General features: G+C 41.3%; 3 protein-coding genes, 1 long non-coding RNA gene and 1 other non-coding gene across 5 annotated transcripts; all 5 read right to left on the reverse strand.

The window, feature by feature from the left end:
* Nucleotides 1–3172: 3172 nt before the first annotated feature.
* Nucleotides 3173–9145, reverse strand: LOC108889845 (inositol hexakisphosphate kinase 2). The gene is made up of 5 exons (XM_018686502.2): nt 8537–9145; nt 5656–5887; nt 5370–5548; nt 5047–5222; nt 3173–4941 (listed from the first exon to the last, which is right to left on the reverse strand). The coding sequence occupies exons 1-5, from the start codon at nt 8748–8750 to the stop codon at nt 4315–4317; spliced, it is 1428 nt and encodes a 475-aa protein (XP_018542018.1). The 5' UTR covers nt 8751–9145; the 3' UTR covers nt 3173–4314.
* Nucleotides 9146–24784: 15639 nt separating this feature from the next.
* LOC108889835 (uncharacterized) lies at nt 24785–28234 on the reverse strand. Its single transcript, XR_001962062.2, has 3 exons — nt 27934–28234; nt 25171–25306; nt 24785–24924 (listed from the first exon to the last, which is right to left on the reverse strand). It is a non-coding gene; the product is annotated as an uncharacterized LOC108889835 (long non-coding RNA).
* Nucleotides 28235–33986: 5752 nt separating this feature from the next.
* On the reverse strand, nt 33987–34059 carry trnaf-gaa (transfer RNA phenylalanine (anticodon GAA)). The gene has a single exon. It is a non-coding gene; the product is annotated as a tRNA-Phe (tRNA).
* Nucleotides 34060–36237: 2178 nt separating this feature from the next.
* Nucleotides 36238–53398, reverse strand: LOC108889855 (G-protein coupled receptor 22). Its single transcript, XM_018686513.2, has 2 exons — nt 52962–53398; nt 36238–40199 (listed from the first exon to the last, which is right to left on the reverse strand). The coding sequence occupies exon 2, from the start codon at nt 40070–40072 to the stop codon at nt 38378–38380; it is 1695 nt and encodes a 564-aa protein (XP_018542029.1). The 5' UTR covers nt 40073–40199; nt 52962–53398; the 3' UTR covers nt 36238–38377.
* Nucleotides 53399–68919: 15521 nt separating this feature from the next.
* col7a1 (collagen, type VII, alpha 1) lies at nt 68920–121380 on the reverse strand. Its single transcript, XM_051074617.1, is given in 115 exon segments — nt 68920–70181; nt 70410–70458; nt 70582–70635; nt 71210–71287; nt 72206–72322; nt 72501–72563; nt 72648–72710; nt 72806–72859; nt 73047–73100; nt 74832–74912; nt 75017–75052; nt 75184–75255; nt 75589–75660; nt 75757–75813; nt 76149–76184; nt 76385–76420; nt 76887–76931; nt 77048–77107; nt 77199–77234; nt 77930–78001; nt 78084–78209; nt 78323–78382; nt 78466–78501; nt 79538–79573; nt 79661–79705; nt 79819–79872; nt 80051–80086; nt 82845–82913; nt 83019–83099; nt 83730–83765; nt 83901–83963; nt 84100–84132; nt 84232–84276; nt 84373–84408; nt 85464–85499; nt 86355–86399; nt 86943–87014; nt 87102–87206; nt 87314–87349; nt 87439–87475; nt 87558–87772; nt 88933–89049; nt 89975–90010; nt 90116–90163; nt 90258–90293; nt 90388–90423; nt 90836–90895; nt 90979–91083; nt 91626–91661; nt 92004–92039; nt 92402–92446; nt 92589–92660; nt 94090–94125; nt 94245–94325; nt 94646–94681; nt 94806–94841; nt 94991–95071; nt 95262–95303; nt 96748–96783; nt 96873–96917; nt 97031–97102; nt 97215–97259; nt 97394–97429; nt 97781–97861; nt 97945–97980; nt 98186–98245; nt 98351–98422; nt 98541–98573; nt 98704–98739; nt 98881–98916; nt 99059–99103; nt 99217–99252; nt 99901–99945; nt 100026–100061; nt 100673–100732; nt 100816–100887; nt 100998–101051; nt 101151–101177; nt 102212–102325; nt 102566–102640; nt 102731–102784; nt 102875–102910; nt 103002–103073; nt 103150–103266; nt 103368–103412; nt 103504–103530; nt 103618–103659; nt 103811–103951; nt 103953–103981; nt 104328–104471; nt 104592–104718; nt 104843–104979; nt 105063–105212; nt 105306–105440; nt 105777–105923; nt 106047–106178; nt 106328–106471; nt 106681–106947; nt 107193–107315; nt 107616–107762; nt 107859–107984; nt 108161–108307; nt 108595–108711; nt 110899–111048; nt 111151–111270; nt 111508–111663; nt 112687–112806; nt 112951–113080; nt 113443–113600; nt 113746–113904; nt 114016–114109; nt 114214–114370; nt 114483–114663; nt 114805–114877; nt 120956–121380. Coding segments are annotated over 115 exon segments (8697 nt in total). The 5' UTR covers nt 121004–121380; the 3' UTR covers nt 68920–70164.
* Nucleotides 121381–121896: the final 516 nt, after the last annotated feature.

Here is a 121896-nt window from a genome sequence, read left to right on the forward strand (position 1 = left end):
CACACACACACACACACACACACACACTCCTGTGTGTGTTCAGCCACGTATGCCACAAGAACTGTGCATTCATGCGTTATCATCAGAGAAAGTTTAATCAGTCCGGCTCTTACATCATTACTCACACCTTCCTATGTGCTATTGAGGCCAGTCAGGCTTAATTAGTTCTTGCAGGACATTGCAAAACCACCACTTTGATCCAATAATACTGGGTCTGATCACACAATCTGTGTGTGTTGTGCTGCTAATTCATGTTTTCTTGAGAGATTTTCATGAAAATGAGGCAAGCTTCCTAATGCAGTGAAAACAAAAGGATGTTTTTTAAGCTGATTTTCATTCTACTCCACAGCATGACATTAACTGAAGTTTAGTTCAATGCAAAGGTGTCATTTAATCAGGTTATGAAAATTTTTCAACATGAGCAACAAGGCCAGCCCACCCCTGCATTCTGTGGTTCAGAAATGCTAAAAATACAGGTGCTGTTGCCATAGTTATGTATCTCTGTTAAAAAAGTCAGATCAGTCACCAAGGCAACTGTCTGTGTCCCACTCCAACACACCCACATATATACAACTCAGACACTGTGCAGACAAACAAGCCCACTCATTCAAAACATGTCACACACACACATGCACATAAGCACACACACAATCTTGTTCCACTATCCCCATGGGGACCTTGTTTACATAATGCATTCCCTAGCACCTTGCTCTAACCTTTACTATCACAACCAAATCTTTTCTCTTCCATTGAGGACCTCAGTTTTTGTCCCCACAAGTCACCATTAGTTAGTGTGCTCTCAGATTAAAGTCCCCACCAGGACGAGAAGAGAAAACACACACACACACACACACAAATCAAAACAAGTGAAGAATTGTCTCAATATAAAGTGCATGAAGTATTGTCATCTTTCTTGAATCAAATGGATTTGAAGCCTTCATCATTAAATCCATATGAAGGAGCAAAACATATTCATATAAATCTGTTTTGCAGCAGGCAGCAGATGAGCGGGGAATGTTGAGTTATTTTTAGATCCGAAAAGGGGAAATGATAATCCCTCTCATGTTCATGCTCGTGCTATCATCTCTCCTAGCCCACAACTAGATTTGACATTGCTTTATACGCTCACGCTCAAAAACAGATAAAATTCACCCATGTCCAGGTAAGAGCACCTCAGTATTTCAGCTATTCTGGTGGATATGCATGAAAAATCTTGTTGCTAAATGTTGCAATGTAGACACTGAGTCAGTCTGTTGCAGTCAGTTGTGAGTGAGAGTTGGCTGTTATGATGATGAGGATGCTCCTGGGGACCTGCAGTTTCGATATTGGGCTTCATTAGACAGACCAGTGCCTCCTGTATGCAAATGTGGACAGATAAGCCTAATTTCACATTCACAACTGTTCTGTAACTAACCACTGTTTCCAAATATGAAAAAGTAAACATGCAAAAACAGCCTAAGCCACCTCTGAGTGTTTATTTACCTACTCCACCCATGTCATACATCATGAGATTGTCAGGGATTGAAAACAGGTTAACTGCTACAATACCTGGTCTTTAGAAACTTACTCTAGAGTCACAAATCACCCCACCCTTCATGTGAAGCAGGTGTGCCAAGTTGCTGTAGAGTGACGCAGCTTTCTAGGCATACTTTCCACTCAGCCAGTCTTTCCGTGGACTTACCCTCCTTAGCTCAGAGCGTTTTCCGGCACTGGAAAGCTGATTAGGACTGACAACAAAGCTGCCGGTTTCACTACACAACTTTCACTATGGAGTTCAAGGGTGCATACAATATTGTAAAATAAATATTGGTCATCTGAGGTTGTTGCTTTGGAGCTGTTGGCATACTGTATGTAGGAGCTGGCTAACACCTCATAATGCTTCCTGCTTAGCGCTGCAGCTTTAATGGAAGTTTGTCTTGTTTGAAGTGCATAATCTGAGCCCTGTGTCAGCGTAGTGCAGATCGGTCGCCGATGTCGCCGCTGACTGGCAACTGGGCCAAAACCCTCAACTAAACTACTTAATAATGAACTCTGGAGCTGTAATGACGCATGAAAAATGAGGTTTGTGATCTTTGTATTTACAATGCCTCAAGCAAACTTGTGGAAACAAAGGAAAAATCCCAAAGCCTGTTCTCTTGGCACAGAATTCCCTATAAATGAACTTTGTTGAAATAATGTAAATGACACTCAGAGGAAGTAACAGCAGCAATTGGTGTTTTGTCTAACATCACAACCGGCTGTTACTGCGTGCAAACTTGTTGTCACAGCATTTAAGGCTGCTACAGAAAAAGATCCTTAATACTAACGTCATCTAAGAACCAAAATGGCTTCATACTTCTGTTTTTTGTGAAATGTTTAACCACAGCTGTGCCAGATGTGAGTGAAGTCAAAAGTCACGTCCATCAGCATCACACAGCACCAGCACAGTCACATGCTGTCTCTAAACTGAGCCCAGGCAGTAGTTTCTGTCACTTCATTTTGGTGGTGCAGCTCTCAGCAGCTAAATGATCTGCAATAAAATCTCAACCGTCAGCATCCATTTCACTCTCCCGTCACACATTTAGCTCTGCCAGCTGAAGCTTAGCAACAGGCTAATCTGAAGATTACTCAGGTGAAGTGATGAATTTGCTCTATATAATAAGCATGAACCATGATCAGTTGTCAACTTAATTTGAAATCAAAAGCTTAAACCACTGTTTCTATGGTTTTGGTGAAGACAAAGAATGTTTTCATAGTCAACAATGTCATTCACTGTTATATACACAAATAACTGCTGTTTTTCCTTCCAGAGACACCTGAATTTATTTAGACATCATCTCTTTCTTTGCTAACTGAGGAGGTCCTCCATCACATTGTATTACTCATTTAAAGGAATACTGTTTGTTGTACTGTGTAAGGTGAATGATTAAGTCATGGTAAAGTGTCAATATTTTCTTAAGAATTAGTGAGTAACTAAACAATGACTCATTTTTTCCCCACAACATTGCATCCCTTTGTTACAGCAACTCTACAGCTGCATTCAAAGATCTGGTGTCACAAACCCGCTCATATTTCATTTTCCATTCCACACTTCAGTACTTCCTGCCTGGTAAATGCATTGTGCAAACACACACACAAACACACACACACACACACATGCAATGTACTGTTAATAAACATAAAATACCCTCTCTTTTTTTTTTTACCACAAATGAATGCCTTTATTTTCCAAGACACTGTTAACACACAGGTATACAAGAGAGGTATCAGCTCTTGCAGTAACAAAATAAATCAAAGTCGGTATCAGAACATTTAGAGTGGTAATATGGAATGTACTTGTTTCCACTTTTTTTTTAATTTTTAAACAATCCTTTCAAATAAATAGTCTCTATATAGTCTTTATAGCTAGTGTTTTTAATCAATATATTCTCTTTGTTTAGTCAAAGTTTCGGGAATGAAGAGGAGAAAATCAGACGAAAACAGAAGACAGTGACAAAACAAGGATAGTATCCCCTTTGCAATCCCCTTTTCAAAATGTCTTTTGTTTATAGGCAAAAAAGTACAGGGGAGAACAGCTGTTGAAAAAAAGGCAAATCCCTTCTTCTAGACCTAAATAATCTTGTTCTTCCACCAAAACGCGTAAATCCAAGTGCCCAGTGGACACACAAACCGTGTTTGTTAAGAGAGTCTTGAGACACCAATATCAACACAAAATGTCCTTATCAGAAGCTTAACTTGTCAATTGCTACAAGGCTGCTGACCTAGCCAGCCAAGGTCAGCTTGTAAAGTCATCTTCCCCACTAATAATGTACTGTGCTGTTGGGGACTGGCAGTTCAAACTTCATTCAAAGAAAAAAAACAAATGTCATAACACAGGTAAAGCACCACGTCAGACTCCTACAACTACACTTGAGCTTTGTTATCTCTGCCTCACGCTTTCTCTCTCAGAGAGAACTTAACAATAAAGAAACTTGTCTGTACCAGAGGAGAGGGGGAGGAGAGGCCTAGGATGCTACAGGAGTCCTGGTGTTTGTTAAGAGACCTCTCACACAACATTTCTCCAACCATGAATAACAAAGTAAAGGAGCAGTCTCAGAAAGAGAAAAGTGCAAGTAAGGGCACAGGCAGCCCTGTCCTCTGGCAGGTAAGGGAGAGCGCACAACGACCACGCAGACTCTCCCCTGACCCCTGAGGTGTCTGAGGTTCCCTCCAAGCAGAGGAGGGCTCAGACCCCCATGTAGGCGTAAGGACGATGCACCTTGGAGTAGCAGGGTTTCAGCTCAGCGAGCCTTTTCCCAAGCTTGAAATTCAGACCACATTGGCTCTAGTACAGCTTCAGTCAGTACTGTGATCCTCCAGCTGGGAGATGATGGTAATCAGGTTCTGGAGGCCAAAGATGAAACCGCTGTCCTGGCCTTCATGCACTACACTGTCCTCTCCATAGTGCCGACAGGTGGTGTGAGCAAAGTCAATCATGCGCACGTCCACCACTGGGCTGCTGGCCTCTCCTGTGCTGTGGGAGGAGCGACTGCTGCCGCTGCTGTTGCTGCTCCCTGCGGCCACACTGGCGCTGCCACCTGCTGAGGAAGAGCGAGGGAAACCAAAGGCCCCCTCCTCCTCTTCCTCCTCCTCCTCCTCCTCCTCTTCCTCTTCCTCTTCATCCGATGGCTCATCCTCGTCACCTTCTTCCCCACCACGGTGCCTAGGTCTAGTGGGAGTCCTGGGGGGGTCTCCGTCATAGATGATAAGCAGGGAGCTGGAGTAGAAGCGGTAGGACTCGCAGGCCTCCAGGGCAGCTTGCATTTCCCGGAGTCTGCGCAGCACTGGGGACAGCAGCTCTCGACGCAGGCGACGGCCATCGTGAAAGAACTGATAGAGGGCCTCCTTGAAGCCTGCAAGGGTCAGCTTACGGCCATGGTATTTATTCATGAACATCAACTGGCCTGAGTCCGACTGGTACACCTGCGGGAGTCAAAGAGAAGCATGAGTGCCGCAGCCCCACATTTACAGTGTACCCATTACATAAGAACTCAAATGTAGAGGAGCTGAACTGCATCTCTACCATACCTGCATGCCACAAAGTCGTACTCCAATAGAGGCAGATGTGCTCTGTTGACACTTGCGGATCTGATTGGCTTTCTTCTCCTCTGATGCGTCATCCCCATGCTGGCGAGTTCCCATCTTCAAGTCTAAGACACATGGTACTGTATAGCGCCATGTCAGGTTCTCCAATAGGATAAATTCTGTGAAAGGGGGTCAAGGATCACACAACAACAAAAGATCTATAAACTAATGGTGTATTAATGCTTTTATTAACAACCAAGACTGATCACCGTGCACTTCACTGCACAGCTGAGATATCTGGTAACGCTTCATTCATAAAAGGATACTGTATTGATTACGGTGCTTTGCATTCTCCTTCATCCTCTGCAAGTGCTGCTGGTGACACTTGAGACTCCAGGGGTTGTGTTTGATCTGTGGCACCACGTTGCCTTTCTCCAGGCTGAAGTAGAGAACCTCAGCCTGCTGCTGCTGCTGCTGCTGCACCACCACCTCATCACGATTATAACTGCAAAGGTGACAACACAGAGAAATGTGAGCTTTAGCGTTACAGAATTAATTCATGATGACACGTCTTGTCTGTGAATGCACAAGTGCTAAGGCCAGTGCCTTCACCTCATGATCTTGTCCTCTTTGCGACTGTGTCGAGTTCTGTCTTTGCTGTAGTTGTCGTTCTCCAGAAGCAAAGTGGACTGCTTCTTGTTGCTCCACTTCAGCATCTTGCTCTTGGGCTCACAGTCTGATGAGGGATCTTTGTTTTCCAGGTCCCCTGATTCGCTGTGGAGGGGGTAGGCAATGAGGCACAGGTTCCCTTCCTCATCTTCCTCGAAACTGACTGACACTACACCTGAGAGAGGGTGAGAGGGAGAGTGGTTATTAGTATTAGCCAGGACAACTGTTTCTATTTATTTCCTGAAAGATTTTGACATGTTCAGACAGACATTAGCCTGACCATATGTCCACATTAATAAACACACACGTAGGATGTAGATATGGCAGGAGGGGATGAAAGAGGAGAACGGGGCTGATGAATAGCAGATGTCAGCAGAGCACAAACAGTGTTTATATCACTCAATCAGAAAACAAGAGACACAAAATACCACACAAGGCTGAGATCTGTCAAACTGAGCAAGATATTTATTAAGCAACTGTCAAACATTCTCATGAAATACACAATGATTAATAATACAGAGGTTGGTGTTGTCGGCTATGACATAAGAAAATGAAATACAGCTCCTGCTTTCCACACATACAAACATACATGGAATAGCAGCATAACAAGCTGCGATGAGGACTCACATAACCATAGTACAGTGTATTAATAAGCCATGATTCAGTTCATAACTGACTTAAATGAAACAAAACAGCTGAGGAATCCTTGAAAATACATCTGAAGTTCATCTTTACAGTCCACTTATGTCCACAATGTTCCAAAAACACACAAACCAGGGAGGTGGAAATGGGGCTTACAGATGTTTCCAGAATCATCTTAATGATTAAAGAAACACAATATACGTTAATGCCAATGCTGTTTTATGAAATGATCCACAAACAGGCACCTCAGTAGATACTCCCCCTCCCCAAGCCCCTTGTAAAGTCCCTAGAAGGGCCTGTGTATGGCAGGGTGGGGGAGGTGTCGCACTGAGAATAAACATCACAGCTGCAGTGGCTGATAGAGATAAACCACAGGCAGGAAGAGGGGATGTGGTTGAAACAGATAACGAGAGAAAGTGGCACAGATACGGTCACAACATCCAAACTGATACATGATGCCCTCTGCATCCAGCAGCACAGGTAACAGCAGTCACATTAAAAACAGCCACAGAATAGCAAACAATAAATGATGAGTTTACAGTGGGAGCAGCCTGACCGCAAGCAAGCTGCTGTTTTAAAAGATAAAGCACTGTGGTGTTTTTCCATGTTAAACGGCAGACCCAAGGACCCAGCATCCATTTTTCTTCCGCAGCCCAACGCCTCTCTGATGTCATGTGCACTGACATCACTGTCCTGCAGGAAGCCCCGCCTCTAAAGTCTGTCCTTGTGGATTGTGGCGTCTGCTCAGAGCTGCACTGTCATCACATCAAGTGTGGATGATCCTGATTATCATAGAGTCATATGTCGATATGGGTGCATCACTTAGGTTTTTACAGCCTAATAGCATTAACTGACCCTAATATATTAACAGGGGTTTGACATTGTTGTAGATCAATATCAACCACAAATGTTTGATTAAGTTCAGAAGTTCCTGCTCTCAGGTCTGTACTTTGGAATTAAAATTCTTGATATGAACATCATAATTTGCACTGAAGACAGATAATGCTGCAGTCATTTGACTCATGTCTCAAAGCTTGAATGTTCATTCCTGATTTGTCTACATCTACACCTTCATTAAAGCCTTTATGTTCCCAATATTTTGCGCATATTGCCTAAATGTCCTATTAATTTCAAACCATTAGATATTCTTGGAATTTCTTTATCTCTTGTAAAAGTTTATGAAATGCCTCTGTGCACTATAAAAAAAGCAGGTTTGCTTTTCCTTTCATTATTGTGTTATATGTTAGAGAGGGGGAGTGTCAGTGGTGAGGAGCATTCAGGTCCCAGAAGTCCTCCATTATCTGGTCTCCAAACCCCAGTGCTCATCCTGGATCTTTTTATAGTCCCACGTTACTGAGAAGTCAGATACCACGCTTACCTCCGTCATTCAGTCGCCTAAAGACGTCTGTATAAGCACGTACTGGGTGTCATTGTCTGCGGGTGAAACTGCGGACCTGGACACATCCAGGGAACGTGATATTCCAATTAAAAGTGTCTGTGTATATAAAAACGTGTATTTGTGTCCATGTTTCTGTGATGGACCTGGAATCAGACCTGGAAATCTCCTCAACTGACTTGTTAATTTCTCCCCTGGCAATCTGGCCCACTTATTTTTGATTTCCCCTCCGTGGAACTCTATCTCATCTTGAAACCGTAGCCTTCTTAAAAGCCAGGCATGGCACTCAAAAGACCTCTGGCTACTCATCCTCCTGGCAGGAAGTCAGGCCGTCAGCTCGGATGCTACCTGACACCCAAGCCTCGAACATAGGGGTCACATCTAGAAAATGGGCTGGGGTGCCTGCCAATTGCTCCAACACGAGTGACACTGTACACAAGTCACAATATGAAGCCATAGAAACCAGAAATGTAACTATAAATATCATAATTTATTTCATACAGTGCTGTTGTGTATACCATGTTCTTTGAGCCTCTGCAACAACCATCACCACCCTCTACCTAAAGCAAAGTGATCTCATCATCTCAGTGGATGCGTGTTTTTTGCTGTTTGCAGTATTAAATGCAACAAAGAGGACAACAAAATTTCAAGCTATTAGCACAAAGATGAGGAGGAAGAAAGAAAGGATTAATGCTGGGTACCAAAACATCACACATGCTCCGTTGAGACAGATGAGTTGACACTTCCTCTACATTTAGGACTGGGGACGGGGTGATGGTAACTTACCTTTATACTGAGGGGTGAACTTCCTCATCTCTGGGGGGAGGCTCTTGTAGAACTGATGCTCCCGGGGGATGAGAGGCTTGCAGATCGTTTGCTCCCCAAATCGTAGTACACAGGAATGGCCTCCCACCTGGTGTACGAAGGGCTCAAGCATCACCCCTTTTCCGGGATAAGGAGTCCCGTCCGCCTGCATGAGGGCTTCCAGAGCGGGACTCATCCTCACTCCGCATCGGACAGCTGAGCTGGGGGGACCCACGTCGCACGGGAGGCAAGAAGCTCGGCCGCTCGTTTGGCTCCCTATCCTCGGACTCGTTTCTGGTGGCTCGCACGGGGGCGCTACTGGTCGCCTGTTCGAGCGAAGCACTGAAAAACAAAGGGCTGAACAGGAAGGACAGAGTCGAAGGCAAAATCCCTTATTCCCTTTCTTTTCCTCTTCGGAGGACAAATTATAAAACTCCTCCGCTGGGCTGGATATTCTCCGTGTTTTTAAGTGTAATAAAAGGCTACTTATGTAGCCGTAAAAACCTGCTTAAAACGTTTTCAGGCACCATGCGTTTCCGTCCTCCACGGTGTCTGGCTGTTACCGAAACTGACGACTGAGCCCATCCTGTTGCTAGAAAAACAGCACAAACAGCCAACAAGTCCCACCTCTCCCCGCGGTCAGCCAATCAGAGAGCCGCAGCTGTCGCTGGGAGGAGATAAGGCACCTAGGAGAGGATCAAGCAGATCAAGCAAACAAAGAGGAAGGAGAGAAAACAGGGGGGAGGGTAGAACAGGAAAAATACTAGACACAGAAACACAACACTGAAGTCATTTTTTCAGTGTTCTCGCAAGTTTTAATCGTTGTTGTTACTTTGGGGACAGACTGCAAATTGCATGTTAATCTTGTTTTTGCAACATCAACATCAAGGCGAGGAGGAAATCGAAATTGCACCTAATCCAATGTCTTTGTCATTTTAAACTTTTGACTTTTCAGCCTCAGTAACACTGAAAACTACATTAAAAGGTGTGTTGGAGTGTAATATGTAAAGGATGTAATTTCTCTCAAATGGGAAGTCAGACCGTTAAAGTGCATTATAATTTAATCAATAAGCATTAGTGTTGGAGTAAATATCCTGCATGATCACCCTGTCCTAAACAATAATCATGGTTTGCCATTAAGAAAATAGCTTTTGTTTAACATCAAGACCTAACTCAGAGGCCGATGCTGTTGCTGCAGAGATGGAAAGATTCCCATGTTTACAGCTTACAGGCGCACATGTCATCAGACAGCTCAGTCAGAGTTGGTTTAGGGGAGGGTTGAAAATACTGTGCACTGCCAAAACAGCTCTATCCATTAAATCTGCTTTGATTACTCTGCTTAATGAAATTTGAGCACTATTTATAAGTTGGACACTTGTCATTACAGGCAGCTCCAATATGGCAGAAGCACAAAGGGCTGCAATAGTGTGACTTTATTTCTGCAGGTACTAGTGAGAAAATGGTATATGATCCAGGAAGTCCAGTTGGATTAAAACATCCATGGGTTTGAAGCATTCACACACTGTACTGTGTTACAAGATAGTTCCAATTAAAGTTGCTAACCCAAAGCATATGCCAGTGACTTTTCATGGTATGCTTATGGGTTGTGCAGCCCATTACATTACTGTCTCTTTCCCTGACCCCACTCAGAGTTTACATTGAGATGACGTCACACAGATAAAAATAGCTCTTCTAGGCTCTGGGAAAGTTTTCCAAATACTAAATCTTAATGGATTCAACATTCATAGTAGGAAAAGTAATAAGTGCGCTTGTTTACTGTTCAAGGTTTCCTGTCAACAGTTTTACAGGTGTCTTTTTGACACTGATGGTCTGCGGGGACGATGCTTTCTGGTTCCCAGAGGAGTATTGTGTTGTAATACTTGGTCACTTGGAAAAATTGGCAGCAAGACTGACTCACCCTACCCTACCCCGCTTTCTACAGTACAAATCTACATGGTACAAGGCATTCTCCTTGCAGTGGGAACATATTTTACAGCCAAGCATATGACTGTATTAGATGATGTTTCATTGCATTGTGGAAAAGTTCAACTTTTTTGTTAATATACTGCTTTTACCCTCTTCAATACCTTTTGTTGTTTCTTCTCACAAAGCACCGCTCTGATTATACAGTTTTTTCCCATCTCCACAGTGTATCATCTATATCTCAGAAAACAACATCCTTTTGCAACATCACATGCATTCCACTGGTAGATAACTGAATTGTGGCTGCTGCTATAAATAGATGTCAATATTTGAAGATCCCTTATTATAGTTTTGTTTAAAGCAAGAACATTGCAAGACACTGTAAGATAACAGAAACATTTTTTTAGTGTAAGGCCCTAAAACTTTTTTCTTCTAGTATCAAACCATAGAATGTGAGGAAACAATCATCTTTTTGTGTTTGCTCTGGGTAAAATCTGCTAAAATAAAAATGCAGGTTAGTGGGAAAGAGCTGAGACAGCTCCACATTCTGGTGCATGGGCCTTCACTAGCGTCGTTGTTCCACCGACAAAGTTCAGATAACTGTACTGATCCAACTTGAAATTTCTTTGTGAATGGCAGTCGACCTAATGGATCTGACTGGTGTGCCAGACCAGATGAAGCTGAGTACTGTAGGCAAGCTCAGGTCACTGGATGGTTACAGCCTAATCAGGCACTAATCTCTGATGTTCCAGTTCTGCGCTGGGATTACAAATGGGAAGAAAGGATCCCAGACCCAGGCAGGCAGGGAGGGGATTAAATGATCAGCACTTGAACAGGGCACCCACTCTTCTCTCTCTACTGGTCCCACAGGTAGAGACTCCCTGGTGGTCTGGTGTGAAATGTGGCTAAGAACAAAAGAGGAGAAGAAATACAGGGTGTATATATGCGTGTGTGTGTGTGTGTGTAAAGCCATGTGTGTTTTAGGTGTTACATTATGGGCCTCCCAGACCTTCTGATCCTAGGATCAACAGAACAATACTGACTTAATCATGCCAGTCCATCTTTCTGGGAAGAGACCCATGGTAGTGTCATTTTACCGTGTGAAGGATTTAGTTGTGTGATTGCAAAGGTGTGGAGTGGGCCTCAACAGTGTGGTCAGGGACAAGTGTGTGTGTTTCTGTGTGTGCTCTAAATTTTGTAACATTAAGGACTCTCAGTCTGATTTAAAGGAAACCAGAGACTGTGATCTAAAATATATTTTTCTTAAATATTTTCAAAATTAGAAATGCATGCCTGGCATACTGTCAGTGGGAAAGAGAAACCAGCATAGAAAAGCCACTCTGTCTATAACTGCTTCTAATTTTAAAACTGAAACTGAACTTTAAACTTTATTGTTATTTCCAATGAACCATGACTCCACAAATTCTACTAAAGTTCATGGTATTATATACGGTAGGAAGGAAGCAAGAAAGTGTGTGTTCCTGTGCATGAGTTGTCATCTTTCTAACCTAGTCACCCTGGCCTCACTGATGCGTCAGTGTTATGTCAGCTTAGCACGGCTTTCCCTCTCATGTCATGGGTCTGTGCCCCAGGACAATAGGTCCAGGCTGTGCCACAGGGCCCTCAAACCAGCTATGAAACAGAGCAGTGATGCAATCTCCAACAGCCGCCTCCATGCACACTGGATAATGTGTGGCATTCTACCAGCATAGTAGACATTGTAAACTACACCCACTAGAGATGCAGCAGAAGTCTAGAAATCCAAGCTCTAAATTGATCAAATAAACACCTGTCTGACTATTAAAGCCTGCTTTGGCTCAAATTTCCATGACTACAGAGAATAAATGATACTGTACGATACTGGGTAGTGTGACCTAGAGAGTGTGACCCATCTCTGCCTTTTCACTCCCATGAGCTTAGCAAGCACTGTGGTCTATTATTCATCTGTCTGCAGTTTGGCCCAGTTTGTCTAATGGATTATTCTGAATATTACATGGTCTCACTTGAATTGATGCCTATTGTTTACTGTACTATGCATTGTGCGCAAGTTCAGGTTGCTAGACAGCCTGCACATGTACTTTTAAGAGACTATTATTGAAGTAATGAAACTTAAGAAGTAAACGTTTTGAAAGCTCTATCCACCTCCACATGACAGAATTGTTAGGTAAAAATTTGTGCTGTGAGGCGAGGGTGCCTTGAAATCACAAAAGTGGTATTCTGCCGCCTTGACAACCCACTTCCCAGTGGATCCTTAAGCCCTCCCCCTCATTCCCAGACACGTGAGGAAGTGGAACATGGGTGCATATCAGAGCTTGTCACACAGGGGGGATGGGCCCATATGCGCCTTCGTTTAGGCTGGAGGGCTACTCTAGTAAATATAAGTGTGTTGATAGTGATGAGTGTTGTTGGCACTCTGACACTCAAATGCCAAGTCAAGGACAACCTTGTTTATTCCTGCCTTCTCCACCACCACCCATGCTCCTCATATAATTCCTTCTGCCTCTCCCTTTGTCTAGGATGGAAAAAAAACTCATCTGATTGCATGACACTGTCAGCTGACAAAAATACAATCAAAGCACCTGTTTGTCATCTGGTATATAAGTGCCATCATTATAATAACACAAAAAAAAATTTAAACTTACCTAATTACTTATCAAGCCTCCTGGGATTTTGTCAAGTATGTCTCAGTAAACAGAAAAAGACAGAGACAGGCAGATTGCTGCACTTATGTCAAGAAAATGGCACTTGATCAGTTAGTGCCAAACATGATTCATTCTGAGTTCCTGGATAGCAATGAGGATGTTTGGTTTAAGTAAATACAATCATAAAACGTGAGCCAGGGCAATACAGAGTGAGTCAATAATCAATTTCAGGGATAAGACTTCCTCTATTGGTGCTGCACATTTTTCTTGTGAATCCTGAAATACAAGACTTGGCAATGAATCCGCTTACATCCAACAATGAAGGTTTGCTGCAAGTCAGCTTTTTATATATTGTTTACACAAGGAAGGGTTATCAAAGACAGAGGCTAAAGAGTGAAAAATAGACTTTACACTGGCTAATAATACTGGGAAGAGTATGTTTATTTTAATCATCAGAGCATGGTCACATGTAGAAAGGTTAGGAAATTGGAATATGCACTAATTTAAAATTTCAGTTATGCTAAAACTGTCCAACTAGTCAGCTTGAGCTGTAAGAGGCCTAGATGTCTCAGCTTCATTGGTAATATATGGGGAACACTGAAGCAGTCTCAACAAGTTTAACTTCAGCTTCTTCAAGTACACAGACAAATTCCTCAAGTGCATTCCTAAAGCTGCACAAAGTCCATTAAATTATGGTACACGCCTGTGCACAGCCATGTGCTATGCTGGCCTATGGCTGGAGGGGAAAAGCTATTGGCCTGGCTGATCCCCATAAACCAACTTCCTCCAGGTTACATGCAGTGGGAGAATTGGAAATGCATTTATGTAACCTTGGCTTAAGTGCAAGCATCTCTATATTCCAATGAAGAGCAAACTCACATTCATCTGAAAACATTGATACTGCAGAAACAAGCGGTCGAATCTGCAGCATATCATGTGCATACGAGTGAAAGCTGAGAACACATACAACCTAATGGCATAGCACCAACACAAGCTTTACTTGGGTTATTGAGCAGTGGCAGGAAAAGCCCCTTACAAGTGGCAGAGATAAATGCATGCAGTCACCAGATGCCTCGACACCAGATGATTGCAGTGTTTAAAATCACCAGAGGTTGATGGAGATAATACCATGCTATCAGTCTTTCAGCTTGTCAGTGGACAACCAGCCAGAGTCTGACCCACTTTGAAAGACGCAGCTGACGGCCTCTCTTACGTCTGCAGGGAGAGGGTGGGCCCGGTTCAAGGTGGTGGCCCTCAGGATATCTGTCATATCTGTTTGTAAACATATATGTCACGCTGTAACGTGTTTGACAGCAAACACTTCGCAGGGAATGTGAGAGTTTACGTTTGTGTTCCATTGTATGGGCCATCACTCACAGTCACAAGCCTGTGTTGAAAATATTGAGATGTGTTTGACTGCCTCTGTGTTATGGCCCAGTTTCTGCACCCAGTAGATCAATGCTAGTTCTGCACTAGCACATCACCATGGGAACAGTCTCGAGAGGACAGCGTGTGAGCTGTGTGGGAAGAGATATTCAAGGTTTTACTGGTTTGTGGTGAGTTAGGAGAGGATGCAGACTGGTTTGAGAAAAAGTAGGGTTAATATTTCCAGAGAGAAGTGTAATGTAAACACAGAATACTAAACTACAGCTGTGTCACCCACTAATAAGTCAGTGTATACATTTTCTCTTCATCCATCATGTAAACATGAAATAGACACAGGTCACACGTCTACATCAGGTTATATATAGCCTCTGTGACTTCTGTTTGGCAATCTGTTATAGCTCTACTGACATTTTCCATGCCTACACCCTGCCAAATTAGCAGTCCCCCTCTCCAACTTTACCCTTGACTCCTGACCCACAGGAGATAACTTAAGTGGGATGCTGTGCATTGATACTGGCTCTGAGCTCTGATTTCCCCTGAAACCATAAACCATGGAAGCATAACTGGGTCAGATTCCATGTCCTAAGTCCAGGATTTGGATGGCCAGGTCCTGCCTGAATGTGGCCTTTGGGTAATTTCCAAGCCACCGCACCGAGTCTGTTCCACGTGCCCGGCCTGAGACAGACACCCACAGCCCCTCCCTCTTCCATCTCCCACCTCCTGTCTGACCCACCATCTCATCTACATCCCCCTCAAAATCAAAAAGGGAAGTATGTGTCACTCTTGCACAAGTGGACCAGAATGGATCACCACTGACAGGGAATTAGTGAGCGTATCTATATCTAGTGCAACCTTTCACACATTTCACACATCCTATCTACTACTGTGTAAAACACCTTCACCATCCTGTAATTTTGTAAGGTGTATGTTTACAGATTTTTCTTCCTTAAATCAAACAAACTTCCCCTCACACTGTGGTAATCCTTGTTCAGTGACTTCTCCTCGGACCCACAGTCCAACTAGCTGTCAACACCCTCACTATTTAGGAGTGGACTGCAAAGCTCATGTGGTTTCCCAAGAGCAGCAATACACATGTGCGCGCACAGATGCAGGGATAAATCAAAACAAGATGTAAACTCAAAATTCCCATCACATGCCCAACAACAAACAACAACAACAAAACAAGGCAAAATTTTACCAACACAATCACAGAGTACGCTTTCCTAAAAAGGAGTAAATCAACACCTTTCCCCCCTCATTGATATGCGGATCAACTAAATGTGAATGAACACTGAGTACCAGCGCTGCGACCACAAGTTTAAAGCCAAGAACTCGCTATGCTTCTCAAACCAGTCAGCACTGCTAAACTGAACAGGCCAAGTGCAAAACTCATCAACACAACACAGTTTATTTTTTCTTTTGGAGAAATAAGCACTTGTTCAGCTTATTAATTAGGCAATTGTTGTGAATTTGTTTGCATGAGATGTAACTTAGTGGTGGTTTTAAACCAAATTTGGATCCAGTCCAACACTGACAGAGGACATACAGTAGAGTCCTGTTGCCTGAAAAGCTTGGTGGGTGGAGACTCTTGTGAAAAGGAAAACAATCTTTCTAGTCTCATGGCCTACACCTTCTTTTTTTCATTTTTCATGGAGAAAACATGAGCACCTTTATCTCTGGTATGTTCCCTGTGGCTTTCTGAAAACCTGTTACTAGACAGCAATGGAGAGGTGTAAATAGTTTGCTTTGAATTAAAACTCATAAATCTAGCCTCATGAATGCAGTCCGCTTTGAAACTGAGAGGGCTTTGTGATGGACTAGATCAGTCAAAAACGCCTGAACTGAATTCTTGAGTTTTACAGTCTGTGCAGTTCTTGGAGTTCTGAATTTCCCCCTGCAGCTCACTGTACATTAACAAGTTCCATATGACCCAAGTATGTAGAGAGAGAGAGAGAGCAAGAAAAAAAAAGGAAACAAAACAAACCCGCTCCTACTGCTTTCCATGTGTTTCACAAGCCGTCACGTGGCATCTATGACTGCCAAAATCTAGAACCATAATATTTTGATTTTCATGCACGCGCACACATGCAACACATATATTCTGTCTGAGCTCAGACTCATGCACACTGAAGATTCAGCCCAAAACAAACAGAAGCAGGGAGACATTGACCATTCAAGGACTTCCATGAAACTGAAGTTCATTGGGTCACATAGAAGTACTCCTGGTTAAAACTTTCAGCTCAAGAAGCACATGTCTTAAACCTACAGAAAATACCACCAATCTATTCATATCCTTTTAAAGTTTTTGCAATCTTGAGTACAATATATAGGATTAAATGCAGTGGAAAGTGGATGAATTGTTGAGTCAGGGGTTTAGTCTGGGACAAAGAGTGCGCCTGCTTGTCCCTGAAATTCAGATTAATGAGTAGGTGGTAAAATGCTGGCTTTGTTTTTTTGTTTGTTTCTTGTGGGTGGTGAAAAGTGCAACTGAGAATCTTTTTAGATGCAAAGGTCATGAACATGACTGCCCTCACCTTTGTGCACAGTGCCCTCACTGTCAAGTGCACTTTGGTGTGCACCAGATTTTCTCTTTCTTGGAAAAATGGGGTAAACATCATCGCGTACTGAAAGTCAGACTCAAGACTCCTCCCCACTTGGCTGGACAGAGAGCGCATGTTTTTGTTTTCAGTCTGCAGATGTTGAGGGCTTCTGGAGTTCCCTCACATATCAGTAGTGTGTGTGTGTGTGTGTGTGTGTGTATAGCCTGTGTGTGCATGTGCATATGTGGGTTTCAGAGAGAGAGGAAGGAGAGAATATAGGTTCAGTGTGTTCCCGTTGTATTACATAACAGTCCAGTGAATCCAATCTGACTTGTATCTAAACCCCATGACATTATATTGACACGGAGTACAAGCTGTCCAGAGGTGGTGGCTCTGTAAATACAAACACAAACACATAGCCATGCTTTCACAACCAATTTCACACTGACCACAAAATTAAGGAGTTTATATTCACTTTATGCAAGTAGTACATACTTTGCAATTTTGCTGCTGATACACAGCGTATTCACATAATCTTGGAAAATTATAATTGCAACCGAGACCATGAGCAAAAACATAAGAGAAGGAAATGCAGCCTCTTGCTTTCCAAACGTTGCTGTTCTGCTTTTGACTCTCAAGTTCCTGACTTGTTATTTCTTGTGACATGCGGTGTTGTGTATGCTCAGCATTGCCTCCACCATTTTACAGAGGTCATGAGTCAAGTATGTAAACTACCTCTAGGAAGGCAGGCAGCTATGGCCCTGTGCGTGCTGAGTGGAAAGGATATTGCGATTATACTGTGAGATAACTGGTATAAAGTTAGCATTTGACAATCAAATTCACAATAAAAAAAAAATGTCTCCAAGTACTTATGTATGTGTCATGTTAGGTCACTAATACCAACTTGGGGTGAGCAAATGGTGCTTGACTGTAGCTGAGCTGAACCAGAAACTTTGGTTTCAGTAATGTGTTATGACTAATGTGCACAGTCAGACTGCTGCTAAAAAAACACCAATATGCAATACTGGAAAGGACACCAATGTGTTTGTTAGATTTTAAGGTTAGCTAAAAGCCAGTGGGTTGCTATAGAAATTGCATGAATTGAAAATGTGTCAGCTTGAGAGAAATTAGCATTTATCTTGGCTGGTAGCTACACTGGATGTCTGGGGCAAATCAATATGGTCAGCTCAAATCAAATCGACACAAATAACGCCAGGTTTCAACTTTTCTCTGAATACATTAGATACCTTGCATAATATTATAGCAAAATGTAAATGAGACTCTTTCTGTCTGCATCCAGCTTTCTGCATTCTGCTTCTTCCTGTAAATATGGTGTGGGTTTGGAGGTTTAGAGGAGACCTCACAAAATCTTGAACGTACTCAGACTGCCATGCCAATGGGATGCTTTGATGTGGATCACAGCTGTCAATATTACCAGCTTAGACAAAATCAAACTGCCACACCAGTTTCATTTGTTTTTAATTAGCACCTTTGCCAATCAGTTGTTCAATACCACTGATTACTGCTATCAGGATGAGAAACCATCAATATCTCACAGTCAGAGGTGCTTTAGACTAGGCTGCTATTGACCCTGCTGCTGAGAAAATGGATGTTCATCAACAGCAACGAGACAGGTCAATGTAGCAGTTCATGGTCTAGCGTTTTGTTCTCAACTTGCAGCATGTAAACCAGCCAACATGTGCAGCCACTGTTCCCTGGTTGAGTCCTTAATGAGTTGCTTAATTCACTGTCCAGATGGTTTTGTTGACTCTGACTGAGTCACTGCCAATATCACTAACATCAGCATCTATTCGAAAATGCCATCCCAGTGTTTTCTGGTGTGAGTTAGGAGGAAGGGAGAGGTCTGGGTTCATGTGTTCCCAGGGCCGCTGACAAGAAAGAGTTATAGTGGAGCGTTTTGAGAGCTATCATGCATTCCCCAAACTACCATTTCTGATCCAAAAACTGAAGCAGAGTTCCTGGTATGACGTTACTTAGAACTGCTATTGCGATACAGTACGTGGATGTGAACCAGAGCTGCATGTTTATTACTATCACATCAGGGTCTCAGAGTTTATAAGGGATCACAGTAAATGTAAATGGGTTTAAGTACTTGAATGATTGCATTATCTGACACTGCACATTACTTTGCTTAGACTTCTTAGGCCTTCTTTTATAACAGGAAGGAATGTTAGAGACCTGCAGTGTTTCCCAGTCTTGACTCAAGACATTAATCACAAGTCAAGAAGAAAAAGTGATATCAATATATGTGTAAACATTTCCCTTTCTTAACTGACTGGGCATCTCTTAGGAAGATAAACAGACTGACACAGAAACTAAGAATAGTCTGTGAGGGTGAAATGTAACAGGAGCTTAGCTGTTCAGAGCACAACTAAAGTCTGAATAATTCACAGCTGTAAACTAGAGGTTGAGCAGCATTTCCATGATGCATACATAGGAATAATACAGCTGGGTTTCAACAGCCAGTTCTGTTTTGGATCTGGTTTCAGCTTTTTAACACAAGGTCAGACTAAAGAATATCTCACAAAATCTTTTATCTCTATCCTCTATTTTTGCCATTTAAGAGCAATGTCAGGAAGTTATCAAATAAAGTGTGAGTTTTAGTTCCTTGAATATAAAGAATTTGTTTTATTATACCTGAGGGTGGTTTACATTTACACTTCAGCAGGGTGACACCGAATATTAACACCTCAGATAATGAGTCTTAAAATATAAATCATTATATAAATCATTATGCCTGAAATCACAAACTGGCAGATATCCTACTTTTTATTTTCAGTGTGCATCTGAGTCACAGCTGCAGGACCACAGCAGCATCACAAAAAGTTTTATCATTTCCCCGAACAAACCTGAAAGTGCTGACTCAAAGAGCAGACCTTAACTTTCCTGCAGTACGAGTCACTCTTTGCAAATTAAATTGGGCCTAAAACAGGACTGCTATAAAGTAGATGAGTGGCACTTGGCACTTAGCCTCATTATAAATAGAAGTGTCTAAAAATGTGAACTGAAATAATGAACACTAAAACCAGGGCTGGTAGAACATCCATCCTCTACTCACGTGTCACTATCCTCCCTAATTTTCTAGCCAGTTGACGGTCCAACTGCAAACTGTGTTGTTGATCAATAACGCATTAGGCTAGTTGTTTTAAATCAGTCTATATGGAACAGATCCCTAAGGCTGGTTAATTGATCTGTAACATTGTGACGTCTGTTTTGTATGTGCACTGCTCTGAGCGTGCTTCAATGTGACATTGGTATCTAGTCAAATCGAATGTGCGTGCTCTTACTTTGAAAAACAGGATGATTAAGTTTCTCTACATATGTAAAACCAACAATGGCTTCAGTGCACTGAAAAACAAGTTAGGCTAGGTAGATGTAGGTTATGATATAAAAACCTTGCTGTGCTGTAAATAGACTCTACGTCGTCATATGTTTACGCTGCAGATTTGAATTAATATGTTGCATTTTTGTATTTAAACAGACATAAGGAAGTAAAAGACATACATTTCCATAAATCTGTGTGAGTAATGTAAGTAATGTTAGTGTGGAGTATGCGTATGTATAGGAGTGTGGGTGTGGATTAAAGCTGTGGCTCTGTGAGTTAAGTGTCGGTGGGTGCAAGCTTTAAGCAGTAGTATTGTGGTGTTGCAGTGGTTTTCCACTTATTCTCAAGGCACGCACGTTTCTGCAGGGGTTATTATGACCAAAAAGCTCACACCTTCCTATCCCTTCATCATTCCCTCCCTCTTAATCTCCCTCCATCTCTCTGTTTAATTTCAGATACAGCTCTCCCTCTCTCCTCTTCAAACATATTTACATAATTTACATTTCCTCTTAAGTTATATCTCGAAATAGTTTAATCCTTCAGTTTTCCTCAGTTTTGCCATGATGTTTCCTCCTCATAATCATCTGCATAAGCACTTGTTCATAATTGCATAAAGGCACACACAGCCTCCCTGTGTCTCTCTTATCTCACTTACAGTATTTGCATCATTCAAAGTGTTAACGTTTTCTTCCTCGCACGACATGCTGAAAAACTCACATCATCGATTACTTCTTTCGAGCATGTTCTCCCCCCATCATCCCACCAGCGTCTCTCTCTCTCTTTCTCTTTCTCCCTCCCTATCTCTCCGCTGCCACCCCTCTCTTTGCTGCAGTGTGGAATTTTCCAAGCACAGCGAGATCTGCAGTGCCGGGGCTCAGAGAGTGATGGCGTAAAGGAGGATGAGAGGGAAGGAGGAAGGAGGTGGGACAAAGAGTGAACACTGCTTAACACACGCCACAAAAAGAAAAAAAAAAAAAAATAAAACCTGGGCCTGTGTGATGAAGGACCCACCGCCTCATCCCCCCAATAAATTCAGTGGAAAAATACCAGACAGACATGAAGATACAGAGACAGCCTCTAAAACACACTGAGGAAGTTTTTGTAGATCACACTGGATAGTACTAGATCATTCATAAGAACAAAATGGCTGTATTACCATACTACTAGCATTATATATTATTATTATATATCATTATAAGCATCTTACTGAAAGTAGTGTAATAAAACAATATGCAAGTTATAATAATAAACAGATTTACTAAATTTAAGGGAATACATGTATGAATGATACAAGATGATACAATGAGCCATTTAATCATAGATTTGGTCATTGCACTTGCAGCCATAATGGTCTTTCTTGTTATTTTGTTTAAAATGCGTCTTGCCTCTCTCCTCTCTTGAGATTTTAGAACCTTATTGCTTCTCTATGTCACTTTAAACTGTGGCATATGCTCAGTGCTTATTTATTTTTTGTTTACTCACTTTCGTCACATCATTTCCTTAATTCTGAGAAACTGGGCTGACATTTTCCCAAAGCACTGAGGTAGCAATAATTCTCCATACAGTGACTGTACTTTTTCTCTCTTTTGATGCATTTGCAAAAGTAAGGATCTCAGTAGGCCAATACAAAAAAGAGGAGGCTTTTCTTCAGTAAGCACAGTGAATGTGAATGTGAGTGCAAGTGGAGGACGTGAGTTAATCCTCCTGAAATTTTTTTTGTTAAAAGATGAACATTTCCCAGCAGTCGAGCTGATAAATGTCCCTAAAGGAAAACAGTCATGCCACAGTCAGATACTGCAGCGCTTTTTGGTGCAAAAGTGGAGGAGGTGATTGGAAATGTGTTAATGACATCCTGTGACTGTGATGACTGTGCTGTGATGGGCTTCTGTGGCAGTCATGTGGTGGTGGCTGCGGTAGGTAAATGACTGTGGCCCCTTTTTGCTGCAGTCGGACAGAGTGAGTATAATGACGTTGTAAATGGTGGTGGGAGAGGGAGACTGGAAGTACGTGTGTGCATTACTATGCTAAAGATCATATCACCGATGAGGTGTAGTACATGACAGCATTTCCCCTTGCTACTGTGACCCCTCCTCTCTAGTAATGTGTCTGTTATTTAGTCTCCCCTCACTGACATAAATGGTGTGCACAATATAGAAATATAAGCCAATACAACTGATCATACAACAACTCTACATCACTTTCAACAAAACATTATACATTTCATGAAGTCAGGATTTCTTGCAGTTGTAATTTCAGCTAGGTGTACCATATAAGCTGGCACCTTGGAAACCGCTAAAACAGTCTCTCTAATTTAATAATAAAAAGGGGATTTTAGGACTCCTTGACAGTGACTGTTTGTGTGAACTCTGCAACATAAATAGGAGTAAATGGTTCAGTGGAAACCGGGTAACTCATTCAAAATTGGATTGCTTAGTGTTAGCGTAATTAGTTGGCACCCAGTCAAGCTTGTGAATATATCAAGGAATGACGTTGGAGGTTGCTGTGCTGGCCAGCAGCACAGATGAGTGAAGCAATTGGCAGCGTGTTGAGAAAACATTCATTGAGAAGGTTCACTATGTATGACATACATCCAGGTTGACAAACACCAACCAGCATAGATGTGTGTACGAGAAACCTCAGCCACTCCGTCCCTGAATCCCCCTGTCATTTGTTGCTCTCTTTCTGTCAGTTGTTTCTAGTGCCAAATGAAACTAGAACCAGTGAGCCTCAGTGGCAGGAGGGGTTTTATGGGAATCCCGAGGGGTCTGGGACCTGGGCCAGAGTAGGCCACTGTCACAGGTGCCAGTCATCTGTCCTTGTATGCACAAGCTCTGGGGCACTGTCAAAGCAACCAAACAAGAATAGGAGGAACGTCTAGAAAGGCTGTAGTTAGGTAACCAGCTTAAAAAGCAGATAGTAGGTAAATCTTCAACAAGGAACAAAGTATCCTTACATCAGACACTACACTAAACACATATCATTCATTCAGCTTTCCATATAAAAATGTATTATGTAGTATGTATTTTTTCCTCTAATCTGCTCTATAGGAATGTGTCTGGCCTATGTACTGTAGTTTCAGCCTGTCTGACTCAATTTGTCCCATGGTATAATCCCGGGTTGCATAACCCTGACCCCCAAACCCACCATCACGACTACCAGCGGTAAATCCCAGAGATCAAGAAAGGGATCAGACAAAAGGAGGACAGAAAGAACAATGAAGAGACAGGATAAAATAGGAGGGGCCGTGGATGTAAAGCTGTTTGACTGGCAGGCAGCAAAGGGCATTTGGCCCTCTCCTCTGAGAACACAGACTGGGTGAGAACACTGTCGCAGCAGACGGAGGGCACTGCCAGAGAAGAGAGTGGCTTAAGCTGCGAAAACAAATGCGAGTCAATGCAAACTCGCAATGAACGGCATGTCCATTTGCCTTGTGCTGTGAAGGAACATGAAGGTGGCAGGGCTTAAGCAAACAAGTCAAATGAAGAGTTAAGTTATGCCGGCAGGAGCTGCATTGGTATGAGATGATGAAATGAGGCTGACGAGAAGTCAGAAGATTTTCTAAACTAATCCAAATTTCCCACCTTTTCTCTTCAGACAGAAGCTCTGCCAAAAAAAGAGCTGGGAACTGGGACAGACCTCCCTAGACGTAATTTATCTGTGAACAGTTAGAAATGAAAATGAGCAACCCAGAATTTTTTTTAAGTCTTGTAACATGGTGAGGAAGTAACCTTCAGAAATGATGCTAAAAACAGCGCAACTCTTAACTAGGAGAGAAAGAGAGGTAAATTACAGCCTGTGCCAGAGGATAAGAAGACATGCTTGCTCTTAACGAGAACAGCTTAAATATAGCCGGACAGGAAGGGGGAGTTGAGACAGAGTTTGCAGTCACTTTCTCCATTCACGTCTTGGAACATTTTCTACCCTGGCTCCCACTTAAGACCCAAAGTTTTTTATGTCAGTCAACTTACACATACACCTTTACCCTGGTGGAGACACTTGGTACAGGACACTGAGATCACAATGTGAACCATAATGTGACTGTAAGCAATGATCCTTGTGGAATAACATTCACTAGGATATTACATCATGTCTGCAAGCATATTATTATTTTAAAGCATATTTGCAGCTTAAATATAGAAAAATAGAAAGTGGGCCTCCTTATAGTGTACATAAATCAGCCACAACAACAAACCATTTTCCTAATATTGTGTAGGTCCCCCTTATGTCACCAAAACAGCTCTGACCCACTGGTCATGGACATGGATACAGGAACTCTGGGAATGTCCTGTGGTGTCTGGCACCAGGACACTGGCAGCAGATTCCTTGGGTCCTGTAGGTTTCAGGATGAGGCCTCCATGGATCTGACTTGTTCCAACACATCCCACAGATGTCAGATCGGATCTAGGCAGTTTAGAGGCTGGCTCAGGTCCTTGCACTCTTTGTCGTGTTCCTTTGAGCAGTTTTTGTGGTGTAGTGAGTGCATTATCACCCAGATGAATGGCAGGACCCAAGGTTTCCCGGCAGAACACTGAACTGTAACAAGATGTTCAGTGTTATTCACATCACCTGTCAGTGGTTCTAATGTTGTGGCTGATCGGTGTATAAAGGCAACAGTATACTGTTGATGCTTGTCAAAGCATCAACCAGCATCTGAAACCACTACACCCTCCACCCACACACACCTTTCAGATGTTGGAACTGGTAGTGACGACAATTTCTGTAACTTTAGAACTACCAAGACCTTGAGAGAGACAGATCAGCCAAAGTTTGGGTACTTACATATGCCTTACTCCATCTCATCTTTCCAGTCTTTACATCTGTATCCCTTCCTTCTTCGTTCTCTCCATGCCACACCCTTATCCCAAGGGGCATGTTCAGTCCCACGGGGGCCCACAGAGAATTCCTTGGACTCTTTCTTGCATAACAGAGGGGTGAAAAGTGAGATGTCAGATATCCTGTCACGAGCCACTGTCAACACCCATGGTCTGCTTACTTTGGTCAAGGAAAGACACTTTTGCATATATTCACTTAATCCAAATAGATGCAATTTACTACCACTATGAATTGCATGTGTGTCTATGTGTGTGTGTGTGTGTGTGCGTGTGTGTGCGCGTAACTTTGTGGTTGCTTGCATGACCAGCTCTTTATAAGGCATTTATTCTCCATGGCGAGCCAGTGTGTCAGCAGAGCTTAGCTGACCTGGGAACATCACCACAAGGAGCTAACGTAAGCAGAAGCAAAGTGTTGACATCTGCTGCACGGAGACCTTTTGCTTACATAAGATTGAGGGAAACTGATCTATGTCTGCATGTTAGAGTGTCGGGGCTCGCAGGGAACATGCTGAGGGAAATCACGGATTCTTTACAAACTTGGGTTGAGAAAGAAGAATGAAGCCAGAGCTCAGAGTAATATTTTTTTCTTTCTACAGTGAAAAGTGAGGGAGAGTCTTTGAATGGGATAATTATGTGTAAGACATGTAAGACTGTCTAATGCTGAAATGCCTGAAGATAATGATAATGAAATGGAGGAGCCTTAAAAGATAGCTATAGTAAAAAATCCAAATATACTTCAGTGGAAGAGCTTTTTAAGAGTCCATCATGCTATACACGTGTGATATACTTGATTTGAATTTAGCCTGGCATCTCTGTCACATGTGATGTCCTTGCTCACTATCTTCACTGAGCACTCCTTTCACAAACTCCTTTCCTCTGTTTCAGCATAGTAATTGTGCCTCCGTGTGAGATATAATCTAAAATTTAAACATCTAAAATGAAAGGGAAGGTAAAATGAAATAATTCTCTCTGAAGTTTTGTGATTTATTTTAATCATGCTCTGTAGATGTCCTGTAAGATGCTGTATACTGCTCAATTTGCATGTCTTGCATGTCTGTTCCTGCAAATATATTTTCTCCTTCAGAACATTTCACAGATTTTAGCAAATAACTCAAATTTAAGAGCTAATTTACCTAAAACTATAAAGTTGAATATCTAGTTTTTTACCTCTCTTCTCTCAGTCCATGTGATGCCAGCAGCTTCAAATGCATTTATATCAATCTTACAATCACAACAGGATATATAAAGCACAAAGGCTTCATGGACTGGTAACAGGAGTGCTGCAGGTGTCACATGATAGTGTGTGTCAGGGCTCCTCTGGGCCTGAGCGCTTCACTTATTCCTCCTAACCTCCTCACCTTGTGTTCTGAGACTCAGGGACATGGTAATCTAACACTGGGCAACCTCTGCTCTGAAACGGCTCAGTGGATCCAGCAGGCCACTTAACACCGAACAGCACCTCATATGTTCGACGTGCCTGCGTACTATCATGTGCACATTCTTCTGTCAGTGAGCAAGAGAAAGAATGAGTTCATAGTGATAATTATACCAACCCAATAGACCCATTTTGAGGGCCCCCAAGAGAAATGGTAAGAATATGGTACAATGATCTCATCTCACCCTGACCTCAGTTATGTCCCAACACGTGCAAAAGATGAGAGAGCCTCAAGGGTGTGACAGTTGTCCTGATAACTGGGGCATCACTGCTGTCAATTAGTGATCTTATTTTTTTAAAGAGGATGCATCAAGATCTAGTCCACAGACAATGTTAATAGAATCAAATGGAGCAAGAATTTCATTTTCAGCTGTAGTTGATGTTTTTTCCCAACTTGAAACAGAAGCATAAAATCTAACATTTGCTGAAATATTAGTAAAAATATTTGGACTTAATCTAATATTACAAACTTTCTAAGTCTGTTGTCTGTTGATGTGTTTCACAAGACAATACATTACTGTCTGCTGCAGCAGTGCAGTCACAGACTTTCTGGCAAAGTAAGCCAAAGACAACTGAGCTCTCAGCCAGCTCTCTCCTTCGTTCCCTGGCTCAAGAAACTGTCTGATCTGTGTAAATAGCAGGCTGGGCCAGCAAATATGTGACATTAGGTCTACATAAACACAAGGAGGCAGGAGGATGATTGGTAGGCTCGCAAAGATGCGGTTGCTTCACCTGGTGTTTATAAAACCTCATATCTGCTGAGTTGACATTCATACAGCACTTAACGTCACCTGGCAGAGGCAAAGCCAAACGCTGCCAGTGACTCCATGCTGGCCACAGGTGTTTAGCAGATGACGCCCCTGTCTCTGTGAAACCCTGAGACATCAGAGTTGGTAGATATCATCGGGCTTTGGCTGGACCAGGTCCCCTATCATCAGAGGGCTTAAAGGAATCATCAACCGTTTATCTGTGTTCTGTCAAACAATATGCAGCACTGTGAGGGCTCTGCAAATCATCTTCTTTTCGCTGGAGTCAGTGCTGAGTAAGAGACTCTCTGGCTGTCTCATAAAGATGTGCACATGCACCCTGACAACACCCTTGCCTCCTGAGGGAAACAATGGGACACAGCTACGAGAGAACATGTTGATCCAGTGGTCACAGTGACTGTAACCCCCTCAACACATTACAGCAGCCCCTCATGCCGGCACTCTTTAAGATTAATTCCCATGCTATAAATAAAGACTTTCCAACGTACTGGTCAATGAGAATTCTTACCCTCATATAGACAGCCAAGTACTGCAAGTCCTTCTCAGTCAAGACTCTCTACCACTGTGGCATGCGTTTCACTGGATCACGTTACACTGCTGTCCATCAACAAGAGAGAGGAGAGGAGAGGAGAGGAGAGAGACAGTACATGACCAGAGATTACACTTGGAAGTGGATGGACAACCCATTAAATATTTTGTACCAAAGGACATCTCCAAATTTACACAGTCACATTTCCAAGTGCATGACAGAAGCTGACAGAAGATCAGTTCCTGAGATTTGCTGGCTGACATGCAAGAAAAGGTTGAGAGTAAATAGTCTGGCATCATCCCAGTTTTCCAGAGGTGTGACAGCTCACTGTTATTCTTTCTGCAGGGCGTGGTTTGTACATTATATTCTTAAAAGGATATTTATCATTCTTAAACTGAATCCTTGTCTAGACCAGAAAAATGCAAGAGTTTTGGACTCAGTATGTACAAACATTATAAAATACTAAGGCTCCAGATTCCTTTTGTTCAAGTTGTCTTCTGACAATCTATTGATTAATAATATTAACTCAAATTTAAACAAATGCAATTTAAATAGCCAGACAATACTACTTTCATCCACTCTAAAAGCAAGTATATCTGTTCACTTAGGAACACCTGATCTGATATTTATACTTTCTGTTTCATGTTGAGATAACAGAGTAATAGCAGCTGCAGCTCTACAGCAAACAGGACTTAACTACAGGTTTCACTTCATTGTTTGTTGCTGACAGGAAACACTTGAGCTAATCTGTAATTGCCGCCCTGAATGCACTGAACTTCCTGCAGGCCTCCATCATCAGTTACATGCTAGAGAATTGTGGGCATGTCTCCAAAGACACAGGTCTAATACTGAAATAATAGAAACAGCTGCATTTGACTGAACACAAAATTAGTTACTTCCTGTGAAATGAAAGGGAAAGAAGGATGAAAAGGGAAACTTGACTGAGATTGTTTAGCCCTGGTATACCTGATGGGAAACAGAGTTCTGCCTGCAGACAACAGATTTTTCATTTTTGTGGCTATCTGGGAAGAGGAGACTGTAACAGACTGGAGTGGTTGGAGGAACACCAAGATCTACCATGCCATCCTCTGTCCTCTTATTTATCACATACATGACAAAGAAGCATTTCTTTTTTCAACAATGAACCAAATGTGCCCACTGTAAAATTTCAGAACAGCCCTGAAGACACTGATAATAGTCTTGGAAGGACTTTTGGTTTCTGAAATAAACCAATTTGACTTTATGAAACAATGATACTGACTAAATACCTGAGGTAAAGATTTCAGTTTGAGATTCAAATTCAACACAAATGACCATAATTACTCAAACAGTACAAGAGTGACTGCCTAATAAAGCAAAAAATGTTAAATGTATATTTTGGATAGTTAGAGTTAGTTCTCATTAGCAGTGGCAAATGACAAATTCAACATGAGGAAACTGGTAGTAAATCGAACCAGCTTTTTGTTTTTCTGATTGAACAGCATAAGCAAAACAGGCTCATCTAATATGGCTTGACTGAAAACATCTCACATACTCTTTGAAAAACAGTGGAATGGGTCTCATATTGGTCAATAACAACACATACACACAAAAAATGGAGGGGTGCAGTTATATGAATTTCATATGGTCAATTGGTACAGAAATAGCACATACACATCTTGATGCTCTCCGTTTGTCTCCTATTGTCTTCAAAAAAGTGCACATTTAGTCTCTAAAACTGTAATTTCAAATAAATAAATAAATGAAAGTGACAGAGTGGGTAGTCATACCAAAATTATGGATATTAGAGTCTCACCAAGTGCAGAAATTATAAACCCATGCTGCTGGCCTGAATAGATAAGCCCATTAGCCAGCCCCTTAGAGTCACTCTCTGTGGTTGACAATAGGGATTTTGCATTCAAGATATCATGACACAGTGGCTAACTGTCTAGGAAAGGTGGGACTAGAACAGGTAAAGAGGCCTTATTCTTTCCAAACATCAGGGAATCAGGCTGGTCTTTGTGTGTTTGGCACCAGGCCTGTAACTCAACAGAGCAGTTACAGTCTGCACTTGATGACAGCACGTTTGAAAGCAACAGTATCTGTCTTCTTCTGTGTCCCTGTCTTTCACCGTCTCTGACTTCAGTTCACGTGTTATTGCAGGGCGCCACTAGTCATCCTGTTTCCTACCCAGGTTCAATAGCAATGTGACTTCCTTAGAGCCTGTACGCTGAGAGCTACAGGAGGACAATCAGGTTTGAAAAGAGGAAGTGAATTTGGGAGTGGGCTAGTTGAATACAGGAAGTGGGCTTATTCTGAGTATCAGCACAGCAAAACAAAGCATTCATCCTGTCCTCTGCCTGTAGTGCTGACGTACACACACACAATAACTGCTGAGTCTAAGACATCTGAGTCCTCTCATGTCTTAATCACACTACTGGACAAACACAAGGCACAATGGCTGAGACAAAACACAACAGGACTCACCAGAGAGTTTGAATCTTTGTTGCAGAGGGAAAAGCACAGGTGCAATTAATAACTTTGATTGACAATCACCTGCACTCAATTTAGGTGTTTAAGTTTTCCATGGCATGGCATGGTGAATTTAGATTGTATTTTGAGATGTTGGGGAACAGTTGGGATTTTGGACATAGAGCTATTCCTCATGTTCTACAGACATAAACTTCTGAACTATAGTTCAGTTGTATGAATAAATAATCAGTGTAATGTACGTGTAAAGCTGGCCTAAACCTAGACAACAATATTAACTCCACAAGACCATAAATTGGAAACCTTGCAAGTCCTATAAATAATATTGTCACATTTCATTCTTTTCTTTATTTTACACAGTTACACACACATTAGCACACAAAACCACACTAAATCTCTTCTAAATCTCAGCCTGACCAGTTGTATATGAATCATTAATTCAGATACAACTGTATCTTTGTGTCATTAGTAACTTAATGCCCAAATCCAGGTGACGCATTTACCAGAGACCAGATTACCTGATCTTATCCTCAACTGTCAACGCAGTGATGAAATGATTACAGGTTACAACGCCACAAAATGTATTTTTTTTATTTTTTTTATTTTTTTAGGTTCTGCTTGGTTGGTAAAGAAAAGAACATCATGGTCTGAGACTTTCACAACCACTGCCTTGTACCATGGCCACAGCCTGTTACATCATAACATCACAGTTGCATGTTAGAAGTTATACTTTAATAGCATAAATGCTTGATACAGATGGTGCTGTCTGTTATGATGAACGTGACGTCTGCATGTCAGCAAATTATTCACACTTAACGCAACATTCAATATGCATAAAACAAAGATAAATATTACACTTTACAACACAATACTGTCACATATATTGTGAAACATGATGATTATGAATTAGACATTTTTCAGAGAAAAACATACAAAATACTTTTTAGGAGGTATCCTGACTTTCTTCTGAGAAAAGGATCCTTTTAAATTGTGTTAAATACAAAACAATCAATGTAAACAGATTCAGGACAAGTTCAAACACTACCCCTCCTTTCTGCTTCTCAAACAAATGAACACGCACACAAAAAAACACATCACGGCTCATGTTCAGAGTGCACCAGGTTCAATCTCCTTTGGGAAAGGTGCGTATAAATAAACCAAGGAGTGGTGTCTTAACTGGAGGACTGACAGGCAAAGAAACAGGTCTGGGAAGTATGAAATACCTAGAGAGAAGTGAATAGACAGATAGATACAATTTACTGTACAAAGGTCAAAACACACACATATGGTAGTTCGAGAGCAGACAGGGAGAGAGTAACAAGTTCCTGGAAGAGCATTTCCACTGAAACTTATATTTAGTTTGTAATTAAAGATGTGTTGCTAAATAAAAACAAATCACCTTGTTTTTAAATGAGTTTACAAGATTTAAAAGACAACTTACATAATCAGAAAGTCACAATGTAAAGTCAACACGTGAGTAATATGACAGACCCACTGCAGAGAGAGTAAAGGGGTAAATGAGGGAGAAAGATACAGAGAGTAGGAGTGTCAGGTTGCAGCTGATGTGAGTTAAATAAACAATGTTGCAATTTAGGAATGTTTCAGCTTTAATTACAGTTACACACACACACACACACACACACACACAGAGAGAGAGAGAGAGAGAGAGAGAGAGAGAGAGGACTAGAACGGTTAACTTAGTCTGTTTTGAAATACCCAGAACCAGAAACTGTCCAAACACTGAACAAAACTCTTAGAGATTCAAAAATATGTTGCAACTTGTCTAAGAGGCCTCTTCAGTAGTGGTGAGTGGTGGTGAATCCCACTGACGTCACATGACAGCCACTTGAGTCACTGAATCTGCGTAACTATTGGGATGATGGTGCCTTTAAACCAACAACAAAATGATGGGACAACAACACAAGCAACTGTGCTGGTGTGGGCAAGTCACCAAAGAGCAGGGGATTAAGTATAAACCAAGGAGGTGAAGACGCAGTATGGAGGGTTAATAGTCTTTTGAGGCGGGCCTTTACAGCTCTGGAAAGTTATCACTGCAGAAATAACTGTTCATTAAATAAATGATAAATTAGCCCCATGCAACACACCATATATCCTAGAAGATATTCTACCTGGTATGCACAGGTGTGCTAGTCTGATTGGCTAATTGTTCCTGTTGTGATGAATTTGAAAATTTGCTACTTTTTACATTTACTCCACCACATTTCCTAGGTGAAGTTTTTTGTGTAGCTGCAAATGAGCCAGGATCAATAGTTTGAGTTAGTAATGTCCCAAGGGTTACACCTTTGTCAGGCTGAATATGAAAAAGCCAAACATTGAGAACCTTTTCATTCTTTCTTCTATATATTGTCTAATGCCAAACAACCTTACATTGTATGTAGTAGATAAGATGTCACAGACCCCTCTTGTAATTGTAATATGTTGTGGTGAATATGCTTCATGAAGTACGCCTTTTCAGCAAGTGCAGAACATACTGCAGAACAGGAACAAAGGAAGTAAAATCCAAAACTGACTCTGAAACTATGTTGCTTTAGATAACACGTTCATACTTGGCTGAGAAGTTCTGTTCTTGTACATGCATTCATTTGTGTATTGTAAACATGCATTTTAAATAATGAAATAATAAACACACACAATTCAGAAAGTGTGCCTGCATAAAAATGATGTTTTACCACATTAAAAAGTATGTCAAATGTGTCACCCCTAATACATGAAAAATAATATTTGGCTATGTGATGCTTACAGCTATTTTAAAATGATTAATGTCTGTGTGAACATGCTAAACTAACATAGTTAACTGCCCTGAGATGAACTGCACGCAGACTTGTTTTGAATCTTTAATGAAGCGCTGCTGTTCAATGATGTATTGGACAAGACCGCCCCCTGGTGAAAATTAATGTGAACTGGTTTCTTGATGGTTGTAGACAATTAGCTGATTTGATTAGTATAAATGTTTTCTAGTTGTGGTGTCAGGTCAACTGTTGTTCAATAAAGGAAATAGGAAACAGGGAACTATCAACCCAAGTATCTGACGGAGGAGAGAGGTATGGAAGTACATGCTTGAGGTTCTTTTATTATTTCAGTATTGTCGTCTTTGTACCTCTACTCAATTATAATTCAGAGGGAAATGCTGTAGATTTTCTCACTCTTTCTGTTTTGGTTTTGTTGGCCCTGTTACTTCACATACAAAAAAATCTGCATACAAATAATTTTCTCACCTTGTACCTAAGACTGTTCATTGCAACGGTAAAATTATAGGTTTTCGGACTGCATTTCACTGCAAGGAATCTAAAGCTTTCCAGTGAGCGTATGAACACTTCCGTCAAAGTGTGAAGCTAGGAAAACTAGGTAGCAACATTTACTTCACAGCTCAGGTAAATTACATCAAACGCTGCTGTTAAATATTTATCCGTTGTTGAATTAAGATTTCCTGTAGCAAATATCGATATCTAAAGATGATCCTTTAGTAAAAGTTTTAGTAGGAGCATCCATGTCATGTTTTGAAAAGGCGTCACAAAACTCCGGGTAAAAGGACTCACACTCACTGCCGAAACCCGGGATCGAACCAGGGACCTTTAGATCTTCAGTCTAACGCTCTCCCAACTGAGCTATTTCGGCGCGTTGTACACGATGCCTGATACGAATATGATTACATGTTTACATCCCGAATGTATCGATCTATATACCTTGGAAACTGTGTGATTTCTATGAAAATCGTACCTAGCTACCTGAGCTAGCTACCTAAGCTGGCTAACTGGAAACGCCACAGGTCCTGTGGAGCCGAGTGAGGAGCTCCTCCACCTCCAAAAGTTTCTAAGCCACACGGAAAATAAAACACACGAAAAATAAAAGATAACGGTAACCATAAGAGTCACAGACGGTAGACAGTCTACCAGCAATGCCGGTGAAAAAAAAGAAAAACACGGGAAGGAATTACGGGATTTTATCCCTGTCCAGCTGGTCGTTCTACCGATTGAACACAAGATGGCGCCATTGCTGACCATAAAACACTACTGAGCATATATTCACCGTTGAACCTCTGTCAATTGAAAATAACAATAAATTGAGAATAAAATCTACGGGGCTCGTTTGAAATTGAAATTCAGCATTATTGGGAGAATTTATGATAATTTTATCCCGTTATTCTCGTCTTTAATGTAGGCTATATAATAGATATAGAAAGCTTGCATCCTTAATAATGTAATTACCTTCAGTGATATATATTTTAGAGTATTTCCTGCATTTGGCATATTAACAGAATACATGTTGAATTACTTTTCTCTTATTTAGGTCTGTGACAAATCAGTATGCAATTTCAGCCACTTTAAAATCTACATTGCAGTAGCCTACATGTAGAGTGCTCCTTGAAGACAACACTGATAAACGTCTCAGCGTCAGGTAACATATTGGCCAAATCAAAACACAAGGCCTCTGCAAGAACTGGGACCAACAGGTATGCAAAGCCCTGTCAAAACACTGTCAGTCTATTGTTCATTATTTCATCCATTACTAAGCTCAGACAGTGGCCAAAACATTTGTCAAAGTCAATACTGGTTGAATTATTTACCATAAATCACTAAAAAGGGATAGACTTTAAATACTTACTGGATGGCTATTTTGACTTATGACTTGGATGTTTTTGGATGACACCCACATATGAAGACATTTTCACAGTATGATAGGCAGGAGCAATATTGTAAGACTCTCCTGGGCCATCAGTGGTAGAAAACAGTGAAGCTCTCTATTTTTATCATTCTGTACTTACCATTAGTATTGTTTTTCCTTTTTTTCTAATGAGGTTCTGCAGTGATGCAGTGCGTCCCTTTATTAGTCATATGCTGTCCCGATGCCAGCTTCTATGCCTCCCTTCCCTTCCCTCTTTTCCCCCTAATCTCCCCTCCACACTGCCTCTCACTCTCTCTCTCTCTCCATCTCAGTCTCACGTTTTTGTTCCTCTGTCACCCCCAAGGTGACTTTCCTTCCTTCACAGACACTGCAGCTGTTCCTCTCTTTGTTCTGGAAGGCCTGAGTGTGGATAAGAGATGAGAGAGATGCAGACCGGCGGAATAAAGAGAAGGAGAACCAAGGGAGGAAACAGAGGGGTGTGTGGGAGAGGAGGGGACTGATGAGATTATCAAGCGGGATGGAGGAATCTTCAGCGTTGAGTCACTGCACAAATCAGTAAGGCAACAAACACTCGCCACACACCACATGTACAGACAGATTTGTTCTATTAAAAAAAAGAAAAAAAAAGAAGAGTCAACATCAAGAAAACGAACTGCCTCGACAGATGCTTACCTGACTAACAAGTTTCATCTTCATTAGCACTGGTGATTAGCACATCACAGTGAGGCATAGTGAGGGGTTCACTACACTCAGCACTAAATACTGCAAGTATCTGGGACGGAGTTTCTAAATTTAGGGATCAGAGAAATGGGGAGTGGAAACAGGAAATGTGGAAAGGCAGGGACAGCTGGAAACAAGAGAGACAGATTCGGACAGTAAGGTGCAGAGGATGAGAGATGGAGGGCATCCCAAGTCACCCAGAGCAGGATGAATCAGAGCAGCTCCCTCTTGAAATTATATAGCTGCAACTGTGATGAAAGGCTAGTGACAAACCTTTCTTTTTTAAAAAGCAAACAATGGAAAACAATGTGCCATTTCTTCTCAATTTATACTGTATAATGGCTTTTCTGGTGTAATTAAATATCCTTGTAAGTAAAAATCGATACAGCAGCAAACAATACCTTGAGGATGAAACATGTATGAATTGACACAATGAACAAATAGATCAAATCTTAGATAGATCACCTTTTTAATACAGATTCTGTTCTCTGCTATACAATAACACACAATATAAATCTTATACAATACTAATATTTCTCTATACACATGGTCATAAATGTACAGTACAGTGTACACACATATAGTATTAACACAAATACGTTTACATGGATTTTCTCTTTACAGTAACTTTCCAACTCACTCCGAGTTTATCACAATGGCTGATTTTCTGTCCGGCAGATGATTGTGACCAAAAAAAAAAAAAATATTATTGTTTTTATTTTTATTTTTTACTAAGACTCAAAATGGACACTTTAGTATTTACATCCCTGAAAAATGTACATGAATACACAAGAATTACTGTTTTCTGTCGCTCACAAATAGTGTAAAAGGGGCGAGGATGAAGGAGAGGATAGCCCAAAGCCCAAGGAGCTCTCTAAGACTTGAGCCCGTACAAAGTTTAAAGTGTACTTTATCTACTAACCGACATAAATCGTTAACCTACTGTAAGACCCATATTACAACAGCAGATTGAGGACTGGTTTATTGTTTTATGTCCAGCATGTCTGGAAATGAGACATGAAGCCCTGAGGAGAAAGAGAGATACTGATGTAGTATAACATGTCCAGGACTCAGTCCAGAAGCTGATAGGTCTGTCTGTCTCTGCAGTCATTCAAAGTGTTGTCCAAAAGCAGTGACTCTGTTCTCCAGAGCAACAAACAGCTAACATGTGGAGATGTCCCATGTCAGTGGTTGTTTTCTCCATGTTTGGATTTCTCTGGTTTAAGATGCTAGTCAACCTGCAATGACTACAGTGACAGTTTTAATGAAGTTTTCACAAAATATTGCCCTTTGATTCCCGCTTTAAAACTGAAGTGATACAATTTCAATAATATTACAGTGGCCTGTCATATACACATAGTTACAATTGCTCCACATAATCTGTTTTTGTATTATGCCCAGTGGTCTTCTGTTGTTAATCAGAAGATTAAGTCCCCTTTCTTCTCTCTTCCCCCTGTAATCTAAAGCATAAAAAGAAAACAAACAATTCTGTGTTCACATTCTTTGTTCACATCCTAGGGGTCATTGCTTTGCTCATGATTTATTGCACATAATCATGGACACACACGCTGGTTTATCCATTTATGCAACTGCGCACTTGTTACACACGCAAACAGACATGTACATGCACACTTGTAATCATACAAACACAGTCACACAAATATCCTTGCCATCACTGTCAAAGTTTATTTTCCAAAAGAAAAGAAAAATCATGCCTTTTAGCTTTAACTTGCACACATTCTTCTAAAATATGGTGCTTATTGGAAATGAAATCTGAGTCAGGTTTTTTTGCAGTTCCCTGGTAGTTTCACGTGAGCCTGTAAACTTTGAATCTGAATGCATTTACCTGCCAAGAATTTGCTATACCATATACAGCATGTGCAAACACTTTCACTCTGATACATTGTTGTAAACATACAGCAGGACATTCAGCACCATGAGAATATATCAATAACTCAATTAAGGCATGAAAAAATAAGGGAAAAAAAGATAAATATAGACTCCCATTAATATTTTTCTCACTGAGAATATCTGTGCAGGTAGATATTGGTGTGCTTTCACAGATAATGACTAAAATATAGATCAGTGTGCATTAAGTGTTTGTGTGTGTATGTGTATGTGTTTGTATGTGTGTGTATGTGTCTGTGCACATGTACATGCACATGCAAGTTGAAAGTGCACGCAGGAGCAATGATGTATGCATTTGCTGTGATCTAACCCTTATCATACACGTGGGGTGCACACTAGCAGTGGCTATGGTGTTGATAATAATGCTTGGCCAGTGTTGTCATGGAGAAACAGTGGCCACCTTGTCATTCAGGAAGTGGACTAATGAGGGTCTGTGTAAGGAGAGCAGAAAGCTGCCTCTAATTAGAGCCCAGGACTCACCTGTCTCCACATCTGCAATGAACCAGAGGTCATGGGATTTGTTCCGACCTTTGTAAACAAACTGGCTCTTACTTCTGTCAGACCCATGCACAAATATACACAGGATCCATCTCTAGCAAACTGGTAAGATACATACAGTCCTTCAAATTCACACATACGCACTCACACATGCAAACACACGTGTGCACGCTTGAGACCAGCGTCATTCCCTCACTGCCTCCGTGAGGCATCGATCAGTGCCATCGCTGGCCTCCACCCGCGGCTTGCGACTCTTCCTCTGGCCTCCCCCCTCCACCCAGGAGTTATGAATAACTGTCCCCCCACTGACAGCTGGGTCCACCTGCAGAAGGGACACTACCCTTTTCTTGACACGTGTTTTGAGGGCGCGGCGCAGCTTCTGCCTGGTGAAAGCATAGAGCAGGGGATGAAAGATTGTGGTTCCATAAGCCATCGCTAAGAAGCAGAGGCGGAGTCGCACCAGACCATCGCTGGGACCCAGACACAAGATCAGAACGTTGACTGCAGACAGAGGGGCCCAGCAGCCCAGGAAGGTAGATATGATGATTAGGGACATTTTCAGGACACGGCGTTGACGTTCTCGGCGGTCCCTGTGCCTGCGCACGGCACGCCTCAAGGCGATGATGGCAGAAACTGAGGCCTGGACGCCCATGGAGGAGGCAGGCAGTGGTGAGGTGGCATGGGTCTGCGCTGAGGTTGAAGCTGAAGCTGGGGTTGGAGAGGCAGGGGTGGCTGGTGTGGTTGCAATGGGAGTGGTGGCGGCAGTGCTGACAGTAGTGACTGTTGCACCGCTGTCAGACATCCCTTGGGGCATGGAGGAGAGCGGTGGGGGTGATGTTGGTGTAGGGGTAGGAGAGGGGATGAGGGGAGGATGGTTGAGGTTTTGGTTCTGGTTGGAGGACACTACCTCTGTGGGCAGGCTCAGGTCCTTCCTCTTCCGCCTCCTGCAGCGTATCCTGCAGGTGGAGTCCTTTGTACGTGTACTCCTCATCATGTGGGAGCCAATGCGAATGTTGAGGGCCTGTAGGATCTTGGAGTAGGTGAACAACATGACAGCCACAGCGATGAAGAAGCAGGGCACTTGGAGTAATAAATGGTAATACATAGCCAGGCCTGTGTAATAACCTTGCCCTCCAACACACAGCAGTGTCCTGTTCTGCCATACTGGAGGCAGGTGGTGTGAGGGAGAGGAGGGATGGGTGGAGGGTAATATGGAAGGAGAAATGGAGGAAAAAATGGGGGTCAGTCCAGTAGTGAGCTCAGAATCATTGTTCTGCCTTTCCGGCTGCTCATCCTCACCATCCTCAACCTGCGAAGAGAAGAAATCCCCCTCAAGGAAGGGCAGGAAGAAGACAGCCAGAGACACGGCCCACACTGCTGCCAGGAGCAGCGCAGCACGCCTCGGGGTCAGCAGACGGCTGGCTGGGCGCACTGAGATGTCGTATCGGTCCAAACTGATTACAAGCACATTGACCGCTGTGGCCACGCTGGTGAACGTGACACAGGCCTCGTGAAAGCAGCACAGCGTAGCCAGGCTGCTGACTCCGCTTCCATTAGCTGGGACCAGGATCACAGCCACAGTCAGTGGCAGACACAGCACGCAGACCAGTATGTCCAGCACATGTAGATTGACTGTGACTAGGTTGCTGACTGAGTCCACTAGGTTGGACTGAGCACAGTAGAGCACAAGTACGGTCAGATTGCTACTGAAGCCCAGCACCAGCTCCAGCATCAGCACAGTGGTCAAAGATACCTGGAATCCCAGAGGATAGGGCGTGCTCCAACCCTCCTCCACACCCACCTCGCCCCCTCCATCCAGCAGGCCTACCCCCTGACCATCACTGGTCTCCAGGAGGTCACGATAGCCTTCGGTCTCCATTGACGCCACAGCACTCCTTCACACATAGCAACAGTGGCCCCAACACCAGACCATGCTCTGTCTTTCCTTTTCCCCCGGGTCAAACGAGACAGCAGTGAGGACGACAGTCAGATCTGTGGTTGATTCTCTGAAAAAAAAGAGACATTTTGATATTGTGTTGGATCTTATAATTTTTTACTTGCCATGCTATTGTTATTCCCTTTAACTAAAATGTGTACAGCACTTTGATCAACTCTTCTTTTAAATGTGCTATATAAATAAACTTGATTTGAGAGGCGGACAGACAGAGGACAGAGAAAGATCAAGCAGTTTAGCAGACAGCCTGTCTCATATTTACTCAAAAATAACACTGTACAACAAGTACAAGTCAATCTTGTCAGATTTCACAAGTGAAAAGCAACTATGAGTTGACATAGCGAGGTGAAAGTGATCTTGGCAGTTGATTGGAATCATGGGGTGCAGTTCAAGCTGCTGCTGATGACCCATGATGTCTCACTGGGCTCAGGCAGTTAGACAACACGCTTCGCATCGACAATAGCAACGGTTGAGGAGGGAAGAATTGGGGCGGGATATCTCTTGGGGGACATTTGGAGGTATGAGCGCAGTAAGCAGGGACTCAGCAGGGGATCCCTGAACAGTCTACAGATTTTAACAAACCAACAGGGATTTATTTCCTGGCTATGCTTACAGTTCATATACTATGCTGAATTCTGTTTCAGAGATATAACCATGCTTCTCATGAGCATGAGTGGGTGGATGCTTGAATCGTTCTTATGCAACATAAAAGGAGCTTGAAGGATAAAGCAAACATATAAAAATCAACCACACCTGTAACATACTACATGGTGTGTATAGTAGTTACATCTACCTTTACCTGTTCCTCCATCATTGACAACTCACCCCGTGAAGACAATTAATGCCTCTACAAATCCAGTAAATGGCAATAGAAAACCCTCCTGTATATCCTGTCTTGTTTTTTTCCACAAGCACTATAAAACTGTCAGCCTCTACCTCCAAGGAGGAAAGGTGCCAGGGACATTGGTGGGCAGGTAGAGAGACAGTGTAGTGCATGTCAACGTAGCAGGCACCCAACTGAGGGTGGCAGCAGTTAATAGTTCTCACAGGGAGACGTAATGAAGACGAATGGATCAATGATCCACAGACAGTGGCACATAAACAGTGCTAGCAGAGAAAGACCAGTTCCCCTGGCATCCTCTCTCAACACTCCCCTTTCTCCTCTGCTCTCCTACATCCCTCACATCCCATCCCACTCTGTTCCCTTTTCAGTTTACTGGCTGAGACAGACTACTTTGCATGTAGAGCATGTTATTCACAGCTGGCTGGGTGCTCTCCTGTGCCTGGGAAGGAATCATATAAACTGCTGGTTGATTCGAGAGAAGATCCTCTGTCTGTGTGTATGGTAAGAAAGAGAAACTATTCCCTCCCTGACTCTCTGAATGAAGTAGAGCTACAGGTGCGTTCTTACTGGCAGCACTGACCCCAGCCTTCGCTGTCAACCTTTCCTCCGCCACAGCTTTTGTTCTCACCCTCTTGTTTGCCCTTTTCCCTTTGTTTTATTTCACAGTTTTTCCTCCCATTTGTCATGTGGAAAGGACCTGCAGGCAGAACAGGACTCAGTGTGGAACAGTGGTCTATCTTAATCCACTAATGGGTTCCATGGGGTTTGCAGTGTTGCTGGAACATTGATTTAAAGCATCATCGATCTGCCCATTTAACAAGCCTGAGGCAAGGGAGCACACAAACACACTTGCTATCTCATGCCCTCATGGGTACCTGTGGTCTCATTTTGAGCGCTGCATAAAATAGCTGTGAGTGAATTTGTTCTATTCCCTCCCTGTAACACCTGCTGCAGTTAAACAATAGTGCTCTCCGTTTACTTGATCACAGTATCACTAAGTATGTGACTTTAGCAAACAAAGGTTGAGTTTTTTTTATTCTGGAGGCAGCTTTTGTATTTGTAATATTTCCCCTATCCCCACAATAGTCAAGAAAGTATTAAACTGAGAATGGAAATTTGCCCATTTAATTTCACAGAGTCCTGGGAGTAAAATCTTAATCCTGGATCCACTCATGTGTTCGAGACTATTCACACTCAATGTCTAACAAGAATATTCTGAGGGCTGTGACCTTAAAAATGTAATCACAGTCAATTGTGTTTACTCTCTTTGTTCAATATGGTGGACAACATGGTGCAACAGAGGATCATGGGCCCCAAAGACAAACTCCTTATATTTGATAGTCAATCACTTGCTCCAATTGCAGAGGAAATGTACATGTCAATACTACATTGACCAACCAGTGTCCTCCAGCTCATGAGCAGGTTCTTCGAAGTACTGCAGTAAATTCATGTCAGGGAAAGATATGCGTGTGTAGAGCTAAATACATAGCCTTGGGATTATAAGCACAGCAAGGTTAACAAAAGATAGTATAACACAACTGTGATCTAAATACAGATAATCTGAAAACAAAACAGAGACAGGTTCAGTTTTACCTTTACTGATTTGATCAGTCTCATCAAAGTCAAATTAGGCCATCATCTGTTTCTCTTAACAGTTCTAATTAGGAGGGGATGATTGTGGAATGACCAGGCTCAGTAGCTTTCAACAGGAGTAATTTATGGTATTCTATGACTAAGAGCCTCACACAATGAGCCACAATCAGGCCTATGGTATTGGATACTTAGCAGTGTGATGAACTGGTAAGAGATTCAAGGAGCCACAGACAAAAGAGTAGAAAACGTCTGCGTTAGCGTGTGGTTTGGGGGCAAGACAAAATGTCAGAAGCCCTTTATATGAGCAGCTGTGGCTCTGACCTGCGGGCAGGAAAAGTCACAATATTCTGGTTTTTACAGGGAGAGAGGGAGGAGGAAAATTAAAATGTGTAGACAGGGTGCTGAACTTTCGGTAGCTTTTCCTATAATCACCAGTGTCCGTGTGTTTCAGTGGGAGATGTAAATACTCCGGTTCATTTGAGGTTACAGATCTATTCAATTTGTGGTTGTGGTAACAAGCCACAGAAGTCCACGATAGTGCGCTGCTGTCACCTGTGATAATGTTTTGGTTCTAATCACTGTATTATACAGCTGACAACCAACCAGAGGGTACGCATGTGTGTATTTCTGTGCAAGTTGGCTGAGAAAGTTGTGGCCAGGAGAAAATAGCTGGAGACAAGGTGTCTTTGGCATCATATATTACATCCTGTGATTGACAAGTCAGACAGAAAGGGAAGGGACAGAGTGAGCTCAAGGCGTGGACTACAAAACGTGTTATATTAGGAAACGAACAGACATTAAAATCTGAAAAGTCTGACAAGTGCTCTGACAGCTCTGCTTTGGTAGTTAATCTGAAGGCAAAAATATGAAGCTCGCCTTTTTTAACCAACAGTTCTGTTGGGTACTGTCGAGTGAGCATCATAGGGGGTGACTGCATTTCAGTCACAGTCTTGAATTGGTTTTGGTGAACTCATGTGCCTCCTCTTCAGTCATAATTTACAATTATGTATTGAAAGCTAAATAACGAGTTTTATAATAATCAAATGAGTAACTATTGTCAACACATTTTGCCTTGGCTTTGCAGATGTTTTCATCTAACCTGGTGTCTCAATTACTTTGGATTCTGTGCTTTGCTCCAAAACAACAACAACAAACTGACAGTGTCCTAGACTGCACAACTTCCCGGACCCCTGTTGTCAGGGTTATTATAGGTGTCGAGCAGGAGATGACAGGTTGTCAGGCCCCTTTTCATAGTATCAGAGGGTAAATGCTAGAGCAGATTCTGCTGTCAGTGTGAGACTTTCAGTTTCTCTCCTTCTTTTCTAACTTTTTTCTCCTCTCTCTCGCAAGCTTGCGTACACACACTATAAGCTGCCCATGTATTTAGCTTTTCTTTGCCTGACAACATTTCATGCCAGAGGCTAAATTACTTCTGCCCAACACAAAGACAAACAGCAAGCTTGCAACATAGTGTGAGGCATTTCATTTTCTCTGCCTGTTTGTTAGGTATGTCTTGGTGAAATAACACACTACATTAGCACACTGAGAGGATATGTCAGAGGAACAGGATGGATAATGTCCAACGTACAGAGTATGTACTGTAGGCCACGAGCAAGGCTGGAACTAACACGACATGCTCATATGGGCACAAACAAAATTAAGAAATGTGCACTGAAAAATTTAAATAATAATAACAAAAGTTTTGTTCAGGTTGCAGCACACCACGGTAGACAGAGTGCTTCACCAAGCAGATGCTCAAACCAGAGCTGGTGGAGGATGTAGATGACACTGGTACAGGTGATTTCTCACCAGACTCCGAAGATAACTGCAGCAGAACACACTTTGCAAAAGGTTTACCAAGGGTGCAATCAACATAGTGATCCAGCAGCTCAGTGGGATGCCAAGGTCAAATTCAAGTTTAAAGTTAATGACACAGCCACAACTCTTTGTCCCCTGTGTTTAGTCAGACATTTTGTTTTGCTTCATATTATTATTTCTCTTTTTTTTTCATTCAGAGAAACTGTTTTGGACCCACAAATTATTCTGAACAAAACTGACTCTCGCAAGCCGCATCAGCTGGTGGATACACTATAATTTCATATGCATGATCCTCCCTTTAATGGATAGAGACACACTTCACTTCATTTCACTCAAGACAGGCCTCAGATGACAGGGAGACTGCACTTCCATGCCAGTGCACCTGTCTGATAAACAGTACACACACTCACACAGACACACGCAAACACACAATTCCAGGCACGTCTGAAATGAGGCAGAAACAGTTTATTAAATCTGGCCCTTTGTGTCATGAGTGCTGTCTGTCGTGTTGCTGCGTACCGGGGTCTCAACCTACTGCTCTTGAAAGTGCTGATCCTGCACCGGGCCCGAGAGCAGTCCTCTTATTTTCATCTCTCTCTCTGGCGATCCAAAGGTGACAATGTGGTTGGTACACGTGAGACTTTAGTTTGCAAATTATTTAAATGTAAGCAGCGCCTGTGCCCTCTGTAAAAACTTTATATGCTTAGTGTGCATATCTAGTGTAACATCTTTCTGCAGGAGACAATGCCTGCTGAATCTCTATGCAGTAATTTCTAAGTGGTAGTTGGGGTAAGTATAGAGTAGTTTGTTTCTGGTTTGTTGTTTTCTGACTATTTGTGTGAGCACCTTACTGTAAGTTAAACAGCACAAGTATAGTAGTTTGAGTAGAAGGCAGGACAAATACGCAGCTCAGACTTAATTCCATCAACCGATGTCGTGGCCATCTAATGTTTATCTGAAAACTCATGTTTGGTAGATCACACCTCCCTTTAGGTTTGAGTAAGCTCCCACAATGGATTGCTTCAAGTCAGCCCAGTTAGTCTGTCCTGTTGGCAGGCGTCCTTATTTTCAATCTGCATACCTGCTGCTGTTTATATTCAGCTGCTGGAAATCATCCAGGTCCTCTCTGCGCTCAGATCCACTCAGGGACACGGATCATCAGTGCTGTTTACATGAGACAACAATAGCCAAAGTAGATGTGTATCAGTTTTTTCCCCAAAAAAATAGATTGGAAAAAGAAAATCCTTTGGTAGCAATCAGTCCCTGGTTGTTCAGACAACAAAATAACAAGTTTACACAAGGGCAGTGTATCTGACTACAGAAAGACAAAGATGGCAGTGTAGCTGCATTGTGTTATGGTTCATTTAGGCTTCTACCCATAGAGAAATTGTTATCTGTTTCTTCTTTGATGTTTTTTTTTTCCTTGTAAAATTGTAAAATGTCAGTACAAAATGGTGAGACTACAAAGAAGCCTTTGCTCTTTGATTCTATGGGACTGACACCAAAAGTTGACATTTAGGAAAGAAGGGGGGAAACAGAGAAGAGAGAAAGACAGAAAAGAAGGGAGGGGAGGGTGAAGGAGAAAAAGTGGGAAAAGGCAGAAAGCAAAGCGGATGGTGGTGCATGCAGTACGCTGACTCATGGCTGTCTTAGGTATTCCTAATGTCTGCAGTGAGACAATCGATCAAAGGCTTAATTTTCCCACTCAATTCATCCAGCAGTGCTAACAGCAAGCAGCCACCAGCTGGGCAGCAACATCCCTGGCAGGCTTCCAACAAACCAGCCTGGACAGGCCAACAACACAACCCTGCTCAGTGAGAGCAACAACATCCCAACCTATCTGATGCGTTTCTGATCAGGATAGCTTCAGGAACTTCAAGAGAAATGCAGTTTTAATTTGAGAACGCACAGCAGACTGAATACTGTATGTTTATTACAGGTGGGAGTGTAACTCTGGAAGTGTTAAAACCAACACTGCTCCTCTTCAAGTGAGGCCAAGCAACACTTAACACTGTACAATTTAAAAATGGGTTATCGCAGCTCCTGCCAAGCTTACAGAAGACACACAAGCACACCATGTAGTTCACAATGTATCGCTAACTGCCACCCACCCACACGGCCACCCACTGCCAGCCCACGTCTCTGCATGCACTCCCTGGCCTGTAAAACTCGCCGTGGAAACAGCGGAAGATGGATCACTATCTGCGCTGAATGACATCTTGTGTGCTTAAGAAAGTGCACTTATGTCTGAGACAAGTTAGGGGAGAAAGGCATGGAGGTAACGGGAGGTAAGATGAAAATGGGGAGGTAAGCGCATTGAGGGAGTGATGGATGGGAGGGAGGCTTAGGGGCGTGCAGATGGATGCTGAGTTGTGTGCTTGCTGGAGGGGAATGTTTGTTCCCTGCTCACTACCTCTATCCATCTCTCTTTTGAATAGTCCCAGTTGCGCCGCCTCGCCTCCCCTCCCCTCCCCTCCTCACCATCCATCTTACAACCAGCACATGGCTCTTTGCTTTTACACTGCACAATATCTTTGTGTAATCCCCACAGATCAGCCTGGATAGACTGTGATTCTGAATATTAAACTAGAGCTTCATGATGCAACAGCACAAGCAGTCTCTTGCAGATAGCTGTCACTACATCAGAGACCTTGCAGGTAAAATAAAAACTCATATGTCCAGTCACTATATATCCCACAATTCTGACAGGCTGCTATCAGAACATCAATAAGGAAGCTATAGTGGGCTGCTAAATTATCACAGCCTGTAATGCATACAAACAGCTCTGTATAGAAAGAAGACCTTGGTCTCTAGACATCTCTGGTCCACAGGGTGTGAGGCATCATTACCACCTGACAGCGCGTTTGATGGATCTCATTTGGCTTCACCATTCATTAAAGACTCTCCTCTGTATCCTATATCCAGCTATGACGTCCCGAGCCTGTAATTTTGCTATTACAAGCGCCACCCATCAGTAAGCGCTAATCAAGCCTGCCTTGCAATCACAGTTCTTTAAAACAAGAAGAAATCAAAATCAAGTGTGAAAGCTGGCGAGATGAAGTAAAACTGAGTCATGGCAAGTAGAGAATGTTACGTAAATCAGTGCTTTGGAAAGCTGTTCGAATAGAATAGCTATGATTAGTAATAATGATGGTAAGACAATAAAACAGGATAAAATTGAGAGATTTAACAGTGTTAATTATATTTCTATTATACCAGTAATTACTCCTACATTCCTTATGTGCTCTGAAGTGATTGCTTATGATTAGCAACATCTCGCTCCATCTCTCCATTTCGACAGCACTTGTCACCAGGAGTTAATGGATTGTCCAAATGCACTCACCATACTGATGTAGCCTGCATGCTGTATAAACCTGTGTCAATTTTGTTGTTGTTGTTGTGTTAGAGTCTTGTGAATAAATAGTTGAGTCATGGTTCAGGGTCTGCGGTTGCTTTAATGCTGCCCTGGTGACAAAGCACCAGACCAGCAGCTGTTTATGTGATAACAGGCCCAGTTCGCCACTGTTAGGAAAAAGCTTTGAGCCTCGCTCATGTACACATGCTTGCACTGCTGCACTGAACATAATCACACTCACACTAATAGAAGATGCTGACCCAGAATTGTAGAGTTTCTTTACTCTCTCTTAGATTTTTTTTTAACAATTAAAGGGGCACTCTGCTGATTTTACACACTGCGAATCAGAAGGGAGCCTCATCAAAGTCTGAATTAATACAAACTACTTTTTTCACACATGGACTTTGAAGGGGTTTGGTTTTTACAGCCTGTCACTTTTAAATGGAAAGGTAATTTCAAGAGCTATTTCAATGGATTTTTTTCCCACACTCTGTTGAACACACCCAGTTTATTGTCTAAGCTTTTGATCAACAACGGTTTGTGACACGGCTCTCAGAAAAGGAGCAAACGTTAAAGTAAAAAGTCTTAGAATAGAAAACATTATCCAAGCAGACAAAGAAAGTATAAAGGGTTGGGCTGAGGCAAATTAAAAAAACAAAAACAAAACAAAAAAAAAACAACAAAAAAAAACAGGCAAGGTCAAAAAACACAATCAGGATCAACACTGGCAGGCAGAGAGCAGAGTGCTGGAAAGTGAAGGGACATGGCACAAAGAATCTGGCAGAGAGCAAGTGGAAATGGATCGGTATGCATATGCTAGGGAGCTTAACAGGGAATGGGGAATAGGTGAGTGGGGAGGAGGAGCAGGTCAGGTGGTTCTAGTGGCTGGTGGGAGTGGTGGGGTCTGAAATGGCAGTAGAATTTGAACATGGACGCACCAACAACTGGACTGAATCAATGAAAGGATGAATGAGGAGACTGAAAATCCAAACCATAACATGTCTGATGACTGGCAGTAAAGTGTATGGTGTTGCACGTGTTTGAATAAACTTGCTCAAATGAATAAAACAGGGACCCATCATTCAACCATTGCTCCATAGTGCTACTAGTGGACAGAAACTCCAATGGATAGCTTTAACCAGGCATCCCAATGAAACCGTGTGAAACCAAGCAGAGTAGTGATTTAAAAGAAAAATTCTAATTAGGACAATTTGATCACACTTTGCTTCAGCAGGTCAGTGCCTACAGAGAGAGAAATCTCTCTATGTAACAAATTATCATGTTTTATAGCTGTCTGATTAAGAGGTCAGAAACTTGAAACATAAGTTTTAAGGCAATGGAATAAGCAAAAGAGTAAGTGGAACTGATGGGGTAGCAGAAAAAGAAAGACTGAAGTTCTCTGCTTCAGGTTAAAATGATTAAGCTCTTTCACTCTGCAAGGCAATTAGAGCTCAATTAATGCCATTTATCTCCTGCAGACAGGATATCTTTGGCCAAGAGGCATCTGCACCATCATGCCATAATGATATACCTGAGGGAGGGGGAAAACCAGCACACACATAAATACACACAACCCAAAAATTATGGATTCGTTTTCTATTCCCACATGGAGAGGTTTCATAAGAAAACCATTACGAGAGGCAAAGTAAATGAGGCACACGCTAAATACTTGTGGTGCCAATCAAACCTCATTTACACTTAAACCTCATGTCTGTCAGCTTCCAGCTAATGTAGCAGGTATATCAGGAGCATGAAAATACACATGTAATTATATAGAAAACATATCTAAATATGTCATGTGAGACATAAGCAGCTGTATTCCTGTTCTACACATGGGTGGCCACAGTGAGTCTATAAAGTCTTTGTATGTGGGTCTTCTCCTCCATGCTGCATCTGTCTCCCTCCTCTTGATAGTCACTGTGGTCACTCCACTCCTCTAATGATTTATTGTTCCATCTCTTCTCTCTATTTGCTCTTCGTGGTTTGCTTTTTCACTGTCATCCTCCTGCTCTTGTCTTATCTGGTGCTGAGGACTCCTTCACCTCTCTGTTTCCATGCGCTCACACACTTTGAGGGACGTTTTTTGTTTACTATATTAGGTTAGGGAATTAAGAGTTGCGTGCTTTTAATTTCATGTGGCGAACATGAGCGCACTGACAAGAGGGATGAGCGGTCTCAGCCATAAGTCTGCATGCAAGTGAGTTACTGGTGTTTATTATGCTTTGAGTTTTTTCTCTTATACTTGTTCAGAGGCTTCTTGTTTTGTCCCTTTAATGGTTTTAGGCAAGGATGTGTGTACTTTTATTTTCAATGCTCAAAGGGAGCAGAAAGGTTTGCAAGATGGCTCTTTGTCCTGGGTCAACTAGGCTGATTTAAGAGGATGTGATGCAGTCAAAAATGCTGCTCTAAATTAGGAAAATACAAATATAAACAGAGTTTAAATTCCTTAAATACAGTTGAGAGCTGCCATTAATGCTGGTGGAAACTTTCACAGTGGTAAATGGTTTCTTCTCCAATGCTATATACAGTCCAGCCTTCTGTTTACAAGACAAAATAATAGACACAGTTATGATATATTAATGTTAGCTTGACAAATTTGCATTGCCAGTGAAAAACAGACTTTTTGAACTATTAGTTTCACAAACAAAACTGGGAAAAATATTCTGAGTCTCTCTCATCCTTCATATACACTGTAAACCTAAGAACCTAAGATATTAATTTACAATCACAATAAATCCAACACTTACAGAAGCTTTCTGGGAACTTTTTATGACAGTGGAGCTGCTCTTACGTAAATCTTGTGTGCTTTTCCCACACTGTTGTTGTGGTGTAATGCCCACAACAAGACTCTGACCACCTCTTCTTCAGTGCTATTATGTAAAAAGCAAATAAAACTTTTCAATCAATAAATCAGATCAGAGGTACAGTACTCCTTTGCACATTGCCCTGAAACAAAACATGACAGCTTCCCTCAACTACGCTGCGGCATCTAGCTGGAGAGTGACACGTGTGGTGGAATATTTGCCCACCAGCAGCATCAAAGCTTCTCTATAAATACATGCAAACACACAATGACCCAAATGCAAAGAAAAAAACACACAGGCTGCTGCCACGAGAGTGAATGGAAATAGGAATATGTTACAAACAACTGTCCCTTTGGGATTCATGGCAGAGATTTTATGTGGGCAAAGAAAAGGAAACAGACACGCGTGTGTGCAGAAAAACAACACCACCACAAGCATGAAACATCACAGAAAAGGTGGACACTTTAATCCTCTGCATGTTTGTACTCAGTCTCATCAAAAAAGTTCATTTGGAGGTGAGCAGTGCTAATGTCAGCCATTTAATTTCAAGAACACATTTTCAGAGCATAATTAACTGTAGTGTCTGGTAAAAATCACAGTGAAAGTAAGATTGGTGATTGGTTGTATTAATTTGCAATTCTATCCTCTTTTCAAGCTGCATTTTCAATATGTAATTTACTATTTAATTAAGTTTGTACTATAAGTTGTTACAAATAAAACAAATTAGTCTACATCCTCCAGATGACAGTGTGACCTTATTATGGAAAATCATAATTTTCTGGTTGTTCATAAATGACACAGCCACACTTACTAAGCAATAACACTGCATCAGTAGTTTAGGCCAGTCCAGTGAGTTGACACATTACTGTGGCATAGCACTGGGTTAGTGAAAATGGGAATGCAGTGATGTGAGAGAATACGGTAAGTGCTGCAGGTGCAGAATAAAGTAAAGTGATCAAATATAAATTATTATTAAAAGTCTGGACCAACTAAACTTTTACAACTTTGACACAGAAAAACTATCATGTTAAAGAAGCAAAATATGTTGCTGCACACCTAATCCCAGGAGATCTGTAATTTAAGATGAAAAACACTGTCCCATCATTCATGTGATGCTGATCAACTTATGGAAACAGGCAGCACACTGACAAAACTGACCAAAGTCATAACCTTAACTAGAATATGCTGATTTGCACCAGTGTTCAACAGGAAGAAATCCATCACAGAACACCACACTTCTACCTCCAAATCACACATGTTCCCATTTTACATCTCACGGGCAAGCGAGCAGTGTTCAGAACAATCTTTGTCACTGCTCCATATTCAAACAGAGACAGGACTAGATTGCATGTGGCAATATACACTAGTATTTGTAGACTTCAAAACCATTACTATATTTATGTCCTTAGGGGAACTTAGGTTGAAAAAAGATTAATTCTGTGCTGCACAGTGACACCAATCATATTTCAGTTTTAAAATTTGCATAAAAGCATAAGTTAGGCTTAGAAAATGCAAATTCTCTATCAAGCTCTGAAAAAAAAGATACATTGCAGTGACACTGACCGTTTTCCCTCTTTTCTAATTAAGGTAGGCTGAATAAATGCAGAGGGGTAAGGGATAAACAGTCCTTTCAAATCCAGGTCTCGTGGGTTTATGACAGTTCAAGACCAACATGCAGTATGCGATCATTTTATCTGACATTACATTACATGTAAAAATATCAGCTGGTGAACTGAGACTTAGCTCTTACAAATGATCAAACGGGACACCTTCATGTCAAGCGTTTCGCATCCATGTGACTGGACCATATCAACAATCACTGTGGGTCCCTGGAAAATGAGAGACTTGAAGGATCAGAATTACTACACCGCTCCGTGGACCAAAACAAATCACATATAGTGTTATTTTTCTTCCAAACAACATAAACGTGTATGATGCAATTTCTTTCTTTTCTCCTCTGTTACAAGTATCGTCTCATTGCTACCGCACATGACAAGAAAAACAAAAATGATCATGAACTGCTGTAGGATTTGTGTCACACAGATCAGTCACTCCATGTCCAATACAAACGAGCGATCAAAATCAGCCTTTGACCAAGTCCAGAGGATGTTCTCAGGCCCCTCATAAGTGCTGGTCTGACAGTGAGGTGATTTGTTATTGTCGCCTCGGGTCCGGAATCAAAATAGGTTTGGACTGTCATGTCCCTCCACGAGACAGCCCAGCATCTACTTCATTTCGGTCAGGACATTAATTCATTTGAAAAGATCTCCTCTCAGTTCTATTGTCTCTGAATACACGTTGCCTTTGTAAATAAAAATCTTGTTGACACTGAATATGTTTACTTGAAATTACAAAATAAGTCTTATTAGAAGAAGTGCTGTGGTCGAGTGCTGAACTTACCAGTTTGGTGAGTGGGAATTCCCTGTACATCCTACTGCAGGTGTCGGTGCGCTGCGCTATCTCCAGCACTGGACACCGATTCACTCCAGCGCTCTCCGGGACAGCCGGCTGTCAGCCAAAAACGTGACCAGAATAATTTGCCTCCGTTTTGTCATAAATATTACAGCGGGAGGGGTGGTGGGGGTGGTGGTGGGGGGAACCCTCCACGGCTGCAGACACAGAGCGCAGCAGTGGCTGATGCCCGCTCACAAATCAGGTACTATCATAATGTGTGTGTGTGTGTGTTTTCTCTCTCTCTTTTGGCATTTTCTCTTCTGATTCTTCACTCAACACGGGGTGCTACACCTGTCCACTCTTATGCAGCGGACTTGCACGGCATCCCACGCGCGGGCCGGCGAAACGCGTGATAATGCGCTAACCGCTCTCTGGAGCGCAGTAGCTCCATCCCAGCGACCAATACGGTGATCTGCAAGCGGAGCGGGAGGGGGGTGCGTTTTTTTTTTTTTTTTTTTTTTTTGGTTGGAAGAGGGAGGAGACAGGGATGCGGGAGGGGGAGTGGGGGGGTTGTGTGTGTGTGTGTGTGTGTGTGTGATGGGTAGCCTCTCACAAGGACGACCTGAGATTCCTCAAGGGTGAACGCTCCTCTGTGGTAATTCAACGAGATTTCCCAATTACTTGCATCTCCCTTCCTCTCCCTCTCTCAAAACATCTTACACACACCTCACCTGATCTCCCTCAGAGGAAAATGACTGGATTCAGGCTTGAGTTGATAATATCAGTTTTCCCCCTGTCGCTGTGGAGGAGGCTTTTGGAGGCTTCTGTCTCATGCTTTGCTGCACACTGGGGGCTGTACGGTGAGTGTCTGCCCTGCTCATGTCAGACTCTAAATTTTCCGTGTGGCGACTCCATCTCTGGTGGAGGATGAGCCAGTTAAAGAGCAGATTCATGAGGCTTGAAGCAATATTTCACCTGGGATTAACATCTCATTGAAAGATGCATCCTTCCATCTGCTGTGAGCAAGCTTCGTCACCATGAGCTGTGTTGCAGGGATCAAGGTCACTGACAAAAATGTGACCTTGGGCATGCGCAACAAATATTAAGTCCCTGTCAGTGCAGTTCTCACACTGATTCACAGACGGTTGTTTCAGCAGTGGGTGAAAATTACTGTGCAAATGAATATGTGAGATAAACTGTGCAGAGGGAGATTTAGATAAAAGGTATGAACACCTGGGGTCTCTGAGGAGAGCTGGGGTAGCTGATGTCAGCTGCTCTCTGTTCAGAAACTCCCATGGTGGAATGTCAGCTATATATATGTATGTATATATCCACTGTTAAGGATTTATGTATTTGTTGTCCCCAAGTGGTTGTATCAAAAAATACTGAATATTTAACTTATTTTGAATTGGTAAATTGATCCTAGAACCTGTTACACCTGCATAAATTACTGTTTGACCCTTGTATACTAATAAACAGATGGTGGTGTAATTGCTGTTTATATAACCTTGAACAAGAAACATTTCATGCCTCTAAAACTAAATCAGTGGAGACCTTTCTGCACCTCCATCCACCCCACATTTTGTGATTTATAAGTGACAGTATTTTCCCTTGAGTTTCACCTACTGTGTTATGTGTAAAGCAATAGTTAGTCTCTGTCTCAGTTGAAAGATTTTAGCAGGTTTTCTGCACACTTGTCGCCCCCTCAACCAGCAGCACCCCCCCATACATCACCATATTTTCTCTGTAGCCCACCTTTTCCCTTTCACTGCACCACACATTTTACAGGACACAGAGGGCCCCCCTCCTGTGAGCCTGCAGCCACCTCTTTTTTTCAACAAATGCGGTGAATTGCCCTTGCTACCAATCTGAATCTCTTGCGAAAACAGTCACATACAAATGCAAAGCTAGCCAGCGATTAGGAGCATCTGCCAAACACCCACATACCATATGTCTGTGTCACTCAGCCAAGGAAAAATACAGAAAAATCATCTAAACATGCACACAAAATACTAGAAAGCAAATAAAAACACACATTGACTTCATGTCAGACAGGAGTGCTCAGAATGAGACATGTGCACACGCTGAAACACACAAAATATTCGTACAGTCAGCAGTTATGAGTTGAGACACACTGCAGTCGATACAGCAAGTGAAAAAAATGCAAGGCCCACATCTATGTAACATAAAGGAAAATATATAATTCATCCTAATTTTCAGCACAATCCTGCAGTTATCTTAAATACTGTAATGCTGCCTTGTGTACTCCATCATCTCATCTATTTAACTGATTTCCCATATTTCCCAGAATGCCTTGCAGGAACACCAAGGCAGGGAGCACGAACTTGCCGCATGCAGCTGCGGGTTAAGGAGCAGCAGTAGTGGTAGAGCAGGAGGTTTTCCAGCCGAGAAGCTCACAATGCAATATGTGACTGAGATTTCTCCTTCTTCTACAGCAGATTTCTTCCCCTATGGTCGTTAAATGCCTGTACAAAATGCTAAGGCAAAAAAGAAGCTCCTTGCTCTTTGATTTTAAGGGGTGATATCAAAATGTGAAATTTTTCTCTGATGTGTCAGAGCAGTGAAAATTTTTCTGTCAAGTCTCATTGTAGTTGCACTGGAAACATCCCAGGCTGTCTACATTTGTCTAATTATCCACAAGAAGGAAAAAAAATATCACCAGATGCTTGTTCATTTTTGTCTTCAGTCTGTAAAGCAAAACTGGATTCCCTGATCCTATGATGTTGTGCTGTAGCCAATAATGTACAGTGACCTCTCGGTTTCATCCCTGGGGAGAGATTTGCCCTATAGGCATCAACAAAGCATCAGATCAGTTTTCTCCATGTGGCTTTTTTTTCTTACAGGACAGTGAATGTAAACAGTCTGTGGTCACGTTTGGAGAATGATGTAGAAATGAAAAAGTTATTGGAGTGCCTATATGCATTGGCTTGTGTATTTATTATAGCCTCTGCAGTGTGGGTTATTGAGTGCATCCCTCTGTCCTGTCTGACAGCAGGCCTGGCAGGAAGGAGGTCTGTGTCTCCTTCTGTCTGGTGCAGCATCAAAGACCCCGGCTGAACCTTTGGTAAATCTGGACACAAGTCAAGACCTGGGGCCCAGCCTGGCACTAGCCCCACTGACCAGTCAGTCACAAGATTAGTTACACCTGTGCTTTTCCTGCCATGACAAGTCAAAACATGTGAAAGTTGTCTGATTCATTTGGTAATGATAAAAGAACAAGAGTGCTCTTTGGATTCAGGTCAAGAAAATGTATTCAGAAAGCAAAACAATATTTAAAGAGCAAGATGAAAAGACCTAGACTAAGAGTCTATCACCATCATAGGGGCTTTGTGAGGCTGAACTTAAGCACAGCAAAATGTTTAGCAAAATGTTTACATCGGTACGCTAACTTGTTCAAACTGGTGATGCTAGCAGAGTTTAGTGTGTTTCTCAAGATATTAAAACATAAATGTCACCTTATGGTGGCAGCACAGTCAATTCAAATAGTAGTTGTTGACATACATTATTTCACTGAGTGCAAACTTTGACCTGATAATGGCGCTGGATGAAGAATCAGGGAATCACCAAAGACATCAGAATGTACACTCTCGGGACCATGAACATGAGTACACAATTTCATGGCAATCCATCTAAGAGTTATTGGGATGTTGGAATCTGAACCACAAATATTTACTTCATGGTGGCACTATCCTCAGGGGACCATGCATATCTTTACAAAGTTTGGTGCCAGTCTATTTCATAGTTGTCAAGGCATCGCAGTCTGGACCAAAGCAGTAGGCTGACTGACCAGTAGACAGACACTGCCAACACTAGTGCCACACTGCCTGCACTGCTAAAAACGAATCAAATTTGGCTTCTTTTGTTGCAAAATTTTATAGCAATCCATCCAAGTTGTTTCACCACAATTAACTAGCCTCACTCTGGACTGTGTTTCACAGTTAACCAGCTCTACATGTCCAAAACCAATGAGTTAGTCCACATTAAATCTTTTCTCTTGTAAAACCCAGAAGATACAGTTTGAAAATTAGTATTATTAGTATGGAACTCACCTTTTCGTTGCTCGTTCAAGTAAGTTTTCTGGTGCAGTGCCTTCTTTGTCACATTGTGGTGTAACTGTAATAGGCTCATTACTGTCCCCTGAAGCCAGAAGCCCACTGGTACTCTGAAGTGTTGATGAGAACTGTAGTGGTACTGGACTACAATGACCCCATTCCACACCTAAAAAACAAACACTCACAAGCAAAGGTGAGATTTGTGCTTTAAAGACTAACTGGCTAGTTTTATGAGCAAACGTCTGGCTAACTGATCCATCTCTGGTATGTTTTTTTATGGGAGCCTCCTCAGTGGATGAGTCAATCTTAAATGGGGCTCAGTATTAATATTTTGCTTTTAGTGGCCAAAATGCAAAGAACTTCCAATAAAGACTGTGGAGTTGTCGGTGATGATAACAACCACCTCTATTTTCCCAAAGCTCGAAAACTGAATTTTAAGCATTTACAACATGTATCACTGAGAATATACAGTAATTGGGATATGTTTAAACACTGATTTATATTCAGACACAGTTGGGCATGCCCTTGAATCTAACAGAAACATGCTGTGGACACATCCTTACAGTTGACCTTATTACAGTCGTGGACACAAAGATGGCCAGCTGGAGTGTCCCATAAAACTGAGACAGTGCAAATTGAAATGTCATGATGCCTCACTGTGTCATCCACTGACTCAGCTACGCTTCCTACTCAAATGAAAGGCTCTTGAACATAAGAGGCAAGATTGATCAGATAGACCTGAGAGGAGAGGAAGCAATAAGACCAACAAGGACGATAGAGTTTGCATTCACTGGATTCCAACTGATACAGCTAAGTAGACTGCGGTGCTTCAATGAACACATGTAAAAAAAATAATGAGCAGAGGAGTTGACAAAACACTGGTACAAGAGAGGGGGGAAATTAACCATTTTACTGTGTGGCCTGATAATTGTATTCATGAGATTGTATGAGGAAGAAGAGGCTGATGAAAGGAAAAAAAAAACAATCTTTGTGAAGCCATTGGGACTTGACAAAATGACCTTCAGCTGCAGTTTGAGGGAAACAAAGAGAGCTAGAGAGAGAGAGGAGAAAAAAGAGGGTGAGAGGGAGAAGGAAGGAGAAAAAGCAGAGAAAGACAAAAGACGAGAAGATCTGCACTGGCAGGGCAGAGTCTAGCCAATTACAATCCTGCATTATGAATGAGGTGACACAAATTTACCTTTTACTGGCACAACAGAGGGGAAACAGGGCAGCTCACTAAATGCCACCTTTGAAGCATATTTGTATAAGCTCATGGTGCCCTGCCTAAGAAGAGGGTAGACTGACAGCTTGATTTACCCTCTTATTAACAAACCCAGGAAGTAGCCCTGGACATGCACAGCAGGTCTGATATTGACTGTGTCACCATGACTGTCTGACCCACCGCAGCTGGCCACTCACCTTTAGCCCGTATTTTGTGGCGACTGTAAACTATAATTTTCTCAATGCTGTATACCCATTGTGAGTCTGCCGGCTGCCGCTGTTCAAATAAGTCTAATGGGCTGTGAAATTAGTTTTATCTCTGCACACAATATGGCTACAGCACAATTCTGGACTATCAAGCCTCCCTAAAGGCCGGGTTTTGAAAAATGCATTTTCACTCTAAGTTACATACAGTGCGGCCATTAGGAAAATGCTCAGATCCTCAATTTACATAACATGCTTCAGTAAAGAAATAGCACGTTTGGCCTGCATGTGTAGGATTCAATAAGAGAGAAATGTGTCTTTTCATTTGATTGGATGATATTTTTGTTTGGTACGCACAAGTGGGCACAGGTGTCTGCATGACTACGCATTCACCTGTGCTCCCGCAGTCAAAATCAGTCAAGACATTTCTGGTTTGATTGAACCACAAAGGGACTGTGTGATGGATGGAAGATGAGACGAGCACTGACCTGTCACTTCAACCCCACCCCCCTTCCTTACTGACCCGTGCCTGTGCGGTCTGCTCTCCCTGCGCGGCATCTGACATCCGCGGTCCTGTCTCCTGCGCAGCCTGTCACTTCCTCCCATCCCTGCTCAGCTACACTTGACTTCTCTCCCGCGCAGGCCCTCCTGTGCCCCACCTGCATGCATCAACTTGATAAAGCCTTGTGGTCATAATCCTCAAACAAGCCACTACTACTACTACTACTACAAATTGGTATTGGTCCTTTCTTTTCTTTTCTTTTCTTTTTTTATACCAGAGCCTTAGGGTGCCATTTGATTCAGAATAAAGATATTACTTGAAGCTTGCCAGAGATAATATGCTGAATAAGAGAGATGGAGCCCTGGAGCCCAGTAATCCAAACTGATACATCCTCACAGACAGCTTCCATACATCCATCTACAGAGACAAGGAGGAAATAATCTGATCTCACCTTGCCATCTTCTTCCATCTCCACTAAGTGACAAATTCTCTGTATCAGTGTCATCCCCTCCTCCCTGTGTTTCAAAGTTGAGTCATTGTAACATGGCAAATTTCAATTAAAGGAAGCCTGACTTTAGACACATTTTAATGAATCAATAGTCAATTACTTAGGGAAGCTGTAGTGGTCACATGAAGTCGGTTAGGGAGCCTAGACCAGAAAAGTCATTCAGGTAATGATCCCCTGGGTCTGGAGCAACAGCACAATTTAAGTCATTAAGGGAATGAATAGTTAAATTGAAGATGGTATCGCTTCAAAGCCATTACCACAAATGGATAAGAGAGGTGGAATGAAAATCTGAGGATGAGCTTTACTTATCCAAAATCAAAACTGAAATGTGAGCTGAAAGCTGCAGCAGCATCTCACTGGCGAGGATGTCTGGCAACTCAGGGCTGTTGGCTAAGTGGGATCAGAGGTCAACAGACTGCACTCCACAGTGCACCATCTCTGAGAGAGCAGGGTGACATTGCTGCTAACACAAACAAACTGAGGAAGGTAAGGCTTATGAAGTTTAGAGTATCATAAATGTGAAACACAGAATAACAGTTTACAGTGATGCTAGCAGCCACATGAGGCTATATGATGTAAAGTACATGATACAACTTGCAGATGCTCTCTTTCAGCAGGTAACTGTCACTGTTAGCAGTTGTGTGGCTGCTGCAGTTTACTGCTGTAATTCTCTAAGAGCTTCCTCAAAGGACAGAATCTTTTCTGACAAACTCTAACTCTGTACTATGCGTGGTTAATTTGTTGATGTTGGTGTCTGTGACTGAAATGGCAGCCATATGAAAACTTATCATCAGGGGGCCTCACACTGCAGGGACAAACCATAGATACCCAGGCCCATCTTGCCGCCACGTCACACCACGTTATCAGGGACACGTTTAGGTGTTGCGCCGATTCCAATGAGCAGGAAGTGCCTTACAGGATCCTATCTTACTGCCATGTTCCCCTCTCCTCTAGTAACTAACAATTTCCACCACTCTCTGCTTCCTAGTCAGCTGCAAAATTACAGATTACAGATTTGCTTACAGTTCGAGAGAGGGAAGTGGATCGCTGGAGGGGAGAAAGATTGGAGAGTGGCAAAAGATGGGAGGGGAGAGAGTAATGGATTGGGAGAGCTGAGAAACGAAAAAAAAAAAAAAACTCAGGGCATCAGTAGTTCGAGCATAAATTGAAATAGAGCATGGGCTGCTGAATGACAGCAGACAGAGATGAGAAATGGCATATGCTAATTTAGGCTTATGTGCCTGAGATATCCCATGAGAGCCTTTTAATAATGCTGAGGCATTGTGACACTCAGGTGGCCCGCACTCATCACTGCTGTAATAAAGAGAATATGCTAATAGCTGACTCAACTGCTGGAGGAAAAATTAAACAAAGCAAACAACACCTTCACTGCTCTCTGAGAGTGTATGGTAGAGTTGGACAGGAGAAGAGGAGATCCATGCAAAATCTCAAGAATTAGACACAGCTGATGTACAACTAAAGCCTCTCTGACTTTCATTTAGCATTTTCAAAGGTCTATTAAGATGAATGTGTAAAGATCTGCACTTAAAGTCAGTAAAATATGAAGAATGCAGGGACGGGATGGTGTGCAATACCCGTTTCTAATTGAAACTACTTTGTGTGAAAGTGCTCAGTACAGCCAGAAGCGCAGAGAGGTTAACCCAAATGCTCAGATCAATAGACTGAATAAATGCTTAGACCAGCACAACTTTGAGTACTCAAGTGAAAGACTTACAGGACGGAAAGAACTTCCGATGCCCTGTCAACACTCACAAACTCCTGGAGATGAAATAGATAAAACATGGGGTCAAAGCGTCAGGTGAATCTGCTGTGAACAGCACACCCGAGCTTTACTGTAATCCTGCAATGCTTTTTTTTGCCCTGATACACACACACATATAGATGAGCAAGTGTGTATATATACCTCAGCAGGACCAAGTCCCACACACAAATAGTTTCTGTGTTTTGCTTGATGAGCAATATGTGCAAGCAAGTGATACGGATCATATGCTAATATGGCTGAGAGGGTAAAAGTGAGATTGAGCACATTTCTAGCATGTTTCATTGCTATAGCAACAGCCTTTGTACTTGCGGCGGGAAGTGGGTGGCAGGAAAAAAAAAGAGCAAGAGTGAGAGTGAGAGGAGTGACGGAGAGAGGAGAGAGAGAGAGAGAGACTTTGGCTTGCTCCTCTCTCTTGGCGAGGTTCTACCGATCCAGCTCTCTGCCAACCATAAGACCCTGGGGCTTTAAACAGTCAAGGTCACTGAGGAGGAAAAATGAACAACTCCTAAACGTGTTTCTGCATACTCCACATCCAAGGAGCAGTTCTGGCTCACACAGACAGAGGGAGCCACCATTGTGCTCACAACATGTTCATGACTGTCCTCCACAAGACCCACTGCTAAGCAGCAGAAAGGCTCATGGAGGCTCAGAAATACCCTTGAAAGGTCATGGATAAAAATGGGGGGGTTTAATCCTTACTGTACTTCATTTAAAGGGCTATATCTTGCAGTATTTTCACTTTTATAGGAAGAACAATATAACCTCATATCTCCATTTTTGAAAAATTCTGATTTAAACCACTTTGAAAATGCCTCTTATTTTGTATGCAAAATGCTCATAATCTCAATAACTAATCTCAATAATCTATCCTGAGATGAACTTTTCTGCCAGCAGTAGAGTTCAGTGAATGAATGCAGTGAAGCAGGCACTTAGTTCATATTAAATTACAATTCAGTTGTATCCAACACTCTCTCACACACACATTAGCATAGGTCTGTGAAGGACAACCTTGAGTCACGAAACCAGAGTATGTCTATGCGTCTGTGTGTTTAGAGAGAGGGAGCCCTTAGGAGCCCCAGATGTAGCAGACTGAATATCGAATTAGTAAAGGTTATTAAAGCTCCCCTTGTCTCACAGAGACCTAAGTGCGCACTCAGTCCTTTATATACAAGCCCCCCCACATACACACACACACACACACACACAGTTACTGTCCTCACGTGTCCTTTCAAAGACTTGCAGGTCCACTCTAAAGGCTTTGGTGCCTTGTATAAAGCTGACTTGGTTACGGCTACTGAAATCAGTGCTATTTTTAGGATGTGAAATGTATCTCTAACACACGAATCATGATGAAATACACATGCGCGCACACACACACACACACAGCAAAACATACACGTAACAGACTAGAGGAGCAGACTGAGGGTAAAGCAGGCAGCACAGAGTGTGAGAAACATATGTAAATTCATACATATGTATGTTAGACACAAGTGGAATATATTTCCATGTTATGTGAGAAATCAGCGTAAAGTGTGGGTCATATCAGTTTTATGAGCTGTTTGAGTCATAAAAACAGTTCATTACATAATTCAGCCTGGATGATGAAGCTTCAGAGCTTCAGGCTCAGCACAGGTGACTGTTACTAAGAGAGAGCAGCTGTGGTATCACAGAGTGCTGATGCTTTGAAAGTGTTTTCGAACACTTGATCCTCCAACAATTAACGTGAGACAATTACACAGCTCTTATGTTGTTAGGTTTTCTGATGCACACAGTCTTATGTTACAGAATCCATTTTAAAGTTTAAATATCAACTGATCTTGTTTAATGGTATTTTTATTTCCTAGCTGCAAATACAGCATGGGGCCAACAGTTTCCACTTTTCTATGCTACTTAATATTGCACCACACTACATTTCAGAGGAAAATAAACAGTCAAATTAACTATTTTATTCCACCACATTTATCTGGCAGCTGTAGATACTACTTACAAAAAATTAACCAAAAAATATACGACCAGCCTCAAAAATATATGTTATTATCGACTGAGCTACCTAACTCAATACAGAAGAATATAACACTTTGAAATGGCTCATTTTGGATAATGAGTGCTTTTATTTGTGATACTTTAATTTTGTTGTTACTTGTTAATGAATTGTTTTTATACTGTAGTATTAATAAAAGTAAAATTGGCCATATCAGCCACCATCAGGGCCCCACCTCACTGATGCTCTTGTGGCTGAATAGGAGCAAATCCCTGCAGCTAGGTTCTAAAATCTTGTGGAAAATCTTCCCCAAAAAACTGGATGCTGTACATTCACATACAGGATAATTGGAAAAGTTAGCCTTTATGGTTGCAGATTAACTCTGACACCATTCTTCAAATAAATTCAACACAGAAAACCTGAATATTTAACAATAGCAGCCTCTAAATGAAACACCAACAGTATTTCACACATGAACATTCAGCAGCTTAGTGTGACACTGCAGCAGTTTGCACAATGGCCTGTCTTTGTCCGTCACCTTCTCCACCTATTTATCTTTACATCCACAGTCGCTGCTGGTGTGTCATGATCTTGTCTTTGCCACAGTGTGCATAATTTGTTAAAGCTGTCACACAGGCTCTGCCAACACATACAAGTCTACAAGCATGATAAGGTGCTGACTGGGATAACTTTTGAAATTAAGTCAGGTAGTGGAAGAGGACGCTGTGTCAACGAAGCAGTGTGAGGCCTGTTGAGATGTGATGAAGTGGGTATGGAGTCAGTGTGTCTCCCATCAGGGGAAATCAACCGAGGGCAGAGAGCATGGAAAAACTGAAGGAGGAGGAGTCGTGGCCAACAAGCAGAAAATCCTCTCATTAATAAAATCTGCTGATGAAATTAGAACATGTAGATCAGTCACACACATTCACGCTTACACACTTGATAAATTCTTATCTCCTCATCTTCTCCATTAACCTCTCCTTTGAAAAAATTATGTAATGAATTTCCATGATTGGAAATATTCCATTCGTGTGTGCACATGAACACTAACATTATTCAAATCAAACTGAGACCTCATCATTTGATTTTAGTTGTCAGACTGTCTGTGTAGTGTAGTGTAGTGCTAACAGTGTATGCTAACAATTCATAGCTGAAATGAGAGAATACAACAACTTTGTTTTACTCAAACATTTGGTTTATCAGAAATGCTTATTAAAATATTCCATGATACCACAAAAATAAAATGTTTTGTACCACACAAAAATACAAGCTATTATCTTCAATAAACAGTATAAAAAATACCTTTAAAAATAGCACCTTTTCTGTGGCAGGTAAACATGCAGTCATGATCAGATACACAACTTCCCCCAGATAATAAAAACATAATTATGTACAAACACTGGAAGAATATTGTGCTTGATTCTTCATATTTGATACAAATGATGATGATGATGATGAATATTATATCCATAATAATAACCCAATATATTTGTGCTTGCATAATTATAACTGGGTGGAGGTGAGAGAGGTGAGAGAGGTTATTTCAGGCATCTGAGGTTCTGGAAGTAAAAGTTTCTGTATAGATAACTTAATGTGACTTATAGTTTGAGCACTCTCAAGGCATGGGAATCATCTAATTGCATTATTAATTGTATTTGTGCTGAAAAAAATCAGCTTATTTCATGAAAAGTCAAAATATAGAAGCCTGTATACATAAAAACTTTGGGAGAGAAGTTAATTTCAACTCTCAAAATAAGAACTGCAGCAAGAAACCAGCCAATCATAGAACCTATGAATTCATTATTTATGGTGCAGTTTTTTGTTCTTTACTGAAGCTCTCATTTGTCCCTCTGGGTTTTGTTTTCTCCACAGGAAGGAATAGCTACAGAGGTTTCTACTAAATACTCAAGTTTTTAGAGCCATTTGCTGACCAAACTGACTGAAAAGACATTTCTTACAAACAATTTTGAAGCTAAAATATTGCTGTTAACTAGGTGACCTGTGTTTCTTTGTTGAGGAACATTACAGTAAGGAAAATACCTCCTGAACCCACAACTCAGCCCACTTAGCTACAAGGAGTGAGCAAAAATAACAAAAACACCTTGTTACGCAACATCCTTTTAGGTAGATACCAGTTTGGTAAGTTCATAAAGGGTGTAGTTTGTCTTGTCATTTCACAAGATGTCCTGTTAGATGTATTTCATTTAGTATTGCCAAGTGTCTACTTGTGTTCCTCTTTGCTCATGCAGCTTTCATGTGTTTAATTGTCATTATTATTATTTTAGACTTACATTACTTTTCAGACACATTACCATTCAGGCAACAACTTACAAAGACAGCTACACAAATGAGTCACAGTGAGTTGAATTTCAATTATCAGTATGTGTCAGCTTTAATAGAGGTCTGATCATCACCATTTTTATGTGTGATCTTTAAGGCAAGAAGCAGCACAGGGGTTGAAACGGCCTAGATCGCTGAAGCTTGTATCGATGTTGCATCAGACTCAAACCATTAGGACATAAACCAAACACAAGAAACCTTCATAGTGCCTGTAAATACCAAACAATGGAGGACAGAATAGTGCCTCTTTCCAAAGGATCATATTTGGCTTAACCTAAGCAGGCAGAAAAGTGTGAAAAGAGTGTTTTTATTTTCAAAATATTCCTTTGTTGTAAAAGATTTAAACGTCACTTCCAACCAGTGATGAATTTCTTTGTTTTCTCTAATCATTCAGACTGAACTCATGTTCAGATAATCAGTGAGAACTGGCACCATGTAAACACCTGTAATGTCTGAGCAACACTACAAACTACAACCTCAAAAATGAGCACTGAGTTACTGAAACACTACGAGCTTTACCAAACTGGTATTTACTTAATGAATATTGCATTAAACTGCAAGGTGAGTCAGTCAATTTGTCCTCTCCACATCTGTATGCAGACATTAGCCTTATAATCTTTGTGCAATATGAAGCCAACAAAAGCAAGTACCTCAACACTCTTCTTCGGTGTGCAAATGTTAAAAATGTTTGTTTTACTCTAAACTAAAAAAAAAAAAAATGTTTTTTTTAACCTAATACACACTACTTTTTCTTTCTTTGCATTATTTTGAGAACATAATCTGAGGCACTCTGGTATCCCCTCTCAACCCAGGGTAAAGTTTGGTTGGGTTCAAAGAAACAATAAATAAACAAAAACAAATCTTAACCACTGACATTTGACAAAATAATTATCTATAAAAGCTAGATACTGTAAAGGCAAACATTCCCATTGCTGTGGAAGAATTGGCCACAATCACCGTGGTGTCTTCATGGGACGAGGACCTGCACAACAGATCATTTGTTAGGCCGAATGCATTCAATACCTGACATAAACTAGTGTGTGTGTTTGCATACCTTTGGCCTTCCCAAGGCAGACCTCCTCACACTCTTCCAGCAGGACGAAGCGGTTTTCGTTTCCTTCACAGCCGCTGTAAATGAAGGGCCTGCAGGCCTGAGCCTGACTATTAAAGTACCAGCGCAAAGTGTATCGTCCACAGCTCCCTTCCTCCAAGGGCAGCTGGCACAGGGCTGCTGGAGCTGCAGAACACACACAGACACACATACATGAAGAGTGTGCACACATAGACACAAGGAGGCATGCACAATGACAAAAGGCCAGGCAAAAAGGAGCAGCAGCAAGTACCAGCAAAGGACCCAAAACATGCACTCATGACCACTGAGACTGAAGTCAATCAAAACCAACCTGTTCATTTTAGTAATTTTACATATCTTTAATGCGAAGGAAAATACATTGTCAGTGATATATTCTTTTTTTCTTTTTATTTTACTGGAGGTGTATATGCCTCTAAATTAACAGCCTGAGACATACAGAGCAGGCCAGACACCAGGCAGGCAGGATGGCAGAGTTAACCCTCAATAAATCCCAAACCAGGACAACAGCACATGATCAGGTTTACCTTCCCCTTTGACTGTCTTCAGGGACCTGACTGATCTGGGCTTGACTGCCTTCAGAGGTTTGACTGATTTCTGATCACCACCTGTTGCTGTTTTCTGAATGTTAGCACTGGCTGATTTGTTTGGTTCAACTTTGACTGTTTTCTCTGATTCCTTGTCGACAGCCTCACCTGTTGACACACGCACGCACAGATACACACACACATACACACAGCAAACAGTATGGACACATTCAGTAGAAATAGAAAAAAAGACATTATTGTAATAACAGGGTAAACAATCTACATTATCAAGATGACAGGTCACAGACTCAGGATGATGTGTGCTTGTAGCAGGCTGTGTGAGAAATGTGTGAAGCCAACACAGTCTCATAATGTTCTGAAACAAGCAAATGCAGTGAAATGTGCAATGCAGACACTTAATGAGAGACACACGCCCCCAGAACAAATTGGATTATGGTCCAATTGAATACACCCAATTAAATATAACATGCCATCTTCTGTTTACCACATGACACAGATAAGTTGATAGCAAATAAATGAGTTTGGTTAAAGTAAGGGTCATTGTAGGGTGACTAAAAATATTTAGTTAAAGGGAAAGTCCTAGTATTTGCCAACCTGATTCTTCTCATATTTTTGTCCATTGTGATTTTTGATTATTGGCACAGTGTCATACTAGACAGTCATGTTTTCAATTTGAGTGAAATACACAGGCTGAAATGTTTTCTTAAGGTTAGGATACTGGCATGCTAGCTCAAACTTGATGGAAATATTTGGGAACTGGAATAAAGTGCCCCAACCACACAACCAAACTTTTAATGTTTGATTAAAGGTACCTTGTGGAGTTTTTAATAGCCAGTTTGACATGGTTAGACAACATGTGTTATGAGCTATTTCTGCTTAAGCATAATCTGACCCTTTAGGATACACACAAAGAATTTTGTTGAGGAACACTGAATGTAAACCCGCTTTGTTTGTTTGGTTTCAAAAACTCCACAGGGTACCTAACCTACCTAAACTTTTATTTTGGGAACACATGTGGGCAATATTCTCATTTCACAAACATTTGTGAGACCAGGTTGACTTAGATGGTGCTCATCATGTTGGAAAGTGTTACTTAACTACACGATAGCATTACACATAGTATGAAACACACAGTACCGTCACTCTGATTGGCAGAAGGAGTGAAGTAGAGCAGTTCATCCAAGGGGTCGTCGTAGGCCTCGATGGAGTAAATGTGCTCGTAGTCCGGGTCGTTGGTGTTTACCACCACACGCAGCTCACGGCCTGAAAGAGGAAAAGTGGCACACAGGTCAAAGATCCTTCACCTCACCCTGCCAACCTCCCAGCTTCTGGGAGCTCTCAACCATGTTAACATTAGTACAAGTACAGAACTGTCAGTTAATTAGAGCCAGTAATATTTGTCTGGATATAATCAGAGGTGTAGAATATAGAGAGCATCAGTCGCACTCATAAAACACAGATGGAGTCCTCTGTTTTCTTGATGAGAAAACCACCCGATATTCAGAGGTCTCCAGACATAGCACCACCCACTTAATCCTGTTTGTTGTTAGGGACGGACACACAGACAGAAAAATAGACCGTGGTCGGCAGGCAGAATGACAGACGGACACACTCACCCTCCTCACCCTTCAGGTCCACTTGTTGCTCTGGTGCAGGCAGACCCCTGCGAATATCCAGGCCTGAACCTGAGAGAGCCAGATAGGACAGGAAGAGACACCGAGAGAACAGAGACAGGATTCAGGGAGCAAGAGGGACCAGGTAAGTGAGACCAGAGAGGAATAATGATGGCCAGAGAGGAATAATGATGAAAAAGAGGAACGACAGAACATTCTGGTAGTAAAACCATTAGACACATGAGGTAACAACAGCCCCAAAGCACCACAAATAATCATTCCACCGTTCCAACATACACACCAACTAAAAGGATTTACCATGTTTTTGCAAGACTAGGCACCATAAGGTACTCTTCCAAGAACTGGTTGTAATCCTTTAAGGACTCAAGTCGCTGCTATACGAACTTGTGTCGCACTCGAGTCAAACTTTTTTTGACTTGAGTCCAAGTCAAATCAGCACTGATTCAACTAAAGCCTGCAGATTCAAATCATTACAGAGTTGTTCACTTTGAAACATGTAGCTATTTCTTGGGTAATAATAAATAAATAAAACATGGGTGAAATGTTTGTTTTGGCCTCATTCTTGGTAACGCTGCATATTTATTAAGTGCCTGCCTCACCATCACTTATCTCATGCTACTGCAACTGCTGCTTCATAACACTGATGTGGTCTTGCATTGATTTACAGCTTCGACAACAAACACACTTTTTAAAACTTCTGTTCCACTTCCATTTTGAGGTTCTCCTTTATTTTCTTCCCATACATTTACTTAAATGTATTCCATATTTTTTTATGTGAATAAATGTAATTAAATCAATCCTGTTAGTTAGTCTAAGATTTATATACAACATGTCCTTTAATAAGAGGCCACTGTCTTAGTCAGACCATTGCATCTAACAAATGAAAATGAATCTAAAAGATCTACTACAAAATTACTCATAAATGAATTGAATTTGACTTGTGTTTAAAGACTAAGACATGATGATAACTTGCAAAAGTCATATGAAGCAACACAAAGTGTCAGAATTAGGGATATCACAAAATCATATTAATATTATTCAAGATTTAACTGAAAAAAAAACAGTGCATTTTACACTGTTGTGCTATGCTGTTCAAACAAATGCCAATAAACATGAATTATACTACATTCTTTTGTGGGCCTGATTATAAATGAGCATGAATTTTTCTGTATTTAAACTGAATGTAACTGCTAAATCTTTTCAAAAAAACATAATAAATGAGACTGACTGCTCTCACTCTGCAGCAGCATATGTGGTATAGTATACTGCATGCTAAATCACAGCCCTTCTGTCCACCTTTCTCTCTACTGCCGCAGTTGAACGGCTCACTTACCTCCACACGCTGAGGATCAGACAGATGGACAGGAAGGAAGCAGAGAGAGAGAGGGAATAATAAAGGTCAGTTTTAAGAGTCATAGCATTGCTGTAGCCCTCTACAGCTTTTGAATTTTTGAATTACACTTCATCAAGTTTAGCTGAGGCTGTGACTCATGCTGTGATTACCATCCAAAGTTCAACTTGGGGACAATACTGTCATAAATTAGCAATGCAGGCTGCATGAAAGACTCACCACAGTGCTGACTCATCTCTGAGCGAACATACTCTCTGATCTCATCCTCCTGAATTCAAAATAAAAAGGGGAGACAAACTTATAAACACGATCCCAATATCAACTGTATGTGTGTGCTGTTTGGTGTCAGTGTCTTCAGATTTGAGCCCTGTGGTAAGGATCAACCACTGACCGTCATGCCTGGCTCTCCTCTGTCTCCCTTGGCTCCATCTGGGCCCACTTCTCCCTGCAACATGGACAGGTATTAGGACCAAACGACCCACAGAGAGGCTTGCAGCACATTAATTCATTAGACTGAGACCAGGTGCAGCATGTGAACTAAATGCAAAGTCAAAGTGAAAGGTTAAATCAGCAATAGTGACTTATGCAAACACATTAAAAAATCTAATATACTTTGTTTGTCAGTCTTGATGTCCTGTGTCTTGTACGGGGTTCCTATGAAGTCCTAAAATTCACCTAACACAGCTCTAATAATACGTGGTTGTCATTTTAAATAACCTGTTTGGTGCATACAAATTTAACTGTCAAAATGATGAAGCCTGTCGCTGAGGGGCTCATGGGAGCAAGAGAATTTGGCCTCCCTGAAAATATTGGCTGCATTTGGTACATTGCGAAATGTGCAATACTGATGTGCAATGAGTAATTCAGAGCTGGGTGATTATTCTCAGATGTTTTGTTAGGTGTCAAAGATTTTTCCTGCCCTCAGCAAGAAGTTCCCTTTCCAAGACAGTTACAAAAAAAAACAACAACAACAACAACAACAACAACAACACACAGAAGGAGACTAGTGTGACACTAACCTGCTCTCCTCTCTCTCCTGGGATACCTGGGATACCGCGTGGACCAATCATGGCAGGACCAATTGGCCCTCTTTCTCCCTGATACATTACAAGTACAAGCAGATGAAGTTAAAACAATAAAAGATTGAGTATAAACTTATCACACAATAACAATGTCCCATGCACGCATCATCTCTGGACAGGTGGCCAGCCTGTACATGCTGTATTTTTTTCTTTTCTTCCTTTTTATCCTTATACAGTATTTCTCTTATATATTGTATTATTATAAATTAACTGTTGTTGTCTGAGTTTATAGTTTTTTCATCCCACTGTATAAGTAGATCAAATGCTCTGCCTTCTTTGAATTTTGTACCAAAGTAAAATATAATAGAATTTTTAAAAAATGAAAAAAATAAAAATAATGGAAATAAGCTGAATCAAGAGTGTGCCTGAAAAAAGGTGCATTTGTTAGAAAGACTCGATAAGGTCCTGCTCTCCTGTCACCAGCTTTCTTTATTTACCTGGTGATGGAGCAGACAAGCCAGTCAAACGCAGGACCCATCAAACTGTCAATCATGATGAAGCAAGCAAGCACAGTAATCAAACAAAACTACCAGTCAGGTGAAGAAGAAAGAGCAGACCAAACTAAGGAGAAAAACTAAAAGACTGTATTCTTTTTATATCAGCCTTACATCACTCTTTTACGTCAAAAACAAAAGTTTTGTCTTGTTGCCAACTATATCGCTCACACACCTTTGACTGCTGCTATTTTTGCATTCAGTGATGTGATTCATATTTTCCTTTGCTTCTATTGTATTTTTCTTTGCTAGATCACCATCAAATCTGTGCACAGTCATTGTCAGTCAGTGATGCTGCACCCATTCGCCAGTAAAACAAGCGATTGTTGAAATGTGACTATATCCAATTTTATCTTCCCTTAAATAGACCCTCTCCCTCATAGATAAAACATGTGACCACAGTACAGAATTAGCCATCATCGAGCCAAAGTATTGTCACCTTCTGTCCTTGAAGCCCCTCAGGGCCTTTAGCACCAATTGGTCCTAGAGGGCCAGGATTGCCAGGGGGCCCCTGTGCTCCACTGGGACCAGGAGGGCCAGGTATACCAGGCGAACCCTGAATGAAGCAACGAGACTGTTAAATACACACCTCAAGGTTTCATGTGGTTGAGAGGATGATTTATGCTGTGCCTCTGAAAGCACATGCAGAATATGAAGGTTAGGTACGGTGCATAGTCTGATGTTACTTTTGGACTTGTATGTATACGGTGCTAGAGTTAAAGTTAGAAACTCACCCTTTCACCTTTCTCTCCCTGAGATCCTCTCTGTCCTGGAGTCCCATCAAAACCACGGTCACCCTACGCAGACGAAGAAAAGCAGTTCGATTTCACATTGAGGGACAGTAATTGTTTTAAAAAAGTTTGTTTTAGTGTAGTACACACCTTAGGGCCGACTAGCCCCTCTTTTCCAGGGGTCCCAGGAACACCATGAAGTCCGATAGCTCCCTGGAAAACACAGAGAGCACATCAGATAATGACTGAAACACAGAGAGATATCATATACCATATGATGCCTGTTTTTCTACAGATATGGGTCATACCTTTTCACCTTGTTTTCCTGCTTTGCCTGGTCGTCCATTAATACCAGGTTCCCCCTGAACACAAAGACATTCATTCATTCATTTTACTTACAAGATAAAATATGAGTCACACAATTCTGACTCATTTAATCTAAGTTTAACATTTGATCAAATTATCATTAAACCACTTTTGTCATTCTTAGTCATTTCTTGTCATCTTTCTCCCACCACATCTAATTTTTCCTGTCTGTCCCGATCTCACCTGCTTGCCTTTGAGTCCAGGATCTCCACATTCCCCCTTGGATCCTCGGTCACCCTGGAAACACATACGTTCATCATTGACACAGACGTGAAGATGCTCATGAGTCAGACAGGGGCAAAATGCACCAAACCAGCCAGACAGAGAGCTCATCTATATAAAGACAGTCCTTTGAGACACCACTCAGGCTGGATCACATGAACAAGCACTTCCACATACAGTGAACATAAAACACCCTGTGCAACAAGTTCCCAACAACAGCGGATATGACACAGAACTGGGTGCTATCCTTTTCTTGATGATGGGTGTTCAGACAATAATGACAACTAAAAGCAAGATAAGTGGCAATACAGCTGTAGAGAACTCAGAGAGGGACAAGGTGATCTGCTCCAGCCATTAAAATCCATGTTTCTGATTGCACATTTGATAACACACTGGTAGTATCTTCAGATATACAGTATGCTTAGGTGTGCATAAAGGACATTTTGAACATGGTTTCTCTTTTAGACTTTTAGGCTTGCTAGGAATTCCTAAAACTTTATTACAGAGAAACAGTAAGAGTTTGAGTATTATCTACACAGAAAATGAACTAGTGGTGGTACTAGTGGGAAGGAGATACCCTGTACTCCTGTACTGCTCATTCTACTTTAAAACACCTTGATCCAGTTTAATATTCTGCCTCGCACTTCATTATATTAGATAAATATCTCTCCCCTCACTATGTACTACATCAAACAGTAGGCTGGTCCTCACTTGAAACAAGAAGAGAACTCCATACTATATTTTTTTATTTCTAAATGTATCCTACTAAAGCTGCCTCACTATCCCATACGTCCTCTCAGATGACTTCTTCAAATGACTCTTCACCAGACCAGCGCGCAGGACTGGATAACTTGTGATACTGGAGACACTGCCTTCCACCACATAAATGGACTGAACTTCTAAAGGAATGTTTTGACATTATTATCAATACTACTCTCATTTCTTTACTCTAACTATGAAGTAATAGCCAGTAGCCAGTTAGCTTAGCTTAGCATAAAGGCTGTAAACAGGTGGAAATAGCTAGCAAAGGTTCCATCAAAAGATAACAAAATCCATCTACCAAAACTTTCAATCACACAATATCTTGTTTGTTTTATCTGTACAAAAACTGACGTGTAAAAATGAAATTTCACCTCTTTAAAGGACATTATGTGCCTGACTATTTCTTGGCGAGGACAGGTTGCCAGTCATCCAGGGGAGTCTCCAGGAAGTTACTGGTCCAGGCCAAGAAATAGTCTAGCACATAACTTCCCCTAAAACAGTGAACTGTAGTTCTTATATTAATCATACCTATGAATTAAACATATGTTAATTAGCAAGCTTTAGTCTCTGGTAGGTGGATTTTGTTGATATACTAATACTACTACTATTATTATTATTATTATTATTATTATTATTATGAAAACTAGTCTCCACACCTCTAGATCATCACCTACATCTTTGATTAGTTCAGTGATTCAAACCAAATTCAAATGAATGATTTAGGTGACGGAAAGAAAATGGTAATTCTATCAAGAAGCAAGCAAACCCCCATTTTGAGGTATTAATAATCATACAGTAATGTTGAGTGAAAGCAAATATTCTGCATGGATATTTGTGACGCAATTTGTATTAATCCTCTGCAATCATATCAATTTTATGCTATTAATGGGTTGTGACTGTGACCTGTGAAAGACGCTCCAAGGTTGAAACCACACAGAATGAATAAACACTGTGTCTCATGCACACACACAATATTGAAAATACCTTTAATCCTCTCATTCCTACGATACCGATCTCTCCCTTCGCCCCCTTATTCCCTGGCAGCCCATTTTTTCCTGGTAAACCCTGGAAGAAAAAACAGAAATCCTCTCCAGTTCTGTACACTAAAGAGAGACAACCACACACAGAAAATAAAGAAACTGTATTTGGAAGGAAGGAAAAGTTCAGACCATTTCACCAGGAACTCCAGGTTGACCGGCTTCACCCTGCAGAGAAGAAACAGAATGACAGTAATTACAGTGGTGAAATTATTACCTGCACTGACTACTGACTGGCTTTGGTATTAATTATGACACTGATTTAATCACAATTAGCATCCATGCACAATGTCACTCGCCTTCTGTCCACCAGGGCCACGGGCACCTGGGAATCCAGTTGATCCTCCTTCTCCTGGCTCTCCCCTCAGACCCTGATGTCAAGTGCACACATATACAGATATATACACGTTGATATTTTATATCAATTATGAAATATTTGCTGGTTTTCAACTTAAAATGCACTGAATCCTGTGGCTTTATATACTGGAATTTTTTGTATCTTTATGTTTTGGACAGCTGTTTGGACAAAACAAACAATGTCAATATAGGCTTCTGGATATTCACTCAGGCAACTGTTACTATTTACAAACATTTTCTACTCTAAGCATTTAGTTGATTCCTCAGGAATATAATTAACAGAGATAACCCAAAAATGAAAAGGATAAGTAGCAGCTCTGAAACTACCACCTCTGTCCTAAATTTACCTGCTCCCCTGGGGGTCCCTCTTGACCCTTCACCCCTTTTTCTCCCTGCACACCTTTGGGTCCTCTGTCACCCTGAAATACAAACCAAACACATAAGAACAATAACATATAACCTAAGACAGGATTTAACTATAATAAACAGTTTGACACTTCCAAGTGTTCACTGACTGTTTCTCCTTTGTTGCCCTTTTCTCCAGCAGGTCCGCCCACCAGCACAGTGTCCCCCTGTGAGTGACAGTACAGCTGTAAACATGTGGCTTCACCCCCAGAGCCAAAACATCAACACACAATATTCTATCTTGTTGCCTATTTCTTAAGCTGTGCTACTTATAGTGTCACATTAACATTGTCTGTATTCATGTCTTCCTCCTGCTCACAACACAATAAATCTCTTGAAAGAGTTCTTTCAAAACAGCCACTGTCAACACAAAATGTCTGATTTTCCTCTCTCTCCATTTCTGTGTCACTGTTGTCTTTACCAATATAAACAAATAACAAGCAACAGAAGCAGAAAAAGAGTGAGCAGAAATAGAGCTTATTAGATATTAAAATGCACACACCTTCTCTCCTTTGTCACCTTGCAGTCCAATGTTTCCCTGAAAAAAAAAAGGATTGAGATAGAAATGTTTCATTCAGGCATGTCAGTTTAATTCACTGCTTTACATGAGCAGAAAGCTCAGGGGATGCAGCTATATTAGCTGCTGTAGGAACTACATGCTGCCAGACCCCAGCAGCCTGTTTGATGGCCACAAGAACAATCACACATAAAAATGTGAAAAGTACAGGTATTATTCACCTTCTCTCCCTGAACCCCACGGACCCCTGGGGGACCCTGATGAACACAGAAACACACACTCCATTATATATGACTCCACAAAAAACAACAACAACCATGCATATTTCAATGCCTAAGCGACTTCTCCTTTGTTAAGCATGTCAGGTTTAAAGCCTGATTAAACAGTGATCACAGGTAGATCAGACTTCTGTCAAAATAGCTTTTAAATAATACACTAAATTAAATAAAACACTCAGGGAAGACCAACAGTATAATTAGTTGACAGTGTAAGAAATGCAATATGTCCTTGTAAGTACTAGCTCTTCCAAAATAACCACATGGTCATAAATTAAAAAAATATATATTTTTTATTCAGTTGCTTTTCCCTTTATGACTTGTGGTGGATCAGGCATTTTGAAAAAAGAACCCTGAAAGAGATGCTGAAAGCTCTGGTTGAAACACTCAGTTGATATATGTCATGTTCCTGAGTGGTGGATTAAAAAACAAAACACTTGATATTTACTGTTGGCCCTCTCTCCCCATCCAATCCAGGAAGACCATCCTCGCCCTACAACATGATGGACAAAAGAAGACACACAAGCATGTCAGTGTTAGTTTCTGTCCTCCTGAGGCAAGTTCATATTAAATCACAATTTCAGTGATATAAGCAGTGTAATGTCTTACTCTGGTCCCCTTTTCTCCTCTCTCTCCTCTGGAACCAGGGACACCAACACCATCTTGCCCCTGGCAACAGAAATAATATGTATACCCTTCAAAAAAAATACATTAACATTTAAGCAGGTAGACTGAAATATGTGTTGGCTTGGATGGTCACCTTGTCTCCTTTGGGACCTTTGGTACCAGGAGAGCCCTAGAAAACAAGATATTGATCATAAAATCAGAAATTACATCTGTTCCTGTTCTTCCTCTTCTCTCTCAGACAGATTACCTTAAACCTGATTTAATATATACCTATATATATATATATATATATATATACCCTATTTTTAAATAGTTCTATGCAAAGGCTCTTCGTAAGTTAAGTACTGGCTTAGTTCATGGAATAACTAGAATTACCGCCTTGCAGTTGTAAGCCTCCGCCAACCAGTCATCTGTTAGCAGTGACCTCTCAACCAGTTAAGAGGTCACAGTGACCTTTGACCTTGGAACCAACAAATTGTATTCAGTTCATTGTTGAGTCCAAGTGGACATTTACAGCACTGACTGACAACCCGAAATCATAAAGGCCTTAGGCCACAGCTGTTGCCAGCACAGAGGCATACAAAGTAACAGTGCATTAACATTTGAAGAACGTCTCATCTTTCAATATCTCTTTGCTGCAGGGGTTGTTACTTCTTTTTGCTTCAAAAATCAATGAAATATGTAATTTGCCCAGAGGTGCCAGAGATTTAGCATTAAACTGTAAGAGAGATCAAACCTCCCACCAATTTACATGTTCCAACCTGACGTCACACAACAATCCACATGTCCAGCAGGATCAAATGTCAACTCTCTCCTGAACCTAACTACTTATCTCAGTTTAACAAAACCTGGATTTAAACTTACAGCCTCTCCAGGAGGTCCAGGAGGACCAGGAGCTCCAGCATTTCCTGCACGGCCTGGAAAGCCTTGAAGACCCTGAAAGTTAAACTCAGTAGTTGAAAATCACATCACAGAGATTAAAAGCACAAAGTATTATGTGAACAGCAGCTCCACTGACCCTCTCTCCCACTTGTCCTGGAGGTCCTGGTTGTCCAGTTTCTCCTCTCTGGCCAGGTAGCCCGGGATTACCAGTCTTCCCCTGGAGCCCTGGAGGACCAGCTGGGCCAGGAAGGCCTGGATCCCCCTGAAACGCAGTCACAGTTTGATTTTGACCTGTAGCAAGTCCAGCAAACTGCTCTAGTTGATTAGAGGTAAATACACAAATCATCCTCTGCTGCACCACATGCTGTTACTCACCTTTAAACCAGGCGGGCCGACCAGACCAGGAGGACCTGACTGTCCTATGCCCTTCTCTCCCTGTAACACACATTTTGTCATATCTGTGACACAGAGTTTGCTACAATTCAGGTGAATTAATAAAACGCACAGCAAAAGCTCACCTTATCTCCTTTAGGCCCAGGAGATCCCTGTGCCCCCTGAGTGAAAAACAAAGAGGGTGTGAAAAGAAGATTGATCTTTTTGGGATTTTTTTTAAAGACCCACATCAATGAACCATTATTGAAAAGAAAACAAAAATATTTTTCTCAGTATTAATAATAATAAAATGCAGATTTTCCTGTTCATTTAAATACTGTTGCAAATGTTTCGCATGTCCCCAAAATATCAGTTTGGCATTCATTATTATGCTAATGAAGACACATTCCATCAGTATTGGTGTGTACTGTCAACGCTGTGGTTGTCATTACAGTTAACATGTCTCGTTAACCTCTTGGACAATAAATTATCAAAAACTCCAGTCTCAGAGGAGATTAGGCTCAATCACAGTTTTAACACTTTTAGATTGAAGATCTAGAGACTTTAATCACACCGTGATAGAAAAATGGTTGATTAAGGTAAGATTAAATAATTGGTCTGGGAAATAATTCTAGTTTAAAATGTGCGATAAAAAAGGGAAAAACTAATTTTATTTATGTGAATGATTATATATTGACATTACATTTGTAGGATTGTCATGCCACTAGAACAGAAGTTTAAGTTTAAGTATGTTGAGTAAAGCTTCCATTCAGAGCCAATTACTGCAAAGACCTTCAAAACAGAAACACGCTAAATATCAAAGTGCCACACACAATAATTTTTATATAAAATCTGAGCAGGATGTTGACTTAGTGTAGTTACTCACATTGTTACGATAAGAACAAGCAACCCATTTTGTGGCTGTAATATTGAGTTCACAAAATAATGTTTATCAAGGATGTTAAATGATGCAGTTGGTTTAGCTCTTCAAAAGTTCAGGAAAACATAAAAGGAACAGGTATTTAAACATAATATTTTGACTTAAACCCTGATAAATAATAGTAAATATACTGTAATGTTTACCTTAAACCTTAACTGATCGATGATAATGTAGTATTACCATTTTTAAGAATAATGCATAAACAACAAAACTGTATACATGAGAGACAACATTTAACACATCTCACTCTGAAACCAAACCATGAAAAGGTTACTCACGTCTTCTCCTGGCTCTCCTTGTTCACCAGCTGCTCCCTAGCATGATGACAGGTAACACACTGTGATCATGTAGTTGTGTTAACATTAAATATGTGTGTTGATCTACAGCATGATTATACTCACTCTTTCTCCTTTAATGCCAGCAGCACCTTTGTCTCCTCTGTTACCCTGAATGACAGTAGTTACCACAGGTTTAATGAGAAAGCACTTAGCATTCTCACACCATCATGGGTCATTTACTGAGTTTGAGCCTTCAGTGTTAATGGTCTGGTCAGACTCACCTTTTCCCCAAGTGGACCTCTCTCTCCAGTCGTGCCTGGAGAACCAGGTAGACCCTGCATCAATCAGAACAAGGAAACAGCTGTTAGCTGCATTCAGCTTCTCTGTTCTACTTCTTCATATACATGTTTTTCATTTCTAGACCATGCTGCATTAATTGAATATACTATGCATCTACATTCATTCAGCGTTAATGTAGCTACTTCCATGTTAATGCCAATCATCATGACTCACCCTCTCTCCCTTGGGTCCATGGGGTCCAGTCTCTCCCTGTAAGAGTGCAGAAAAATTGTTAAATAATAGTAATTACCAGTACAGCACAGTGTGGGCTCTTAGTCATGAAAAGATGTCAATGTGCACTTAAAAGCCTTGGTATTCAAACATCATATCAGCCCAACCATTAGCTTTTCCATCTCTCAAAGATTAAGAGGCTTAATGTCTTCAGCAAGGACAAGTGACAAATGCACAACTCCTACTACTTAACCATTACACTTCACTGACTGCAAGGTGACTGCTGGAAAATCTAAACTTTTCTAATCTGAATGAGGCTGATGCCTATTCAGTTCTTCTTGACAATATCTGAAAGAAACACCAGGCTGTGTGACGGTTAATTCAAGGAACAATTTGTTACTTTGTTATCGAGAGCCATGTCTTGGTTTCCCCAATTTTTTCTGCATTTCTTGTCAGAATGGCAACTTCCAGAAAAGTTGTCTGGGTCAAGAGTGAATGAATGAAGCAAATTGGAAGCCCAGCTCTTGGACTCCACAGGGCTGACACCAAAAAACAATTACAGCTGTATCTAAGAACACTTTAAACATTTCTGTTATCTAGGTCCAGTGTAACTGTGAAGCTGAAAAATGCAACGTCACTTCATCTTCATTTGGGTGTGTGTGTGTGTGTGTGTGTGTGTGTGTGTGTGTGTGTGTGTGTGTGTGTGTTTCTACGTGTGTGAGAACAAATGGTGGAGCTGCTGAACAGATGGACATGTGTTGCCTGGTTATTTATCAAACTGCTGAACTCATTGACAGTGTCACTGTGGCTCTGTCCAAGGCGCTGAACCTGAGGCTGTCAGTAGTGAGGGAGCTGTTCGAGATGCTTGTCACAATTGGTATCAGCATTACAAACAGCAGGGATGGCAGCGAATACTGAGTATCACATAAGTAAACGCCATCTTTGTGTCTTTTTCTCCAGCCATGTCTCACCAGCAGAGTGAAACTACACTGCTAACAGTCTGAAGCTCCTGGCAATGATGAGAATTATGTTTTTTTACAAAAATAAAATACGTCTGGAGGCTTACAGACACTGCACCATGCTGTGATCCTAATAGGTACATGTCACATGCTTCTCTGATAAAACTTACAACCTGATGTGACCTTAGTGATCTAGGTAGCATGAGGGTGAGAGCAGTTTACCTGCTACTACAACATATTGCTAACAAAATAGTATTCCAAGCAATAACTGCCAAGGAGAAAAGTAGAGTGAAGAAACAAACACTTCTGGAAATAACAAAAAATAAGAGAAACTCTATCGAGATGACAACAAAGCAAAGCTGATACACTGCAAAACAAAAACAAAAGCAATAAAATGAGAGAAATATTACTTAAAATAAGCTGCTTTATAATTCTGGTAATTCTAGCTTCAAGCAGAACGAGTAATAAAATCTCAGTAACAAATTTTAGTATCTTATTAAGATATTAAAAAAAGCTTGAAACAAGCAAAAACACACTGACATAAAAACTGCCCGTTAAGAAAAAATATCTTGTTAGACAAATGCAAGCATATTGCCTTGATTTAAGGTATTTCATTTTACTAAGATTTTGCTTTTGGCTCTTAGGACCCATCATTAATCAGGTGTAATTTAACTAGTAGGAGAAAATAGTGGGATGTTTTGTTTGTGTGGGTGACCAACTTGTTTCCTTGATTGAATAAACATGCTTTGGATGCTTTACTGCACACTTTACGCTGCTCTTCATGCTGCCAAACTAACATTTTATCTCTAAAACAGTTCCACATGTTTACAAGCAAGTGACTGCATTCTTTTTCAAAGGCTCGGGCTGCAGTAGTGACTAATAAATGTATTTGATAAAATGTGAACAGAATTTTTGGATGTGTGATGAGCCCTTTTTAGAGAAAGTTATCTGACTTTCTCTGTCATTTTCAGTCTCACTGGGGTGAAATGTGGCTTAACTGACACCCTCATTGGCAGAAATGGCACAGGCTTTGTCAAGCACAGCTAGTCCCTATTAACAGATGCCTGCAGTCATTAAAATACCAACAACTACCAGGCAATATTATTTCAGTGTCCCTGTTAAGGTAGTTTACTTTTGGAGACTGAGAGCAGTCTACCAAGGAGACGGACTGTTTTGGCCTGAGAAACAGTAAAATCTTGATGCTTGTATCTAATCGAGAGAAATGTTAAATTCAAAAATAATTCATTGAAATCCAATCAATTGTTCTCCTGACCTGAACATGGGATCAGCTACACTGGAACACAGTGTATCATATGATTTCAAAGTTCCTACTAGTTAAATTATACCTGATAAATGATGGGTCCTAAGAGCAGTTGTACTGTAATGCACAGGGTCAGCAAGTGCCAGAGAATTTACTCTTTGAATGTCAATCAATAACAGTCATAGGGACATCCTACTGAGAAAGCTTGCATGGGGAGATTGAGTTATAAGTTATTGTATTACAATCTAATGCCAACTCAAAAAAACTAACCAACCAACCAACCAACCAAACAAACACAAAAAATGGCAGGTAATGCTTATGCTGGATATTAAATATTAATATTTTGTTATAATACAGTTTGTAGCAGAATTATGGAGAAATGTGTCTCAGAACAACAACAGCCTGACCACAACCGCTACAGGAAGACTCAGAACAGGACCACCTAGTGCTGTGCATCAAATGAAAACTCTCACAGTAGGAAGCTAATAATAGCACTACAGAGAGGTTTTTTTATTACTTCAGGCAGCAAATCATTCTGTAGCTGGGATCATAACCAATAAAAGCATCCACAACACACCTTTCCTGGAGGACCACTGTCTCCTTGCTCTCCCTTTAAGCCGTGCTGCCCTGGAGGTCCAGCAATGCCCTGAGAAACAAATTACAAAATGACACTGAGGATGAAGCTGATAAAGACAGCACAGTGCACACCACATATACACATAACACAACATAAATACTGACACACACACACCTGCTTTCCTGGCAATCCAGGTATTCCTTCTTTGCCAGGCACCCCATCTCTCCCAGGGACTCCAGGTTTACCTGCTTCACCCTGAGGAGGAGGATCGAAATCAGTACATGTAATATGCAATTAATAACAAGTATGTGCAATTACATTTACATTTAGGTGCACTAAAGGGTTTTCAAATTATTCAACATTGTGCAGCTGTCTTCACTTCTGTGTCACTTTAAAATGCAAAATGCAAATGATGAAAAAACATGGATTGTGAAGATTTCACATAATACCAAAAAATAAGTTTAAAACAAATTTCACATAGATTCAAAAATAAATAAATTTTATATCTTATATATCAATAATGAGTTCTTTACTTTCTACTTTAATTAATTCCTTATGATATTATTAGACAAACAGTCAACAATTTACAAGAAGAATCAGTGTGAAAATGAGAAAGCAGAGGTAGAAGTGTTGGTTGTTGTCGTGAGAACAAAGTCAGTGTTTTCAGCTGAAGGTTCAACAAATCACAAATGTACTGTAACCTGCTTTTTAAAATTCTGCCATTTATCAATGAAAGTTTGTTTTGGCATTTTCATTTAATTACCTTCCCAGTTTAAGTTGTAACTGAAAAGCCTCAGGCTCAAAACATTTTTTGAAATTTTACACTTCCTCACTGTGCTTCACAGTGCAGCAACAGTAGCAGTTGGATCTGGACTGCATACTCACCACCTGCCCTGGCAGTCCTGGAGGGCCCTGTGGACCCTGCAGGGAGAAATAAATACAGTGATATGGGGGAACACAATGTGATACACACCATGAGATTTCCAGTGAATTTCATGAGAAAACATGAAAGCAGCTTTTCCCTAAAGAGACGCTGTGATGTATGGTAACACTTACTATAGCTCCTGGAGGACCTGTTGTTCCTGGTGGACCTGCATTTCCCTGGGCACCAGGAGGCCCCTGCAGAGAGGAGAAACAAACTCACACACTGCTGAGCTGTTATACAACGCTACCATCTAAATTGTTGTTTGACCTGGTATTAGGACAATGGAATCTCTTGTTGAAGAGATGTAAAATACTATTGTAGCTGCTTTACCTCGGCACCAATGCCCTGTTCTCCTTTATCACCCTGTGAAAGACAAACTTTTTATGACCTTGGCCAGCAAGTAACAAATAAAGGAATTAGTACATGTAATAATGGGTAGCACAGTGAAATGTTAAGACTCACCTTTACACCCCGTGGACCTGGAGGGCCATTTGGACCCATGGGACCCTGTTTAAAACACATATCAACATGTAAACTGGTGTTGCTAATTGTTAATAATAGTGTGTGAATATGTATGCATGCTTCGATATGTGTGATACGTACAGTTGGCCCCCTTATGCCAGGGTCTCCTGGGTTTCCCTGTAAGCAAAACATATACTCATTGTAAAATACGACAAACACCTACACTTATGAGGTACATTTTTACATCTTGACAAAACATATTTGTTTTCATGTTGAGAGTTAGATCCAAAGTGCCACCCATGTTTGTCATTAAATATGACAGTAACAAGTTGACTAAACAAAGATAGAGAGATATAATGTGCTCATATTGATATCAATATCAAAACACTCCTTTCTTTGACATATTTATAGCATAAATATGCCATATAAAAAGAGTTCACACATTTATGTACTCAACATTGGACAACATAAATAATATATGGACAGACTGATTGACATGCAGCTTCTCTCTAGAAGACACAAATATATACACATATAAACATCTGACTGACTCATGACAACAGGTAGGACGATACGAACACAGAGGATCAACAAAGTCAACAAAGAGTCACTCGCATGGTAAACTGAAAAATCAGTCCTATGCAAGGAATAAGCACACAACAGACAGCAGGCACAGCTGCATGCATGATAAGCAGACTCAAGCAAATTGACAACACAGTACTTTTTGGATTTAGTATTCTCCCCCTACTACTGTAGATTGGATCCTGATGAGAGCTTCAGCTCAGGATGTCAGCTGACTTCCTTTCATCTCCAACAAATCTGTGGGGTTTTATACATTTAAAATTCAACTTCAAAATTCAACTCTTTGGTTTGATATGAATGCTTTGGGGACAGGTGGTCTTGATTAATATTTCATGAGGAACCAATCAAGGTCTAACTCCTATCTTAGACCCCAGTTCCCAAAAGGATTTTTCCAATACAAACAAATTGAGGTTAAAGTGGTGAAATTTGCTGGAGGGTTTGTGATGGTGTGTGCAATTTGATGATAGGTTTTTTAGTCTCCTGTTGTTAGATAAGGTACATATTTCATGTTACTAGCTGTCTAAGCTAAAGCACACAGGTAACCCTCAGCTTTGGTCGACTCCCACTTGTATCTGATACCACAGGGACAGGTTCTCCCAAACCTACTTCCTCCAGAGCTCAAGCATGCCAGCCAACAGCAGAGAACCTACCGGTCTGCCTAGAACTCCTGGGAACCCAGGCAGGCCCTGAAAGACAGAGGAAGGTGGATGACAGGAAGGTGGGGGGGCAGGTGGGTGGAGAACAGTGTTGGAGGAGGGGAAACAGACAACACAGAAAAGGAAATGGACAGAGATGAAGAGAGAGAGGAAGTTAGAGAGAGAGGTGTTAGCTGCACAGCTGCAAAAGGTTACTGTCTAAAGATCTGTGAAGCCTCGGCCCAAGGAGGGGAAAGGAGAGCTCCATCGGCCTCGTGCTTGCAGCCAACCCAATGGTTTTACTCTGCAGGTCAAGCCTAAGAAAAGACCCCTTTGCTGGGTTACTGGTTACTCACTGATTGCCCTGGAGGACCAGTGGGCCCTACTAGGCCCTGCTCCAACATGGAGGGAAGGAAAATATAAACTGTGAGGAAATATCCAATATCTTTTCTCTTCACATTTATTCATGCACCCACACAAAAAATTATGATGTACAGACTTTTCCAACAGTAGTGCATTTGAGCTTTTAGTAGTCACTGTTACTGGTATCATAAAGGAAAAGATGAAACATTAACATGTCCTTTGAAGGGATCCGGATTCTTGCTGGTTTGATATTTTTAAAAATGTCAGTAGGTGCTGATTGTCTAATGTTTAAATAGCACTATCATCAATGACTAAAACATTACCATATTATAAATTACATATCACTATGTATAGTTGCTTTCATAAGAAAAAAACACTTACCAAGCTTGTTGAAAGAAATATTCACTACATACTGTATGTACACAAGAAATCCAGTACTATATAATGCTCTTTATTAAAATGAAAAATTTGAGAGCACAATATCATTAATGTCAGTTTCACCTTCAGAGGTATTATTCAGTCCACACCCAGTGACCCACTCACCGGTTTCCCATCCTGACCAGGTTTTCCTGGTTCTCCTGGTGTTCCCTGAAATTACAAAGCACATATTACTGCCTCTCAAAATAGTCATAATTTTGCATGAGGTCTTGAGAGTCAGAGAGTAAAACACTGAAGGAATTGCTGGACATTATGGGAAATAGCTTTATTCACTTTGACCTCACTTGAGTTAGATCAGAAGATCAGCACATAACCCCTTGTCAAACCACAACTTTTTGTTTTCACACTTCAGTTTTTGTACAGAGTAATAATAATAAAAAAAATGCATAACATGCTCATTAGTGAGCTTTACAAGTGCCAGTAAGAGTAAGGCAAACTGTCTCCCACTGCTTTCTGTCTTTTTACTAAGCTAAGCTAACCAGCTGCTTCAGAAATCAGTAAAGTCAATATTCTCATAAAGCACTTAACAAGAGAGCAAATATATGTATTTCCCAAAACATCAATGTTAGTGTCATTTAAACAAGAGGGATTTGTATTGACAATAGTAAGAAGAATAAAAGATGTTTTTTTCACATTAGGAGTTTCTGATTATTACGATTTTGTAATATATACTACATCTGAGAGCCAACTCACCAATGAGCCATCACGTCCTTTTTCTCCAGACTCTCCTCGGTCTCCTTTATCACCTTTAGGTCCTGTAAAACCCTTTAACACATATTATGGAACACATGACAAGATGAATAATATGGATGTGTTAGATTTTGTATTATTTGTATTAATTGTAAATTTTACCCGGTCTCCTTTCAGTCCTGTTGATCCTGCTGGACCAGGCTCTCCCCTCTCTCCTGCAAGCCCTGGAGGGCCTCTGGGCCCTTGTGGACCAACTATTCCATCTCCCTACAGTACATATACACATAAATGTCTTTGTAAATATAGGCTATAGAATGAAGTTCAAAATATTATATCACAAGGGTTTTCATTACAAGGAATGGAGAGCAGTTTACCTTTGGACCCGATGGACCAGCTGGCCCCATTTTTCCCTGGCAAACACAAAGAAATTCTCAGTTGATTTTGAAGATGTTTAGCTAAAAATGAACATTGACTTCATCAATCTAACATAAGCACTTACAGCTTCTCCTTTGTCACCTTTCTCTCCCCTGTCTCCCCTGAAACACAAACACATACATCATATTAGCAGTGTCATGTTGACTCCATGAGAAAATCTTCATTTGTTGACACTGTCTTTACTTCACCTTATCGCCTTGTTTTCCAGCCTCACCCAGTTCACCAGGTCGCCCAGGAACACCTGGTATTCCTGGCTTGCCTGGCTCTCCAGCAGGCCCTGGGGACCCCTTTGGCCCTGGTTCTACACTGCGTGCTCCAGGAGGCCCTATTGGTCCCACAGGTCCAATCTCTCCTTGTTCCCCTTTGACTCCCTTCACTCCTGGAAAACCACGGGCACCCTAGTGTTAAACAGGAGATGGAAAAAAAAAGTATTTTGTAAAAACAACTGAATTAAGTTAAAACATTGTAATTAGATATCATCTTGTGATGGGATCACTCCGGCTGAGACGCCTGTCAACATGTTGATGTACCACAGGTGGAGTTGATGGCTCATTGCAAAAGGTTGCGGACTTGTAATGCAGATCCCAATCTGATTCATCATCTCTGGGATGGGTTAGAACAAGTCAGATCCGTGGAGGCCCCACCAGACAACCCAAGGACCCAAAGGATCTGCTGCCAATGTCCCGGCGCTTAAGGTCATTACTACATTATTATATGAGTACTCAGTACTCATGGGTCAAACCACACCCAGCTTTGCAGCTTGGCCTTCATTTTGATCACATCTACACATCTGTTGTGACTCTGTCAGAATGACAAAATCTATTTACAGACGTAAACACCTGCCAATGTACTCAAAACTGCCTCCTGTTACTCCAACATCACATTCCATCAAGTACACCGCATTTGACCAAATAACCCTGCATACAAATGCCCAGGACTCAAACAATTCAAACATTTTAAACAAAAACAAATAGTACAAACTTAAAGGCACCAACTATGGACTAATAACTAATCTCCCTGATAAATTATGGACAGATGTATCAGAACACAAAACCCAAAAGGAGAAGAAATAGAAGATGACGGTTTAAGTTTTGATATTATAAAACACACTTTTCCATCAATATTGTCTTGGGTTGAATCTTAAAGCATATGGTTGGTTTGGAGGATAAATTAAATATTTAATTTTAAATAACTTCTCAGTTTTTCTAAACACAATATTTTTTTTATTAAAATTACAAACTGACTTCTAACTAATATTTTAAAATCTAGAGTTAAAATAGCTTGACAGGAGGATTTGTGGAAGTCTCTGATGATGACTTTTAGTACATGTTTGTCTGTGAAGCATGTGCCATCTAACATATGGTTAAATTTAAACTACAGATTCTCATCGAACATACCGTCTCTTTACATTAATCTCAAAAGACTAGCAGGGACTGCATCAAAGGCAACTGTAAATTCTTTAAGAGTAAATGAAGTGCCCCATGTGGATTTGCTCTTACTGAGGGTCTTAATCGAGTTTCTTCCTTTTTTAATCTAAGACACTCTTAGTCATACTTACTTCTGTACCAGGTGGTCCTGTCTGTCCTCGCTCCCCTCCATCTCCCTTTTCACCTTTCACTGCCCTCTGAGTCAGCACTGCACCCTTCATGGCCATAAGCTCCTTCAGAGAAGACACCTGTGTTGAGGGCAGAAAAAGGTAATGGTTGGCAAGAGCTTCATAACTTTCAGCCACAGGTGCCTGTCTCACATAAGGAATAATGCAGTGAACAAAATGGTGTTAAACAAACCAGAATATGTTTTATATTTTAGATTCTTCAAAGTAGCCACCTTTTTTGGAATTGTGGAATTTCTTGCCTTCTTAATGTGTTTGAGAGCATCAGTTGTGTTGTGCAGAGGTAGGGTTGGTACACAGTTCTGTATGGTGAATAGCCCTATTCGACTTCTGTTCTGACCATCATTTGTTTTTCAACAGGAAAATGAACCCAAACACACCTCCAGGCTATGTAAGGGCTATTTGACAAAGAAGGAGAGTGATGGACTGCTGCATCAGATGACCTGGCCTCCACAATCACCCAACCTAAACCCAACTGAGATGGTTTGGGATGACTTGGACCGCAGAGTGAAGGCAAAGCAGCCAACAAGTGCTCAGCACCTCTGGGAGCTCCTTCAAGACTGTTGGAAAACCATTCCAGCTGACTACCTCATGGAGCTGATTGAGAGAATGGCAAGAGTGTGCAAAGCTGTCATCAAAGCCAAAGGTGGCTATTTTGAAGAATATAAAACATAACTATATGTATTACTCAGTTAATGTATATAGGTATTACTGAGTCTTATTGTACTTATTTTCATCACAAATCAAATTACCTCCAAAACACAAACACAATTTTCCTAATAAACATATTTGATTAATAAAATGAACCTTTACATCTTTTAGGAAATGTGCTAAACCAGAATATATCATTGCAAAATGGATCATTACGCTACATCCTCATCATGTTCAAATCCAATGTAAGAGTGTATTTAATTTAAATATATCCCCTTTTTATATTTCACAGAATCATTGAACTGAAAATAATGATCATTGCATGGAGTCCACATACCTCAATACCGATGCTGGTCAGACCTTTCACTAAATCCTAATGAGAGGAATATAAAGACATCATTCAAGGTGAAGAATATTGACAATAAGTGATTCAACAAGTCACAGCTCAGTCATCACAGATGATGTGATGACTTCTTACCATCACTGTCCCAGGTTTACCCGGTGCCCCATCCTCTCCTGGGTCCCCCTGCCAGAAAAAGGTATCAAAGTGTCAACACAAAACACATGAAACCTCAGTCATGTCACATTTTCACTATGATAGGAGCAGAAGTTTTACTTACAGCATCACCTTTAGTGCCAGGAGGACCTCTCTCTCCCTGGAACAAATAAAGTTAGAAAGTCAAAAAACAATGAACTGAATGGTTACTCATCTAAAGCAAACTGATGTAAATAAAGACAACGACAGCTTACTCTGGCTCCCAAAGCTCCCGGGATCCCAGGGATGCCCTGAAGGACAGAGCAAGGACAATGATAAAAACATCAACAGATAAGACTGTGGGAGGGATGCAGTGGCATACAGAGACAGATGTAGATAAAACAGACATCACTACTGTTACATGAGTGTGTGTGTGTGTGTGTGTGTTTTGGCGGGCGGGGGGGGGTGATGCTGCTGATAAGAGAACATCACATGCTAGGTACATGAGGAATATTATCATACGATTATTTCTGTAAAATTACCTTCAGATGATATATAAAGGAACAAACACACATAACGCAGTTCTATGAAAAAGAAAACCATCAGTTGTGTGCACACACACACATCCACACGCGCACACCCTTACACACATACACACACACACACACACACACACACACAGGATATAATAAACAACATCAGAATGAATTAATCCATACTCACAGGGGTTCCTGGAGGCCCCTGTGGGCCTGGTGAGGCTTCAACTCCTTTTAAATACACAACCTAAAGGACAGTGCACAGATTAGTAATGACAAACTATCATTCCCATTCATGATATTTTTTAAATGTGTCTACACCAGATGTACCGGTCCAGGAGGTCCAATGCTGCCAGGTGCACCAGGCGGCCCTGGAGGACCAGAGGGGCCTACAGGTCCAGAAAGGCCTCGTTCTCCTTTTTGCCCATCACGGCCCTGGAAAACATGCAATTGCACAACTGGGACTCTCTCTACAGGGTTACTTCCTTCTGTGCTATAGTAGAGGCTGAACTATAAAATCAAAGCAGGTGGCCACTGCCACCCCTCCACTGATGTTCTAGAGATAATTAATATGCCTTTGCAGATGAAAACAGCATGCTGACATTTGGTGCTCCTTTGGATTCCCCTCAGAAGTGGCTCCCCCTTAAAGGCTAAGCTTGATCATTAGAGGCCAGTGAATTTATATACGTAGCTGCTTCTGAGAAGCCTATTGATTCTGCAGTGAGTGAGAGTGTGATGGTAATGTCAATGTCAGAGCAAGCTACAGTTGATAAATACACACTTGAGGGGGAAAGTGATGAGGAGAAAGGAGAGGAGGAAAGCTGAGGTGTAATACAATAAAGTCAAGGAAGGTGGGATCAATACAGGAAAGATGGGGTGAGATAGGGCAGGTTTAGACAGGCTACAATGTAGAGATAAACTAACAACACAAACACACTGGAATAATAATAAAATAAAGGAGATTTGGCAAAACTGACATCTCTTCCAGCAGCTCCCGCTTCTCCTTTGTCACCCTGTAGATTAAAGAAATCAGTGTCAGTTTTCAAGTAAAAATAAACAGGTATAATAATACCAGTCTTCATAATCAATTTTCTAATAATTAATGTAAATAAAATGAGACTAAATGATTTGGATGGTTTTACTAAAAGTGCTAATTTTGTTTTTGCATGAGATATGTCCTGTAGAACAAAAGCAATGCCAATATTTTGTTAAATATGCTGCACTTAAAAAATCTACAGACTACAAAATATTGTGACATAAAATTACTTTTGTTAGGACAAATCCTGAACATTCCTTAACTAAAACTCATCCTGCCAGTGCAAGACGATCTGCTAGACTGATAAACAGCCACAAACCTTTCTTCCATCTTCACCTGGTACTCCGTCCTCACCCTGTAAGTCAAAGCATAATGCATTACTGACAGTACAGAAACAAACTGAATAATGGCCAGTCTGCTGCTGGAGCACTCAGATAATTCAGAGTTCTACTGCTTTAGAGGCTTGCTTAAGACAGCCATTATGCATCAGACGCTGAAATATATGTCTGCACTGCTTTTGATCAGTAAGCATCATTCACAGGAAAGAGTATGTCAAGTCCATTACCAATTGGAGAATGATAGAGAGAAAAACAGAGGGGAAAAAACACCCTACTGACAATATTCATAGTCGTACTCTCATATTACAGTATGACAGAAAAAGATTATATTCTATTCAGGATGCAGAAGTACACCAGAACAGTTCTAGTAAGGAATTACCATTTTTCCAGGAGGCCCAGGTTTGCCGTCTTCACCTGCTTTACCCTGAAACAGAACAAGGATGGTGACACACAGTTCATTATATGTGTTTGAAAACAGACTGAAATTAAAAATGGAATTATATGTAAAGACAAAAATAATGCGTGTATGTGTGTGTGTGTGTGTGTGTGTGTGTGTGTGTACTCACAGGTATTCCTGGACTGCCTGGAGGCCCAACAGGCCCTGGGGGGCCCTGATCCCCCCTGAGTCCTGGTAAACCCTGGTAAAACAGGCCAACAGACACCAAAGTGGGTGGTTTAATCTCAGTAAGTAATATCAGGCAAGCTAAAAACTGATTTAATGAAACTCTTGACTATATTGTGGAGAGACTCACTTAAAATGGAAGTTTCAAAATGTAAAATGTAGTATAGTGTTATAATGTAGTGCCATTTCTCTTGTAGTATTTGTACATCTCCTAACAACATTAATTTATGTGCATTGTGAAGTGTATTTCAGATATTCCAACCATAATTTGTTTTGGTTGATATGGCAGCAGCTGCAGAACCATCATGTACAGTATGTATCAACCCTTAAATACAAGACTTGGACTCTTGTGTAGTTGGACTCTGTAACTTGTGCAGTTGTGGACTTTTTAAGAATCATAATTATGGTCAACATTACATAATATTCTCTCATGAAACTGGACTAGCCTGGAGACTTTATAGTTGGCTTATGCAACCCTCCAAAGGAGTGAAGACTCAATTTTACCATCTCCACAGTGCCCTCTGCAGCATGTATAGTTAAAGTGCACATACAGTACCTCATTGCAAATCAGAGGCAGATGAGTGTTTATTAAAGATGTGAACAAATACAAACGTGTATAAGTGAGAGAGTGAGGTAGTACTTAATTTTGACGCTACCACAGTGCTACCTGCTAAACCTGCTTAAGTACTCAAAACTGCCACTGTGCTAGCTTCTCAGCACAGTAGTTGTCTCGTCTCCACGACTTCAGTGCATTACATTGACTTCCTAAGACTTACTCAAACCATGACCTTCTATTTGCCTAATCCTAAACCTTACCTTAACCTAAACATAAACCTAAACATAACCTTACCTTTGCCCTAAAACATGCCTTCACCTAAAAATTTGATGATATACCTTGTGGGAACTTGCTTTTTGTCCCCATAAGGATGAGTAATACCTAGACCCAAACAAACAAACGCACAACCCCTTTTACATACAGATTGCACAATACTGGTGTTAAGAATTTCCTTGAATACGCCGCCTTTGTTTGTTTACACAGGAATCACATAAAAGCAGTGTAATGCTGCTTCAGTGTGTGATTTTATACAGAATGCCAGCATTGTGGAACCAGGTGCGACGTGTAACAGTAGCCTTGGCGTCAGTCAGCGTCTGTTCCACCGTGCCACCTCTCTCTGTTATACAGATATTCATTCAGCTCTGTGACTACCTCCACTGCCGGCTTAAAGGTGGGGGGATACGCCACCCCCATTCCACCTCCGTACCTTTTATACAAAACTGTGAGATAGAATAGCGATGCAATATTCCTGCCTTGAAAAGGCTGTGTAAAAAAGGGCTACTGACTCACTCCCATTGTCACAGCTGATAAATATTAGCATTCATTATCTAATGATTGCACATTTGTATTTGTCAAACTGCCATAATCACACTGGAAAAAGTAAACTCACATCTCTCCCAGGATCTCCCTGTTTCCCAGGATCACCCTGTAACACAAAGAAAAAACTATTACAATGTATCAGCTACACACACATTCACCATCCAATGAGGCTCTTCATGCAGTGTTTTGTAGTTTGGTGAAAAGACTGCAGAAAGTGAAGCATACCCTCTGTCCAGGTGGTCCAGGAGCACCTGGTTTACCATCCACACCTGGACGTCCATCTAACCCAGAGGCACCCCTTTCTCCCTGATCATAAAGAGATTTAGAGTTAGGACACTATATTTATATTAGAGCCCAAAACTGTAGAACAGTTAGAGTGGCTCAAGTCAGCTTTTGGCCCTGAAGCTTTCTGCCAGCCCCTCTGCGCTTCATCCCACTGGGAATCTACTGCATGAATAACAGAATCCGGTGGAATGAAGGACAGGGAGACCTGCCACTCACCAGAAAGCAGAAAACCCAGAAAAGTTTTTTTTTTTCAACATTGGTAAAATAAAATAGGTCAGTACAATAGATGAGACAGTAGGGACAAGTCACAGTGATTGATTTCACACAGATTGATTTCAAACCTTCTCTCCTGGTGCTCCTCTTTCTCCTGTGTCACCCTGGAAATATTAGAAGTGAAGGTGATGTAAATAAATGTAATGAGAAAATGATTCAGATGTTTATGGTTATCTACTGTAGTTATGAGAATTGAAGTGGAGATGCAGTGACAGGAAGGGAACTCACTCTTGTGCCTGCAGGACCCCGTTGTCCCTCAGGACCCTTTATAGACAGCAGGGAAAGAACAAGAAGTCACAAAAAATCATCAGTCATGCATACCAAATTAACAGGGAAAGGGGTCAGCATGCATACAGTGGCCTATCAAATGCTCACAGAAGCATTTACAAATTGCGAGAATGAAACAAACTCACTCGTAGGCCTGGGGCTCCAGGAGTCCCTGCTTCGCCTTTCTGACCTTTGCTGCCATGCTCTCCTGGGTCGCCAGCATCACCCTGGGAATCATAATGATGTAAGCTATTTTAGCTGCTTACTTAATTTTCATGTTATTCTAACTTTGAGCTAATTATGACATGGTTTTATTTAGGATTTTTGTTTAGCTGTGATAAGACTGTATGTAGACAATGAATTGTTAACACACAAATTGTCAAATCTTAAAGATACATCTTCATCAAGAGTGCATACCTTCTCTCCTCTGTCTCCTCTCAACTGGCCCTGGATATCAGCCTGTTAAAGGAAACAAACATTAAAGATCACAAGTATTTTTGCCTCTGTTTGTCATGGTCCCCATCCCAATTCCCCAGCTCCAGTCCAGGTTTTGTCTCTGTCCCGCCTTCTCCTTTCCCTCTGTGTTTGTGTGTGTGCTCTCCTACAGGGGCGTGGCGTGGCACCGGCACAGCTACAATCGATCATTCATCATCTACTGCTTATCTTCCCTGGTCCTACCTCCACTCGACGCCAGTTTGTTCCGTCCACTCACGTGGTAACCACTGGTCCCTCAGGCTTGCTATCCTAGCTTTACTAAATCTGTCTTTTTGAAAGAAGAGTATCTTTGTAATTTGTTCTGTGTTTGTCACAGTTCTCCGCCGGTGCCCTCGCCCATCCCTGAGGATCCCTCACCAGTTCCAGCTGTCCTCCTGGCTTCTCCCCCTGGACCCTTCCTCCCATACCTGACTCCTGGCCCTGGACTTTTCCCTCACTCCCTGTTTGCTCACCCGTTTTTGCCTTTGCTGCCACAATAAAACCACTTCGTTCACTACTCCCTGGCTGGTCTGACTCAGCGTTGGGGTCCAATATATAGATAACCCGCAACACTGTTGTGTTATTGGAATTGGGCTGTAGTTCATTCAATGAACATGCTGGAGACATTTTATTTTCAGTGACATTTTACACACAAAAAACGAGCCACAGTCACTGGGGAATGTGAGACCGGGGGACATTATTAAAAGAGAGTAGGCTTCCTTCCTTGAAATAAATGATTCACCAGAAAGAGCACCATCACTACAAACAGTGAAAAGCAATAATAAGAGGAAAAATCATGTATTCCACACACAAGAAAAAGAAAGACAATAAATAGGAAATGTACATGGAACAAAAGATTACAGAAATACATCACAGTAACACAAATAATCCCACAGCCGAAAATCGTTTACAGTAACAGAATTCCACAATGCAATCATGCCTTACAATAAATCACCAGGGCCACTTTTGGAATATTCTAGGCCTTTTTCAACAGATTAAACAGCTGAAAATTAAAAAGCTAAGCTTCCCATAGAATCTCTCTTTTCCTAAAACCGATTAAAAACCCTGGTTCCCCATCAAGCTGTAAGCCCCTATCTCTCATTGACAAAGACACAGCCATTATTAGCAAAGCCTTATCATTATGAGTTGAAACTGTCACTCTGTCTGTCACTCAGACCAAACTGTTTAACTTTATTTATTACAGATCTCACACAGGTTCACAAACAGCCATAGTCTCACTGGATGCAGAAAAGGCCTGTGATAAAGTAAATTGAGAATTTTTATTTTTACCACTAAAATCTGGTTTTCAATGAATCATTTACCTACTGGATGATAGTTTTGTACACATCACAAATGGACTACTATGACAATGCTTCACTCACTGCTACACTCTTCCTGAATTTTTTTGTTTTTAGAGTATGTCACTCACCACCTTTCCTGGTGGTCCTGGTGGTCCTTGAGGTCCCTTTAAGAAGAAAAGTCTGTCAGTCCACTAACAGTAGATGCAGCACAAAATTAAATAAGCACTTTATAAAAATAAAGCAGACAACTAACCTGTTCTCCTTTCTCTCCTCTTGGCCCCGCCGGTCCAGGGCTGCCCTATGATCAAACACAGATCAATAGAAATGCTGAGCAACAAACAAGGCTTCATCTGAAAAGCACAACAAAATATTGAAAAGCTGTCTGTATGATGACGAAAAAATGTGTCTCACATTTCGCCCATGCTCTCCAGGGTCTCCTAAGTCTCCTTTCTCTCCTGGCCGACCAGCCTGACCAGGAAGTCCCTAATGAAGATCAATAATAATGTCTGTTAACTGAACGTTCCATTGATTTAACAGGATAGTTTTTAAATTTTAATAACCTAGCTATAAAAATTTATTTAAAAAACTACCCTACCCTCAGTCCTCGCTCTCCTGGCTTCCCTGGGAGTCCAGACTCCCCCTGTTGGAAAACAAGGTTACAAATAGATATTGAGAATGGCACAATTTAAAACATACATTCCATTTCAAAAAGAGAGATGAAAAGGAGTATCTGAAAAAGAGAAATGGATAGTAAAAGGAAGAGATCATACTTACAGGAGTGCCTTCATCACCCTTCTCTCCTCTCTCTCCCTGTAAAATATAAGCATGAATAATTAATTGAATTTAACTACGAGGAAATCTCAGTTGCATTAAATTTCAAAATCTACAACATCAGCTGAGTTGAAGGTCAGAATACAACAACATACAACAACATATACAAAGGAAGAGAAAATTGCATATCATAAACACACAGCGTATTTGTTTTTACCTCTAAAACAGCATCTTTGGAAAGAGATGCATGTTGGAAGAAACAAAAGAAGTAAAGAAAGAATATTACCAAGTTCTTGATAAAGCTAGTGCAAAAGGTTACAGAGACGCTACTGTTGGAAGAGTGAAGTATATGACTTTCCACAGTTTTAAGTGGTCATATACAACTCTGACCTCTTTCCCAGGAAGACCGGGCTTTCCTGGGATTCCTGCGCGCCCATTCTCCCCCCTCTCCCCTGGTTCACCAGGGTCTCCCTAAAGAACAATTTCAAGACCAATTTAACAATCAAATAAATACAAATAAGCAGAGGCTAAAGAAAATATAGCAGACCTCTCACCTTAGCACCTGGCCTTCCACTGATACCAGGAAGTCCCTGAGGGAAGAGCACATGTTTTATGCATTTTTCGTTTGTGTAGTTTTGGGGCACAACTTACACTGAAAAGTGGCACAAGGGATTCCTGTTTCATGAATAATGGATGCTATTGTCAGAAATATAATAACAGCAGCTGTGAACATAATGATTGTGGCATTTGTAGTTCTGATAAAGAGTTGTTACTATGACTTTAGTGCGAAATTACCCGCTCTCCTGGCTCTCCTTTAGATCCAACAACACCTGACCCTCCTGACCCTGGAGACCCCTTTGGGAATGATAGAAAGGGAAATGTCATTTGGATATACAGCATGGCAGACAGTGAGGATGCACACTCACAATTTTAAGGCATTATCATTCAGTGGTTTCTCACTTTCTCCCCTCTCTGTCCAGGCTCTCCTTTTTCTCCCTTCTGCCCATCGAGACCAGACAGACCCCGCTCCCCCTGTGGGAGAAAATCAAAGGAAAAGAAGCCAATTGAAGAGAGGACTGGTGTTGTCAGTGTCCAGTGAGCTTTGATAAAATGATAAGTTACTGTATATGAGAACAGAATTATACAATACCTGTTCTCCTTTCTTTCCTGGAATACCTGGAATCTGCATGATTTGAATAATACAGCAGATACTGTCACACACAAAGCCTCTCATAGACATTAAGTGCATAGTCAAAATGAAAGGTCAGATGAATTATTATATGTCATGATTTTTTTCTTATCTGAGGACTCACACTTCTGCCAGGCTCCCCTTTTGCTCCGTCGTTTCCCTGGGAACAGAGAGGTTCACTTGTTCTTTCATCTTTGCTTGGAGATTCATTACATCAGATTATGAAATGTTATGTGATGGAATCACGTTCCTATTGACTTGCTGCCTCTCGTATGATTACATTTAATTGAATCAGTCTCACCTTTTCTCCTGGCGGTCCACTGGACCCTGGTAAACCCTGATGATAAATGGAAAGACTCATTCATGAGACTCCTGATGCATTTATAACAGTCAGACCATGCAATATTTTTGAGACGAAAAGGCTGATGACACTGACACTGATGTCATGAGCCAATACAACATGGCAGTGTGTCACTCACTCTCAAACCTGGTGATCCCGTGAGGCCTGGCTTCCCTGGGTCCCCCTGAGAACACAAAATTATTCACAAAATGACACAAAATCCCACCAAGAACAAAGAATACCAGTAGTTTAACAAAATTAAATAAGAAAAAATTAAACCAACAATGCTGCACTCACTCTCTCCCCAGTTTCACCAGAGGGTCCTCTCTCACCCTGTAAAGAGACACATGCAGATTATTGTATTAGTGAAATTTGCCTGATATCCATCTTTCTGAGCACATGAAAACCCTACTCTTTGATAGTATGACTTACTAACAATACCTGCATCTTACAGAAAAGGGCTGCTGCAATTATGGAACTGATCTTTTGAAGTGATCTTACTGAAAATTTGCTGCAGTTTCTGGGGACAGTCTGTTGCTAGCAATTATTAGATCTTCTTAATTTGCATCTACAAATAGCTATAATGTGGAAAAAATAAAGAGATTTCCATTTAATGCAAATATATTTGCAAAGAGGAAGCCTTTATTTACCAGCAATTACCAGAGATTTCCACTTAATGTGCACAGCTATGAATATGATCTTACACAGACAGATGTCCATCTCATTGAAAAAAAAAGAAAAGGAAAATTGGCATGATAAGACCCTGGAATCAACTCAAACCAGGGCAGAGAGAGAGATAATGATGTACTTTTTCATTTTGGTAAAATTGCATTTTCCTCTTCCTTCTGGTGAGCTTAACAACTAGATCTGGTGCTATATCTGTGATTGTGGACAAAAGTCATTATACTGTGCATGCATGCACACACATACACACACACACTTACATACTAGACTGTTTCACTCTCACATCATGTGACTCACCCTGTCTCCCTGTGATCCAGGCTCACCCGGCTGTCCTCGGTCACCCTATCAGAGCAGAGAGTGAAAGAGGTCATTCTTCTATTTACGCCTAACAACAGAAGTGATTTTTCTTACCTTTATCCTACCTTGCTGCCAATCTCTCCTGGAGGCCCACGGGGACCCTGAAAGAAATAAGCAAAATGCTTAAACATAAATTTATCCACCTAGGAGGTTAGGTTATTAGTTCTTTTTAATTATGTGTGTATCTGTTAGCTAGGAGGATATCTCAGAAATGACATGAGATTTAAGTGAAAGTTCTTTCAAGACAGAACTGATTAGTTTTAACTATGAATAGCACCACCAGGCAGCCATCTAGGAAGTACTGGAACTCAAGAATTGTGAAGAGAGCATAACTCATTTTTTCCTAGAGCTAACATCTATTCATATAGATACCACTAATTTTATGTATTTTCTGCCTTTTTATCCAATATTTACCTCATGGAATGCATAACATCTGTTCGTGACCATGACCCTAACTTACCATGATTACTGAACTTATCTTTGTATGAATGGTAGTATTCTCAGGATTTGGGGATATATAAGATTGTAATATGTGATACAGATCTGGATCCAGATGTGGATTTAAAAAAGATAACATATTTTGAGGATTGTGCAGCATAAGCAGAGGTATGTTCTATCAACGCTTATCGAAATGTATTGTATTTATCTAATTTTGAATTTAAAAAAATAAAAAATTAGCCCTCCTCATAAAACTACTGCATGTCTGACTTACCCTGTCCCCGGGCTCTCCTTGCCTGCCTGGAGGTCCAGGTGGCCCATCACCACTGTCGCCCTAAAAAACAAGTACATGCCATAACTCTGAGATAAATGCCTCACATGCTCAACCACCCGTACACTGAATCAATACACAGCTACCTTGTCTCCTTTGCTGCCCTGTGGTCCTGTTGGCCCTCTAGGGCCCTGAGCCCCTGTAGGTCCTGGAGCACCCTGATAATAAAAATGCAATTAGTAAATGCAAAATACACCTCTACATGCACACAGAGTTCATCTGTAAAACTGAACATGTCAGCACATCGCCAGTGATTGACAGCGCTTACTGGGGAGCCCTTCTCGCCCTTCACAGCCACCCCGCTGCCTACTCCTGGAGGTCCCTGTCAGCAAAGAGAGATAAGAGCTGAGAATCATTATGCTTGCATGCTCCTCAGGATATTTCTGTAGTGAGAGGACAAGCTGGTGATGGTGTGACTCACCCTCTCTCCTGGGCTGCCCTTGTCTCCCTGCAGAAATAGAGCGAGAGAGAGAGAGAGATAGACAGAGAAAGAGCAAGAGGATGCTGAACACTGTTGTTATGAAAAAGTTCCTATATGATAACCTACCCAACAGACTGATGTTATTCATATATATACACAGGGACTCACTGGTTGATTCACACAAACAACCCACCTTTCTGCTCCTCAATATAGTATCTCAACATTAAAGAAAACTGATGATGACACAGTACCAGGAAGACAACTAAAATATTGAAGAAAAAAGAAATCAGTAACTGCTGCCTCTTTTTAATCCACAGAAAACCACTGTTTTCATTACCGAGGGAATGAAAACGGATATAATACTGGTTTGGTGGGAATAAGAATCACAGTCATTAGATTTGTATGCACATACAGTAAACACTTGAACCTTCCCTGAAGAAACATATAAGTGGCTCAGTGCTACCACCCTGTGTGTGAATCTGACAATAACAGTTTCATGTCAGAGCAGTGGCTGGAACCAAAAGAATTTTAGCGTTAGTAGTATATTATATAACAAAAAAAATATTTCTTGTGTGCAGTACAACAACAACAGTGTAGTAAAACAACCCGCCTGATTAAAAATCTGCCTTGCCAAGCTTTCATATTTTCAGCACCAAACAGTAGTTAGGGGACATTTTCAATAATTATTAAATAATTTTAAACTCTATTTTCATAATGTATCACATTAGAAGACTCAAAGCAGCATGCTCGTGTTTACCAGCACTACTGATCTAGGTATTCACACCATACCAAAAGATGGAATAAGCAAGATCTAACATTAAGATGAAAAACAAGTCGCTGTAGTGTAAGAGAGAGTAATATTTTTTATTTTAAGTTGTGATTTGTGACCTATTCTGGGTAAAGTGTGTGAGCTCATATATGAGATATGAGCATATTTTCAAATAAAAATCTTGCCTGAGGCTAACTTGAAAAAAATGTGATTTTATCTTTATAAATGAAATTCCTCCAGATTTTGGGCATTACTTTGAGTGAACCGAAGTGAAGCAGGGGAGGAAGCAAACCTTGATGGAGAGTCCTGGTGTTCCTGGTATCCCTGGCCGACCATCCTGACCTGGTGACCCTGGAACTCCAGGTGTCCCTTTGGCCCCATCAATGCCTGGCCGACCTGGTGTACCCTTCATGCACAACAGAAACACTGGTTAGTATACTGAAATTAAGACTGATAATAATTTTTACTCAGGGCATCCAAAGCATCTCATCAGCTACACCTGAGCTCTCTGCTGCAGCTGGACATCACTTAGCAGATTGAGTGTGGGATTTAAGTTAAATGTGACCATACAAAGCAAACATATTGTGATGTTACAGTCTTATGGTTGTTTAAGAACATTCTGCACTGGCTTTCGTTTGTTTCTTACCGGTATCCCTGGGATGCCTGGTTCTCCTTTCCTCCCTGGAAGACCCCCTCCAGATGTAGCTGAACCTGGTTCACCCTGAAGCATCGGTAAAGCACACACTTGTCTCTCTCAAACAAGCACACACAAATTACTTGTGAAATGCATTAGAATAATAACTTGGCTCACCCTTTCACCTCTGTCACCCTTTGGCCCTTGTGGCCCTGTCGAACCTGGTTCACCCTAGAACAACAGAAAAAGACTGTAAAGCACTGTATTTCATTTTCAGACATAAGCTGAAAGACTCTGCAGGTCAGGAGAACAGCTACTCACTGGGGTTCCTCTGATACCAGGTAGACCCTGTGAACCCTACAGGACACAAAAGAACAGTACTTTGTTAACCCTAATACAACAAAATGAACACATCCAGTGGTTCCGTAGGTTTGGTCACTCTACTCACCGGGACCCCTGCGTTTCCAGGAGCACCTGGTCGTCCTGGCAACCCCGGATTTCCATCAATACCAGGAAAACCCTGAACAGAAATCAAAATGTGTGTTAGTTTTTTCTATCTGGACAAGTTTGTATGATATTGATATGACTGTACTCACTCTTTCCCCCTTTTCTCCTTTCACTCCCAGTGTGGGGTCAATTGTCGTTTGGCCTGGTGGACCTGGGCGCCCTTCAGGGCCTCTGGGGCCTTCTCGCCCGGGCAAACCATCACGACCCTACATCATGCACACTCATTATAACTACATACTATAAATTTTAATTTGAAATTTAATCTGACACATAAAATCATTATGGTCAGTATTAATGAATGACTCACAGGCTCTCCCTTGCGTCCATCTGCACCATCTCTGCCTCTCTCACCCTGAGAGGTCACCAAAAAAAATTGAATTTAACAGCTGAAAATGCAAATTACAAGAGGCGTCATGAAAAACTGAGCAACTTCTGCACTTTACCTTCTCTCCACGATCTCCCTTCTCACCCTAAAATAAATAAGAAAGATTAAACTGATTTAGAAATCACAGGAGAGAAAAAGACAAGTACCAAAGTACAGTTAGAGGATAGCTTACCCGAGGACACTGAATGGTACACTGGTCTGGACCTGGAGATGTCTAAAAACACAAAGACAGAAACTTGTCACAGTATTGTATTAACACAGTAATGGCAAAATGTGTTGTTTTGGTTTTGGTAATTGTGAAGCCTGACTCTTATTTGAAACAAGATTATGAACAAAATATATGCTTTTTCCAGGTTTTGTCTCACCTCTGGTATTCTGGCAATTCCACAGAGCAAGTCTGCCAGATCAGTATGTAGTGTGTCCAGCTGTGTTGCATCACGAGTATACAGTATGTTCTGGGTGCTACCATCTGTAACAGCACGACGTAGCTCCTCAGGATCTGCCCTGGTCGATACCCACGGCTAACACTGTGACACCTAGAGGACACACATACACACACCAACAGATTTGTCTCACTGAACAGACAGACCTTTGGATTTGTATATGTATTGTATGTAGAAGAACTGTCAATTTAATGTATGTAAAATATTTTCCATGTTTCTTCAGCTTGTTTCAGTTCCAGATAAGGTGCAACTGTCACAGGGCCAGTGATTTTAGACAATTTTCTGTAGTGAAATCTTGAAAGTAAGTTAACCAGATGCAGCTAACTATACTAATCTGGTAGGGGCAGGTAGTAGTTAATCAAACCAGATTAAAGCAAATCCTAAATTTCATTCTACAGATGACTTCAGTGTGACTGCTAGTTGGTCTGCTCCAGCACACCTGTAGCTCTGAGATTGCTGGCTGCAAGAGTGAGGTTGTCAGCTGATCTTTTGTCAGCAATGATGACAACAGCACCAGGGACCCTTGGTCTGCGTCCAGCTGAGGGGGTCAGAAGGTACTGTCTTGTGAAGGTCACTGCCTCGCCTGCAGAGGGAGACAGACAATATCACAACTGCTAACATGCGTAATGAGCAGCTACAGAGAAGAAGTTTAATAAGTGAAGAAAAGCAAGTAAATCAATTAAATGGTGTTGGAAAAACAGACCAATGTTATTCCCTTGGCCTTCATCAAAGGGTGTGGATTTGATCTCTTGAAGCAGTGTGTCAGATCTGGCATGGCGATTGAGCAGGAACCATATTTTGGGTCTGTAACCATATACTACAACTCCCACCTGAAACAGTCAGAAATTAATAATGTTGGCAGTACACAAAATTATCATGCCAGCACATTGTGTCAGTTATCAGCCATGTATCTCTCCATGCCCTGTTTTGAGACTTATATGTCAGAAAGAGTACCTGTGAGTCTCGGGGTCCAATGGTGTTGAGTGACCCTGCTGCACTTGTGAGAAGTTCGCGCAGAGGTCTTGCAAGGCTAAGCCGATCAGTAGATGCTGGCACCAGAAACACCACATCCAGACGGCCGCCCACACATACTGTGGACAGAAAAGGTTGTGAGGGCAAATAAAGTGTGTTATGGTATGGTAAGTATATGTAAGGGCATGTGTTGGTGTGTTACCAGTGCGTTCATCTACAGAACTCTCTGTTCCCAATCCACTTTGAAAGGTGGGCTGCACACTAAAGCGATATCGACGGCCCAAACGCAGACCAGTCACCTGGTAAGAGGTGGACGAAGCAGGCAGCGAAACAGACAAGCCTCGTCCAATATCTGAGAAATGTGAACAGTTAAAATGATAGGACTGAAAAGCAAACTTGTAAGAGACTCAAACAATCTATTAATATGCATAATAACATGTTTCACCTGTCTCGTCTCTCCAGCGTAGAATATATCCTGTGGCACCTGGTAGTGGAATCCAGTCTAGCCGTGCAGAACTCTGGGTAACCTCTGACACTCGTAAAGTTGTGGTTGGTGCTGTAGAAGGGATATAGGAACCAGCTGTATATACAGATACAGCAATGTGTACAATTTTACAGGTTGACATTTCTTCAGAGATATAGAATTTTGTATCAACTATTGCACACAACAAAGACAGTATTCCCATGCTCAACCACACATCAACCTCAAAGGCTTTTCAGTGACTTTCAATGTGCAATATGCAGTTTCTTTACAAATGTCAAGTACTCTTAATTCCATCCATTATTTCAACAAGTCTTTGAGGGCCTTAAGTCTATCATATATCTTCTCCAATCATATCACATTTCATATCACATTAAAGGTTATTACAACTTGTGGGAACCTTGCACCCCCTGAATATGGGAAGACAGAACTCACCTGTGGTGACTCTAACAGACACAGGGGTTCCTTCTCTGTTTTGAACTAAAGCCTTGACCTGCACCTCATACTGAGCTCCAGGGTCCAGCTGATCTAAATCCACTGCTGTCACATCCCCCCCAACCAGCTGACTCCTCTCTTCACCACCTACAGCAGCACATGGTCGAAACGATGAGTAGGATAACACAGAACATGTCATACAAAAGGGGTGCTTTAAAATAAATTCTCCTGTAAGATCTATGAAACAATGTGAGACTGCTATAAACCCACCATCTGTTCTCCTCCAAGAGACACGATAAGCTGTAGCTCCCTGCACACCAACCCAAGTGACTCGGACAACCTCACCACGGGTCTCCTGGACTTGCAGTAAAGTCACAGTCCCAACTACAGACAAATCTGACTCTGACAGTCAGGACAGCAAACATGTTTAGTGTCACTTGCTTATGTTCTGAGTTATTTTATTTTACACTCCCCTACTTAACACCAAGTTTCTCCCAAGAGACACTATGAACAACAGAAATAATGTGTATTTGACAGATTCAGTGTAGTACCTGTTTTGATATTCAGGGTGGAAGGACTTCCCTCTCGAGAGCCAGTCAGTGCAGAAACTAGCACGCTGTAGGCTGAATCTGACTGTAGTCCATCAATGGTGAAGGAAGTGATGTCAGCTGCCACATTACGAGTTGTTTCAACTCCTGCCCCAAGTAAAATATGGCAGTGAGATGAAAATGAAGACATTTTTAACTTTCTTCAACTACAGATACATGAGGACAGAAGAGGCTAACAGCCATATCAACACTGAAATATTTTACTTACTTAAATTTTATCATTATACTGTTGTCTTGTATTCAGCTGCACTTTATGTCTGTAAAATGCTGAGTATTTAATGCTAATCATTGCTTACCATCATCCCGACGCCAGGTGATCTTATAGCCAGTTGCCCTGGGGGAAGATGACCATGCAATGCGTATCCTCTGAGATGTGACGTCAACAATGCGGAGTCCAGACACTGATCCACTGTGGGGATTAGTCCGAGCAGACAGTGTGACCACCTCTCCAACGCGCTGATCAACAACAGCTGCAACACCAATTACCAGCGCCTCGTCTGGTTGCAGGCCATCTATAGTGAAGGATGTGGCATCCACCCCCAGAACACGGGACTGCTCCGCACCTGCAATGCAGAACATAAGGGAATATTATAACATGCACATAAAAAAACTGACATCAAGCCAAAAAACAGAGAGATGTAAAGAGATGAAACTTCAAAGTCAACTTCAAAGTCTGCTGCTATCTTTTTCTAAGCATCATGAGGTAAAACCAAAAAAATGTCAATGTACAAGATGTACAAGACAAATACATTAAGAACACCATTCAAAAGCATCAGCTCACTAAATCATTACAAAACATAACACTTACTGTTGCCTTGTCTCCAAGTAACCCTGTATCCTGTCGCCCCAGTGGCTCCTGTCCAGGCAATTCGAATTCTCCGACTGTTTGCATTTGTAACTCTGAGGTTAGTTACTCTGCCAGCACCTTGCTCTGCAAAGAAGGGAACACAATGCCTCATATGACATCAATTCAGTGTTTAAATCTTTTTATGACAGCAAGAGTGTTGTAGAGCCTGAGTATTTCACATATAGGGTAACAATGGGAACAGAGAAAAGCTTGTACACCAGGAAATCCATTCAAGGCTATGGGATATACAGTATCTGTTGAACAGCATTTAAGATTCCAGGTGCAGAAACTGACAGATAAATGGAAATACACAGGTGCAGGAAAGGTTATTGTCAAAAGTCCAGCACAGCACACAGCAGCACATCATGTCCCTGCTTGACTCACCTGGTTTGATATAGACTGTTACTGGGTCTCCTTCATTTTCTCCCACCAGCGCCGTGACACTGACACCATAAGACACTCCTACTGTCAGGTCTCTGAGGTCAAGGGTTGTTTGGTTTCCAGGGATAGTTCGGATTTCCTCTGTTCCCACTGGCATGACATGAAGCATGTCCACAAGCATGATTTAGTCATATCTGGGCATTTTAGCAGGAATGCTAAAATAATGAATAAAATCAGTCACTGTACCTTCTGTGTTCAGTATCATGATGCTGTACTGTGTAGCCCCAGCTACACCCGTCCAGCCGAGTCTGACAGTGCTGCCCAGAGACTCCACAACTCTCAGGTTAGACACTGTCCCCACTGGTTGTTCTTCTTCAACATCAGAGGGTAAAGACACAATGAAAAATGGATACATGCACAAAGAGACTAAAGTATAGATATCTACATGAAAACATATTCAGAACTGCAGGGAATCAAACCACAGCATATTTATGACCCATAAATCAATCCAAAGTGAATTTAGAGTGGCCCCTGGCTGAGTCACTGACCTCTGGATGCGGTGGAAACAGGTGTGGCCTCCTCACGACCTTCATACAGGGTATAAAGGGTGATGATATATTCTGTGTTGGGTTGGAGGCCTGTCAACTCATAGCTGGTGGTGCTTCTAGGAAAGGAAAGGCTCTGGGCACGGCCTCCTGGAGACAGAGCAACAATCCAAGATCAGTGGGTACATTTTCCTCTGGTAGGTGAATATGATGGCTGCACTGTCATTAATGCCTACTACTGGCAACTTAAGTGCCGCTTGCATGTGATACATATTATGCTATATTTGAGTCAAAATCTTATGATGTTGAAATAAACACTAAGCAGCAGATGACATCTGCTAACAAAAACATAAGCAAACCAAAAAAATTTAAGTGGAACATTCTTCATTTTAACACAACATTTGAATGTTTGAGTGTGTGTGACATGCTCATCTGACCTTCCCCCTCCCTCCATTCCAGACGATACCCTTGAGAGGACTGAATGATTCTCCAAGTCAGCCGGATAGTGGAGGGGCCGGTAGTAGCTGCTCTGAGGACCTGCTGCTCCTGACGCTCTGAGGAAAACACATTATGTAATATATTGTAATTATGTAATATGTAATAAGTAAAGCTCTGTTCCTATCAATCAATATAAAAATGTTAGAGGATCAGTTTACATTTTCAAGTCTGTCTAAAATGAATACTAAAATACATCTATATACACTGAAAGAGTCATGGGTTGCTGTAATCATGCCTTCCTAAAGTTATGGGTTACAAAATCCACAGTCCCATGTTCTGTGCAAAAATGCGTTTGAAAGTTCAGATGAAGTTTACATGGGGCTTCAGCAATCTGTCACAGTCAATGGAGGCCCAAAGTTACAGTCTTAGCGCCACCTAACCATGGCAGAGAAATAGTAAAACAAAGTGGAAATCTGATACAAAAAACCCCCACAACTTTGAAAGATACCCACCCAGTAATGTATTAAGAGAGACTTGGAAAAATGTGAAACTATACTTTGCAAATAATGAGGCTGAAACGTATATATTCTAAAACAAAAACCCAAACTGAAAAGCAGCCAGTGGATAGAATTAATTTATTTGCAGAAAGACACTGATATTTATTCACTGATGAACAACTTGAACGATGCTGAATAAAGACTTTTTCTTTAGGCTCAGCCAACATAACCAGCACATAACTTAATTACCACACTCACACACAGCAGCTGCCACAGTAGCAGTAACTGGAAATTTTAGATTTTATTTTACGCTTAGAGAAGAGATTATGTCTTATGCTGGAGGCATGCAATTACGAGACTGATGGGAGAATAATTGCTCTGACTGCAATAGCCAGTGGTCTCATTTATTATTATGTTAAGTGTAGTAGAGATTCAGTGAGATGCTCTTCAAAATCCACAAGTCTGCAACAGCCTGATAAAATATTTTGACAGATTCACATACACACCCTGCACATATCCATGCCAAAACTTTTGCTGCTTTTATTCTTCAGGGTTCAGGATTCTGTTGTGAAATGATACAAAAACTACTGCACTGCAGAGGTGCCAAAATTTTGTCACTGACTTAAAAATTACAGTAATGGAGTTTTTCATGTCAGACACAATATCACACATCAGCCCTCAGGCTGCCAGTGTAGTCAGCTTGGTTCAAAGAAGTGCTCCCTGTGACTAAGAGCAACAAATCATCACACAGGTCACTCCAGCAAGACAGACAAACATTTTCTCTCTAATTCTGTAATTGTGATGAACATACATCAGTAAAAAAGAGCCAGGAGTTGGTGGGGAGCACAAAGGTAAAATGACAAAGTCTACAGACCAGAGGCAAAGTAAAAGCCACCCACTGATGTCCTTTTAAGGTATCAGATTATACAGCAACAAATTCAACATTTCAATCCATAATACATTTTTTGCATTATTGAATGTCATATGAAGCTAACGGAGCAGTTATAGAAGTAGTATAGCTAATGGTATTAATGGATTTATTAATGATATATTTGTAAATAAATATGAGGGCTTCATTCAATGTGATCCTAACTGAAGGCAAAAAAACTGTTTTCCAAATGAAGGAACGGGGACATCCACATCATAAACCACAGTCACAACAAAACTCTACTGGTTTACATGAGAGCAAACAAGAGAGAGACAAGCTCAGCTAAAGTTTAACTTACTGCGGTATACACTATGTAGGGTATAGTATGCATCTCACTTCTCTGACAGCAGAACTAGGGCACACAAATGTTTTTAGTCCTCCATTCCTGCCAGCTCTCTGCTCAGTACAGTGGCCCTGCAGTGATTCAGCCTTCATTCAAATAACACTGGTTCAACTGAAGTGACACCATATGGGTATTACTCACGAGAGACAGATGGTGTGTGTGTATAATGAGTGTGTAGGTGTGCTTGAAATGTTCCCTAAACAGAACTAAACAGTAACATGTGTTGGTTTTTCAGAAGAGAGATCAACAGCAGGGAAGATTGCTGGCCACCCTCTCCATCTCTACTCTGTTTCCTGTCTTTATGCATGGCAAGACACAACAGAGGACAAGTACCTACTCAAAAAGCATTATTTTACTGTAGATGCTAATTTAATTTAATAAACATGAGGGGACCTAAGTATAGTATGTCACTTTGTGTATTGTTTTGGTGTGTATGTAACTGTTACAGGGTACACTGAATACAGAGGAAATACAGAGGAAATACAGAGGAATACAGAGGTTTGGTGTTGTGCTGAAGTACTGAATGCACACCTACCTATCTTGAACCTTGCAGTGGCAACAGGGCCCTCAGTGTTGCCCTCGTACAACGGGATGATGGTGACAATGTACTCAGTGTCAGGCTGCAGTCTGGACAAAGTGTAAGATTCACTGTTGCCAGCAACTTCCACCGTCTCGACATTTCGACCTTTGTGAACAGAAAAGTAAAAAAAAACATTTATGCAGATTTTGAGAAAAAAAAGTCATAGTTGAGGGGGAAAATGGGGAAAATTGTCTGCTTTGTTCTGACCTGTAAATGGTCCCCAGACCAGACGGTAGGCCCGAGCACCACTGACACCTCTCCACCGCAGAAGAACACTTCCCTCTGACTCTGTCTCCACTGATAACTGCTTCACTGCCTCAAGGCGCACTGACAAATGCCAGAACATGAACACACAGACACTTTGAATATTAGCTAATTATATTGAAACCCATTCCAAACCACAAGGTGTTACTATCACTATATACAGTATGTGCTTAAAGTACAAATACTGTATAAAACACTTAATATTGCTATAATATTTCTCCATTGCGTAACTTAAATACAAAATGTACAAACGTAACATATTGTATCTACTTGTTCTAAGAGGCCACAAGGTAGACTTACATGTGCGGGCATTGAGGATGGATGGGGATGCAGAGTTTCTAGGGAACAGGGGGTAGAGACTGATGACATACTCTGTGTCAGGCTGAAGTGACTCCAAGGTGATGGATGTGGAGTCTGGGGACAGAGACTGCTCCAATAGCTGAGCCGCAGGCTGACCTGCTCTTCCAACCACACAATGGACAGCAAAAACAAGCATGGAAGGCATGCAAAAGATCAATTAGTACACTATCATCAATCACAAATTATACTGTACAGTATGTCATCAGACAAATTAGCTGACAACAAGCTACAAATACTTGGATGCGTCTTTCTCTCACCTGAAAGCATAATGTATGAATGGCAGCCTGCAAACTGCAGAAAAATGATGTTCAGTGCTTTTAAATGATAGGTCGTGAGGTTTCTGACAGAGGCTGTGTGGTGTGCGTGTCCTGTATGTGCTTGGGTAGCTGTCACTATCAATGTCAAAAAGGCACACTTGCTAGAGCCAGCAGACACAGAAACAGGTAGAAACATCACACCTCTCATTACAGGATACACACTGACCCCATCTCAATATTCTTACACACATGCCAGCTTAACTAGTCAGAAGAGGAGCTCCATGTGAGACTGGCACTCCTGCCACATGTTTAGTGGGAGTAACTGTTTATATCAGCCCTCAGGGGCCACTTTTCTTTACTGAATCATAAGCAATCAGACATCTTGACACTGTTATGATCTATGCCACACCCTGTCTCAGAAAATGTAAGGACAAAATTACTGATGATCCATGACACAAGTAAAGGTTTTCTCTGTCTATCTAATTCCAAGACTGGTGATGATAGCATGTATTTGATATTTTAGGTAATGATTGGGCAATAAAAATCCTTAACTGACAGCCAGTGCCTGAGGGAGTTAAGGTGTTAAGAGAAGCTCATGTTCCTCATACTCAGCCTTGACTGCTGTACATTCCAAGTTTCCAACTTGCCACCAACAGGTTAACTGTTATTCTCTCTTTCTTCCTTTATTTTTTACTGTAATCCTTCATCCTGCCAAGATTAGTTTTAGTGACAATTGGTGGTGTCAATTTCTAAATTTTCTGTCAAGAGGATATGTCGCTGATGTCCTGTTACTGTTAAAAAAAGAAAGTTTATGTGATAGAGACAGACAGACTGTAGAAACAGTGATATGCACACGCCTGACCTCGTGGTCCATAGGTAAGTCTGTAGCCCTGGACAGGAGATGAAGGCTGACCCCAGCCCACAGTGAGAGAGAAGAAGCCTGCCTCGACCAGACGTAGACTGGAGACACCCGGCAAGGACTCTACATGAGGAGCAAAAAATACATTGCAGGCATATGCCTGTGATAAGTTCAAACTTGATGGTTCTGTCTTGTACGAGAGAGGCTGCATTAGTGTTTTAGCAGATATCTCTCAGCTGACATTTGAGGCCTCAATTTTTCACTTACTGGTTCGTTGCTTGGCAGAAACAGACTCTCCCACACTGTTGGGATATTGGGCAATGATAGTCACCAGGTAGTCTGTCCCTGACCTCAGCTCCCGTGCAGTGAAGGTCCTCTGACTAGCAGAGACAGTTTCCTGCAGGTAGAGGCAGAGGTCAATTCTTTAAGCATTCATGCCTGAAACAAGTTTTTGCAAAGTGAATGACTGAAATAGATGGCTGAGCCATGGCATTCTTCCATCTTCTTCATGTCTGCTAGGGTACACAAAAGGGAATTTCACTCTTTGCTCTGCCAACTGTAATCTCTACAGCATCTACATGAAGAGGATCCACCCATTAGACATGTTTATACTCAGCCTGAGGGCACGTGTTTCTTTCACAAAGCAGGATTGAATTTTGGTTTCTAAAACTGCAATTAACTACTTCAATCTAGGTCATGTGAATGTGCTTCTGCCCAGTTTCATGTGTCAATACAATATACTTCAACACAGGAACTAACCTGTCGCAATTCTGCTGTGATAGGCTGACCCAGGCCGGACAGTGGTACATACTGGACAGCATAGCCACTCACAGGCCCTCCTGCAGGACTCCAGCGAAACCGGAGAGAATCAGATGTCTGCCCAAAAAACTGAATGTTGGATGGACCAGAAAATGCCTCTGAGAAAGGAGGAGAGGGTGGGAGCACAATGAGACATGGATAAAATTAAATGCAAGTTTACAGTCTGAGGTAATAGTCTACACATTTGTGACTGTGTGAATTTTAGTGTATGGATGTTAAGTTGTGGTTAATCACCACACGTACCATCACTAGCATAGACTCCTCCTGCTTTGGAACACACTCTGGGGCTCACAAGAGGAAGAAGTGTGTTCAGCAGTTTGAAGTCCCCAACAAAGGAGGTGAAATCACTGCTGGGCTGAGAGGAGATCTGAGCCAATTCATTCCTGTCTGCACTCTTTATGCCTGATGAGCACAAAAAGAAAACAAACAAAAAAACACAGTGCTTCATAAGCAAGTCTAAAATATTTCTCAACTACTCTGAGTAAGAGAAGAAACTGCAGATGAAACACCTACCAACTGCAAAAACATGCACTCCCTGACTGCGTAACTTCTGTGCTGGTTCTTGCACACTGTCCTGTGACTTTCCATCTGTGATCAGGATAGTGATCTGAAAGTTGAGGACCCACAGGTGGAATTAGAAACACAGGAAATGTTGTGTTAAATTCATTGTTTTATAATTATGAAACAGCATAGAGCGACTGGACCTCAAACCTTTGGGACATCCCGACTGGCTGCAGGGTTAAAGAAGTTGTCAGCCACAAACTTGAGACCAGCACCAGTGCGTGTGTTTCCACCTTTGTAGTTTAAATTTTGTACAGCATTGACCAGCTCAGTGCCATTCAGGTAAGTAGTAAAGGTGAATTCAACCCTGGAGGGAGAGAAATGCGCATTGATAGATTATTCTGCACCTGCAGTAAGCTCCTCTGTCACTGCATACAGACTGACAGAATAGCGACGTAATTGTTAATACTGTCAATCACCTGGAGGTGTCACTGTACTGTACAGCCCCAAATCGAATCCCTGACGCGCTGACAGAGTTGGCAAATGGTTTGATGATTCCAGCCATGAAGCCCTTCACCTGCAGGAAGTTAGCTCGGCCAATACTGGAAGACCCATCAACTAGGAAAACAATATCTGCTGCTTGCAAATTATCACACCTGCCTGAAAAAATAAGTGATGGGGAATACATGTGAGTACACATAGACATACCTTTTGTGCATAAACAGACATACAAACACATTAGGAGATCTTAGGGCTGATGTGGTAGTTGGGAAGATAATTAGAGATAGAACTTTTTTTTACCCTGAGCTTCAGCCTGTTTCATGGAAGACAGCAGAACAGTCACAGTGAACACCCAGCTCCACATCTTCACAACCTAGACACAAAAAGGGCAGATAAACCTCTTTATCGTGTTCAAAACAATTTAACCTGATCAAATTGAAAACTTAGAATCTGATGCTTTTCTTTTAAATTCTGTTAATATTACTCATCCATTGATTAATAATTTAAAAATAACATTTACAGTATACATGTGTGCAGACTTTGAGGGGCCTTGTTTTTGTTATGACTACTCCTGCTCCTTCTTCCTCCAGATCCTCCTTGTCTCTAGGTTATATTAGTATCTGTGCTGTAACCATCTCCTGTTAGATGAAATGCTGACATCCCTCAGCTACTTACTAACCTTACCCTCAAATTTCCTGTTTCTACTGGTTACCTGATCTTCTCACTTTCCTGTTCAGCTGCATCCCATTACTCATTTGTTCCCCAGCATATGTTCAAGGTAGTTCAGCCCTGTTATTTGTCAGATCGTCTATGTTGATTTAGAGTTCTACCCATTGTTCCTGCCTGTACCTGTTCTTACCCACCTTGATATCCTGCCTTCCAGTCCCATCTCTTTGAACGAGTTCCTGTTCCAATGTCTGTCTGACTGCCAGGTGAAGAATCTTTTGTTAATCCAGTCACACTTCACAAGTCTGCTTCATGTCACAGTTCTGTTTGCATGTTACAGTTTCAGGGCCACTGAGAGTTAGCTGTTGAGCCTGTAGTGTTAAGCTAAGGCATTAATACTCTACTGGTCTACTAAATGGACTGTGGACATCTATTGCTACCGCTACTGCCATCTGCATTGGTGGTGCTGCTCCTCCACAGCACTGTACAACACACTATATCAGTCTTCACTGGGAAAATATTAAAATTCATATTAAATATAAACAATTATCACAAAAACACTGTGTCAATTCTTCACAGATAACAACAAGTCCATACTGCCTAAGCCAGATAAAGACTTTCATGCTCTCTGATTCTCTACACCATATCTCAATACTGTTTAGGAGTAATAAGTAGGATTTCCAAAGTCCTCAGAACACACATCGTACCTCTGACTGGCCTTTCTTCACTTCACTTTAATAGCTTAATTTAACCAGCCAAACCAGAAGTCATCAAGATTACATTTATAAACTGGAAAGACAGCATTATTTATCATGCACAGATGTCTGACATAATGCTCTTAATAATTGTGGTCCAGGAGTTAAACCACAGAAATCTTCCTCTAGAACTAGAATGACTGCATGATGTGGCAAAACCAGGAAAAAAATATTTAGTTAGCTGAAAACAGGTGAACACACAACTGGGGTATTAAAAATGGCTACAGTGATCCTATGAGCTCTGTGCATGTTGATCTGACAAAGCTGAAGTTACAAGACTGTATACTGTGATGGGGATAAGCTACTTATAATGCTGGTTCAAGCCTGCAGTAAAACTGATGTTGAAAGTAGATATAATTATCATCCATCACTCATGTTATATTTACACCATACAGGACTCCTCCACCACTTACTAGTTCTAAAAAGTCTGTGTCTAAATCAAAAAGGCCTATGTTTCTCCTCATTACTGACTAAAATGGTCACTTTGTTTATGTTTATATACGTTTATGTTTATTTTTTGACCACAAGCATTTCCCCTGCTATCCCAAGAAAGAATACAATGCTGCCTGGGCATTGTGTCTTTCTCTCAGTCAGATAGGCCTCTTTTTGTTTCATAAGAGCATCATACCACTTTCCAAAGCATGCGCCATAGCAGCCTCAAACTTCACTACTATAATCAACTCCAACTCATAGATTTTGAACATAAAGTACTTTTAACTTATGATTTCCCTGCATCTGTCTTTGGTTACTGTATGTCTGGAATGCAGATGCCAGAACCTTATGGACAACATGGACCATGCTGAAAAAATGCAATGGAGCTTATCTGTTCATTCAGACATGAAGAACTGCAGGATTTTCTTGCAGATCTTTTGTTTGACCTGTGTCACCTTTACACATCAGTGTCACCAACTTCAGTTCACAAGTTCAGAACAAAACTACCACTCGCAGCTAATTTCAGTGACAGCTTTTATCAGGTGACGGAAATCCATTATCAAACTGGAACGTTTCTTTTTATGACAACCTTGCATTCACCTTTTCACAGAGGTGTTGCACAACACAGCGGCTACTGGAAATAGCTAACAGATGTTGAGCCAAAGTACAAAACCTCTGATCTACTCTGTAGAGCTAGCATAAACAATGTCAGGAGCAAAACCAGAAACACCAGAAACCACTAAAGTTGATGAAACCAAATGTGTGAGAGAACCAGTACAACAGCAGACAAAAGTGATTTTCTCAGCCAGTATAGGAATGCAAAGAACATCAACATCATCTGGAATTTGGTCGTTTTCATCGCTTGGCATTTTGTTAGATCGCTGACCCAAACCAGACTGATAGAGGGCCTCCATCAGAACTAGCCCACATGAAAGACAGCTGTAGTTGCTATCTTCTGATAGGCTTGATAACATTCAAAGCAGGACTGGATTGAAATTGTTGTAACACTGTTGTAGTTCCAAAGTATAATGGACATTAAAGCCAAGGAAATTTACAAAAGGAAATACAGCCTCCATACTCTTGAACAAGACTGGATGCTTTGTCCTTTAAAGGAAGAGTTCTGGGCCAAAAAATACTTAAAATATAATTTTTTAAAAAGAAAAAAAAAAAAGAATAAGTCAACATTTTGGGTGATACATTATTTCACATTTTTGAGAGTTAGCTCGGAGGATCGATCACTCTCATAACTGTCGTAACGTAACGTAATGTAAGGCTACAGCTAGCAACCTGCTAGCATAGCTTAGCATAAAAACTAGACACACAGGGGCTCAGGTGGTCTGACTCTGCCCAAAGGTAACTAAAGCTCTCTAAATCATACCTGGTTAAGATGTCCTCATGCTAAGCTGAGCAAACAGTCTCCTGACTGCTTACCTACAGGCATGAGAGTGGTATCAATCCTCTAATCTAAATCAACAAAGGACAACACGGATCTTTCTATAATAATATTTGACAATTTTTATACATCGTACTGAGTAAGTATGCTGTATGTGTATAAAGTGCAGCAACACTTAAAAGTAAAAATAGACACTCAAATTAGTTGCCCTTGTCCTCTTTTAATTTGTTCAAGAACTAAAACTTGAGACATTTCCTAAAGCCAGAGGGTCATAATTATCCATAGATGTTTGTTCCTTTGGTAGGATGCAGAGCCCACAAACCCAACAGTTTCAGATTTTTGTCACAAACATGCAGCACACACATAAAGTTTAATATGTTCCAAATGTAATGCCCCTCTCTCCTTTTAAGATTCAAAGTATTTATTTTAAGACTTACACACCTATAAAATGAAATTATGTACACTTAACTGCTGACGAACCACATCAGTTCACTCACCTTTCATGTTATTTTTCTTTTCCCTGTATAGAACTAAATGAAATGATGTTTATTTCTGGTTTCATTATGCAAACCAGGTGTTGAGACCACAGTGTATACCCAGAGTTTATTCTGAGTACTTAAATCTTGGCAAACTTCAACAGATCTTAATTTAAAGGTATTAATTATTTAAGAGTCGTTATAAACACCAGCTGATGACTAAAAGAAGTGCCAGTAAATGTTGAAAGCATCACAAAGAACAGATTTCTCCTCCTTTCTTCCTCTTCCTGCCACTCCCACAACACACCCGTAAACCCTACTTTACTTTCAGGCCCTAACCCAATATGTGAATACATACAGTCCAGCTGGTATACAGTATACTTTCAAGTGATTGCTGAAATAACTCACTGGGTAGATCACATGCCAACTGTGGGAGTAACCCACTTCCTCTAAGAAACTTTATTATTACAGCATATGTAAAGACATTTATCAAGTGTATATTAAGTACATTCCTAGGGTGGCCTCCACACCTGGAATTTTACAAGGATGAAGTAGCTGGCTTATGGGTATTGCCGCACCCACTACAGGCCACCTGGTAATTAAACCAAATAAATGGGTTAAAAGGTCAATGATACAATGAAGGTCAAGTGCTGCTCAGAATCACCCTCAACAGGAATTAATTGAAGACTTAGTGGGGAAAAAACTACCTGTTCCCACAGCATTTATAAAGGGGGAAAGTATCTTTTTAGGGACATGAAGAAAAAGAGATTAGGGCTCATCACAGAGTTTCTGGTAGGAGCTGTACAGAGGGTGAGCTGTGCTTTCTGAGCTCAAGCAGGATCACTGAGGTGTACTTTAGTAGAGATGCCATTCTCCCAGGGGGGCGGCAGGCCACAGGGTACTGCAATGTGACAGAGTGCAGGATTGTGTAAGAGCCAGGCTCCCTCAACATAACATGATCCCAGGGACAGAGTGACACAAGTGGACAAAGGGATGAAGAGGTCAAAGGAGGCTGGGGTGTCACTGTAATTACTAAAGTCTCCTGCAAACTTGCTCACATGTCAGGATCTTGTGTACTTGGCACCAACAAGCTGCTGAGGCTATCTGGAAGTCAAAAAGAGGGGAGACTGATCCTGTCACCTTTGACTGCTAGCTTCATGTAAAGTACAGCATTACACATAGTTGCCAATAATGGATTATCAGTCCATTTCCTCATCCAAACCAAACAAAAGCACTAAAAACATCAGCTTTAGAAAAATCTTCTGTGACCTCTCATTGGAACAAGCTTTAAAAAAACACTGCTCTTATCCTCCTATTGAAGTATTTCACAAGCTTTGTATTTCTATCAACAAATGCCAGATGGGCTAAATCTGGGCAAAAACTGCATTGATCAATGGGTTATCCTTCTCATTAAAAGACATGAATAAACAGAGACAAAAACTTAAATTCTCCTGGCTTTATCTATCCAATATAAACACAGTTAAGAACCATTGAGGTACCAGCAAAAATACAAATCTAAATATACAAATATCTATTCATAATAAATTATGGCTACATAATTTTTCAACAAAAAGGCGCACTGCAGACAAATTTGTTAAAAATAGTACTCTTAAAATGATGAGGATCTGAAGAGAATTCCTTCCTAAACCTCTTCTTAAACCTAAAGTGAACACAGCAGACAGTGTTCCCTAACAAACACATCAAACACACACTAACTAGCAGCAGTCCTCCATAGATGACACACTTGGGAGCAGTCCAGAGCCATCCACTACCAGAACAGCACGCCAAAAACTTAACCAAGCATGGCTGCAACAATGCAGTGAATGAAAAGATGAGAGAAACAGTGGGAAGAGGAAGGTGAGGCAGAGAGGAAAAGTTTAATCCATCTAGCTAAAAGGTTTGAGAGACATTCTAGAAAAATCCAGATACGTCAATAGGGGATTTTTGTGCTGTTGTGCAAGCCAAACCACAACAAAGACATGAATGCCTTACAAAGTAAAACAGACGATTGAAATCAATTAAGATTCAAAGGCCGAGGAGGAAAAGGAGGAGTGAGATTCCCTTCCTCTGTGCAGCATCATGGTTTGTAACAGGAGTAATAATAATGCCCTCTCAATAAATGAGTTCAGCTGAGGTCAACATGGTTGTACACTCCCCCTTTGTCCTATGCAACTGTAATGAAGACTAATGTAGACAGAGTGTTTGCAAAAGCAAAGGAGAATAGAGAAATGTTTTGTCCGGGTTCAAAAGCACATCACAGTGTCATGTGTATTTTAGTCTAATCCCCCAGAGCCACCTCTGAGATTTTGATAACCTGCCGTGTTGCAAAGGTGTTTGTTTTATCCCAATTAAATATCAGAAAGGGAGAAAATTAGGTGATGAATGTTCTGCTCGGTCTTGTTCAAAGTCAAGGCTTTAGCTGCAGGGAAAGAAATAGGCTAAGGAGTGGTAATTGGCTACAATTCAGCTGAGTGCTCTATATGTACAGTATGAGTTGCTGCTCACGGGCATGTACGTGCAGCGTAAATCAATTTCGGACTTTTCGTACATAGTCGTGCATGTGTGGAAGTGTGGAGTTATATCCCGAATCTGTAGCATTTAATGCAGAAATGTAGCTTGCAAATTGTGCAAAATTCCATTTCCAGGCAGAACCATCAACATTCCCACAAATGTATCTTCCCACAGAGCCCAGCGCAAACCTTCAACTGCCTGCCTCTGCCTGATCTTACCTGCAGATCTCTGCTCCGTGCACCGGGCCACAGCCTGCTGCTCCCCATCTTTCCACCTGTGGCATGTCCAGCCGTAGCTCTCTGTGCAGTGTCTGTCCACACAGTAGTATACACAGTCCCCGGTTTCCAGTGTCACAGCTTTAAAAAGCACAAAGCAACTCCACTGAGGATCAAAAACTCAACTCGTGTCGCTGCATCCCTGCAGGAGACTGTCAAGACTGTGAATGCTATTTCTGATTCCCGAGGCTCCCTTTCGTAGCGCAGGCTGAACACAAGCAGCAGAAGAACAGTCCAGACTTGTTCGGATGCCTGAAGGGGACTCCTTTTTTTCACAACCTCATTCTGTTCGCCTCTTGTCCCTCCCTGCTCCTGCTTGCAAGCAACCGATGTAACCATATGGAGCCGAAACATTATCCCAATAATTCCGTTACTGTTTCAGGTAAGACAGGAAACTCGCGGTCACATGATTTAGCGCAGATTGCGTTTACTCGCGGTGAAACCACGTGGCATAGGTCACCATTGATTTGAAGAAGGAACTTCAACACTGATAACAATGATACAAAAATAAATAAATAAAAATAAAAACTTACTGACTAGACTTATTCTAAAGTAAACTAAATTGAAATAATATACTTTTTTTATTTGGTACTTTTCCAACAAGGCTTGTTGGCCTAAACCATAGGGCAAAGCCTGAATTAACTTATACTTTGATTAGCTTTTACCCCCTTGCTAATTGTAACTTACTACCAAGTTGAAAGAGATTTTATTCATACATGTGTATGTAATTAATTAATTAATTATTTAACCAAACTATTAATTATTTAACCATCTATTTTGGTGCACATTTTCAACATTTTAAAACAAATCATATTTCATTAAGACAGATAACAGCGTTCACCAATTTAAGCTAATGCTAGCCCGGAAAACAGACTACTAGACTA

Source organism: Lates calcarifer, linkage group LG12 (genome assembly GCF_001640805.2).
Source record: "Lates calcarifer isolate ASB-BC8 linkage group LG12, TLL_Latcal_v3, whole genome shotgun sequence".
In the NCBI taxonomy this organism is placed as follows: Eukaryota; Metazoa; Chordata; class Actinopteri; family Centropomidae; genus Lates; species Lates calcarifer.

What these genes read in the sequence shown, in the direction of transcription:
- LOC108889845 (XM_018686502.2), bottom strand. Translation starts at nt 8,750, where the DNA reads ATGAGTCCCGCTCTGGAAGCCCTCATGCAGGCGGACGGGACTCCTTAT. An exon ending in GTTCACCCCTCAGTATAAAG is followed by an intron (nt 5,888 to 8,536) that starts GTAAGTTACCAT and finishes ACCCTCTCTCAG; the next exon opens with GTGTAGTGTCAGTCAGTTTC. An exon ending in TACGACTTTGTGGCATGCAG is followed by an intron (nt 4,942 to 5,046) that starts GTATGGTAGAGA and finishes TGACTCCCGCAG; the next exon opens with GTGTACCAGTCGGACTCAGG.
- LOC108889855 (XM_018686513.2), bottom strand. Translation starts at nt 40,072, where the DNA reads ATGGAGACCGAAGGCTATCGTGACCTCCTGGAGACCAGTGATGGTCAG.